The sequence below is a fragment of the Monodelphis domestica genome, chromosome 1, assembly GCF_027887165.1.
Source record: "Monodelphis domestica isolate mMonDom1 chromosome 1, mMonDom1.pri, whole genome shotgun sequence".
NCBI classification, from domain to species: domain Eukaryota; kingdom Metazoa; phylum Chordata; class Mammalia; order Didelphimorphia; family Didelphidae; genus Monodelphis; species Monodelphis domestica.
Window position 1 is genome coordinate 591,688,258 of NC_077227.1, and position 144,179 is coordinate 591,832,436.

Sequence of the window (144,179 nt, forward strand, 5' to 3'; positions counted from 1 at the left end):
ACCAGAGCCTAGTCCTGCAGTCTACTACTTTTAGTCTTTTAAGGCCATGTTCTTAGAAAAAAAGGATGGAGAAATAAGCATAAAGAGAAGAAAAAAAGCAGGGAGGAAAGTAGAAAGAGAAAGATAAAAATGAGAAGATAGAAAATATAGTGGAAAGGGATTATATGAAAGATTGTAACCCATATGAAATATTGCTACTGTCCTCATCTGGGTATATAACATTATCAATATCAATATCAATAATAATAACAATAATTATTATTTAAACCACATGGGTCAAATGCAAAATCCTATGTTTATAGCTCAAAGCTTTCCATAATTTAGTCCTGTCATTTTTTTTGTTTCTTCCTACATTTTACTCCCCATAATATACCATTAAATTCAAGCAATACTGGCTTCTCAATTGTTCTACAAACTACACTTTCTTTCTGCTCCAGTCATTTTTTTTGGCTGGTTCCCAAGCCTGGAATGCTCTCCCTTTTCAACTATACCTACTGACTTCCCTGTCTTCCTTCAAGTCCCAATTAAAATCCCATCTTCTATGGGAAACATTCCCTAATGTCTCTAAATTCTAGTGATTTTCTTCTGGTATTTCTTATTCATTATGTATTTAATTTGTACATATTTGTTTACTTGTCTCCCCCACTAGATAGTAGACTCATTGAGGATAGGACTTGTCTTTTGCCTCTTTCTGTATCCCTGGTGCTTTATACAGTGACTGGTACATAGTAGGCATTTAATAAATTGCCTGACTAATAATAATAATAACATTCAGATAGTACTTCAAGGTTTATAAAGCACTTTACATACATTATCATCCTTTGATCCTTGCAATAACCCTTTGAGGTAGGTCCTTCAACTTGATCTTTCCTGAGTTCCCACTCTCTATTGACCCCAGAAATAGTATTAACTTACATTTTTCTGGTACCTTAAGCCTTACAAAGTACTTGCCTTCTAGTAGTAGAAATCCTGTAAGGTATAAAGCTATTTTTTTCTCCCCATTTGACAGATGAAATAGGTTCATAGGGAAGCAAAATGACTTCTCCAGAGGTAACAGAGCAAGCAAGTTTTACTCAAACCTAGGTTTCCTGAAATGAAATGCTATTTATCTCGTCATAATGCACTGCCTACTTCCCCTAGCTAACTCCACAGGTAGTTCTGGAAATCTGGAGAAATTCTGGCAGGGACCCATTTTAGCCCAATGTATATCAAGCAGAATTTTTTCCCCTTGCCACCTCACCACACACCCACCGACTCAAAGTGTAATTTTTAAAAATTCATTTAGCAATGATAAAGTTATAATTTTTCAAATGAATTTTTATTATAAAATTACTCTCCCAGTTTATTGCTTTCCTTCTAATTTTGGTTGCATTCATTTTGTTTGTATTAAACCTTTTTTAATTTGATAAAATCAAAGTAATTCATTTTACATTTTATAATGTTCCCTAGCTCTTGCTTAGTCTTAAATTTAGTCCTTTCCCACAGATCTGACAAGTATTCCATTCTATGTTCACCTAATTTATTTATGATTTCAGGCTTTATATTTAAGTCAGTTACACATTTTGAATTTATCTTAGTACAGGGTGTAAGATGTTGATCTAAAACTAATTTTTCTCATGCCATTTTCCAATTTGCCCAGCAGTTTTTGTCAAATAGTGAGGTTTTGTCCCCAAAACTGGGGTCCTTGGGTTTATTGAATACTAGCTTGCTGAGGTCACTTACCCCTTGTCTATTCCATTGATCCACCCTTCTGTCTCTTGGCTATACTGTTTTGATGACCACTCTTTTATAATACAGTTTAAGATCTGGTACTGCTAGGCCCCCATCCTTCACATTTTTTTTCCCATTATTCTTGATCTTCTGTTCTTCCAGATGAACTTTGTTGTAATTTTTTTTAATTCTATAAAATTTTTTGGTAGTTTGATAGGTATGGCACTGAATAAGTATATTAATTTGGGTAGGATTGTAATTTTTATTGTATTAGCTCATCCTAATCAGGAGCAATTCACATTTTTCCAATTATTTAAATCTAGTTTTAATTGTGTGAAAAGTGTTTTGTAGTTGCTTTCTTATAGTTCCTGTGTTTGTCTTGACAGGTAGATTGCAAAATATATTATATTGTCTACAGTGATTTTAAATGGAGTTTCTTGATTACATGGGTTGATGGAGATATAGATTCTAATAATATGGAAACAGGTCTTGATCAGTAACACATGTAAAACCCAGTGGAATTGCATGACAGCTACAGAAGGGGGTGAGTGGGAGGGGAGGGAGAGAACATGAATCTTGTAACCATGGAGAAATATTCCAAATTAATTAATTAAATAAAAATTTCCTAAATAAATAAATAAATAAATAAACGTTTCTCTTACAAACTCTTGCTGCTGAGTTTTGTTGGAAATGTATAGAAATGCTAATGATTTATATGGGTTTATTTTGAATCCTGCAACTTTACTAAAGTTGTTAATTATTTCCACTAGCATTTTATTTTTATTTTTTAACATTACTTATTTCTTTATTTGGTCAATTCCAAACATTATTTCTTGGTTACAAAAATCATTTTCTATTCTTCCCTCCCTTCCCCCATCCCCTCCCATAGCCGACGTGAAATTCCAATGGCTATTACATGTGTCCTTGATTAGAACTCATTTCCATATTGTTGGTGTTTGCACTAGGAAGTCCATTTAGAGTCTACATCCCCAGGCATATCCCTCTCGACCCATGTAGTCAAGCAGTTGTTTTTCTTCCGTGTTTCTACTCCCACAGTTTTCCCTCTGGATGTGGATAGTGTTCTTTCTCATAGATCCCTCCAGGTTGTTCAGGATCACTGTATTGCCACTAATGGAGAAGTCCATTACCTTCGATTGTACCACAATGTATCAGTCTCTGTGTACATTGTTCTCCTGGTTCTGCTCCTTTCCCTCTGCATCACTTCCTGGAGGTTGTTCCAGTTCCCATGGAATTCCTCTTCTTTATTATTCCTTTGAGCACAATAGTATTCCATCACCAACATATACCACAATTTGTTCAGCCATTCCCCAATTGAAGGGCATCCCCTCATTTTCCGAATTTTTGCCACCACAAATAGTGGAGCTATAAATATTTTTGTACACATCTTTTTCCTTATTATCTGTTTGGGGTACAAACCCAGCAGTGCTATGGCTGGATCAAAGGGCAGACAGTCTTTTAACACCGTTTGGGCATAGTTCCAAATTGCCTTCTAGAATGGTTAGATCAATTCACAATTCCACCAGCAATGCATTAATGCCAAAATTTGCTATATCCCCTTCAGCATTCATTACTTTCTTTTGTTTTCATATTAGCCAATCTGCTAGCTGTGAGATGATACCTCAGAGTTGTTTTGATTTGTATCTCTCTAATTATGAGAGATTTAGAACAGTTTTTCATGTGCTTATTAATGGTTTTGATTTCTTTGCCTGAGAATTGACTATTCATATCCCTTGCCCATTTATCAATTGGAGAATGGCTTGATTTTTTGTACAATTGATTTAGCTCCTTGTAAATTTGAGTAATTAGACCTTCGTTAGAGGTTTTTGTTATGAAGATGTTTCCAAGTTTGTTATTTCCCTTCTGATTTTGGTTACATTGGTTTTGTTTGTAAAAAAACTTTTTAATTTGATGTAATCAAAATTATTGATTTTACAATTTGTGACTCTTTCTAAGTCTTGCTTGTTTTTTAAAATCATTCCCTTCCTTAAGGAATGACATGTATATTATTCTGTGTTCACATAGTTTACTTATAGTTTCCTTCTTTATGTTCAATTCATTCACCCATTCTGAATTTATCTTGGTGTAGGGTGTGAGGTATGAATCCAAGCCTAATCTCTCTCACACTGTTTTATCAAATGGTGGATTTTTGTCCCAAAAGCTGGGATCTTTGGGTTAGTCATAGACTGTCTTGCTGATTTCACTTACCTCACATCTATTCCACTAATCCTCATTCTGTCTCTTAGCCAGTACCAAATTATTTTAATGACTACTGCTTTATAGTATAGTTTGAGATCTGGGACTGCAAGGCTACCTTTCTTTGCATTTTTTCATTATTTCCCTGGATATCCTTAATCTTTCATTCTTCTAAATGAATTATGTTATGGTTTTTTCTAATTCATTAAAAATGTTTTTGGAAGTTCTATGGGTTTGGCAGTAAATAAATAGATAAGTTTGGGTAGGATGATCATTTTAATTATTTTAGCTCATCTTACTCATGAGCAGTTAATGTTTTTCCAATTGCTCAGATCTAGTTTTAATTGTGTGGAGAGTGTTTTGTAGTTGTGTTCATATACTTCCTGTGTTTGTCTTGGCAGATAGATTCCTAAGTATTTTATATTGTCTAGGGTGATTTTGAATGGAATTTCTCTTTCTAATTCCTGCTGCTGAGATGTGTTGGAGATATATAGTAGTGCTAATGACTTATGTGGGTTTATTTTGTATCTTACAACTTTGCTAAAGTTGTTGATTATTTCAACTAGCTTTTTGGTTGATTCTCTAGGATTCTTTAAGTAGACCATCATATCATCCACAAAGAGTGATAATTTGGTCTCTTCATTGCCAATTTTAATACCTTCAATTTCTTTTTCTTCTCTAATTGCTACTGCTAGTGTTTCTAGTACAATGTTAAATAATGAGGGTGAGAATGGGCATCCTTGTTTCACTCATGATCTTATTGGGAATGCATCTAGTTTATCCTCATTGCAGATAATCTTGGCTGATGGTTTTAGATAGATACTGTTTATTATTTTTAGGAAAAACTCTTCTATCCCTTTACTTTCTAGTGTTTTCAATAGGAATGCAAGTTATATTTTGTCAAAGGCTTTTTCTGCATCTGTTGTGATAATCATGTGATTTTTGTTGGTTTGCTTATGATATGGTCAATTATGTGAATGGTTTTCCTAATATTGAGCCATCCTTGTATTCCTGATATAAATTCCACCTGATCATAGTGAATTAAATTCCTGATCACTTGCTGGAGTCTTTTGGCTAGTATCCTATTTAAAATTTTTGTATCTAGGTTCACTAAGGAAATTAGTCTGTAGTTTTCTTTCTCCATTTTTGACCTGCCTGGCTTTGGAATCAGTACCATATTTTTGTCATAAAAGGAATTTGGTATAACTCTGTCTTTGCTTATTGTGTCAAATAATTTGTATGGTATTGGGATTAGCTATTTCTTTAAATGTCTGATAGAATTCACTTGTGAATACATCAGGGATTTTTTCTTAGGGAGTTCTTTGATGGCCTGTTCAATTTTTTCTTCTGATATGGGATTATTTAAGAATTCTATTTCTTCTTCTCTTAACCTAGGCAATTTATATTTTTGAAAATATTCATCCATATTACCTAGATTGGCATATTTGTTGCCATATAATTGGGCAAAATAGATTTTAATGATTGCCTTAATTTCCTCTTAATTGGAGGTGAATTCTCCCTTTACATCTATGATACTGTTAATTTGGATTTCTTCTTTCCTTTTTTTATTAGATTGACCAGTATATTGTCTTTTGTTTGTTTTTTTCAAAATACCAGTTTCTAGTCTTATTTATTAGTTCAATACTTCTATCACTTTTGATTTTATTAATTTCTCCCATAATTTTTAGGATCTTTAATTTGGTTTTCTCCTGGGGGTTTTTAATTTGTTTGCTTTCAAGTTTTTTGATTTGCATGTCCAATTCATTGAGCTCTGCCTTTCCTAATTTGTTCATATATGAGCTCAAGGATATAAATTTTCCCCTGAGTACTGCTTTGGCTGCATCCCATAGAGTTTGAAAGGATGTCTCATCATTGTCATTTTCATCAATGAAATTATAAATTGTTTCTATGATTTGTTCTCTAACTAACCGATTTTGGAGAATCATATTATTTAATTTCCAATTAATTTTTGATTTGGCTCTCCATGTACCCTTAATGATCATTATTTTTATTGCCTTATGGTCTGAAAAGGTTGCATTTATTATTTCTGCTTTTCTGCACTTGTTTTCCATGTTTTTATGCCCTAGTATATGGTCAATCTTTGTGAATGTGCCATGTCCTGTTGAAAAGAAGGTGTATTCCTTTTTGTCCCTATTTATTTTTCCCTACATATCTACTAACTCTAATTTTCTAAGATTTCATTGACATCTTTTACCTCTTTCTTATTTATTTTTTGATTTGATTTATCTAGTTTGGATAGTGGTAGGTTCAGGTCTCCCACTAGTATAGTTTTACTATCTCTTTCTTCCTTCAATTCTAGTAGTTTCTCCATTAGAAATTTGGATGCTATAACATTTGGTGCATACATCTTGATTAGTGATATTTCCTCATTGTCTATACTCCCTTTTATCAGGATTTATTTAACTTCCCTATCCCTTTAAATCAGGTCTATTTTTATTTTGACTTTGTCAGATATCATGATTGCAATATCTGCCTTCTTTCTATCAGTTGAGGCTCAATAAATCTTGCTCCAACCTTTAATTCTGACCTTGTGAGTGTCTACCTGCCTCAGGTGTGTTTCTTGTAGACAACATATGGTAGGGTTTTGGATTCTAATCCACTCACCTATTCATCTACTTTTTATGGGTGAGTTCATCCCATTCATTTTCAAAGTTATGATTATCACTTTTGAATTCCCTAGCATTTTGATACCCTCTCCTAGTTCTGTCCTTTCTTCTTTTGCTATATCCTTTGAACCAGTGGTTTACTTTTAATCAATCTTCCTAATCCCCTCCATTAATATGCCCTTCTTGTTTTTTTAGAGTCTGTTGAGTTCCCTCCCCCCTCTCCTTTCCTCCCTTTTTGTACTTCCTCCCTCCTACCCCCCTTAGTTTTCCCTTCTCACTTACCCTGTAGAATAAGATAGAATTCAAGATCCCAAAGGATCTAGATGCTCTTCCCTCTAAGAATTTATTTCACTGAGAGTAAGGTTTAAGTATTATCTATTAGCACTCTCTTCCTCTCCTTTTAATAAGAATATTCTTCCCCTCCCCTTCCCATGTGTATCTTTGTGTGATAAATATTATCCTATTTATTTTATTTCTTCAAGTATCTCTTGGTACCATCTTGGATTCCCCTCAAATCTTTTTTCTTTTTTGCATATTATCTTATAGCCTGTAATGCCTGAATCTTTTTTTATGAGTGATTCTTCTAATTACGATAATAATGAATAAAATTTTTGAGCATTACAAATAACATTTTCTCCATATATTAATATATATAATTTGATCTAATTGTAGCCCTTAAAGAAGAGAGTTTGAATAAACACAAAGCATTTTCCCTATTCCCCTCTTTTTCTTATTTAACTTTTCATGTTTTTTATGATCTTTGTGTTTGGATATCAAACTTTCCACTTAGGTCTGGTCTTTTCTTTACATATATTTGGAAACCTTCTATTTTGTTGAATGCCCATACTTTCTTCTGGAAGTATATAGTCAGTTTTGATGGATAGCTGATTCTTGGTTGAAGACCCAGATCTCTTGCCTTTCTGAATATCATGTTCCAGGCCTTGTGGTCCTTTAGTGTGGAGGCTGCCAGATCTTGTGTGATCCTGATTGGTGCTCCTTGGTATCTGAATTATCTCTCTTTGGCTTCTTGTAGAATTTTCTCCTTAGCTTGAAAGCTTTGGAAATTGGCAATTACATTCCTGGGAGTTGTCTTATGGGGATTCAGTGTAGAGGGTGTTCTATGAACTCTTTCAATGTCTATTTTTCCCCCTTGTTCAAGAACATCAGGGCAGTTTTCTTTGACGCTTTCTTGTAGTATGATGTCAAGATTTCTGTTTATTTCTGGCTTTTCAGGTAGATCAACGATTTTCAAATTGTCTCATCGTGACCTGTTTTCTTGATCTTTCATCTTGTCAGTGAGATATTTTATATTTTCTTCTATTTTGTCATTCTTTTGACTTTGCTTTATTAATTCTTGCTGTTTTGCAAGATCATTGGTTTCCAGTTGCCCAAATCTGGTCCTTAAGGCCTGGTTTTCTGCTTTAATCTTTTGAATTTTCCTTTTCAATTTGGTCTAGCCTGCTTTTCGTAGCTTCCAGTTGTTTCTCCAATTGGAAGTTCTTGTCCCTCAAACTGTTATTTTCTTTTTGAACAATTTCTCACTTTTCTTGCCAGAGGACTTCTATCTTTTGGATAAGCTCCAATTTAAATTCGTCAAGAACTTGTGGACAATTTCAATTTTTTTGAAGGTTTTGGCATTGTTTGAATCTCCTCCTGCATTTCCTCTGTAGCCTGAATTTTTCCTCCATAAAAATTTCAAGGGTCAATGCTTTTTTTTTTTTTTGTAGTGGATGGAGGTTGTGGTTCCTGGGTGCAATTTGCCATCACTGTGGGGGTTTTTGCTTCCCTTTTGAGTCAGCAATCTGAGTGAGATGGACAGGCTCTCTGTGTATGGATTCAAGGAGCAAGGATTTTGCCTGAAATAAGCTATAGAATTTCAGCAGCTTCTGCTGTTCACTGTTCTTCTCTGCACCTCCTTGCCAAGAGCTCCCATGATCTACTCTCCCCATCCCTCTGGGGTTTCATGTGTAGCTGCTCTCAGGGGTATGTCCTCAGTATTTTTAGTCAGGTCCCAAGGATCTAGAGGTGCCCCTTGCTCACTCAAGAGGTGTCCCTCACTCACTCATTGATTCTGGCACTCGTTGGCTCTGACTCTGGCTCCATAGGTGGGATGGAGGAGGGTAGATCAGCTCACATTTGGGTGGGAGCTTTTACACCTCCTTATAGTGTGGAAATGCCCAAATCCCACGTACCTTCAATGCTGAGCCCTACTGTAGAGTCCCTTCATTCTTATGAAAATTGTTTTTTGGGTCTTTTGAGGTAGTCTATATCATTGGGTCTGAGGAGAGGAAGATTCCCACATCTAGACTGCTTCCATGCTTACCCAGAAGTCTCCACTAGCCTTTTAGTTGATTTTCTTGGTTTTCTTTAAGTATATCATCTGCAAAGAGTGAAAGTTTAGTTTCCTTGTTGCCTCCTTTAATCCCTTTAATTTCTTTTTCTCCTCTAATTGCTATTGCTAGCATTTCTAGAACAATATCAAATAATAGAGTTGATAATGGGCATCCTTTCTTCACTCCTGATCTTTTTGGAAAGGCTTGTAATTTGTCCCCTTTGAAGATGATACTTTCTGATGCTTTTAAATATATACCATTTGGTATTTTGAGGAATGACCCTTCTATTCCTATACTTCCTAGTGTTTTCCATAGGAATGGGTATTCTATTTTGTAAAAGGCTTTTTCTGCACATATTGAGATAATAGTTCTTTTACTTTCAATTTTATTCATTTCTCCCTTAATTTTTAGGATTTCCAATTTAGTTTTTATCTGAGGATTTTTATTTGTTCTTTTTCTAATTTTATTAAGTTGCAAGCCCAATTAATTGATCTCCTCCTTCTCAATTTTGTTGCTATAGGCACTCAGAGATATATATTTTCCCCTGAGTCCTGCCTTGGTTGCATTGCATAGGTTTTGATATGATGTTTTCTCATTGTTATACTCTTTAATGAAGTCCATAATTGTTTCTATGACTTCTTCTTTGATCCACCAATTATGAAGAATTAGATTATTTAGTTTCCAATTAATTTTTAATTTATCTTTTCAACTGCAGGGAAAATTGGAAGACAGTATGGGAGAGATTAGGTTTGGATCAACATTTCACACCCTACATCAAGATAAACTCAGAATGGGTGAATGACCTGAATATAAAGAAGGAAACTATAAGCAAATTAGGTGAACACAGAATAGTATACTTGTCAGATCTTTGGGAAAGGAAAGACTTTAAAACCAAGCAAGAGCTAGAAAAAAAATTACAAAATGTAAAAGCAATAATTTTTATTACATCAAATTAAAAAGGTTTTATGTAAACAAAACTAATGCATCCAAAATTAGAAGGGAAGCAACAAATTGGGAAACAATCTTCATTACAAAAACCTCTGACAAAGGTCTAATTACTCAAATTTATAAAGAGCTATACCAATTGTACAAAAAAAATCAAGCCATTCTCCAATTGATAAATGGGCAAAGGACATGAATAGGCAATTTTCAGTTAAAGAAATCAAAACTATTAATAAACACATGAAAAGGTGTTCTAAATCTCTTATAATCATAGAAATGCAAATCAAAACAACTCTGAGGTATCACCTCACAGCTAGCAGATTGGTTAACATGACATCAAAGGAAAGAAATGAATGCTGGAGGGGGTGTGGCAATGTTAGGACATTAATGCATTGCTGGTGGAGTTATACATTGATCCAACCATTCTAGAAGGCAATTTGGAACTATGCCCAAAGAGCACTAAAAGACTGCCTGCCCTTTTATCCAGCCATAGTACTGCTGGGCTTGTACCCCAAACAGATAATAAGGAAAAAGACGTGTACAAAAATATTCATAGCTGCACTATTTGTGGTGGCAAAAAAATTGGAAAATGAGGGGATGCCCTTCAATTGGGGTATGGCTAAACAAATTGTGGTATATGTTGGTGATGGAATACTATTGTGCTAAAAGGAATGATGAACTGGAGAAATTCCATGGGAACTGGAACAACCTCCAGGAATTGATGCAGAGTGAGAGGAGCAGAACCAGGACAACATTGTACACAGAGAATGATACACTGTGGTATATGTGTATGTATGTATGTATGTAATGGACTTCTCCATTATTGGCAATGTAGTAATCTTGAACAACTTGGAGGAATCTACAAGAAAAACCACTATCCACATTCAGAGGAAAAACTGTGGGAGTAAAAACTGAACAAAAACAACTGCTTGAATACATGGGTTGAAGGGATATAGTTGTGGATGCAGACTCTAAATGAACATCCTAGTGCAAACAACAACATGGAAATAGGTTCTGATCAAGGACACAAGTAATAACCAATGAAATTGTGTGTCAGCTGAGGGAAGGGTGGGTGGAGGTGAGGGAGGGAAATAAAGTGATTATTGTAACCAAAAAATAAATTAAATTAAAAAAAAGAATGTTGCCTAGAAAAAAAATAAATAAATTTGCCTTTTTATGGACCCTTGTTGATTATAATTTTTATCACATTATGATCTGAAAAAGTGGCATTTATTACTTCTAATTTTCTGCATTTGTTTGCAATATTTCTATGCTCTAGTACATGGTCGATCTTTGTATATGTACCATGTACTGCTGAGAAGGTATATTCTTTTTCATCCCTGTTCAGTTTTCTTCAGATATCTATTAACTCTAATTTTATTATATTTTTCTGCATTTATTATCATTATTTTTATTATTTTTATTTTATTTTTATTTATTATTTTATAATTATATTTTAATTTTTCTAGCATTTCATTTACTTCCCTTACTTATTTCTTATTTATTTTTATTTTTATTTTTTGCTTTTATTCATCCAGTTCCGAAAGGATAAGGTTGAGATCTCCCACTAGTAAGGTCTTGTTATATATTTCCTCCTTGAGCTCCTTTAATTTTTCCTTTAGTAATCTAGATGCTATTTATGCTTGGTGCATAAATGTTTGGTAATTATATTACTTTACTGTTTATAGTACCTTTTAGCAAAATGTAATTTCCTTCCTTATCTCTTTTAATCAGATCAGTTTCTACTTTGACATTGTCTGGTATCATGATTGCTATTCCTGTTTTTTTTTTTTACTTTAGATGATACATAATAAATTCTGCTCCAGCTTTTTGCCTTGAATCTATATGTGTCACCCTGACTCAAATGTGTTTATTGTAAACAACATTTAGTAGGATTCTGATTTTTAATTCACTCTGCTACGTGACAGAGTCACTAAAGAAAAAAGTGCCAGGCTGAAGAGTGTGTGGAACTGATAACCTCGATGGGGGATGAGCCCCATGAGATTGGAATCTTGAGGAGGAGAATATTCTGCCTGGAAGAGGAGTTGGTCTCTCAGTTGGGAGACTTTCTCCTGAGGGTTACCACTTTTTCCTGTTTGTGACTGGAAATCCTTCTCCCCAGTTGAAGGGACCCAGAGAAGAGAAACCTGAGAAAAGGCATTTTGAATCTCTGTCAGACTTTACCTCAGCTCCTCTTGCCCTGGGTCTGAACCTGGCCAATGGGCCAAACTTAGGGTCAGCCAACCTGACAACATTTCAGGGGGCTCAGGCTGTCAAAGCCCAAGTCCCCCTCAAACTTGAGGAGTATTGGAAAAGGGTTTTAGATAGAGACAAGGACCCCCTTTCCCCATTTTCTTCTCCCATTTTTTCCCTGCCAGTTATTCCTTTGTATTACCCCGATTGAGTTAAGTTGACATTAAAATAGTTATCTTTTCCCCAAGCTGTGAATCAAGTGTGAGTGAACAGATCAAGAGGAGACCCTTTGGTCTCAATTAGTGGAGAGGGAACAAGAGGGGCAAGAGCAAATCTGGGAGAGCAGCCAAAACTAAGGAGGGAAGGCAGAAGGTTGGAAAATCTTCAAGCCCCTTCTCCTCTCTCTGAGTCAACTCATTACATCTGCTGTCTCTCCTGAACCCTACTTTGAGAAGGGGCATTTCCTCTCTTTTCCTCTCTCTCTCTATTCTGAATGACTAAACCCCTCAATTTCAGCTGTCTGCTTCCATTTAATGGGTGAATTCATCCCATTCACATTCAGTGTTATGATTACTAACTGTGTATTGCCCTCCATAGTATTATCCTTTTTAGATCTTGCTTTATTCCCTTTCTTTCTGTTCCTCCTCACCAATATTTTGCTTTTGGTCAACCCTCTTCCCCCTTCCTTCAATTTCCTCCCACTTTCTTTGCCTTGTTCCCCTTCTACTTCTCTGTATGGAGATAGAACTCTATACTCTACTGAATATACTCGTTTTCCCCTCTCTGAGACAGTTACAATGAGAGTAAAGTTAAGCATTGCCTATTACCACCCTTATCCTCCCCTTTCTGTGTTGATTTTTCATGCCTCTTTATTTCATGTAATTTATTCCTTTCTATATCTCTTCCCTTTCTTCTCAGTGAAACCACCTCAGCCCTTGATTAATTTTTACATGTTATTCCTATGTATACATATCATTTTATACATACATACCATTCCATATCATCACATTTATGCATATATCATATCATATCATTATAATCAGCTTTCTTCTCCACCGTTTCTGTAAGTAAATTCCTTCTATCTTCTCTACTACTAAGAATAATTTTTGAGAATTACAGAAATCCTCTTTCCATGTAGACATATAAACACTTTGACCTTAATGAGTCCCTTAAATTTTCTTTTTCTTATTTACCTTTTTGGTTTCTTTTGTGTCTCCATATTTGGACTTCAATGTTGTTGTTGTTGTTTAGGTCTGGTTTATTCCTTGGGAATGCTTAGAAATCTTCTATCTTATTGAATGACCATTTTCCCCCTGAAAGATTATATTTAGTTTTGCTAGATAGGTGACTCTGGTTTGTAAGCCTAACTCTTTTGCCTACCTGAATATCATATTTTATGCTCTTCGATCCTTTAATGTAGAAGCCACTAGGTCCTGTGTGATCCTGATTGTAGCTCCATGGTATTTGAATGATTTCTTTCTGACTGCCTGAAGTATTTTTTCCTTGGGTTGGTGGCTCTTGAATTTAAGTATTACATTTCTAGAAGTTGTCAGTTGAGGATTTCTTTCTGGAGGCAATCTGTGAATTCTTTCAATTTCAAATTTATTTTCTTGTTCAAAGCAATTATCTTTGATAATTTCTTGTAATATGATGTCCAAGGTTTTTTTCTTCATCATAGCTTTCAGGTAATCCAATAATTCTTAAATTAACTCTCCTAGATCTATTTTCTAGGTTAGTTGCTTTTTCAATAAGACATTTTGTGTTTTCCTCTGTTTTTTTCATTCCTTTGATTCTTCTTTATTGTTTCTTGATTTCTGATGAAATCATTAGTTCCTAGATGGTCAATTCTGATTTTTAATGCCTGGTCTTCCTCTGTCAGTTTTTGGTTCTCCTTTTTCAATTGGCCTATTTCCTCTTGTATTACTTACATTTCTTCTTGCATGTGATACTTTTATACCCAATTACATAGTCAGTTTTTATAAAGGTCAAATGTCTATCTCCAAATTTATCAATTTTCATGACTATATTTCCATATTTCTATTGCTTTATCTATATTATATCTATCTATTTATATGTTTCTATTTTCACTCATTAATCAACAAAGAACTAGCATATTTAAAAGTTCTAAAATCTTACTCAGATCCTTCACTGACTTTCTGTATATTTTTGCTTAAATTTTTTCTGGGTTCAATAGGGTACATTATGATCTCAGACTATGTCTTCTTATAAATTGATGAACTCCTTTTAGTATTAAGTATATTAAATAGTTAAAAGTATTTCTGAGTTATGTCTTTCAGTGTATATATGTATGTACATATATAGTTGTAGTATTCTAACATCACAATCTTATTTTTTTATACTTTTATAACTTTTATAATAAGTTATACTGTTATACTTAAGATGATAGTGCTGAGGGAGGAGTTTTCTTAATAATAGTGACCTATATTTTATACAATCTGCTTCCTTTTTACACCTATTCATATACCTCATCCCTGGTAACAAATTCTTATTCTTTCATCCTTCCTCCTCACCTCTTCCATGAACTACCTTCAAAAAAAGGAGTTTATTCTACTGATGCCTAGTCCCTCTCTGAATCTACATTCTTAATTACCCTCAAACCATTCCTCTGACCCCGACCCTACCTTATTTCCTATTAAGTTCTTTACCCAATTCTTTTTGTTTGTTAATTGCATGCTTTTTTGTTCAGATGATCATGAGATTCATGTGAACTCTGTTTTTTGCAACTCCTTGATCCATGTTTATTTTTTCTTTCTCATATACTTCAATTATATGATATAATAAAGTCTACTACCTTCCTCTTCCTTTCGTTGCTAGTATATTCCTTTTTCCTTGTCTATTTTTTCTCTGAAGATTCTCAAAATATAATAAAACTGCTCTTGTGCTCTCTGACTTATTTACTTCTTCTATGACTTGGAGACATTAGGGTTCTGAGGGGATACTTGATTTTTCTCCCTCTCATTAGATACAAACATTCTTTATCATATAGTCCCTTCCAAATGCTCAAACATATTTATCTTTCTGGGTTTCTCTTGACTCCTGCTTATACAATTCAAAGTATCTATTCAGGCCTGGTCTCTTCATCAGGAGCACTTATAAATCTTCTATTTCATTAAATAGATTTATTTTCCTCTGTAAAATTATACTCGGCTTTGCCATGTATATTATTCTTGGTAAAAACTTTTATCTTTTGACTTTTGGAATATTGTATTTCAAGCTTTTCTGTAAATTAATGTGGTAGCTACAAGGAAGGAGTGTGTTGATAAGTATTTAACAAGTGACTGAAAAAAATGTACATAGAAAATGTTTTTAAGGGTAATTTGCACTATTAACATTTTTCCATCGGCTTTTTTAAGTCCTTGTAAAAAACATCTTTTTTATTCTTTCAATTCATTCATAATATTTCTTCTTGTCTCATGGAAAACTAATTTGAAATAAGTCTATTGAGTAAGATTTTGTACCATGTTAAACTGTTTTCCTTCCAATTCTTTCCTCAAAAGACATCATTCCTTTCTCATTCTTTCCTCTAGAACAAGGGTCAGCAAACTGAGGTGTGTGGGACAAATCTAGCCCACCATCTACTATTGTTTGCCTGCAAGCTAAGAATGGTTTTTACATTTTAAAACAAAATTTTATTATATTTAAAAATGTGAAAACCCAACCATTTTTAGCTCATGGGTCATACAAAAAAATCCTGGAGGTGGGCCAGATTTGACCCTTGCAATTTATTGACCTTTAATTCGGGCCTTCATTTTCCCTTCCTTTCCCTTATTTTAGAGAATTCATTTCCTTTCTCATTTTCTCCACCCACAGTTTCTCATTAAATTTATATGAACATTAAAAAAAGTTTTACTTTATTTCTTCCAGGAATTCCAGTAAAGTTTGTGGCAAATGTGTACTTTCCTTGAGAACTCACATGTAGACAGTAGGAGTTATTCTTCTTGCTTAGGCTTGTGCCTCATCTTCTCTGTATCCATCATGTTTCTTTAGTGTCAGTGTTTCCTTGGGTAATACAGGGTTTTAAGTCTTACATATTGAATTTGAACTTAATGTCTAGGATAGGCTCTACTTCCTTTTGCAATCTTGGATGAGTTGATCAGTCTCTGTTTGGCCCCGAATTTGCTTTGGACACTTACTTCTTTTGATTTCTAATTGATGTCTCTATAGTCAGACTATTGGCTGGCTTTAATGAACCAGTTTCACCTCTGTGGCTCATCACCTCTGTGGTCCCTCATCAGAGTACTGGGTAGCATCTAACCTCTCTGGGGTTTCTTTGATCAAGGCTTGGGGTAGTCTCTGCCTCCCCTGGGACTTTCGTGATTAGGGTACTGGTTAATCTCCATACTCCGTAGGGCTCCTTCTTTCAGGCTGCTCAGTGGTCACCCATTCTTCCCATCCCAGGATACCTGCACTTCCATGGATAGGACACTGTCATTTTCCTCTCCCTCCCCTTTAACGGGTATCAGAGTACCTTTATACTCCCTAAGGTTCCCTCCGGCAGGGATCAGTGCACTATTCCCCCTTTTCTTGTGCTACTGAAAATTTCCTGCCTGATTATCCTTGAGACTGGGCTAACTTCTCCGGCAGGACTTCTCTACTAGTAGTTTCTGGCTATGTTTGGCATGGGATGGGGTGTCATTGCACTTGGATAAACTTCCAGCATTATAGCAGAATAGCACACAAATATAAGTCCTTAGTCAACAGGACCCTTCTCATGAAGAACAAGGCATCTTGGAAGGAAAGAAGAAGAGAAAATGAAAGAAAAGACAAAGAAATCAGAGAACAAACTTGCTTAGATATGGTGAAACAATTCTAGCGAGTTTTCTCTCTACATGTATGAGACATTCTTTGAGGCACAGAAGATAATCCTGTAGATAGAGCTGGAAGGACCTCAGAGGTCATTTATTCTAATTATCTCACACCACAGATAAACAGCCTGAGTACTAGAGAAGTTAAGTGGCTTATACAAGGTAATATTCCAAAGCAATAACTATCAGAATTAGTATTTTCACCTAGGTCCTCTGACATTAGTCAGTGTTTTTCCCCTACTAAAACACTATGTATCAGTTATTATTATTACCGTGAGCATCATCATCATTATTAATAGCTCTATTCACCTGATAGCTGACCTGAAGCCGTTCTTGTTGTTTGTTGCCAGTCATGTTTGACTATTTGTGACCCCATCTGGGTTTTCTTGGCAAAGATGATATTGGAGTGATTTGTCACTTCCTCTGGCTCATTTTACAGATGGGGAAACTGAGGCAAACAAAGTTAAGTCATTTGCTCAGGGTTACAAAGCTATCTACTTTTCTCTTTCTGGGTTCAATAGCCCAGATTATAGAAGAGGTATTTTATTCTTTTCCCAAAATAAACTGTGGCCAATTGCCCACCTTCTAGATCAGTGATTCGCAACCTTTCTCATGCCGTGACCCCGCAATACAGTTCCTCATGTTGTGGTGACCCCAAACCAAAAAATTATTTTGGTGGCCACTTCAAAACTGTAATTTTGCTACAGTTATGATTCGGAATGTAAATACCTGATATGCATTATGTATTCTCATTGCTACAAATGGGGTGGTTGAGAACCGCTATTCTAGATGAAGATTTTTTTCAGATTGGTAGATGTTATAGTCCTTAACCCTTCACCTCCAAGGAGTCCTGCTACACTATTAAGCTTCTATATCAACCAGGTTTCCCTTTGATAGAATCATAATGTTACTAAATATTAGAACTAGAAGGAAGGAAATAAGCATTTATTTATTAAGCACCTACTATGTGCCAGACACTGTGCCAAGTGCTTTACAAATATATAATTCCTGGAAAGTTAGTACTATTATTATCATCCCCATTTTATAGTTAATGAAACCAAGACAAATATAAGGTGTCTTTTTGAGGATCACAGTCCAAGGGTGGATATGAAAAACCAGCTTGGTCTGGTCTCAAGCCCAGCACTGTAGCCATTGCTCCACCTAGCTGCCTCTGTAGATGGGGTCACAGACATCAAGTAATTTAATCATATTTTAATGATAGCTGATGTTTACATAGTTCTTTCATGTTTGAAGACCCTTTCCATGTATTATCTCATTTGATCCTAGCAGCAACCCTGTGAGGAAGAAATGGAACACCAAAGTTTTGCCCAAGATCTCTATTCTGGCTAACAAAGCAGGGATTCAGTCTCTGGACCCCTGACTCCCATGGGCTTCCTCCTATCCCTAGGATTTTTCTTTTTTTTTTTTCCTTCTTTTGCCTCCCTATGCTCCAAAGCCCTCATTTTTTCCCAAGAAAGGCCTGGAGATGGGGAGTTGGGAAACAACTCCTGAGGGATAGTAATTAGTGTTTTATCTCTTCTCTCCACCCCCCTCTTTACCCCCTAAACCCCAGTGAGAGAAACCAGCTTCACTTATCAGTTCATCCTTTAAAACCCAGATTAAGCAGGCAGGAAGAGATGAGTATCTGTAATTGGCAGCAGCAAAGAGCAATGGAGCCACTTAGCTTTCCCTAAGCAGGGTCCCTGGTGCCCTTTGGCATAGACAGATCATCCCATAGAGGATGCTCTATGGGCTCCCAAGGGACTTCACCCCTACCCAGGCAAGGCCAAGTCGGGAGGGGGGGATGAAAAAAGGTTTTCTTTGGATCTCCCTCTCCAGGCCTCACTGAAGGTTGGGAGTGGGGAATGTTAGAGCACTGAGGAATAGAAGACATAGCTATTAGCTACTCTGACTAGCACTCCCTTGATCAAATAAACTAACCGCACTATTTACTCCGTAAACTGGGACGGAGGCAGGAACGCTGAGGGGGGTTCATAACAAGGGCTGTTAATATTTATGGCTGACATACTCAGCAGGCTTCTCAACACTGTAATGATAATAGCTAGCATGCAGAGCTACCAGGATCCCAGGGGAAGAGGAATGGGAAGAAGGAGGAGAAGGAAGGAGAGGAAGAAGAGCAGGAGGAAGAGGAAAGAGAGGAAGCATAGAAATGGGTGATGGAGGGAAAAGAGGAGAAGGATGGGGCAACTGAGAGCCAGTCCTGGAGACCAGAGGTTCTGCGTTCAAATTTGTCTTCATATACTTCTTAGCTGTGTGATTGTAGGCAATTCAGTTCAATTCTGATTTCATATACTTCTTACCTGTGTGACCCTGGGCAAGTCACTTAACCCCCATTGCCTATCCCGTACCATTCTTCTGCCTTGGAACCAATATACAGTATGAACTTTAGGAGAGAAGATAAGGGCTGAAAAATAAATGAGGGAGGAGGAGGAGGAAGAGGAGGAGAAGAAGATGATGATGTTTATGAGTGAATCCTAACACCTGAACCCTCAACTCAACCATGCTCTTGTATAATGCTGGACAAGTTATTTCTCCTTCCCATTATTCACTTCCATTCATTAGCCTTCCCTTGACACTATAGGGTAGGAGGAATGATCGGATGAAAACAGGTTGTGGTTTAGATGAATGGAGGAGAGATGAGAGAGTTCAGCATCATAATTTTGCAATTGAAAGACCTGAAAGAACCTCAGATAGGAGTTCTTTGCCTTACCAACCTAAATGGCCTTGGAAAAATCACTCAATCCCTTTGGGTCTCAGTTTCTTCATCTGTAAAGTGAGAACATTGAACAAAGTGATTTCTGAGGTCCCTTCCAGCTCTAAATCTATGATCCTATAAAGCAAGAAATCACATGCTATGGAGAGTGGGGGGAAAAGTAAAGTTAGGAGTTTTAGGAGAGAACAAAATAAAAGGATTGCTTGCAGCAGTGGTGACCTGAGTAAAGTATGCTTTACTGTGAGCTTCTTGAGAGTTCTGAGAGTCTTTTCCCTCTTTGTATCCTCAGTGCATAACACAGTGTCTAGCACATGGTAGACAGTTAATAAATATTTATTGATTAATTGAGTGTGCCAGCATAACTCTATCAAGAACCTAATCAGCACAGTTTTATTATTTCTTCCTGTAATGGTCAGCTGTTGGGTATTAAGTGTAGATAAGGCAAATGGTAGGAGCTACTCAACATTGAGAGGTAGCAGAGAAGAAATGCCACATTCAATGAGAAAGGTAAAGCCATTCAGGGGCATTATGGAAATAGTGCAATATTGATAGGAACCGGAAATGAGGGGCTAATGGTAAAAAAAAAATGAGCATGGGGTAAGAAAATGGGAGAGATGGAAGAATAAGAGATCATTCAGAAAGTGGGATTTTCAAATTCAAACTCAGAAAGGCTGAACAATTCTAAATGATGGTGGTTTTTTTTTCCAGAATCATAGATTTTCATCATTTAAAGGAACTTTAGTGGTCATTAGTCCAACCTTTAACTGAAAAAGTAATTCCCTCTGCAACATACCTAACAAGTAGCCATGAAGCCTTTGCCTGAAGACCTTTAGGGAAGGAGAGAGTAAGACCCAGTGCCTCCTTAAGCATCTTGTTCTACTTTGGTATAGTTCAAATTCTTAGGAGCTTTCTCTCATCTAAATCTGCCTCTATAACTTTTGCCCATCTATTTTTATTAAATTTCACCTTCTTACATTTTGAAATATTCTAACCTGTCAAAAGTTTTTTGGATCCCAACTATCATTTAACATATTTACTATCCCACCTACTTTTGGGTGATTTAAAAATTTTATAAGCAGGTCATCTATGCCTTTATCGAAACCATTGATAAAAATGTTAAACAGGGCTGAGTGGAGTTGTTCAGGCCAGTTATCCCTGCTACTATAAGATTGTGGCTGTTGGATTGCTGGAGCTGAAGATGTCTAAACTACAGAAGCCCTAAAGCCAATTGTCTGTACTAAGTCTGGTACCAATATGGTAAGCACTTAGAAAGGGCTGGGGAGCACTATGCCTCCCTAGAGGCAAATTGGCCCAGGTCACTTCTGTGCCTCTCTGACAAAAGTATGATCAGAGCATTGAGTGACCACTGTGATTCCAGAGAGGAAGACCCATTCTCAAAAGGAAAGAAAAATTAAACAGCATGGAGTGACAGATCCCTGGGTCACTGCATAAGAATCCTTCCTCCAAATTGACATCTAATGATTAAGATTACTCTTTGAGTTTAGTTATTCAACTAGTTTCAAATCCAACAATTTATACTCTAACCTTCTAGTAGCCATCATCAACAATAATTCTGCAACCTCTTCATCTAGTACACACACACACACACACACACACACACACACACACACAGAGCTCGATCAAACATTTTGCTAAAATTGAGGTAATCTAAATAGTATTTCTGGGAAGGTGAGAATGGTGCCAAAAAAAGGGGTTGTGATTAGTCTGGCATTCTCTGGTTCTGAGGACACTATGCTGGTTCTCTGCAATCATTATATGCTTTCTCTGACATTCATTACCCATTACTTTAATATTATATTTCAAAATTTTGTCAGGAATTAAAGCCAGAATCACTTGCCTATGGTTTGCTTACTCATTCTCTCTCTGTCTTTCTCTCTCTCCAAAATTTTCCATTTCCTACTATCATTGATTTTTCTATGATTTTAGAAAGACCATATGTTAACACTGAAATCCCTCTTCCTTTCCCCCTCTCAGTAGCCTGGAGAAGGACAGCTAGGTGGCACAGCAGATAGAAGACTGGGCTTGGAATCTAGAAGATCCATTTTCATGAGTTTAAATCTTCTCTCTGACACTTACTTGCTAGGTGACCCTGAGTTAGTCACTTAATTATGTTTGCCTCAGTTTCCTTATCTATAAAATGAACTAGAGAAAGAAATGGCAAACCACTCCAGTATCTTTATCAAGAAAACCCAAATGGGATCACAGAGTCAGACACGACCAAAAAACAATTTAATAAAACCTGGAATAGCATTCATCTGGGTCTGCTGATTGGAATTATCAAGTGTGTTCTAGAGCTCTCTTCATATTTTATCCTGTGTTTCCTTTAACTATTCACCCTTTTTGCATTTTTCTTTCCATTTCCTCTCCTTGGTTGTGCCTATATGAGAGGTTAGAGGGTTCTTGTAGGCAGATGTAGTGGGACCCTGTCATTTTTTTGATAGGCCACTTCTTTCTAAGCTTTTACCTTCTGATTTAGAATTAATATTAAGTATCCGTTTAAAGGCAGAGCCGTTCTAAGAGCTCAGCGATTGGGATTAAGTGAGTTGCCCAGGGTCACATCGCTACAATGTATTTGAGGCCAGATTTGAATCCAGGATCTCAAGTCTCTAGATTTGGTTCCCTATCTGCTGACCTACCTAACTTTCCCTAGAGAGACCACTTTTGGCCTGAAGGAATTATTTCTGAGTTGAGTTCCACACATTCAGAAGACTGAATCAAGAGCCTAGACAATTTTAGATTTGATGTCAAAATCATACTGTCTTCAAATATCCGAAAGGTTGTCACACAGACAGAAGAAGAACTGGGATAGTCTGTACTGGAGAAAGAAATAGCATTGGGGGATAGTTTAGACCCTAGATTCCTGACTATAGGAGCAAATCAGTGTCAGATAAACTCCAGCAAATTCTAAGTCACCAAGCTTAAGTCAAAAGATTGGGGGAGTATTGATTGAATGGAATAAGAGGGGAAATGGGCCATGATGGGGGGGCAGTGCTGAATGATAGAAATAATTGAACCCAGGGGTATCTGGGTTCAGTTCTTTCCTCTTCTGCTTAGTTGCTGAGAGGCTTTGGACATGTAAATTCATCTCTCTAGTCCTATTTGGTGTTCTGTAAAATTGAGGAGATTGGACTAAATGATTTCTAACTTGTAGCAGTCCACCCCTAGCTATGGGCAAGGGGAACAGTTGGTATGTGCAGATTGCCTTAAAAGAGAGCATGCTCAGTCTTGAGCATGCTCAGTATTGCTCATGGCTGGGAAGGCCTCTGACCCTTGACCCCAGCTTCCCCCAGGTTAGGCGGGAAAACAAGTTTCTTTGTTCTCACCTGGTTAAGAGAAACCACACCTATGCCTTGTCATTAACCAATGAGGATCATCCCTATGTACTGTGTATCAGAGGGTATAAGTAGCCCAGCAAGCTCCGCCTCTCTCTCTCTTCTCTTTCAGGCTAGCTGATGGCTGTCCTTGCAGGAGCTTGGCCTCTGGCCAAGCTCCATCTTTAATCTTTCTCTATTTATCTCTCTGACCTGTGTGGTATTAAATATGGATCTCTGGACTGGTAAAAGCCTTCGGAAGGGTCCTTTGATCAGAGCTTAGCTGTGGCTCATTGATAATTAATAAAAACTCATTCTGACCACCTCATATCTCTAATTTGACTCCGTCATCCCCCTCATGGTATCTAAAATTTCTATCCTGCCTCTATCTTCCTACCTTGAGGCTTCTCTCCCCTCTGAGAGAGCTTCATAACTAATGTCCCTTCTAGCTTTGTCTATGATTATATCTATGACTATATCTAGCTCTTCTATTTTAGGGTTATTGTCCCAGCCTATTAGCATTCTGACAGAGGATTCCTGAGGAGGGAAATGTTTTCGTTACCCATGATTATAGTATTCTATAGCATATTAGGAACAGTTAAGTGGCACAGTGGATAGGGTGCCAGGTCTGGAGTCAAGAAAAATCAACTTTCTGAGTTCAAATCTGGTCTCAATCACTTACTAGCTGTGTGACCCCAGGAAAGTCACCTGACCCTGTAAACCTCAGTTTCTTCATCTGTAAAATGAGGGGGAGAAAGAAATGGCAAACTACTCTAATATCTATGCCAAGAAAACCCTAAATGGGATCAACACAGCTGAAAAATGACTAAACAAAATAAAATAGCACATTAACATTCATCAGTAACCTAAAGAGATCTGAGAGTCCTGCACTATTCTAAAAAGGAGAAAACAATAATGACTCACGTGTGTTGTGGTTTACAAAATGCTTTACTCAAAATTATCTTTTTTTTTTAATTTAAACATTATTTTATTTGGTCGTTTTCATACATTATTCACTGGAAACAAAGATCGTTTTCTTTTCCTACCCCCCCCCCCCCCCGCCTTTCCCTCTCCCATAGCCGACGCATGATTCCACTGGTTATCACATGTGTTCTTGACTGGAACCCATTTCCCTGTTGTTGGAATTTGCATTATAGTGTTCATTTAGTCTCTCCTCAGTCTTATCTCCTCCAACCCTGTAGTCAAGCAGTTGCTTTTCATCGGTGTTTTTACTCCCACAGTTTATCCTCTGCTTGTGGGTAGTATTTTTTTTTAGATCCCTGCAGATTGTTCAGGGAAATTGCATTGATACTAATGGAGAGAAGTCCATCACCTTCGATTGTACCACAATGTATCAGTCTCTGTGTATAATGTTTTCCTGGTTCTGCTCCTTTTGCTCTGCATCACTTCCTGGAGGTTGTTCCAGTCTCCATGGAATTCCTCCACTTTATTATTCCTTTTAGCACAATGGTATTCCATCACCAGCATATACCACAATTTGCTCAGCCATTCCCCAATTGATGGGCATCCCCTCATTTTCCAATTTTTGGCCACCACAAAGAGCGCAGCTATGAATATTCTTGTACAAGTCTTTTTGTCCATTATCTCTTTGGGGTACAAGCCCAGCAGTGCTATGGCTGGATCAAAGGGCAGACAGTCTTTTAGCGCCCTTTGGGGATAGTTCCAAATTGCCTTCCAGAATGGTTGGATCAATTCACAACTCCACCAGCAATGAATTAATGTCCCCACTTTGCCACATCCCCTCCAGCATTCATTACTTTGCATAGCTGTCATGTTAGCCAATCTGCTAGGTGTGAGGTGATACCTCAGAGTTGTTTTGATTTGCATCTCTCTGATTATAAGAGATGTAGAGCACTTTTTCATGTGCTTATTAATAGTTTTGATTTCTTTGGCTGAGAACTGCCTGTTCATGTCCCTTGCCCTCAAAATTATCTTTTAAGGCAATCTGTGCAAGTGTTATCATCCCCCAATTTACAGATGGGGAAACAGACTAAGAAAGAGGAAGATGACCATATCACATACCTAATAAAAATATAAAAGTTTGGACTTTAATATAGATACCCTGACTGCAAATCCAGTGCCCTTTCTCTAAACCATGCTACCTTTGAGATTTTCTGTCTCTGTTTCTGTCTTTGTCTCTCTGTCTCTCTCCATATGTGTGTGTGTGTGTGTGTGTGTGTGCGCGCGCGTATATATAAAAACACATATATACATACACACAAACATATGCATCTGTTGATATGATTTTGCCCATATATAGATAATATAGATATGTATCTATGCACTGTGACAGAGGTTGGCATTAAAGAAAAAGTGGCAGACTGAAGAGTATATGAAATTGATCACCTCGATGGGGAAGGGGTCCCAGGAGTGAATTTCTGGAGGAGGAGAAGACTCTGGCTGGAGAGCAGTGAGGGTGTCTCCGTCTTGAGATGTTGAAGAGAGAAGGTGGATAAAGACTTTCTCCTGAGGGTTACCCATTTTTCCTGCTGGTGACTGGAAATCTTTCCCCCCAACACTTCCCAATTGAAAGGACTTTCTGAAGAGAAACCTGAGCATACTTTACCTCAGCTCCTGTTGCCCAGGGGTGAGGCAACCTGACTTTCTCTCAGAGGGCTCTGGCTGCCAAAACCTGAGTTCCCCCCAAACTCGAAGAGGAAAAGGGTTTAGATAGAGACAGGGACCCCTTTTCCCCAGTTTTCCTTTCCCATTCTTTCCTGCCCATTATTCCATTTGTATTACCTGATTGAGTTAACATTAATAGTTATCTGTTCCCCACGCTGAATGTGAGTGAATGGATCAAGGGGAGACCTTTTGGTCTCCAGTAGTGGAGGGGGGGGCAAGAGGGACAAGAGCGAATCTGGGAGAGCAGCCTTAGCTAAGGAGGGAAGGCAGAAGGGGGAAAAATCTTCAATCACCAGCAGGAAAAGTGGGTACCCCTTAGGAGAAAGTCTTTATCCACCTTCCCTCTTCCACATCTCAAGACCAAGAGACCTTCACAGCTCTCCTAGTCAGAGTCTTCTATCCTCAGGAAATTCACTCCTGGGGCCCCTAGATTTCATATACTCTTCAGTCTGACACTTTTTCTTTAGTGCCAGCCTCTATCACAGCATAAAGCTAATATGAGTATTCCAATTTTTTTAAAAAAAGGATGAACCTCTAATGGCATAACTTTGGACTTGGTGCAAAATAGAAAAATCTAGAGTAAGAAGTCTATACCATACTTTCTCAAATCACAATGAGCTCCTATTCCAGCTATACTTAAAGACCACCTAGTAAAGGTAGAGGGAAGAACTGGTATATCCCAAAGGCCACACATTATTTTACTAAAACTAGTAGATGTATGTTATGCTAACTCAACCCTGCATCTGGGCCCCACAGCATTGAGAATGAATGCTGATGATAGGGATATCATTTCATGAACTCCATGTGGAGAATGTAATCTGAAGATACCTTCATTGGCTCCTTTGCTGTTCCTTGAATAAGACTCTTCATTTTGGGGCTTTGGGCATTTTCTCTGACTGTCCCTCATCTTTAGAATACTTTCCTTCCTCATTTCTGCCTCGCTTCTTTCTTGGTTTCCATCTAGGCCCAACTAAAATCTCATCTTCTACAGGAAGCCTTTACTATCCTTAATATCCTTAATTCTAGTGCCTGATTAGAGGTGCTGTAGATGACTTCTCATTTATCTTGTCTACAGCTTGCTTATACATATTTGTTTGCAGTGTCTCTCCAACTAGATTATGAGTTCCTCTAGGACAAGAACTGTCTTTTGCTCTTGTTTGTATTTCCAGCAATTAACATGGTGCCTGGCACATAGCAGGTGATGATCAATGTTTAAGAACTGACTGACTATTCAAACAAAGCATCTTTGAATTCTCCACCAAGTTTAAAACTTGTAACGTGTTATTCTCCATTGAATTCTATGGGTAATCAATGTAGCACTTGTCACAAACTGAATATTTACATGCAGCGATGTTAGCTTAGAGGACAAGGATGGAGGAATCTAGGAATCTAGGGCTGCATACTGGAGATGAGCTCTTTCTAGAAGGGTCAGTATTTCAGCAAGATCCACACTGTGATCCATGTTGGGGTATAATTGTCAAGATAACCCTTCTTTATTGGGCCCCTTTCTTGTGAGAGAATGAGAGACTAGAGAGCCATGACAGGATCCAGGGAGCTTTCAATAGCCTGACTATAATAGTCCGGTATTCTTTGCCCTCCCTTCTGTGTTTGTTCTATGTAGCCTGGCTATTGACTTTTTGTGGAGGCAATCAGGACTCAGGTGATGTCATTGTGTACTCCGGAGTGTCTACATGTACACCCAAAGCTGGATTCTGTGTCACTCCTTTTTTGCTGAAGCCAAGTACACTTTCCCCTCACTTTTCTTATGTGAACATGGTGAGGGTGAGGGGAAGAGATACTGAGCTTTCTTGGCTATTGTGAATTTGCTTTTAGTACCCAGCTCCTGACCTTTACAACTGATCATGCATGAGTAGCCATTGTCATTGGAAAACTGGGGGGGGGTGAAGAATGCTTGCTTGACTGGGTAGTGCTAATTACTAAGAGAAAACAACATTCCTTTCTGGAGAACTATCTCAATCCCAAGGCTAAGTTCCTGGTGGGTTTTAGTATATAAGCAGGGAGAGAAGGATGCTAATGTTGAGATTAAGGCAAGGTACTAGGCTGTTAATTGAATATATTAAGGAGTTTCAGAGGCTATGAGTTGTTCTTGGCTGGGAGGAGGCAGGGCTGATTGAAATTTTCAGGAGGGGATTAAATGATGATCTTAAGGATTGGTTAGCAGGGCATGTGGGACCCTGGTATTTAGCAAGGCTAATAGACCAGCTGAGCAATAGATGGGAAGAATGGAGGAAGGGTGGGAGTCTTGCCAGAGAGACCAGAAGGTAGGTAAGGGAAGAGTAAAGAAGTTCAAAACTGAGGCAGCTGGAAGCAGCTGGAGATATTAGTCTTCTCGGCTGCAAGAATATTGTTTTGGCCTGGTTCAGAACTGTAGGCTGAGCCCACAAAGCCAAAGGGAAACAGTATAAGGATTAAAGAAATGGACTAACCCAGTAACGAGGCAGACATTTTTGGTTAGAAAAGGAGTTTACCAGAAATCACAAGGGAACTTGAATTGGGAGCAGAGAAATTCCCCTGCCATATGGATGGTAATTTGTCTTTAGGGTTATTTTGGGGGAGGGGCTTGGAAAGCAGTAAATGCAAGAAAATAAAGTTCTGAGGATAATGTAGTAGCGAGAATACTAGGTTTGGAACCAGAGGATCTGACTCTGCTATTGACTTTGATTTTTAGCAAGTTGCACCCCTTCCTGTGCTGTGATTTCCTCAAATACAAAATGATGGAGTTAAACTAAGATTCCTTCTGGTTATAAATCCTATCATCCTAAGTACTGATTAGGAGATTGATTTTAACCTGGAGGGAGGTCTCTAAAATAATGTCTTCTCTTCTTCCCTATCCTTTTCTACATTATAGATAAATCCTATGATCCTAGGGCATCAGAGAATCGGAGAGTTAGTTATATTGCCTGGAGCTTAATGAACTACAATTAAGGGTCCAAATTCCTCTGGAGTACTTAAAAGATGTGTTTAGTAAGATAGGAGCACAGTTTTCTTCTGGTCACTCAGCTGCTCTTATTCTTTAGACATTACTCCCCATGAGGAAGAATTACACCTGGAATGAGCAATGCATAGGAAACCTGTAGGCAAATATTTAGGAAGAAAGAAAAACAAAATCCTCAAAAAGTGGTTTATCTGACTTCAATACTAATATTACTTTACATTTATGTAGCACTTTCCTTACAACCATCTGGTGAATCAACCCGTAGATTAGTATTATTGTCTCTATTTTGCAGATGAGGAAACTGAGGCAAAAGTTGATTAAGTTATTTCTCCCTAGGTCATTTAGCTAGCATATGGGGAAAGCAGAATTTGAAGTAGGATCTTTTGACCTTAAGACCAGTAATCTTTCCAGTACCACTCTGTGTCTTGTTAGTTGCCTGACGGCATTTTTATTCTTTGAATCTCAGAAAGTAGAGGAGTTGAGCCAATAGAATGACTATGGGGGCTCATTGCAATAGCTGTTTGAAATGGATAGCCACTACACTTTTTAAAAATTGTATTTTTATTATCATGGAAAATACACTTCTATATTGTTGTAAGATCACACTGATGCAAACCCAAACCCTAAATAAAACTGTAAATACACTGATGTGAAAGATAGTAATCTTTGATCCACATCCATGCTACTCCAACAGTTCTTTCTTTGGAGGTAGATAGCATTCCCTGTCATAAGTCTTTCAGGATTGTCCCCTATCAGTGTATTGCTGAGAGTAGCCAAGTTTTTACAGTTGGTTATACTACAATATTGCTATTACTGTGTACAATGTTCTCACAGTTTTGCTTATTTCACTCTGCATCAGTTCATGCAGATCTTTCCAGCTTTTTCTGAAATCATCTGTTTATCTTTTCTTACAGTACAATAGTATTCCATCATCAATGTGTACTACAAATTGTTCAACTGTTCCCCAATTTATGGACATCCGCTCAAATTCCAATTTTTTTGCCACTACAAAAAGAGCTGCTATAAGTATTTTTGTACAAGTAGGTCCTTTCCTCTTTTTTTATAATCTCTTTGGGATACAGACCCAATAGTGGTATTACAGGATCAATATAGCAACAGGCATAGTTGAATAACACTTTGACCATAGTTCCAAATTGCTGGATCAGAAAGGCTGGATCAGTTCACAACTCCAGCAACAATGTAGTGTTCCAATTTTGCACAACCCCTCCTACATTTATCACTTTCCTTTTCTGTATATTGGCCAATCTGTAGGTGTGAGGTGGTACCTCAGAGTTGTTTTAATTTGCATTTCTCTAGTCAAGAATGATTTAAAACATTTTTTATCTGAATATTGAAAACATTGACTTCTTCATCTGAAAATTGCTTGTTAACATCCTTTGACAATTTGTCAATCATGGTATGGCTTGTATTCTTATAAATTTGACTAATTTCTATTTAATTTGAGAAATTAGATCATTATCAGGGAAATTTGTTACAAATTTATTTCCTATTTTGTTGTTTCCCTTATGATCATGGTTACATTAGTTTTATTTGTACAAAACCTTTTTAATTTAATATGTTCAAAATTATTCATTTTAGATATTATAATGTTCTCTATCTTGTTTGGTGATAAATTCTTCCCTTCTCCAAAGAAGGTAAACTATTCTAGGTTCCTCTAATTTAGTCATGGTATCACTCTTTATATCTAAATCATATGCCCATTTTGACCTTATCTTGGTATAGATTGTGAGATATTGGTCTATACCTAATTTCTGCCATACTGTTTTCCAATTTTCCCAGCAGTTTTTATTCAACAGTGAGTTCATATTCCAAAAGATGGTATCTCTGGGTTTATCAAACTCTAGTTTGCTAAGGTTATTTACCCCTGTATATTGTTTATCTGATCTATTCTATTGATCCACCATTCTATTTCTTAGCCAGTACCAGACTTTCTTTTTTTTAAACCCTTACTTCTGTCTTAGAACCAATATTGGTTCTAAGACAGAAGAGTGGTAAGGGCTAGGCAATGGTGCTTTAAGTGACTTGTCCAGGGTCACATAGCTAGGGAGTGTCTCAGACCAGATTTGAACCTAGGACCTCCTCTCTCTAGGCCTGACTCTCAAACCACTGAGCCATATGGCTGCCCCCAATACCAGACTGTTTTGATTGATGATTACTGCTTTATAGTACAGTTTAAGCTCTGATAGTGCTGGGTCACGTTCCTTCATTTTTTTCCCTGTTATTTCCCTTGATATTCTTGACCTTTTGTTCTTCCAGATGAATTTTGTTTTTATTTTTTCTAGTTCTATACAACAATTATTTGATAGTTTGATTGGAATGGCACTGAATAAGTAAATTAATTTGGGTAGATTTGTAACTTTTATTATATTAGTTCAGCCTACTCATGAACAATTAATATTTTTCCATTGTTTAGATCTGACTTTATTTGTGTGGAAAATATTTTGTAATTATGATTATATAATTCTTGTATTTGTCTTGGCAAGTAGATTCATATTGTCTAGAGCTTTTTTAAATGGAATTTTTCTTTCTATTGCTTGTTGAATTTTGTTTATGATATATAGAAATGCTGCTGATTTATGTGCATTTATTTTGTATACTGCAACTTTGCTAAATTTATCAATTATTTCAACTATGTTTTGTTTAATTCTCTAAATATACCATCATATCATTGCATACTTTAATTCCTCCAATTTCTATTTCCTTTCTTACTGCTGAAGCTAGCATTTTAATAGTGATGATAATGGCCGTTCTTGTTTCACTCTGATCTTATTGGGATGATACTTACTGATAGATTTAGGTAGATACTCCTTATCATTTTAAGGAATGACCAATTTATTCCTATGCTTTCTAGTGTTTTTAATAGGAATAGGTGTTCTATTTTGTCAAAGGCTTTTTTTTTTGCATCTATTGAGATAATTATGTGGTTTCTATTAGTTTGGTTATTGATATGGTCAATTTTATGGTTTGTTTTTCTAATATTAAACCAGCCCTGCATTCCAGGTATAAATCTCACCTGGTCATAGTGAATAATCCTTGTGACATATTGCCATGGTCTCATTGTTAATGTTTTATTTAAAAATTTTGCATCTATGATTCATTAATGAAATTAACCTGCATTTCCCCCCCCCCCTTTTTTTTCTCTTCCTGGCTTAGGTAACAGTTTAGCTATAATATTCCTGGAAGCTGTCATTTAGGGATTTATTTCCAGAAGTGATATATGCATTCTATCAATTTCTATTTTGCTCTATTATTCAAGAATATCTAGGCAGTTTTCTTGATATTTCTTATATTATTATGTCCAGGCTTTTTATTATTATTATTATCATGACTTTCATATAGTCCAATAATTTTTAAATTGTCTCTCCTGAATCTATTTTCAGGTAATTTTTTAATGAGAAATTTCACATTTTCTTCTGTTGGTTTTATTTATTCTTTTGATTTTGTTTTTATTGTTTCTTGATATCTCATGAAGTCATTAGCTTCTAATTGCCCAATTTTAATTGTTAAGAAATGATTTTCTCCCATAGGCTTTTTAACTCTTTTTTTTTCAGTTAGCCTTTTCTGCTGTTATTTTATTTTCCCATTGCTTTCATTTCTCTTCCCCACTTTTCTGCTGCCTCTCTTAATTAATTTTTGAAATTCTTTTTGAGATCTTCTAGAACCTGAGACCAATTCATGATTTACCTGTATTTGTTTTGCTTTCACCTTTTGTGTCTGTGCTTTGCCTTTTATGTCTGTGCTTTCCCCTTTTGTGTCTGTGCTTTGCCCTTCTTTCTCTCCACTATAGTTAGGTTTTTCTTTTTTCTTTTCTTTTTTTGATTTTTGTTGATTTCCCCAGTCTTTTTCTTGTCTTTCACTTTTATATTAAAGGTTGGCTCATTCTTAGGGTAGAGATGGCACTCTCTTAAACCCCAGTTTTTCCTTTTTGCTGCCCTTAGCTCTATTTCTGTGTTTTGGCAAGTTTCAATTCTTCCAAGGTGGTATGATGGCCTGTGGACTGGGAGCTCTGAAAACCACCTCTCATTGTTGATTCAGTTACAAGCTGAGACTGCTAATATCTTGCAGAGCTCAGAGCACTATGAGTTACCCTATGTTGTAGCTCAAAGTCTAGGGCTTTTGATCTCACTCTTGGCTTGATCAGGTTGGCATACTTTGAACCCTGGAATCTTCAACTCTTGGGTTTTGGTAGGGCATTGCTCGATCTGGGCTCACACAGGCTGTTACCTGTCTTATGCTGGGGCTGTTGGCTTCTCTCTGGGCCTAAATAGGTCAGGAATATGGCACAGACTGCCTCACTTGGGTGAGACTTGCTCTAGGCTTACACAGATTAGGTATACTACACATATTATCTCACATTGCGATTCCAGACTTCACAGCAGGCTTGGGCTACTGCTTGGAACTTTAAGTGTTGCATGTGAAGTTGCTCTGCTTTTGGCTTAGGCAAAGTCTCAGAGTCTGGACACTGGCTTGGGTCTAGGTTCAAAACCTGAAAATCGAGGCAGAGTGGGTGTGGGTGGCTGCATTTGGCTTATACCAGTACTCCTTGGTGTATACTTGTGGAGGACCCAAAGACAGATCAAGTCCTCTGAGGAAAAAACAGCCATTAAAAAACCATGTCCTGTAAGCTTGAGATTCCTGGCAAGGCTCAAATTTCTCACAGCTGCAAAACTGTTATCAAGGCTGAACCCCTTGATCATCCTACCCCAATATGATCATCATGAAACCCTGGGTCCTTCCTTGTTTGAGGAACAGCCATAACATCAAAAACAGAACTAGACTTTCCCTCTACCAAATTATGTAGGATAGATTAGGCTTATTCTTTCTCAACTTGTTTTTGTTTGTAAAGAAACTCTGGTAATGTTCTTGTGTGAAGTCATTTCCATAAACAACAATTTGTGGGAAAGTAACACCCCCTAAGAATGATGTAATGCTTAACATTTTACTCTCTATAAAAATCTTCCTCTCTTTCATAATAATTGGAGTTTATCCACAGCACTCTTTGTTGTACTGTGTGTTCATTACTCTCCCTCAGCATCTCTCCCAATTACATGGAGCCTGCCATTTCTCTCTCCCTGTCTCTATTTTCCTACCACCTAAGCTGGTCCTTGTGTGATCTGTCTCTTTCTCTACAGTTGTGATGCCAGGCTCTTCTTTTCACCTGGCCCTCTCACACTCAGTTGTATTCAGCACCTGACACATGGCACCTGAACAGGGACTTGATCTGTCCTGGGGTCCTCCTGACATAGGAGGTCTAGCACCTGACATAAACCCCCTCTGGCTGTGCCCTTCTCTCAGCCCAGTGAACCAGACCCCCTTTGCCTACCTTTCAAGTTGTTCTCTGCATGAAAGTTGCTTCACTCCATCTCCTTGTTGATTCTTTCACTCCAGTATTAATTTTGAGTCATTATTTTAAGGTTGGTTGGAGATGATTCTTATGGTGGTTTGAACTTTTACTGCTTCTAATTTGCCATCTTGGTTCCACCATCTACTACTCTTCATTTCAGATATTCTTGGAAGAATGAAGAGGTTCCAAAGAGAGGGCAAAGTTTATCTAGAGTACATTGAAAATATTGTGAGAATTGGGGTCAGGACCAGAGTTTCCATAAATACCAAATGCTCCAATGACATCTTAGTATTTCATTTTAGGAAACAATGTGATACCACTTTTGCACCTTTCTCCTTTATCATATGATTATTTTAATCTCTTTTGAGTTTCTAGTAAGTGGAAGGTGAGATTTCTTTCCTCATACCCTCATTGGCAATGGTGTCTTGAAGTAGAAGGAGATGGCAATGGGAGACATGTGCTTGCTTCCATGAGCCTTAGATCAAACGTCAAGTCTCTGGTTATTTTCTCCTATCACATTTCTTTTTATGAGGATGTCATCACCTGAGTAATTCTGAGAAATGAACATTTCCAACCTTGGTCACTATCTTGTGGGTGCAGAGTTCATGAGTTTGGAACTCAGACATCAACTCAAAAGTAGGGAGGGGGTAGAATTCCATAAGAACAGTTCCTAGAGGAGAAAACTGCCCACAGGATTGTTGAGAACCTAAATAATTAAGAAAACCATACTTTGATTGCCCTGGAGATTTGGCCTTGTCAACTTTCCATGATAATTCTTATGAGTTTCTCAGATTGAGGTGAAAAAGAAATCCATGAATAGTTCTAGAAAATTGCCCCTTTTTTCCTAAGGGGAACATAATGGATGTAATGGGCATTTTGAATCTTTTATGTTGTTGTTGTTTTTTTTTAATTTGCTCGTGCCTACATTTGTGTCTTTTATGTCTTGTAAGCTTAAACAATTTCTATAGTATAAGAAATAAAAACATTGCCCTGTGCCTAATAGGGGTGGAGGTGGAAAGAGTAAGACTATAAGTATTGAGGAACAACAAATCTCTTTTTGAAGACCCCTTCCTAATGTCACTCCTGAATGTACTGATGATTTTCTGTACTTCATTACAATGCTTCAGTTACAATATAATTCTAGAACTTTCCTCAACACTTGGAACCTCCTCCCCCTGGAACTTCTATCTTCCCTTATGGCCATCTCACACAGGAATGTCTTTTCAACATGGTATTCTCATTTTTCCATTGTTGAGTTTTTTCTGGGGCCTCAATTTTAGGGAGGAGATAAGGCTGGCCAACTTTCATTACTCTCAGCTATAATCCTGACTTTGTAGTCTTTGACACCATGTCTGTCTTCCCTGCACTTCCAACCCTCCTTTTTCAGCTCTTTTTTATGTGTCATCTTCCCCCTTACTCAGGGTCCCACAGCTAGTGTCAGAGGTGGAATTCAAATTCAGATCCTCCTGACCCCAAGTCCATCATTCTAGCTATTACACCAAGTTTCCCAGCTCTGTGCATTTTCAGTGTGTATCCCCAGTGCTGGAATGTTCTCCCTCTTCACTTCTTCCATTTGGCTTTGACTCAGCTAAAAACTTCCCTTCTTCCCCAAAAAGCCTTTCAGATCCTTCTTACTGCTGTTACCTCCACTCTGAGATTATCTCCAATTTATCCTGTAGAAACCTTTGTGTGTGTGTGTGTGTGTGTGTGTGTGTGTGTGTGTGTGTGTGTAGCTGTTTGTATGTTGTCTCTCCCCTGTTAGAATGTATGTTCCTTAAAGGCAAGAACTAGTTTTTTACCTTCTTTGTATTCCTAGCACTTAGCACAGTGCCTGAAAATATCAAGTGTTAATAAATGTTTGTGTATTTTATCAACTTAACTCTACCTTGGTTCTGGAAAATTCACTCTTTTCCAAAAACCTGTTTGTCCTCCAGAACTCCTACAACAACAATGGAGCAACTTGTAATGTTTCAGCTTATAGAGATATAGGGCAAATAATAGGAAAACATAGAATATAAGTAAAAGAAAAGCGCCAGTAGCTCTAATTCCCTGAAAGGGGGAAAAACAAATGTTTATTAAGCATTTCCTATGTGCCAAGCACTGTGCTAATATTATTTTATTTGATCTTTACAACAACCCCGAGAACTGTGTGCTATTATCCCCATTCTAGGAAACTGAGACAGGGTTTACATAATTTGTCTAGGGTCACACAGCTAGTAAGTATCTGAGACCAGATATAATGAAAAAGATATAGTATATATATATATTTTTTTTTTCATTTAGACAGACATTTTCATTAAGAATACCAAGAGCCCATGGCCTCAATTTCCAAATAAATAGATTGGGGGGTGGCATAAGAAAGGGTGATATTAACAATTAGATGTTGTGACCATATGCTAGAGTATGTTTTGGTGGCTTTGCCCATAGCTGAGTTAGAGAAGAAACCTTTTTTAAATGTCTACACTATATTTAGTACTGGGGTACTGTTGTGTGGGATTGTAAAGGATTGAATGGAGACTTTCCAATAACTCCAGCTGTGTTAATCTGAGATCTCTTTCCTTCTTCCCTCAGTATTTGTTCTGTCTGGCCCTGGCTACTGGCCCTTATGTGGCATGGTTGCACCTCTGTGGGCATTTGCAGGAGAGTACTCAATTAGGTTCTGTGGTGTTCCAGAACCCAGACCAAAAAGGTCCTCAAAGAGGAAATCTGAACCATAATAATGAAATCTTGTTAGATTAAACCTAGAACTACATATCCAAAGCATATAGATTGAGTAATTACTTTTTTTTTCAAAATTCTTACCTTCTGTCTTAGAATTAATACTATGTTGGCAAGGTCTAGGGAATGGGAGTTAAGTGACTTGCCAACAGTCATACAATTAGGAAGTGTCTGAGGTCAGATATGAACTCCAGGCCTGGGTCTCAGTTCCTTATTCTTTCTTTTTTTTTTGATGGTTAACTTTATTTATTCGGATCAAAGAGTATATACAGTTTTCTGTTTTCTTTTCTTAAAAGTATTTTATTTTCCCAATTTCATGTAATAACAATTTTAATATACATTTTCTGAAATTATAAGATCCAAATTGTCACCCTCCCTTCCTTCCTTCCTTCCCCACCATGGTAAGCAATTGGATATGGGTTTTACATTATTCATGTAAAACATACTTCCATTGATTCCTATGATATTGATCATTGTTGTAAGAATGAAGTCATATAAAAAAATCCCCAAATAAAAACTCAAATGAACTAAAGTGAAAAATCATATTCTTTGATCTTCATTCTGACTCCAACATTTTTTTTCTCTGGAAGTGGATAGCATTCTTTGTCATAAGTCCCTCAGAATTGTCTTGGATAATTGTATTGCTGAGAGGAGTTAAATCTTTCAGTTGATCATCATATAATATTGCTGCTATTATGTACCATGTTCTCCTGGTTCTTCTTGTGTGACTCTGCATCTGTTTATGTTGGTCTTTGTAGCTTTTTTTTCTAAAATCATCCTCTTCCTCATTTCTTAGAGTACAATTCTAATACTATTCCATCACCATCATATACCACAATTCATTCAGCCATTCTCCAATTGATGGGCATCCCCTCAATTTCCAATTTTTTGACACTACAACAAAAGTTATTACAAATATTTTTGTACAAATAGGTCCTTTCCCCTTTAAAAAAATCTCTTTGGTGCTAAAAGAAATAATAAAGTGGAGAAATTCCATGTGAACTGGAACAACCTCCAGGAAGTGATGCAGAGTGAGAGGAGCAGAACCAGGAGAACATTGTACACAGAGACTGACACATTGTGGTACAAGAGAACGTAATGGACTTCTCCAGTAATGACTTTACAATGTCCTTGAACAACCTGCAGCCATCTACGAGAAAAAAAAACTCTCCTCAAGCAGAGGACAAACTGAGGGAGTAAAAACACCAATGAAAAGCAACTGCTTGACTACAGAGGTTGAGGGGACATGATCGAGGAGAGACACTAAATGAGAGCCCTAATGCAAATACCAACAACAAGGAAATGGGTTCAGAGCAAGGACACATGTGATACCCAGATGAATTGCTTTGGCTAGGGAAGGGGTGGGGTGGGGTTGGGGGAGAGGAAAAGAAAATTATGTTTCCAATGAACAACGTATGAAAATGACCAAATAAAATAATGTTTTAAAAAAATCTCTTTGGAATATAGACCAAGTAGTGGAGTTACAGGATCAAAGGGAATGTACAGTTTTATAACCCTTTGGGCATAGTTCCAAATCACCAATAAGGCATTAATGTCCTGATTTTGCCACATCCCCTCCAAAGTTCATCATTTTTCTTTACTTTCATATTGACCAATCTGATAGGTGTGAGATGATACCTCAGAGTTGTTTTAATTTGCATTTCTCTAAAGAAGATTTAGAACATTTTTTATGATTATTGAAAGCTTTGATTTCTTTATCTTTTAATTTTTAAAATAAAAAAATGCCTTTATTCTTTGACCATTTGTCAATTGGGGGAGATAATTCTTTTTTTCATCAAAATTCCACTGTCTGAATAACTCACTATTATGTCAGTTGAGTTCAAAGTCTAAATTTCTTTCCCATTCTTTTCTCCCTTTCTCACCATTGGTATGGATTTCTGCTACAAAAAAATGACACTTCTTAGAAACCATGTGGCTCATCAGCTTTCTTCAAGAGGTAATACTGTTCAGTAAATCCCCTTCTTTTTTTAAAAGCATGATGCCTAAACCTTTGAACTTGGGAACAAACTTTAGGTTACCTAAGGATCAAATTCTCAAGACTAGCACTGAACAGGGCATCTCCAGACAAAGCCTAACCAGACTACTAGGGAACTGAGATCTCATCTTCTACACAAGAGATTGGGGCTCAGAAACATTGTGCCCCCTCAAGGCATGTAAGTAAGAGCATGCTTACTTCTGTCATAGGCTTTTTTCAGGAATTCTGTCAATCTAAGGCAACCATGAAAAGTTTCTAATGTGAAAAGCTGGTGAAGGTACGTAGGTTTCCTGCATCTCCCCATCAGACTCCTCTGCCTCCAATGCAAGTTTACACGATGCTTTATGTTGGTCTGTTTATGAACTAGTTAAAAAGCTGAAAGTGATTTTTTCCCTTGCCTTTTTAGAACAATGAAAGGGGACAGCTTCTATGACAAAAGCATCTTCATGCATCCTAGCTAGCCAATCATCTCAATCACTAGAAGCCAATCGGGACCTATGGTACTAAGACACAATCAAGAATTGTCTTCAAAGGATTTATACAAATTGATGAGGGAAACTTTCTGATCAATATGTCCCACCACCGTCATGCATGTGTGAGGACTGACTCTGTTTATACACGATGTAGTTGCTGACCATTCCCATCCCCAATCCCAGCTCTGCCTGCACTTTCTGATTTGCGTTAATATCTATCAGATGATTTATACTGCTGAATGCCACAGGGAGCAGAGATTGTCTGTCAATGTCTGCCCAAACTTCTGTGTATCCATGGTGTTCTCAATTTATTGTGTCCTGGAGGTATCTTTGTCTTATCCAGGGTGACCAGGCCATATGAAAACTGGCTCATTCTACTTGAACCCATATAAGAATGATAGGTATTGTCAAGTCCCATTTCATGGTATACAGTAAGAAATAGAATTAGCTGAGGAATGATATTCCTGTCAGCCAGGCTCCATATTCTTTTTCCAGTTTTTGTGAGAAACCACTCATAAAGACTGATAAATCTCTGGTGTGACGGCAAGGGTGGTACATATAGGGATCAGCCTGTTCTACTCTCTCACTTACTTTCTTTGGTTGGCTTGAACTCTTCTCCCTAATCATTGTGTTTGATGAATTGCTATCCCCTTGAAACTTCCTTTTTTGATGCTCTAAACAGCCTTTTTCAAAACATCTAGGCCTAATTGACAAGTATTATCCCTAAAAGTTTCAAAGAGAACATCTATTAAGCTATAACTTCTCTTACTGATCTTGGCTTCTTACCATCACAATGCAACAAATACTTATTATATTCCCACTAGATGCTAAAATGACAAAGATGATAGATAGAATCTACTGCCCTACTATATTATTAGTCCACAAGGAGTTTATAACCTACTACGTTGGAAAGGATAAAGATCTAGAGGATAGAATGAAAGTTAGAATATGGGAAATATACCGAAAAGGTCCTCAGCTAGCAGTGTAATTAAGAGGGCCATTGGCTGGGTTCATTGTGCAGGGTTTGGTTACCTTAACAAATACACCCACTTCTACCTCTTCCTGTTACTACCTCTTATTGCTACATTTCCTCATTGAATTTCTCTTGCCTGTGTTCAAAAGAATTCTGGGTTATAGATCTCTCAGAGATTACAAAAATGACAAAAATTCTGTCTCTACTCCATTCACCACCTATCCCTAATTCCCTTTTCCCCTAACTACTTCTCTCATCCCAAGCTATTAACTTATTGGCTTGGATAAAAATCATTGTAAATGACTGTATTCAATAAAGGGGTGCTGGAATTATTTCCAGGCAAAACTCCAAGAAAACAGGGGTAAGACAAATGTTCATTAGATTGTGATCATCTCATCAAACACAGCAACAGGTAGTTCCTGGTCAGTTTTTCACTCTAATTTGTTCTAGTCTAGCCTACCCTACTGAGTTTCCCCATGCCTTCCTTCTCCATGGTCATACTTACTTATCTCTACTCTCTTTCTTTCTTTCTTTCTTTCTTTCTTTCTTTCTTTCTTTCTTTCTTTCTTTCTTTCTTTCTTTCTTTCTTTCTTTCTTTCTTTCTTTCTTTCTTTCTTTCTTTCTTTCTTTCTTTCTTTCTTTCTTTCTTTCTTTCTTTCTTTCTTTCTTTCTTTCTTTCTTTCTTTCTTTCTTTCTTTCTTTCTTATTTTTTTTGTTTTGTTGTTGTTGGAAGTGTAACATTTAGATCTCCCTCTTTTCCATCTATCCAGGTGGCTTTCTTCTGTCTTCTTTGGGTGACTTCTTGATGGAAGGAAATTCTTAGGTTCAAAGTCTTGGAAAGTTGTGGAATCACATAAATAATGTGAATATATAGGAAATACATAGGCAATGTAATGGTATTGCTGTTCCACCTATCCTTCATAGTAATGCTAATAAAAGAAGCGTTACAGTAACATGAGAAATGCAAAGAAGGAGAGATCATGTATATCTTTGGGAACAAGAAATGCTTCATGTGGACTAGATCTTAAAGGAAGAAGTGATTTGAATAAGCAAGGGTAAGGAAATGGAATCCATTCTTTTGCTAGAATATAATGTTCCCAAAGGTACAGGACAGGGAAAGGTTAGTATTCTGGGATAAAAAGTCAATCCAATTTGTATCCCTGGACAAGTTACTTAACTCATTTCACCTCAGTTTCCTCATCTGTCAAATGAACTAGAGAGAGAAATGGAAAACTACGCCAGTATCTTTGCCAGGAAAACCCTAAATGGGGACATAAAGAGCCAGTCACTACTGAAACAATTGACTACAATAGAATTGTGAACATTTTCTAAACAGAAGAGTGACATAGCTGGGTTGGTAAACCTTGGGAAGATCACAGAATCTCAAGAGTTGGAAAGGACCAGAGAGACCATCTACCACAAAATGTATCTGAGCAGAAATCCCATCTTCAGTAAATACCTAATTCCAGTCAAGGAGGAGGCCAAGTCATCTTTGAAGTATAGCATTCAAGACTCTATTTTATAAATAGACAAATATTACTTGTCAAGGGTAACATTAAAGCATTAATAACCATTAACACTATAGCCAATATTATTATTTTTGTTGCATTTTCATAACAGCAAGAATAAGAACTCATTGGTCTAAGTAGATATATGTGACATATGTTATATTGAAGAATAACCACCTTAAGTTATTAAGTACTTACTTTATTACATCTCTATCCTCAAGGAACAGAGATTCTACAAGAAGAAACAAAATATAAATAACTAGATACATACAAGATCCAGACAAAATAGATAAAAGAACCTATATCTGTCTACATCTTATATGTTGCTCAGTCATTTCTGACTCTTCATAGTTCCAGTTGAGATTTTTTTTCTTGGCAAAGATACTGGAGTGGTTTGCCATTTCCTTTTTCACTTCATTTTATGGATGAGGAAACTGAGGCAGATGGGGTGAAGTAACTTGCCCAGGACCACACAACTAGTAAGTGTCAGAGACCATACTTGAAGAGTGGTCTTCCTGACTTCAGACCTGGTACTCTATCCATGGTGCCAACTCACCGCCCAGGACAACAGCAGCAACAATATGAGAAATGAAGGTGCTAAGAGCTGAGGGACTAGGAAAGCCCTCTTGCAATTTAGAGCAGAACTGACTCATGAAGCAAGTCAGAATAACCAAGAAGTAGAAGCAAGAAAACCAAGCATTCTAGGCAAGGGGGACAGATGAGTACAAAGGCAATGGAGATGATGTTCCAGGCCCTGTAGGTAGGCAATGTAATCTGGTAGTAAAGGAAAGGATCGGAACAGAAAGGAGTAAAATATAAGAAAACTGGAAAGGCGGGGGCTCTCCTTACCTTTCCATCTATTTTGCCAGACTCTAGAGCCTCATCACTGTCTGTTTCTCTGGTTCCTGTCATGGTGGCCACCAGTATTGCAGCCATATTTTCTGAGTCAAAGTCCCATATTCTTTCCATGTGGCATACTTCTGTACCCATAAGTACTGCTTTTATGGGAAGACCCTGCTTTTGTTTTTTGGGGGGTTATTCTGTAGGGACAGAGAAGGATAAACTGGATAATCCAATTCTTCTAACCGGAGATATCTTTGACTGATTCTCTCTTCCAGATGAAGAGTTTTTATTTGTCTTCTAACTAACTGCTTGTCTTCTGTCCCTATGGATATAAATTGGTCCTGTCCTTCAGGGGAGGAGGTCTTATTCTTTGACCACCTGCTGGTAATGGTCCATTCAGACCATCAGGCTTCCTAATTCAGACTGAAGTTATTGAGGCTGCCTCCTCAGCACTTGCCAGATAATCTGCATATCTCTGGTGCTGACTGATTTAATAAAGTTGGGCCAGCCTCCCAAACATGCTGGGGAAATACCTTGTATCCCACAGTCATTTTTATTATTAATGATAATAATAATAATGATAATTTCCCATTTTATAGCACTTTTATCTAGCATAAGCTGCAAATGACATCCACTCTGTTCAGTCAGCAAATCTGGTCCTCTCCATGCCTATATGTGTCTATGCTCACATCACAACTTTGGAAGCTTTAGAATCTTTTCCACTCCCTACCAGGCCCCTGAAATGGTCTCAGTATGTGTAGCCTCCTCTCAATTTTCTAGAATTCTCTAGTTCCTCAGACATTTTCTGCATCTCTTTTATTTTCCTAGGCTTTTACTAGGTGTAGGAAGAGAGCAAGGCAGTCAAAAGATATTAGCTTTCCTATTATGAGAAAAAAGATGTAGCCATTGCCCTCAAGGATCAGAGGTAGGAATTCATCTGAGGATCAAAGATTTTGAGCTGAAAGGGAGTTCAGAGCCCATCTAGTCCAATGCCCTCTAATTACATAGAAGGAAACCAGAGCCCAGCAAGAAGTGACTTAGCCAAGGTCACCCTGATATTGAGTAGGCAGAGAAGGAAGTATTTGGACCCATTTCTTCTAATTCTCAACTCAGAATTCATTCAACTACACAATGTTATTTTAGCTTATTTTCTAGTTGTAGAAATAAGGTGAACAATTATGAAGTAATGAACAAGTCACATTAGATTATATTGAACCAAATACTAAAGTTTGTTGTTCTGACACTGTTTGAAGGATAGAAAGAGCAATGTAGACAGAAGTAATCTGGAAAGGCTTCCTGGGGGAGATGAAATTTGAAGGAACTGATAAAATGTAGGGGAAAATGAAGATAAAAGTTATATTTCCTAATTGGGAAGGGGGAGCTCAGATCTTAGAAGAGATAATAAATCTTAACTTAGAAGAAATGATCTTCTGGTCCAAATCCTTCATTTGACAGATGAGCATACTGAGGTCAAGCAAAGTAAACCAACTGCTTGATGTATGATCTTGGGCAAATTGTTTAACCTTTTCCTGCCTCATTTTCCTGAACTATAAAATATAAATAATAGTAGAACCTTTATCTCAAGGTTACTGTGAAAATCAAAGAGATAATATTTGTCAAGTGCTTAGCACAGTGCCTGGCACATAGTAGTTATGCAATAAGTATAATTTGTAAATATATATAAACATTTATACATATAAATTATAGAAATAATTTTTAAAATAGTACCTTCCTTCCCTCCCTTCTTCCTTCCTATTCTCCTGCCTACTCTCCTTCCTTCTTTTACTTCCTTCTTTCCTTCTTCCTTCCTCCTTTCCTTCCTTCTTTTCTTCTTTCCATCCTCGGTTCCTTCCTTATTTCCTTCCTCTTTTCCATCCATATTTCATTTGTTCATTTGTTTATTCATTTGTTCCTTCTTTCCTTCCTCCCCTTGTTCCTTCATTTTTTCCTCTTATATAGTTTTTAAAGAGCAAAACTGAGGATCATGTTGAGGTCTTATGAATCTATTAACCATACTAAGGTTATCATATTATACTAAGGGCATGATTTCATAATAATCATCATAGGTGACATTTTAATAAGATACAGGCACTTGATCCTAACAATAGCCTTGTGAATGTAGTAGGAAAAGGGTTATAGATGAGAAAACCAAAACTTAGAGAACTGAATTTTACTTGGCCAGAGTTATATATATATAATTGGTGCTAAAAGCAAGAAACCAGATTCCTTATCTCCTATTATGATCTCCACTTTCTGATCCATGTCTTTTCAGTAGAGATGGTCTAGGAAACATGAATGATTCTTAGAAAGACCCTTGAATATGGAAACAAAGGACCTCAGTTTAGATCCTAGATCAATCACTTACTTTCTCCATGATCTTGGTCAAGTGATTTTCTTGCCAGAGTCTTAGTATTCTCATCTGTAAAATAAAGGGTACTAATTCATAGACCAGGTGATACGTAAGGTCCTTTTTAGTTCTAAAGCTATAATAATAATTTAATGCCCATATTTAAATAATGAAGAAAAAACTATTCTCTGATACAGATTTTGGACACTGAATTGAAGGGACTGTAATAAAATGGTTTTGTCAAAATCAGGGTTTCAGTTTCACAGAGCAGAGCTCATTTATCCAGATTTTCTGGACTTCTTACACTTGCCCTATTTTCTCTATCAAACATTCTCTCCCAAACATACACACACCTATCCACCCTGCTCACAGCACAGCAGAATGTAAAGAGCAACAAAGTCTATTGTTTCCCCATTTAGTGCCTCTTAAGAGAAGGATAGGGATAGGAAGGAGGTGACGCCCAGGAGCGTTGCCATGGAAACTGGGGCTCTTCCTTTGGGCACCTGCTGGGCTGGGAGAGCAATGAGCCACAGTCAGTGGAGAGACTTCTAAAAGGTCTGTCTGTGGAAGAGAAAAAAAGGGGAAGTCTAACCTTGCAACTTCTCTCAGTCCCTCCACAAAGCAGCCCCTCCCTTCCAATGCCTTTAGTGGTCACCCTCCCAGTTCCATAACTCAGAACCAGGAGCCCTGGAGATAAAGAAACAGGAATAGAGGAGAGACAGGAAGGTCAGGGAGAAAGAAAGAAAGAGAGAGAGAGCAAAATAAGAGAGGAAGAGACAAAGGTGGAGAGATAGAGAAGAGGACAAAATGAGAAGGGGGGAAGAGGAGAGAGAGAGACAGACAGACAGACAGACAGACTGAGAGACAGAGAGAGACAGACACAGAGAGAGTAAGGCAGAGAGAGACAGAGATAGAGAGAGGGGAGGGAGGGGGGAAGGAGAAAAAGAGAGGGAGAGGGAGGGAGAGACAGAGAGAGTGTGAGAGAGAGACAAAGAGATTGAGATAGAGGGGAGAAAGGGAGAAAGGAAGACTGAGAGGGAGAGAGAGCGAGGGAGACAGAGACTGAGAAAGACAAAGAGAGACACAGAGACAGACAGACAGACACATTGAGAGAGAGGGTAGGGAGAGAGACAGAGACACAAAGAGAGAGACCAAGGGGAGACAGACAGAGAGATTTAGAGGAGACAGACAGAGAGATTGAGAGAGAGAGAGGGGGGAGGGAGGGAGGAAGAGACAGAGACAGAGACAGAGACAGAGAGGGAGATAAGGAGAAAAAGAGAGAAGCAGACAGAGAAAGAGAGGCAGAGAGAGAGATTGAGAGAGAAGGGAGGGAGGGAGAGAGAGGGTGGAAGGGAAGGTGTGAGACAGCCACAAAGAAAATGGGAGAGACAGAGAGATAGAGAGGGGAGGGAGAGAGGGAAGGAGAAGGGGAGAGGGAGAGAGGGGGAGGGAGAGAGACAAAGAGAAACAGAGAGACAGACAGACAGATTGAGAGAGAGGGGAGGGCAAGAGAGACAGAGACAAAGGGGAGACAGAGAGACAGAGAAATTGAGAGGGGAGGAAAGGAGAGAGGAGGGAGAGAGAGAAAAAGAGAGGGAAAGGAAGAGGGAGGGAGGAAGAGAGAGGAAAGGAGAGGGACAGGGATAAGGAGAAGAGGAATATGAGAGAGTGTGAGAGTGTATGGTGAGAGGCAAAGACAATGATAGAAAGAGACAGAGGGAGAGGAAGAGAGAAGGAGAGAGAGATCAGGAGAGGGAGGAAGAAGAAGAGAGAGAGGGGAGAAAGATAGAAAGACAGAAGGGGACTGGGAGAAAGAGGGAGAAGAGAGAGAAACAGAAATAGAGGAGAGAGATGGGAGAAAGAGAAGGGAAGAGCGAAAAATAGATGGAAAGCCATAAAAAAAGGACAATGATAACAGACAGACAGGCAGATAGGCAGACAGGCAGATACACACACACACACACACACACACACACACACACACACACAATGTGTGAGTAGGTGTTGGCTACAGATAGAGAAGCAAATAATGTTAAGATCTCTCAGAGGCATGAAGTATAGAGAAAACCCTGGAATCCTCTCCCATTCTCATAATTTCAGCTGTCCTTCCCTCCCTAACTTATAATTCCATTTTCCCTCGCTCAATGCTATGGTAAACTCCCTGACTAGTTGGGCTACACTAAGGATTGAGGAAGGGAACAAATTATTTATTAAGTTTGCACTATGTGTTGAATGCTTTACCAATATCTCATTTGATCATCACAACATCCTGGAAGATAGGTACTATTATTATCATCCTCATTTTAAAGTTGAGGAAACTGAGACAAATGTTGAGTGACTTATCCTGGGTGACACAGTCAATATCTATGAGATCGAATTCAAACTCAGTTCTTCTGGCCCAACATTTTATCCAGTGTACTACCTAGATGCCTCACATATTTAGCAATTACTTAGCCATTAGAGATATTATCTCTCTAACCCCCTACCACCACCCCCGTGGGGAATTATAGGACCCATTATGGGCAAAGAAAAATGTGGAGGAGATATGAAAATGGTTGGTATTGGACACAAGAAAGAGGCCAGATTGACTTATAGCACAAATCCATGAAAACAATATTGAAAGGTAAAGTTGGATAGGTAGGTTAACAACCAACTGATGGTGAGCCTTGAATGTCAGGCTAAAGTTTATAGTTTGGCCTCAGACTTGATAGAGAGCGATGAAAGTCTCCCTTCTTTCCCAACCTAAAAGAATCCTCTTCTTTCTTGGTGCCAGCTTGAGCCAAAGATACACTATCCAGCTAGGGGAGGCCAGAATGCTTTCTGGAGGGCTGTTATACTTTATTATAGGCATTACAATAAGGACTTTCCATCCTTACCCCTATGCATGTCCTCTACCCCTGTACTGCTTACAGTATAGAAGAGAAACTAGGACTGTGCCTATGGCCATTTGGGTAAGGTGTCTTAGAGGGCTGTGACTGGTTATTAATGGGTTTGGCAGAAATGAACAGGTATTCAGGAAAAGGAACAAGCAACTTGACTCTTGGAATAGTGGTTTGTAGTCATTTGTTTTTAAAATCTAACTAGACTAACTAAAAACTAACTAACTTGACATTTTTTTAAGTTTATGGATCCTTTGAAAAGTTTGATGAATCCTGAACCTTTCCTAGAATGTTTTTTAAGTGGATAAAATGAAATAAATAGAATTACAAAGACAATTATAGGAAACAATCCTATAAAGCTTTTTTTTTTTAGATATACTGACCAAAGGGTAAGAATTTCTGAATTAAATGTTTTATTTGTGTATGCAAATCAATAGTTTTGAGAAGCACCCCAAATCTCAACTTATACAAGTATATGAGAGCCCATGGCATGGTATATATAGGAAACCAGCCTTGTTCAGATCTCCAAATTGGATCCAAGTGACTCCAGGATTCAAGAGGACTATTATTGTTATTGCAATACTATTATGGTAATTAACTTGTATAAAGGCCACTCAGGGTTTATATGGTGCCCTCCTCTACTTTTTTAAAGGATGTTATATTAAATGAAAATTTGAAAATATCATTACAATCACTCTAGTTAAGAAAATGCCTTTGATTTAGGCAGGAGTTTGGATCTCTGTCTTAATTCATATTTATATTTATCCCTAACTAACCCTTAACTCTTGGGTGACACAATGGATAGATTCTGGGACCACTTAGGAAGTCTGAGTGCCAATGTAGCCTTAGACACTTACTATCTGTATGACTTTGGGCAGGTCATTTAATCCCTGTTTACCTCAGTTTCCTCAACTGTAAACTGGTAATAACAGCTCCTCCCTAATAGGATTATTATAAGAATTAAAACCTGGCATAAAGTAGGTGCTACATTAATGCTTATTCCCTCTCTTCCTCTTTGTGATTGAACAAAATTCAGGTCACTGGCAATATTTAGCTAAAGAAGCAGCAGAGGTTATTTGTCTATTAATAGACTAGCACAAGGTGAATTAGTCCAGGGAAAAGATGACTTTTGTTTGAACTTCTCCCAATCCTTGAAGAGGTGGGTACAACTGATTATGTCTTCTGCTGTGAGATGTCTGAAGGGTCAGTGGTCTTCCTTGATCCCTCCCTTCTCTGATATTGCTCAATTCTTTTTTCTCTTTCTGTATTTGAGTCTTTCTAGCTTGGCCTTGGTATTCCCAGTCCTTCCCCAAATCTCCCTCTGCTCTGAACTCTCTTCTCCTTTTATATCTGGTGAGTTCCTTAGATCATAAGCAAATTGCTCAACCAAGGTGAACAAATTCACTGAGGACACCTAATTGGAATGTCTTTGATTCATCCCAGGAGGCTGTCTGGCTTTGTTCACACCTAGGAAACAAACAAGACCAATTCTCAGCTGATACATTTAGTAAGGCTTAGAGTCTTGACCCCTGCTTTAAATGAGATGGAGGTGATTTGATTCATTTACTCATTGACCTCTATGTTTATACAACTACAATTATTAAAGTTTTATTGCTGCTTCTTGGTTTTGTTTTTTACACTATAATCATTTCCCACCACATCCACTCTCTCACAAAGCCCTTCCTTAAAACAAAGAAAAACAAGTATACAAAACTAGCCCATAAAGTGATCACTTTTGACAGTATATGCAATATTCTTATCACATAGTACCTTACTACTCTACCAAGATGAAAAAGTACATTTCATTATTCTATGGGATTATGATCAATAGTAACATTTAATGCGAAATAAATGCTTTTTTAGTATTGTTTTCATTTGTAGGCAGTGAGGTGACATAGTGTAAAGGACACCAGGCCTGGAGTCAGGAAGACCCAAGTTCAAATTCATCGTCAGACACTTATGAGTTATGTCATCTTGGGCAAGTCACTTAAACTCATTTGCCTCAGTTTCCTCATCTAGAAAATGAGCTGGAGAAGGAAATGACAAACCACTCCAGTATCTTTGCCAAGAAAACCCCAAATGGTGTGGCAAAGAGTCAGATGCAACTGAAAGGATGGAAGAATAAGTCACTTAGTATTTTGTTATTCATCAATCTGTATCAATTCATAAGACCCCTGCATTTCAGATTTCTCTGAATTCTTCATATTTGTTATTTCTTAAGGTGTAATAATATTCTATTTTGTACAAACACCATAATTTATTTCGCCAGTTACCAATCAATAGAGTTCAGCTTTGTTTCTGATTTTTTTTTCCATTTTGGAAAGGCAGGAGGGAGTTAGGTAATAAAAGGCTTTGAATGGCAGACAGGGGTTATTGTATTTGATCTCAGAGGCAATAGAAAGTCATTAATGTTTATTAAGTAAGGAAGAGACATAATTGAACCTGGGCTTTAGGAAAATCACTTTGTTGACTGAATGGTGGATGGATTGGAATGAGGAAAAACTTGAGACAGGTGGACCCACCCACAGGCTATTGCAATAGTCTAGGCAGGAGGTGATGAGAGCCTGTGCCAGGGTGGGGGCAGTGTTAGAGGAGAGAAAAAGGCTTATTGGAAAGATATTGCAAAGGGGAAATCGACAAGCTTTGGCAACAGCTTGGATAGGGGTGATGAAAGAACATGAGGAGTCCAGGATGACTCCTAGTTTGGGGTCTGAGGCCTGGGAGGACTGTAATAGGAAAATTTGAGGGGATGATGGGGTTTAGGGGGAAAGAAAATGAGTTCTGTTTTATGCATGTTGAGTTTCAGATGTCTACCTGATACCCAATTCAAGATGTTTGAAAGGCAGCTGGAGATTGAAAGGCAGCTGGAGATGCAAGGTCAGAGGTCAATAGAGAGATTGAGGCAGAAAAGGTAAATTTGAGAATTATCAGCATAGAAATGGTAATTAAATCCAGGGGAGTTGATGAGATCACCAAGTGAAGTAAAGGGGTTTCTGAACATAACTCACTGTAGGATGAGAGAGAGGCAGAGAGGAGGGAGAGATAGAAGAAAGGAGAGAAAGAGAAGAACAATTGCTTCTGTTGTCCAAGCAAACCACAGATAGAATGGTCACTCTGCTCTCAGATCAACATTTTCCAAAGTGACTACAACCTGGGAGCATTCTAGGATTAGTGAAGCAATGTGGGACCAATATTACATTTGTGGAGGAAATTAGAGTGGAGTAGGACTGAATTGGAAGCTCATGAAAATTTTATGGGAGAAAGAAGAGAACAGGACCACTTTCTTCCACATACTTTTCCTTGGAGAAAGTCATGACTTCATTTTTGTGTCCCACAGGCCCAGTTTTTTTTCCATTGTGACTTCTATGACTCTCCAGGTGCTGAGGAGACTTAAAACTGCTCCCCAACTTCCTCCCCTGATTCTCCTGTTTTGAGCAGAGCCATCCACAGAGTAACTATGAATATTTCCCCTTTCCAACTTTTTAAAGTGAATTGCTTAGCCATGGTGTAGATTGACTGGACAATATAAATATAGAGCATTGCTCATATTGAAGGAAAGATCTTCAGCATGGAGTGGATGGAGTGTCATTTAGAGTTTTCCATAATTCTAATTCATAGTGATGTTCCATTTTCTTCTCATATTTCTAGATCAATATTTAATTGAGGCCAGTGCCCACTACATCATAAGCTTCACCAGCTCAGGGCAAGCAGTAGAGAGGGAAGGAAGCTAAAAGTTTGTTTCCTTTTCTCTTGTTGCTGCCTTTGGGTAGGCTAGAGCTCATTAGGTACTTGGACAGTATTGTTGATTTAGTTCACAGTCCTCATTCTCCCTACCACTACCACTCCTTGTCATGGTGTTGGCATAGTTCATCTGAAAAAAAGTTGGGTTTCTTAGTGGACCACACATTCAATGCATGTGACATGACTTAGGGGTCATTAGTAGTAGCACAACATCCAGAGTAAGGACAATCATAGTCCTGTTGTTTTCTGCTCTGGCCAGGCTGCACATGGAGGATTGGTTACCTTCCATAGTCTGGAGGGTTGAATAGCTGAACTATATCCATAAGAAGATGTCTGGGATGAGTAAAGGTCTCAAATTTGTGCCATCCAAGGGTTGGTTGAAAGACTTAATGATGCTTACCTAGACAAAAGAGGACTTACAGGAACCTAGATAACAACTTCCAAGTATTCATAAGGGTGGTAAGTGGAAGAGAGATTGGATTTATTGGGGATTTTTTTGTTGTTGTTGTCTGGCGGTCGTTGTTGTTTCTTGTGGGGGTCACAGAACTATGTTAAATGAGTTCAATTTGGAAAATGGTAGGTTGCAGCTCATTATAAGGAAGAGAGGAAACTTTCCAAGAATTATGGCTTCCCCAAAGTGGAATGGACTACCTTAATAAGTAGTGAGTTCTGCATCAGTGGAGGTCTTGAAACAAATGCTGGTATGACAAGTGGGAAGGGTGATTATAGAGAAGGATTCCTGCTCAGGGGTATCTTGGAAAAGATAACACATAAATATTTATGTAATAATCCTCAAAAGTAGATACTACATGTTTTTGCCCCCATTTTTCAAATGAAGAAATGGAGAGGTCACTCCTCAGCTCATTCTTGATATTTTTCTTCCTTGAAAACTGGCTTCCTATCCTGGAAGAACATTCCCCCTGAAGTCTCATTCTACCGATTGGTGACTATCTCCCCAAGATCATTGTTATAGGGAAGGCAATGGCTTACTTAGTTATTTTAGTCATGTCCAACTCTTTGTGACTCCATTGAACTTAGGAAGATGAGGATATCTAGGTGGCTCAGGCCTTGAGTCAGGAAGACTCATCTTCCTGAGGTCAGATCTGGCCTCAGACATTTACTAGCTATGTGACCCTGGACAAGTCACTTAATCCTATTTGCCTCAGTTTCCTCATTTATAAAATGAGTTGGAGAAGGAAATGGTATCCAGTATCTTTGCAAAGAAAACCGTAAATTCGGTCAGACTGAACACATGTATTATGTTTGTATATATGTATGTATTTTTGTATTTCTCTATTTACTTTTCTCTCTGACTTACCTAGGAACATACAGCTGGTAAGTACCAAGATTTGGCTTTCAAACTCAGTCATCTCCTTACTTGAAATCTGTTGTTATTTTAACTATAGCATTCTGCCACACTCTTAGCTCTATGCAACTCTATGCTTTTATGGCTCCAAGTCCAGCAGATCTCTGCACTGGTGATGTAAAATGTTTCCATAACCAAGGTCAGGAGCTTAGGACTGCAGAATGCTGTTTAGAGGTTATCAAACTTTAGCTAATGGCAAGAGGAATAGCTCAGGTTCACAGGGAATATTCTTCTGGGATAGTCTGGAAAGAAGCTTCTTTCCCTCAGAGATCTTCAGAGAAGCCTCAACTTTGGGGAGCTCCTCACAGAAAGTGTCAAAGCTGTTTCCCTTGTGCTTGTCCTGCTTCTTTCTGGATTCCTGGGTACTGTCCAGAATTTTTGTTGTTCCGTGTGTCAAGAGCCTGCCCTTTTGTAGCAGCCGAGTCAGACCCTCAGACAGATGGAACTCTGCTGGCTCCACAAAACCTCTGACAGACTCTAGGGAGGAATGGGCCCAATTAGTCAGGCCTACCAGCTGTAGACCGTTCATAGCTGAGACTTAAGTGAGGAGCCTGGTCATGTGTATGTGAGATCTATGGTATAATATGACCTAACAAGGGAACTTCAGTGGGGCGATTCCATCGAGGATGAAAATTCCTCCTTCCCTCAACAGAGAAGCAAGCCATAAGAGCATCTCCCAAAGACCAGCCCAACTGGGGCAAAGGAAAACAGAAGAATTCTACTTTGTTCCATCATGAAACTTCAGGTACCTAGAAGTCATCTATTTCCTCCCATTCAATCCCACCACCTTCATTTCACAGGTCAGAAAACTGAAGTTCAGCAGAGGAGGGACTTACTCAAAGTTTCATGACTGGCTAGTAGCAGCACAAAGTAAGGTCTCTTGACTTCCCCACTAGTGCTCTATACAGAGATGAACTCCTTAAAGCCCAGTCAAGACAAACATGGAGGCTAGAGTGAAACTGCTGGTCACCGTAAGCAAGATCTCCTACAAAACTTTCTAGTTTGTCCAATATCACTCTGTTCTCCTTCACAAAAACGTAATCCCTACTATTATGTCCTTAGGTTAGATTGCTTGTTTGTTTAACAATGGAGACTTCCCCTAGGTGATGGGGATATGACCTAGACCTGTGATTTTGTTGGCATAGGGATCTCCCAGAGGAGCAAACTCCCTCTAATGTAGTACCTTACAGAGCTACAGAGTGACTTGCCCAGGGTCACATAGTCACTATGAGTCCAAGGTAGAACTTGATTCCAGATCTTTCAGACTTTGAGGAGGGTTCTCTATCTTCTAGGCTACATCATCTTTCATGTCAGAATTTCACATAAATGATAGAAATAGATAATTTGATTCAAACTGCCAAACCACATTAGAAAACTAGATAAAAAATTCAAGAAGCACATACTTGAAAAATTTTTAAGCATCTACTCTGTGCTGTATGCCTACATACATGTATATGTATATATGTATATGTAGGTGTGCATATATGTGTTCAAGTAGATGCAGATACACATAAACATCATCTAGGGAGTCCCATGCGCTTACAGGGCAAGTCCACCTTATATGGCTACCCCAAGTTCCAGATAGTCTATGGGTCTGTAAACATTCAAAATTATAGCTCACAAGCCCCCATCAAAGTGTTTACATTTAATAGTCAGAGGACAGGATTCAAAGGAAAGACATTTAATGAAAGGGCGTAGTTAGAAACAAGACATCCTTTCCCAACATATGCACATAAAAATGGGAAGTGACTACATTTAAGACACACAGATGGAGAGATATTATTGTATAACCAATATGTGTATAAGGAAGGGCAGTAAGACTTTGATACTGCAAAGTTGTTGTTGGCTTATTTTGATAGACAATTATCACAATACTCCCTGGTTTTTACTGGCCTCTTCCAAAAGCTATTCTACTGAATGTTGCTTCACTGGACACGAAAGATGTGTAATATTTGCCAGATAGATAATCTCTATATGAGTACATTAGAGTCTCTTTTCTTGGGGGCAATTTCCCTGGACACTGGCCATCCCAGTCTACCAGTCCCTCAGGCTTAATGTTTCCTTTAACTTCTTAGCTACTGGGCTCAGGACCTTAGTGACCAAACTCACTCTCGCTGGTGTTGATCCTTGTCGATGTCTCCCGATTTTATTCTCTAAAGACTAAACGACAAGCCCCTTAGGAGTTATTTGCAGAATAACTAGATAGTTATGAAACAGCTCTGGAACTTGGGGTTTCAGGTTATTGAGCCCCAAATCTCTCTGACACTGGCCCTATAGATGAATGGGCTGGGGAAAGGCATAAGAACAAGGCTAAGCCCAGGGAGAAAGGATTTGTTTCTCTTACAGGTCTAGGCACATTCTTGGACTTCCTCAAACTGCCATCAGCTTAAAGGTCTTTGTGTTCCATTTTGTATTGAGAAATGAGATATAGATGAATTCAAACAAATAGATACAGCTAGATGGATAGATAAATAGATAATGTGTACATACATATGTGTAAGCACGTGCGGATATATATGTATATATTATGTGTATATTATATATAATTTAGGAAAAGAGAAAAGGAGGGAGAAAAGGAAAAGGCAGGAGGGAGAGAGGAATATACTGATAGATATACACAGAGTGATAGGGCAAATCACAATCTTTCTGAATCTTAGTTTGCTCATCTGTGAAATGGGGATAGAAATGTGTGTAAAAACCACCTTATAGGGTTTTGTGAAGCTCAAATGATATAATACCTATACAATTCTTTGTGCATCCTAGAGGGCTTTGTACATACATGTCAGTTATAAGGATGATATATACGTGTTATATATAACACATAAATTGAGACATGTCTAAACACACACGGTAGATAAGTTAGACAAATGAGAGCTAACTAACTAGACTAATGATACATGATCTTGGAGTGTGCTTCTCATACATGAGGGGAGCAGCCTAGGCTTGGGGTATTCTTTGAGCTGACTCACTCTAGTAGTTTGAATTATTTCATCCCAGCTTCCCTTTGGGAACATAAAGGCATTGACTCCTGGGTTGCCCTCATTCAGAGAAATGAGAAAACCCTTCTCCCTCTCTCCTTGCCTCCCTCCCCACCGAGGCTTTCAGTGGATGCCAGCAATCTCGTTCGCTGGCTCAGCATTTGGGAGGGTTTAGTATTCAGTCCTTCAGCAAAGGGCCCACTAGCTACCCAGTGACTCAGACTAATATTATCATGACTGTCATTATCAGCAGTGGTATTTTCATTGTTGCTTCGATTTCCTTCGAACCTCTTATCTGTAAAGAGCTTTTCAGTCATTTTAAATTTATTTCCTCAACATAACCCAGTGAAGGAAGTTGTCGGTGTTCTATTTACAAAGGAAGAGGGGACCTCAAATAGCTCTTGGTTTGTACCTCTGATAGGATTTAGAGCTGGAAGAGACTTTATAGATCAATGCGAGATGGGATGGGATGAGGGTGGCAGCCCATTTTGCCTGAAAAGCAACTTTATATTTCTCATTCTGGCAGCAGAGAGGTCATTAAAGCCAGGAGGCTTGAATTCAAATTCCCTCTCTGCCACTTATCAGCTATCTGACCTTGAGAAATCCACTTCTCTAGGCTTCCGTATCCTTATCCAAAAAATAAGAGCATTGGGCTAGAGTGTCCCACCTGCCTCTTGCAGCCCAAATATCTGATAGGACTATAAGAATCCTTTTGCAAAAGACCACCATGTCCTTTACGATGCTTTGGAGTTCAGAGACATGCATTTTGGGGAGAAGCTCTGAGAAGGTCATGTATGAACCTGGAGCAGAGAAATCTCTGCATTGTGAAAGGTTATGCTAGTGAAGAAAATGTGGATGGTCGACACAGGAAGGAAATGGTGGCAGGGCTTAGCAAAGGTTGAAGATCCTGTAGAGATGAGTGAGAGAGAAGTAAGCAGTTTTATTATGTCCAGCCCCGAGTGAACACCATTCTCCATCCTGCTGAGACAAGACCTTTAGAGGAATTGATCCTGCAGTGTTATTTACAGACATTAAGATTTTTAACAGACCAGTGTATTAGTATGACTGGTAGATCCTTCTCCTGCTGGGTCAGAGGAACAGAGTGCTTAATGGAGAGTAACTAGTGCTCTTGGGAGGTAGAAACCATTTAGGGGAATGAGTGCCAGGGATAACTGCTGCTTATTCTATTTCTTGGTATTTGCTTAGTATTTTAGTATGAGTAATTTATATTGCTGTGATGTTGAGTTTTGGTCATGGGAGAATCTAGGAAAATGGGAGTTTGGGGTCACAAACTGTCAACAGATATCAGACTAACTGGTTCTTGGAAACGGAAAATGTCCATTGGGATACTTCAAGTCTATGAGATCATATGATTATACTTTTAGACCCAGAAGAGACCTTAAAGACCTTTTACTTGTTTGTTGTTCAATTATCTCTTTGGGACCCCATTTGGGGTTTTCTTGGCAAAGATTCTTCAGTGGTTTGCCATTTTCTTCTCCAGCTCATTTTACAGAGGAGGAAACTGAGGCAAATAGAGTTAACTGACTTAAATAGGCTTAAATGAAAGAGTCAAACAACTAGTAAGGGTCTGAGGCCAGATTTGAACTCAGGAAGATGAATCTTCTTGACTCCAGACCCACCATTCTATCCATTGCATCCATAGCACGCCCACTTAACTTGCCCAGAGTCTAACTAGGTACACACTAGAGAGGTTCAGTAACTTGTTTAAGGTTATGAAGGTAATAAGTAGAAAATCCAGGATTCAAATCCATCCTTTAGCTCCCAACTTGGCCCACTCTATATCTCCTCTTTCCAGATGAGGAACCTGAAGCTCAGAGAGAGAGAAACAATTTCATCCAAGGCCAAACCAATAGTAAGTGCATGAACCTAGATACATATCTGCATTCTCTGTGTCCAAAGCCAGTGAAGTTTCCAGTCTAGCACATAGCCTCATATATATTTATTATCTATTTGAACCATGCCTTTAAAATAAGAAGACTTGGCTTTGAATCCCAGCTCTGCTACCTTGTTAAAGTCAATCTAGTTCTCTGGGTTGCAGGTTCTTCATCTGTAAAGTGAAGCTATCTCCTGTGATTTTTAAATCTCCATCTTGCTTGGTCTAGCACCCCAAATTGTGCACACCCACACTACACGGCCATGTGAGTCAAGGACAAATCAGAAATAATTAACTGCCCACCTGGGCTGTCCTAAGCCAAGTTTGAACCAGCATTGGCACGTGTGAGGTGCAGGAAGTGAGGTAGGGAACAGCCTCTGGAGTTTGCTTGCTTCCTGTGGACAGGGCTAGGCACCAGTTCGTTCTAGGAGCTCCAGTTAGGAGGAGGTCTGCAGACAGCTTTCCTTCAGATCGGTCATGTGAGTGAAGGACTGATTCTTTTCTCTACATTGGCCTTCTGAGGCCTGAACTCCCTCTGGCTCTGCCAGAAGGTTGAGTTAATCTCTTTCCTTGTCCCCTTCTTTCATTCTCTCCCTCTCCTTCTTTCTTATTCCTGTTGTAATTAAACCACCATAAAACTCCATACTGACTTGAGTGTTCATTTAGGAATTTCATAAGTGAATTCCTTTTAAATTAATATAAACCAGTCTTTAAAGGCGATTTCACTGTCACACTCCAAGTTCCCTCTAAAGTTATGATCATGTACTCTTCTACCTATTTCTTTGTGTCACAACCCTGATGGACTATTAGCTCCCCCAAAACAAGGATATCAAACTGACCAGTCAATAAATATTAATTAGATACTTACTATGACATTGGTACTGTGCTAAGTGCTGGGAATATAAAGGAAGGTAAAATGTAATCCTTGTTCCAATAGGAGTTTGCATTCTAATAGGGTAGACAAAATGTCTCAAATCAAATCAAGAAGCATTTTCTAAATAATAGTCAATCGGCACCTCTTATGATCCAGGCCTTGTGTTAAGTCCTAGATATATAAAGGAAGGTAAAAGAAGACCCATGCTCTCAAAAGGAGATTGTAGTCTAATGGGAGAGACAACAAAGTGCTATGTGCAGTGCTGAAATGCAAAGAAAGGAAAACATCAATCTTGGCTCTCAAGGAGCTCACAGTCTAACAGGGGAGAATGTGCAGATCACGGTTGCTGTTTTTGAAGAGGATCAGTAGCATCATGAAGTGAAGTCTTGACTCATGCTTGAATTGGATTGAAGTGAGGCAGACGTGCACCAAGTCAATGGCAAGACAAAGTCAGGATGACTGGCGATGGCTGAGGACACAGTGGATAACCTTGGCATCTTTGATGTACAAGGGTAAGCTGAAATATATGGATCAGGGGATCTTTAGGTTTCTTCTAGTGTATTTCATGCTGGTCCACACCTACCTGGTCATAGGATGGTAGTTCTAGAGCTGGAAGTCACGTCAGATGCCACCCAGTTCAACTCCCCCTTGATGATGAAACTAAGCCCACTGGAGGTTAAGTGATTTCCTTAAGGTCATACATGTAGTAACCATCAGAGGTGAGGTTTGAACCTGGGTCCTGACTCCTTGTTGCTATTGAGGTATACAGTAGTAGTTTGTTATAGCTGAAAGTTGAGTAAGTGAAAGGGGTAAAAGAAACAAAGGGCAAGAAAGGTAGGCTGTAGGTGGTGTGGAGAGCACTGAATGACAGACTAAGGAATTTGGATTTCATGTTGGAGGTGATAGGGAGCAGCAGCATACTGCTTATTTTTCTTTCTAATTTCAGTTTGTTTGTTTGTTTTTTACATTAAAATACACAGTTAACTCCATTTCTTCTTCTCTAGAAGTATATCTAACACTGTTTTTTTTTTAAAGAGGAGTATCATTTCTAAGACTGTCCCTTAGAAAATTATTGTCTATTGAATGAAAGACAGATTAGAGAAATTTTGGCCTTTTATTTTTCCATGGCGTTTGAGAATATGTGAGATATAAAAGGCTAAGGGGCCAGGCAGTTCTGAGCAAAAGAAAATCTCTGTCTCAATAGATGCAGAAAAAGCCTTTGATAAAATACAACACCCATTCCTATTAAAAACACTAGAAAGCATAGGAATAGAAGGGTCATTCCTAAAAATAATAAACAGTATATATCTAAAACCAACAGCTAATATCATCTGCAATGGGGATAAACTAGATGCATTCCCAATAAGATCAGGAGTGAAACAAGGATGCCCATTATCACCTCTACTATTTGACATTGTACTAGAAACACTAGCAGTAGCAATTAGAGAAGATAAAGAAATTGAAGGCATCAGAATAGGCAAGGAGGAGACCAAGTTATCTCTCTTTGCGGATGACATGATGGTCTACTTAAAGAATCCTAGAGATTCAACCAAAAAGCTAATTGAAATAATCAACAACTTTAGCAAAGTTGCAGGATACAAAATAAACCCACATAAATCATCAGCTTTTCTATATATCTCCAACACAGCTCAGCAGCAAGAACTAGAAAGAGAAATCCCATTCAAAATCACCTTAGACAAAATAAAATACCTAGGAATCTATCTCCCAAGACAAACACAGGAACTATATGAACACAACTACAAAACACTCGCCACACAACTAAAACTAGACTTGAACAATTGGAAAAACATTAACTGCTCATGGATAGGACGAGCCAATATAATAAAAATGACCATCCTACCCAAACTTATTTATCTATTTAGTGCCATACCCATTGAACTACCAAAATACTTCTTCACTGATTTAGAAAAAACCATAACAAAGTTCATTTGGAAGAACAAAAGATCAAGGATATCCAGGGAAATAATGAAAAAAAACACATATGATGGGGGCCTTGCAGTCCCAGACCTCAAACTATATTACAAAGCAGCAGTCATCAAAACAATTTGGTACTGGCTAAGAAACAGAAAGGAAGATCAGTGGAATAGACTGGGGGAAAACGACCTCAGCAAGACAGTATACGATAAACCCAAAGATCCCAGCTTTTGGGACAAAAATCCACTATTCGATAAAAACTGCTGGGAAAATTGGAAGACAGTGTGGGAGAGACTAGGAATAGATCAACACCTCACACCCTACACCAAGATAAATTCAAAATGGGTGAGTGACTTAAACATAAAGAAGGAAACCATAAGTAAATTGGGTAAACACAGAATAGTATACATGTCAGACCTTTGGGAGGGGAAAGGCTTTAAAACCAAGCAAGATATAGAAAGAATCACAAAATGTAAAATAAATAATTTTGACTACATCAAACTAAAAAGCTTTTGTACAAACAAAACCAATATAACTAAAATCAGAAGGGAAACAACAAATTGGGAAAAAATCTTCATAGAAACCTCTGACAAAGGTTTAATTACTCATATTTATAATGAGCTAAATCAATTGTACAAAAAATCAAGCCATTCTCCAATTGATAAATGGGCAAGGGAAATGGATAGGCAGTTCTCAGATAAAGAAATCAAAACTATTAACAAGCACATGAAGAAGTGCTCTACATCTCTTATAATCAGAGAGATGCAAATCAAAACAACTCTGAGGTATCACCTCACACCTAGCAGATTGGCTAACATAACAGCAAAGGAAAGTAATGAATGCTGGAGGGGATGTGGCAAAGTAGGGACATTAATTCATTGCTGGTGGAGTTGTGAACTGATCCAACCATTCTGGAGGGCAATTTGGAACTATGCCCAAAGGGCGACAAAAGAATATCTACCCTTTGACCCAGCCATAGCACTGCTGGGTCTGTATCCCAAAGAGATAATGGACACAAAGACTTGTACAAAAATATTCATAGCTGCGCTCTTTGTGGTGGCCCAAAACTGGAAAACGAGGGGATGCCCATCAATTGGGGAATGGCTGAACAAACTGTGGTATATGTTGGTGATGGAATACTATTGTGCTCAAAGGAATAATAAAGTGGAGAAGTTCCATGGAGACTGGAACAACCTCCAGGAAGTGATGCAGAGCGAGAGGAGCAGAACCAGGAGAACATTGTACACAGAGACTAATACACTGTGGTATAATCGAACGTAATGGACTTCTCCATTAGGGGTGGTGTAATGTCCCTGAACAACTTTCAGGGATCCAGGAGAAAAAAAACACCATTCATAAGCAAAGGATAAAGTATGGGAGTGGAAACACCGAGAAAAAGCAACTGCCTGAATACAGAGGTTGAGGGGACATGACAGAGGATAGACTTTAAATGAACACTCTAATGCAAATACTATCAACAAAGCAATGGGTTCAAATCAAGAAAACATCTAATGCCCAGTGGACTTACGCGTCGGCTATGGGGGGTGGGGGGGAGGAAAAGAAAATGATCTATGTCTTTAACGAATAATGCTTGGAAATGATCAAATAAAATATATTTAAAAAAAAAAAAAGAAAATCTCTGCTCCTATGAACCATCAATGGTGGTAGAAGATGAAGAAAAGCAAAATGAGTTACTCAGGCCCACAAGACAGTAGGGAGTACATCTAGGACTTCTTTCCCTCCAAAAATACTTAGGGTATCTCCTTTCGTCCCTTAGCAAAGAAGAGACTCCTCATGCAATTATTGCCCTGGAGTCCTTATTCTTGTGGTACAAGGGAAGAAACAATCTTCTCTTGAGCAAAAGCATGAGACAAGAGGATGAAGGGAGTAGCTGCTCAGCAGGAGTCTGCTAGAGGAAAGCACTGAGCCTTGAGCTGAGGAGCTGCTGAAATCCTCTTGAACAACTGCATGTCCACAGGGAATTGCTGTAGAATTAGATATATTGCTAGACGTGAATAATTAAGGATTCTGATGTGGTCAGGTAGATTAATGTCCCTTTGAAAGCTCCGGATCAATGTTGGAGGGGAAAAAAATAAAAGACATGCATAATTTAAAAAAACCATCAGAAACTTTGCTTGACATGATGACATTACTGATTTTTTTATGATCTTCTCAAATATACTCTATAACCGTTATTAATTTAGTATCGTTAATAACTCATCCTTCAAATGTCAGGCAAAAGCCAAGCAGGAAAATAGAACTGCTTAGTGCTTTAAAAAAGGGAGGAAAGAAAATAAGGAGAGGTATGTAATGGAGAAGAGTGCACAGGGAAGAATCTCATTAGGAAAAGAGCATGAAGATCCTCAGCCAGAGAGGTGCAGGCTTGGCCTCATCCTTTTCTCCCTGTGTATCAAGACACAGCTCTCTGAGTCAGAACTATAGCCTATCTCTGTTAAGCTTCTCTATCTGCAGTTCCCAATGAATGCCAAATGCAGCAGATCAGGCCAACCCAGAAGTACATCAACCTATTTAAGTAAAGATGCTGAACCCAGTGAGGAGCCATTCTAGAGGAACACATATATCCCCAACACAATGGCCCATAACAAACATCTTAAGGACTCCACGAAATGAGAAAAGTACTTCCAGGGATCTGAATCAGGAGGAATTCTTTTGTTATATGTACTCTCTCCACATGTGCCTCATCTTGATTTTACTGTGAGTTGGAAACCACTTTCTGCAGGGATCTTGTGTGTAAGAGGCAGAGGTGTACTCTGTTTGGGGGAGAATGTTTGTATCTACTAGACCTCTAAATAACTTTTTTCAAAGAAGTCAGAATGAGTGATTGTCATCGAGAAGGATATGGGTCCGGGTTCGTGAGCGACAATTCTAGAGACTCAGCCTCTCAGAGTTATCCTTAGAATTTTGAGAATAGAAGTCGTTGGCCACCCTTTGGAGACTGGGCCTGCCAATGTGAGCAGGTGTTAAGAAAGTAGTTTCAGAGGTGGGGCAACAAAAAGGTAATTATGACCCAGACTTGGTAGTGGGAGTAGACACAAAGATAATTATGGCAGCAGGGCATGAGATAAATAAAGCATAATTCTGGGCTTAAGGAGGGAATTCAAAGATAAATACGATATATCCTAGTGGCAAGGGGAGGGTTTAAAAGATAAAAATGACACAGTCCCTGCTGTCATTGAGTTTATAGCCTTATTATAGAACTTGTCATTTCTATAACTTGGGGTGAGGGAATTTCAAGGATCCACACTGGGCAGTAGAGTCTGTATGTAATCTTGGAGACTGGAAAGGAGAGCCAGCATTTAATAAAAGGATACCACATACTCTTCCAGGCAAACACATTCTTTTTTTTCAAACATTTAAAAATTTTTGAGTTTTAAATCCTCCCCCTCCATTATCCCTACTCTTTTTCTCCCCCCTCCCTGGGATGGTAAGCAATCTGATATTGATTTTACATGAGCAATCATGTAAAACATTTTTTCCATATTAGTCATTTTGTGAAAGAGAACTACAATAACAACAAAAACAAATGAAGAAAGAAAGTGAAATATAGTATGTTTCCATCTGCATTCAGACTCTACCAGTTCTTTCTCTGGAGGCAGATGGCCTTTGTTCATCATACATTTTCTGGGATTCTCTTGGATCACCAAATGGCAGAGAATAACTAAATCATTCATAGTTATTTATCATAAAATATTGATGGTTCTGGTTCTGCTCACTTCACTCTATATCAGTGTATATAAGTTTTCAAAGGTTTTTCTGAAAGTATCCTGCTCCTCTTATAGCCCAATAGTATTCCATTATAATCATATACCACAACAAACAAACATTTTCCAAAACTTATAAGACAAAGTCTAAATTTACTCTTTTGTATGATATCGAAGATTCTCCAAGTCTTGGCCCCAATTTACCTTTCTAGCCTGATCTCCCTTTCATGTACTCTATTTCCATCTAAACTCAACTACTCACCTTCCTATGGACATAGCCCATGCCTTCCTGACATTGTCTTTGTTCATGCTCTTCCCAATGCCTCCTATTCCCCCTTTTCCACCTATTGTTCATTAAGGCTCAACTGAAGTACCATATTCTCCATGATCTGCCATGTAATAATCTTTTCTTCCTCAGATCTCAGACCTAGTGTTTCCTTGGTTTTTCCTTCACACTAATCATGATCTATTCAGTACCAGAACTATTTCTGTGTGTGTGTGTGTGTGTGTGTGTGTGTGTGTGATATCTCCTTGTAAATATATCAACCCTACATAATTCACAAAGTTCAGATCTTTTAACCTGCTGAATCTGGCTCTCTTTATTACTTGAGGTGGAGGATCCTTTCCCTTCCCCTTCCCAGTGGTGTTCAACTCCTTTAGGAAATTTGCTGGAATTGTAATTGTCCTCATTGGGCTGCTGACAGCTCAGTCTGGAACTCAAAAATTCTAGAACTTATGAGATAGGCACAAAAGACAAAGATGATTATTTTTCTGTCTCTCTAGTCCTTCATCAGGAAGAGAAACTGAAAAACAGAAGTCAAGCAGGGACCTAGACTCATTTAAGCAAGCGTGCTCTTGTTCTCACTCATGAGATTATTAGGATTTTCAAAATTGTTTTTGAGACTTTGGAGAGAAATACCCTTCCCACTTGCAGGAAATCCAGGGGAGAGAAAACACTGGGAAAGAATCTCAAAAAGAAAGATAACCAAAGGAAAGACCTCATCTTTGAGATGAAGATATGCTAGAGAGATTCAGTGTCTCTGAGGATTGCCATAGTCCACCCTCCTTCTACTCAGAGGGAAAAGCCTTTAGTGAGAGGAGTTGAGGAGAAATGAGGCTACCCAGGTGGGGGGGGGGGTTGGCAAGGAGCAAGTAAGATCAGTAGGTATGCCAAGTTCAGAAGAGCACAGTTACTGGGGACTAATCAGAAGTTCCTATCCCTTAGCAAAGGTCAAAAGAGCATATCTAACTCCATTAAATGTTTTCCACTCTAAAAGATCAGTGGCACTCTCATCACTTCTGCTATCCAGAAAACTCCTGCAGCTGAATTGTAGAAGTCTCTCTAACCCATCCTTTGACCCTGACAACCTTGGGGATTATAATATCATAGACTGAGATCCAGAAAGACTTCTGAGACCAAGTCCCTTATTTTGCAAAACTGATACTCAGGGAGATTAAGTGTTTTGACCAGTTATTGAGGTACTAAGTAGCAGAAGAAGGGTCTAAAGTCACATTCTTTAACTGAACTTTCAGTTGTCCACTCTATCATGATGCCTTACCTGGACCTTCTTCAGTCCTTGTAGGTGTCCTAGATTCATCTTGATTACTTTCCCTATAGTCTGTTTCCTCTGGACAAAGCCCCATAGGGGTTTCTGTGAGACAGTTTCATAGAAATATTTCCTGTGGTCAGCTGCATTGGTTTTGGAACTTACAAAGTTCATGACTGGAGAAATAAATGTGCAAGTCATCTACATAGGACTGAAATAATAAAAGTGGATGAGGTTACCAAGGGAGAAAATGGAGAGAGAGACAGAGAGAGGTGGGGTGGGGTGGGGTGAGGGGTGGTCCGGGGCCAAACCCTTGAAGTACTCTGAGATATCAAGAAGATGAATAGTAAAAGAAACAAAGATGGATGCTCAGAGAGGTGATCTTTCAGAAATCAAGGGAAGACAAAGAATTCAGGAAAAGGGGAACAGTGAATACTAGCAAAAGCTGCAGGGAGGTCAAAGAGAATGATAGTTGAAGTCATCTAAAATGGATATGACAAGAGGGGATATGGCACAAGGTTACTTGGTGCCTGGGGGGACTCTGTGAAGAGAGCTTTCTGGAAGGGATGAGTGTTAAAGGGCAATGATGGGAAGGGAGGAAACATCAGTGACAAATGTCACCCCCTTCACAATATTGCCCAGGGGGACCTTAACTCCATGTTGTTGTTCTTGAGGAGTCTTTTGGGGGGGGATGTGGGGAAGCAAGCTGCTCAGTCAAGCTGGATATCCAAAAGAGGAATGGAGCTTCCTCCCCCATTCCTGCCTCGGCCAGTGGTTCTCTATCCCACTCCAGTAAGTCACTACTCTTAATGCATGAACCATTAGTTATTCATGAATTGGTTTTTGCTTATGGAAATTGATGGTTCATGGTAATTTGTATCCAGGGGAAAGAGAAAAGTCTTGGGTATGAACTCAGAGTTCCAGCCTTTCAGTTACCACAGGACCTACTGACCCAAAGTGTTGGGGAGAGGATGGGGCAACAGCACACTAATAGATCTTTAAGAAGACAGTGTTGAATCACCCCGTCCACATCCACGCCTCTAGATTTGTAGGAAGTGCTGTTAGGGCTTGGGGTGGGGCAGATGAATCTTCCTGGTTTGTGGCCAACCTGGAGCTGAGCATTTGAAACCTCCATTTATGAGCCCTCACACTTTCAGTAAGTTATCTACTACCAGTGAATCTGAATCTGCCATTGCCCATCGGGTCCTGGGGAACCAGAGGAAGAACAGAGGTAACTCCCTTAAGAAAGAGTGCTGCCAAGCTTTCCATTCTCAACCTAGTCGCTTCAGCCCCTTATTGGGATTGCCCAGAAGTCCCGGGAGACTTTCATATATGTGGGACCTGCCAGGAGCAATTTCAAATGAGAGAAATTTGGGCTGTGTCCATGTTTGGCTGAAAACCACTGGATGATTTGGTTTATTCAGCTCAATATTGGAAGGTAGGGATAAACTGTGTTGTTGGGCTTACTGAATTAACAAATCTATTCAGTCAAAATAATCAAGTTAGTTGTCAGGTCCACACAAACATGGGATAATGGCAAAAGGCAGCTCCATTCCACTGCTTTACTGAATATCCACATACACATATATTCATGTGCAGGCATGCACACAAGCTTCTACTATTGAATTAACCAAGTGGGAACACAGCTGTGGCAAATCTACATTTTAATATTAAATTAGTCATTAATAGCCAAGGCAATTACTTTGCTTCACTTTTATTGGCTTTGTCAGAAACTGAGTGGACATAGGTGTCCTTTCCAGTAGCCCTCCTGCTTCCTCCCACTCACCCACTCCCTGAGCATGAATATGCACCTAGTTCATTTACATGCCATTATTGCTGCATTGAAGCTACAGTCACGTACCTACTCCTTTTTATTCATCGGAAAATTAAATTACAAAAGTTTTTCCACGTTGCAATTTATGTTCTGGTTGGAGCCAATTGTTTTTTGTATTCCAGCAAATATAACCATCTCTGGGACTTAATGAATTCATGAGCATTGATTCCTAGGGGGGGAATAGTATGAATATTATATTGGCAAATGGAGCAACTCAGCCTAATGTAAAAAGGTTTTACTTTCTCCCACCCAACCCTTGAATACACCTGGGAAAATTCTATTGGATTCCTGGCAGCTGCTGCCTGTAGGAGCCCATCGATACTGCATGGTCAGTTGGAGTTTTGGAGGGGGCTGCAAAGAAATCAGTCTGTTCTGAATGTACATAATGTCCAATGCTGTAGAATAAGCTACTTTGATACTCCTACTCTTTTAGCTCCAGGAAGAAATGAGTGCCCTTTAATTTCAGATCCGAGAAGCTGACACATGCCAAGGCAACGCTAGAGGTAAACCTGGTGGGGACATCTGTGCCTCATGCCACTCTGTACCCCAACACTGTAGGAACAAGGATTCAGGGCTAAAGATAATAAGCTAGAATTTGGACATATTGAATGTGAATTGCCTATGTATCCTGTTGGAACAGACCCAGAGGCAATAAAAGACGCAGGTCTGGAGCTCAGAAAAGAGGCCAGGATTAGAAACCCAGATGTGGGAGTCACCTGAACAGAGGTTGCAATCCAAGGTTTGGGAGTGAATAAAAATGCTAAGGGATGAGAGGTATGGCAGGGAAGAAAAGGACTAGGACAGATCATTGGGGGTACCCATTTTCAAGGGGCATGAAGAGAATGAGAACTTGGTGAAGGAGACAGGGAAGGAACATAGGAGGGATTTGCTATTGTGGTGTTTATGAGATCAGGAGAACAGAGAAAATAGTCAGTGAAAAAGGAATGGCCAAACATTTTATGTCATACATCACTATAAACTCAAAATAGATGCACAACCTGAATATAAAAGGTCACACCATAAAAACCAATTAGAAGAAAATAAGATCAGGTACTTTTCATTGTTATAGCTAGGGGGAGAATTCTTACTCAAACAAGGGAGAGAGGAAATCACAAAAGATAAAATAGATACTTTCAATTGCATTAAATTGAGAGGCTTTTGAACAAACAAATTCAATGCAGCTAGGATAAAAAATGGAACTAAGAACAACTCTAAGGATTCACTTTTCACCCCTCAACTTGGCAAAGACAGAAGATGGAAAGTATTGAAAGGGTTATAAAAGACCAGTAGCCAAACACATCCTTAGGTTGATAAATAGTCCAATAATTTTGAATTATATTAAACAAGTATCTAAACCATGCCCTTTGACCCAAAGATCTTACTACTAGGTATATTTCCCAAGAAAATCAAAGAAAGGTGGTGCAACATGTATAACAGAACCTTTGTAACAGTAAAGAACTCAGAGTAGATGCCCATCAGTTGGGGAATAGCTAAATAAATTGTGGCATGGGGATGGAAGAGATTAGGAAATTTTCCTTCTCTGGGTCTCTGTTTCCTCATTAAAAAGTGATGAATTAAATTAGATGATTTCCAAATTTTCTCCTTTAGAAGTAGCTGCTGCCTAGTCTCAATGGCTCAAACAAAATGAGAAAACATGAATTCTTGTCCCCCTCCACAGACAACACAGACCCACATTCCATATCCTATTCTAAGGAGTTAATCAATTCTCCACCCAAAGTTTAGCAGTTTCATTGGCAGCATCATTTAATTATTGAATAATTTGAAGACACCTCTCATTGGCTGTCTAATTGTTGAATAATTGAGAAGATACCTCTCATTGCCAGTGTAAAAGAGGAGGAGGGAAGTGCTGGAGTTGGGCTCTGGAAAACTTCTAGCAGAGCTTTCCTCCTGGGTAGTAGGTAGGAGGAGAGGAGGAGAGGGAGTGTTGCTGGAATTCAAATTTTTAGATCTTCTCAGGAGCAGTAATAACCCTAAGCAAGTGACATGAACTTGAGAAGTTAAACAAGGATGCTCTTGGTATTCAACCTCTCCACTGCTGACAGTACCTTCTCTACTGTCCTCCCCTTGGACAGTCCCTAAACTGGACTGCATATCCATATCATATTGCAGAATATTCTTTTCCTATACTTCCCAGATATCAAGCAGTAGGAAGTCAGTGGGGTCTTCCAGTAGATCCTAGAGCCACAGTATAGTGCTGATATTGGAGTTAGGAAGACTTGAGATAAAATCCTGTTTCACATGGTTTCACTAGCTGTGTGGCTCTGGATAAGTCACTTAACCTCTGCATGTCTCAGTTTTCTTATTTGTAAAATGGAGATGATAATAATAGCACCGATCTCCAGGGTAATTGTGAGGATAAAATGGCTAATATTCAAAAATACTAAAGTATTTGTAAATGCTAGCTTGTATTATTAATTCAGTTGGACAGGATCTCAGAGTATACCCAGTCCAACCCCAACGTGAAATAAGAGTCCCTCTACAGTATTTTTAACAAATGACCATCTAGTCTCTGTTTTAATACAAAGATGGGAAATTCTTGGCAGCTTATTCCACATTTGGCACGTTCTAACTATTTGCAACTTCTCCTTGGAGGTGATGTGGTATGGTAAAAAAGAATATTGGCTTTGAAGTCAAATCTTGGCTCTCTATTTTTCCACAAGAAACCTTGAATGAGTGATTTTATCTCTCCAGGCCTCAGTTTTCTCATCTATAAAATGAGGAACCTTAAACTTGCTTATTTTCTTGTCCATCCTAGCCAGCACAAAAACTTTGATCCTATGAAGTCTGTCTCTCTGTATAACCTTCAATCATTGTTCTTAGTTCTATCTGTCATAGCCAAGGAAAATCATTTCAGTCCTTTCCTTATATGAAGTTTAATCCTTCTTCCATATGAATTTCTATATTAAAAATACTTTTAGACTCAGCATATGTATGTGATGCTATATTCTATAGGAATCCACCAACATATCCTTCCCCTTGAGCTGGGCACCCATCAGAGGTGGATTGTGTCTCCAGTGTTAAGTGAACAGAGTGACCCAACTGGTTATAGTAATCCTGATGCTTTGGACAGACATCAGCCTCTTCTCTGTTTAATTCCATAGTCTCACTGAGCATATTTCTAATATTAATTTGGCTTCCTGGATGAAAAATAAGTGCTTTGATTTTCATCATGATGTATAATAAAAAGGACTTAACCAAAGAGAGGAAGTGGTACAGGAGCTGAGTTTTAATTCTAACTCTACCTCTATCAAATTATGTCCACTTTCTGGGCCCAAATTGACATGATTTCTAAGGCTCTTTCACCTCTAATATTCTATGATTCCATGATTTTAATTAAACCAGAAGGAACTGAAGGAAGGGTATGTTTCATGGTATTGCTGAGCTCCACAATTGGCTTCTTACATCTTGGCCCTGGAGCCTCCTGGGAGGAGAAGGAGAGAGGAACAAGTAGAAGCATTGACCCAAGGGAGCACCTAGTCAGAGATGAAAGAAGCAGTCTCTGGCAGCCTCAAGTGTCTCTCTGAAGAACAGATCACATCCGAGACACTGAACTTGGCCTTCTCAGAGACTGCGTATTCCTGCCAGCTCTCAATCTATCTGCAACATATCTGAAGAACAAGACCCAGACCAAGAGTCAACATAATGCTATGGGAAGGGCCCTGGATTTGGAGTCAGAGGACTTAGATTCAAGGCTTGATTCTGTTGTTCAATGCCATATCTAGTCCCATAGAGCACTCTTATGTTTTCTCTGCTTCTAAAATCAAGTGCCACTGACCTTGGTTGCAGAGGCCTGGGTTTTTTATTCCTCCCCTAATATTTGGGTGGGAAAAGGTTGGAAATGACTTCAAAGGACCATGTTTGCTCTTCCCTCTCTCTTATTCCTCACATCAAATTTGTGCTAGGAATATTTAGAATAGCACATTTGTTCCCTACTTTCCACTCATAGAATCCCCACTTCAATCCAGGCCCACACATCTCTCACTTAAACTACTATAATAGTCTTCTAACTGGTCATCCTGCCTCTGCTCTCTTCTTGCATCCATTTTTCATACAGTTGTCAAAATAATCTCTCCAATGCACAGGTCTGATTTTCCACCCCTCACCTCAAAAAACCTGCATTTTTACCTCAAGCATAAAATACAAAGTTTTGTTTAACATTCAAGACTTTACACAATCAACTTTCCACCTATCTTTGCAGACTGAATTCTCCTTATTCTTCTTCATTTATTATAATTTTAGTGAAGCTAGACTTCCAACTTTCCCCCCAGATGCAACTTGCAAGGTAGGCTTGTTGTTTAGTTATTTTTAGTTGCGACCCTTCTTTGTGATCCTATTTGGTGTTTTCTTGGCAAAGATACTGGAGGGGTTTGCCATTTCCTTCTCCGACTCATTTTACTGTTGAAGAAACTGAGGCAAAGGGGTTAAGTAACTTGCCCAAGATCACATAGCTAATTAATATCTGGCCAGTTTTTAACTTAGAAAGATAAGTCTTCTTCATTCAAGGCTCAGCAATTTGTCCCCTGTGCCACCTATCTGCTCCAACGGACTTCACTTTTCACTTCTATTTATTAAAATCCTTTTCCTTCAAGGGTTAATTCAAGAAGAAATTCTTCTGTGAAGTCATTGTTGATGTTACAGATGAAAATGTCCTCTCCCTCCTCCAATTTTACTAGAGCTCTTTGGATCTCTCCTTTATTCCAATATTTTCTACTTTGTAAAAACCATATGTCTATCATATTGCAGATGGTAAGTACACAGAGGACAAAGGCCCGGTAACTTTTCATCTTTGATTTTCTAGGACTTAGCATGTACCTTGCACAAAGGAGTCACCTAATTAAAACTGAATTTGTCAAATTCCAAGAAACTTTCACCAGGGGGAAGAGAGAACAGAGCCCCATGATCATTCTAAGTTTTCTTCTCTATATAGACTAAATTCTGCATGAGACAAGGGAAAGACATTTCACAAATATGTCAATACTATGTAAAAATGCACATTTTTCTCACAGAAAGACTAGGTCTCTATAAAGAGCACAAGTCTTAGGGTCAAGAAACTTACATTCATCAGTTATATGACCCTGGACGTCATTTAATCTTCAGCCTTCTTTTCCCACCTCTACCATGAGGATAATAAATATTTTTACAATTCATCTCACAAGACTATCAGGAACAAAGTACTTTGTGAAGTCAATAATTCCTGAGAAAGGTAAATCTATTATTATCATTATTATCAAAAATTACTTTCCTTCTCTATTAAAATTGATATTATCAATTCTAAGGCAAAACAATAGTAAGACCTAGGTCATTGTATGTCTTCTTTCTCTGGTCCTCAGTTCCCCAACTATAAGAAAAGAAAAGGGGGAAGGGGATTGAATTAAATGATCCCAAGATTCCTTCTGGGCACCTGGGTAGCACAGTAGATAGATGATGACCAACTTGGAGTCAGGAAGACTCATCTTCATGAGTCTTGGCCTCAGAGACTTACAACCTGTGTGACCCTGGGCAAGTTATTTAAGTTTTGCAAAACTTAAAGCACTGCATAAATGTTATTTTTCAAAAAAATCATTATTTGTAAGAGTCCTCACTTCTGCTGGAGACAGACATGTTCTTAGATGTTCATGACACTCCTTCAACTGGTATCACTAGTAGCTCTTTGGCTCTTACAAGGATGCGAAGCCTTGGGTTCTATCTTGTTCCAATCCTGCTCCTATACTCTAAGACCTTAGGGAAAAGCACCAAACTTTTCTGCACTTATGTTTTCTCATCAATAAAATGGGGATAACAATAATAAAAACAAATTGGAGGGGAATACTTGGATTCCAGGCTTACCTCTTAGAATCAAGGCCTAGCACCCTAGCTGTGGGACCTTGGACAAATCACTCACAGATGTCTCTCACTATATTGCAGCCCACTTATTGCAGCTTCACTCTATCAAGGTTTTTTTTTTTTAATCTAATTCTGTATCTCAGAGTTTTTACTATGTCATAGAATTTTGCTGATGAAAACTGTTCTGTACACAATGGAGATGCAGTGCTGCCACTACTGCTTGCACAAGTTTGCCAAGGTGATTGTACATGGCCCACTATTGGCTGATGGAATAAAAGGCGGCCAACTACAGTGCTGTGTTCTGTATCCTGAGTGCTGATTGGCTGATTACAGTTAGTGTACTTCACAGATTTTCACCTGTCGTGGAGGTCTCTGGAACGTAACTCCTGAGATAGGTGAGGGATTATTTTATACTCTGAGAGCCCTACATCATACTTTAAGACCCTAAGTTATGAGCTATACTAGTGGAAGCAATTTCTACATACTGAGTTTCCTTCAGTGATAGAATCTCAGAAGATGATATATAGCTATACTCATATACAAGGTAAATAAATTATATCCATATATAAAATATCTAAATCCAAGGGTACATAGGATATTCAGTGAGGACTAGCATCTCTGATGAGAGTCTTTTTTCAGGGCTATTCAATCACCTTTGGTGTCTGCCTTTATCTCAATTCTCACCTGTGGCTCCAAGAAGTTGTATCATGTTTAGTGACCATATATCTGGTAAAATGGCGTCACCAGATGAGTAAAACCAGTTTAAGGGGAATAAATAGGCCTCAAACCTACATATGAAGACTTCCCCTGGTGGAATGGGCAATTGAGGACAATTTCTTCGATGACCATAAAGACATCCAAAGCACATTCTGTGAAGTGCCTAGAGTTTGGTCAGACATCAAAGACTCTAAGGTCATCCATTGCAGTTGCCCTGACTTTTGTCTTGCCACTGGACTTCAGTGACTCTGGAAGAGAATAGGCTCATGACTTTGTGAAACTCTGCCTTGCTTAAATCCAACTAATGTACAAGTGGCTCTCTTAAAAATAAAGGATAAACAATCTCTATGCTCATATATAGTATGTTTCTCTATATATACATATACACATGTTATTATAAATGTATATATACTATATACAAAAATACTAATTCACATTAATATAGTCCTCGAATATATGAAAATACATTAATGAATGTCAACAAGTATTTATTAAACATCTACAACATTCTCCTATATTCTGTCCCCTATCATCAAAAGTAGTTCAGTGGATAGAGTGATGGGTTGGGAGTCAAGAAGACCTGAGTTCACATTTGACCTCAGACATTGGTATGATCCTGAGCAAGTCACTTAACCTCCCCCTATCTCAGTTTTCTCAGCTTTAAATGGTAATAATAATAATAGCCTCTACCTCTCATGGTTATTGTAAGGATTTAAAAGGATAATATTTATAAAGCATTTAGCACAGTGCCAGGCACATTTTAGGTACTTAATATATGTGTGTTTCCTTCCTTCGAGGTGCTATGCTAAGTGATTTACTATGTTAACTTATTTCATAATTCCAGCCCTATTTTACTTTATATAATTAGTGATTTATGAAATAAAAGAATCAATGTGAATATGTAATGAAAGTAACAATTCGAGCTTATTACATTGTTATTATTGTGATGATTATCATCACCATATCACAATCTTATTATTTCATTTCAGTTGGTCTTTATGGTTTTGATCATATTATATGTAGAGAGAGTTCGAAGAGACTTTTGATACTATCTACTATAATGCCTTCATTTTAAATATGAAAAAAACTAAGGTCCAAAAAGATTGAGTGATATTCCCATGTTCACATTGGGTGTAAATAAAAAGAAGGAAGGAGAGAAAAAAGGAAGGGGAAGGATGGAATGGAAAGGAAAGCCTTGGACAAATTCCTCCATGAAAGATCCTTTCTTATCCTTTCCCTTCTAAAAAATAACCCAATATTGAATACTTGCCACAGAGCCTGGAAACGAAATAAAGATACACAGGCAGAGTCCTCTACTAACATTTCCTGCTCTTAGACATATTGGCAGGAAACCAATAAGAATTTGGCTTCTGTGATGGCAAATCTGATAAATCTCTCCCTTCCAGGGACTGTCCCCTAACCATGCCTCTCTCATTCTTGGAATTAGATGTAAAGGGTCTTGAATGCCACATTGAGTTTGGACTTTATCTGTAGGTAATGAGGAGCCATCTTGGATAGGGAAAGAGCTGCCTCTGAAGGACATTAATGTAAAGCTCCAGACACACAGTTTAACAATAGCATACCTGATAACACTCATTCCCTGAACTTCTTGAAGCTAATTTGCTCTTTATCCACTGCTTAGCATAGTACCTGGCACATATTAGGTGCTTAATAAATGCTTGTTTTCTATTCACAGAAGAGCATGGGATAATAAAAAGGCAATGGACTGAGTCAAAAAGCTTGGTTTCTGGTAAGTCTTCTCCCAGTCTTATTCCTGCATTTCTGAACTTCCAAAGCATGCCTTTATTGCTATCTTACCCTGAAACTTCTTGAAGTGCCTAGAGCCTCCCAACCCTGTGAAACCCAAACATCTCCATGTGTTGCTCATCTAGAATATCTCTCTTCAAAACCTGCCCACCTTGAACTTTTGGTTAAGTACTCTCTTAAGCCTCCATGATGTGAAGAGGTTCAGGCTGGTCTGCCTTTATTCCATTCCTAATCTTGTTTCTTTTCCTGACCTTCTAGATTTCAAAATAATGGCCCTGTGCCCAGTACCTTCAACCTTGTAACCCAGTCCCTCAGACACACAGACACACACACACACACACACACACACACACACACACACACACACACACTTTTTAGCTCCTTCTGAGAGTCATCTTCCCTTGTTGGAATTTAAACCCTGTGATGGTAGAGAAGGTCTTTCTTTTGTGCTTATTTGAATCCCTAGTGCTTAGCACAGTGCCTGGGATCATACATTAAGTGCTTATCCACTCCATCCTTCCTTCCTTGCTTCCTTTCTTCTTTCCTTCCTTCTTTTCATTTACCACCAGTGTAACCTGGGACAAGTCACTCAACCTTTTTGGACCTCAGTTTTCTCATCTTTAAAATGAAGAGTTCAGACTAGTTAGCATCAAAAGCCTCTGTTAGTTTTATATCTGTGATCTTATGTACCTATGATTCTTCCCCTTACTACACCTCAGATTCTTCCTCTTTCAAGTGAGTGGGTTGGATTGCCAGGTCCCTTCCAGCTTTAACACTGTAAGATTCTACATGAAAGCTCTTGGAAAGCTGTAAATCACTACACAAATGCAATGCATTATCATTATTATTAGGGAAAAGCCCCAGGCCCCATGTGGTGGGTGCCAACTTAGACTCATCCTTCTTGGCATTTCTCCCTGGAAACCAGCTAGCCCACCATCATCGGGGTCTCGTGGGGGATTACACTGCAGAAAAAGTGCCGCTCAGGCTTAACTGAGCTTGCAGGCTGGTGTTCTTCCCCCAAATCTTCTAATTAATAGTCAGGATTAACAGCTGCTGAGGTTGGGTCTAAGCCATCTAATCAGAGCAGCACAGACTCCCGGCCGGCAAAGCTTTCCTGGAGCTGGGCAACCTTCCCCAGCTCTTTAGATAAATGCATTGAGAAATTAAAACAACAACACAAGAAAATAAAATCCACCCAGCCCCTCTTGGGATGGAAATCATGTTTGCTTATTGTCTGTTTTGAAGCAAGAGAGAAGGCAGAGGGTTCTGAATCCATCACATCATGGTTTGGAGGAACCTCCTGTCCCCTGGGAAGTCCTCTCAAAGACAGCTAGGTCAAAGAACCTACTAACTGGGCATGGGAGGAAAGCCTGCAAAAACCCATATATAGTAATAGCCCAGATAATCTTAACCCTTTATAGTTGTACCATACTTGTCTTTTGCATTCTCCGGTCTGATCATCACAATAATCCTGCAAGGTCTTTGAGGATGGATTATTGTGCCCTTTGGCAGATGAAAAAACTGAGGCTCAGAGAAGTGGGAAACAATGGAGACAGAAGACCTATACTGGAATTTTAATTCTGCTCCTTACAACCTGTGTGATCATGGGCAAGTCACCAAACCTTCTAGGCATCAGCTTTTTTCTTTGTAAAATCCAAAGCCTGGACTGGATTATTTCTAGATTCCCTTCCAGCTCTGAAATTCTTTGATGCTTTGACCCATTCAAAATAGCACAGCTTTTCTGGTTGAAGAGTCAGAACTCAAACACTTTTCACTAGACATTGCTTGGAAATGTAGCAGCTAAGCCTGGGGACAAACCTGGGGATTCTGGTTTAGGACCTGATATCCTAATTGATATTAGGGAGTGATAGTTGGTAATTGATTATTGATAACCCTAAATTCATACATTTTGTACTTTCACCCCCACCCCCACCAAGAGTAAGGGTAGGAGAGATGATTCAACTCACTCTTTTGAAAAAAAAAATTAGCCTACTAGTTTAGAGTTCTGATGATTTTTCCAAAAGATAATCTTTAGTTCATGTAATCCAATGGAGCCATCATTACTTTTCTCTTAACGGAAATCTTAACAACAGAACTCAACTCCTATATTTCTGGCTCAACCATTGTGAATTTTCCTATCAGCTCCCAGTGTTGGAATGCTGCCATTTATCCAAGGCTCTTCAATGTACCTGCTTTCCCAATACAATGTTTCATATTCCTAATATTAAAATGCAGTCTTCTCTCTGCCTCAGCCCCTTAGTGTTTTGATTTCTGCTGATTCCACTTGATTAATTTACTTGGTTTGGAATATCAATAATTGATAATGACTTTATATGTCCTTCTCCCTGAGAACATTTGCTTTGAGAAGGGAGCTATTGATATTTTTAGTCCAAATGAATGGTGGATAGTGGATATTCCAGACACTGTACAGGCTTATAAAGAGATATTTTGGGGCAGGGATGCCTTTTGAAGTTCCCTCATTTCAAATTGGGGCCATGAAATACATGTAAATGAAATATATGCAAATAACACTGAAAACTACTTCCTACCCATTGGAACTCAAACTGTTCCCATCTATCATACTCCTTCCACTGGATTTATTCCCCACTGATTTCCAATGCAATGTACTCTCTCCTAGGAGAGCAGTCTCTGTTGGACATGTGAGTATGTGTGCATGTTATTTTGTCTTTGTTGCACAGATCTTGGACCCTGCTGATCTAACATGGGCAATATTAGACTCAATAGACTACCTTTAGCATCATGGCTACAGGGCTTCTCTCTACTATGAACTTTGAATCTTTATCTCTTTATTGTACCTGCTGGTTTCTTAGCTTTGGTCTGAGGATCAGAAAGTCTCTTCCTGATAAGGATTGGATGATAGCTTGTTACTTATTGCCAAGTCTGTGGGCTTCCATTTCCAACTAGAGACCAAAACTCAAGCAGTCAGTAAATCAATAAGCATTTATTAAGAGTCTACTATATGCCAGGCATTATACAAAGGACTATGTTTACCAAAAAATAAAATAAAATAAAATAAAAAAGGCAAAAGAGATTGTCTGCCCTGGAGTAGCTCACAATATGAGTGCATCCAGGCTAAGAAATTTTTAATTTTTTTTTCCTTCCAAGAGGCTTCACATCCTTGTTCCTATCTTTATCTAACTTAGGGTTAGAATCTCCTTGTAACTATCAATTCTCTTATAGACATCATGTGTTCTCCAGTCTATTACAGGGCATTCAGCCAAAATAACCACCAAAAGCTACATGTTTCTTAGTCTTCACTTTTCTTTTCTTCTTAGCCTTCCTAAATCTTGAGATGAAAATTAATTTGAATAAGGGGAAAAGCTAAGTTAAGGCACAGGGACTTTTACTTCCATTGGGTTGTACCTGTGCTTTTATTAGATATATGTAGCCATTGACAGATCTCCCAAGCTTTGAAGATTCTACATTTAAGTCATGAGCCCTGGACTTTGTAGCTATCTCTTCTTCTATAGAAGCTACATTCTCTAATTGGAGTTCCTTCCTCTCAACTCCTTTTCTTCTCTTGCTGAAAACCTCCTGTTTTCCAATGATCCTTCTAGTTGTTCAATAGTTTTGACTCTGATTCAATTTGGGGTTTTCTTAGCAAAGATACTGGAGTGGTTTCCCATTTCCTTCTCCAGTTCATTTTACAGATGAAGAAACTGAGGTAAATACTGGTCAGTGACTTGCCCAAGTCACAAATGTAATAAATGTCTGAAATCATATTTGAACTCAGGAAGGTAAGTTTTCCTGACTCCACACCAAGCACTCTATCCACGGTGCCATCTCTGCTAAACAAAGCAGGGTCATATTTCCATAAACTTATAACACCTTTAAGGAATTTCTATGTTATATATATTAGCTTATCAGATTCCTTTTCATTGTCAGTGAAAAGAAATGTCAATTGAACAGGAATTTGGTTGTTGTTAGATAGAAGGCAACAAGGTGCAATATGGAAAAAAGAAAAACAACCCCCCCCAAATAACCAACCATCGGGTTTGAAGTCTGAGTTTGAATTTTATCCCTGTTACTTATCATCCATTTGAAATTTAGCAGGCTATGTAACTTCTGTATTCTCATTTTTTCTCATCTATAAAATAAAGGGTTAGACAATATAGCTTCTAAAATCTAAGGAAAGAGGTAGCATATGTTTTGGGTTTTGATCTTCACAGTCACCCTGAGAGGTAGTTGCTACTAGTCCTCCTTTTACAGGTGAGGAAACTGAGACTGAGAGATGATAAATAGTTTGCCTAAGGTTGAATAGCTTGTAAGAGCTTGTAAGAATCAGAGGAAGTCAAGGCTTCCTGATTCTCAGTTGAAGGCTCTATTCATTATGCCACCTAATTTCTTCATTTAAGTCTATGATCCTATGGATAGAGGATTTGAGATCATGGTGAGCCCTAAGTAGGGAAGAAAACTGCAGAAAGCAAGAGGACACTGGGCATTTGGCATGTAGAAAGGGAGCACTAACATGAAGAATGGGCACGAAAGAAGAGGGCAGAAAAGTAACAAAGGTAAACCTTATCATTTGGTGTAGTGGTTTAACAGGTTCTGTCCATAGTCAGGGAAGAGGATAAGGAAGAAATTTCTATCTCTGGCACTTTGTGATTCTGATGCCAAGCCCCAAAACTCTGAGCTAAGGAAATTGGAAGCACAGCCCTAGAGGGTAGCTCTTCCCAACTCCTAGGGCTGTGATTAGCAAAATTCTCATTGTCCCATGATGCCTTTCCTTCAATAATCTGGCACAGATGAGCCCAAGATGTTTACAACTTTCAATCCTCTTTTTATGAAGCTCAGAACTTGTTGCCATCTGCTTCACAAGGTTTTAATGCAAATAGAAATTTGCTTTTATGGTTTCAATTAACCTAATAACAAAGCAGGGCAGGAGGCTGGATCTCAGAGTTCCATTCTACCTCACTCTGCCCCCCATCCCCCAGGCAAGCTCCCTTGAAAGTGAGCCATGGTGGGTTCACCTTCCAGTGTGGCAGCCCTTTACAGAATTAACTATGTCCTGTCCACACCAGAGCTAGGGTGGGGTTTAGCCTACTGGATGCTCGATGCTATTGGGATCCTGGTTTTGGCAAGGACTTTCCCACTGTCACTATGTTGAATCCAGCCAGGAGAAGCAACAGCATGTTTTAAGAGAGCTGTGTCTCAACTCCAAGATTAGAATGTTTATATAACAGTAATACTTCTAAAATCCCTAAAATTCATACAGAGCTTTATAATTTTCAAAGCCCTTTTCATCTACATTATAGTTTGTAATTGTCACAATAACTCTGGGAACAAAGCTGAGCCTGGGTTACTTTTCCCCTTTGCACAGAGCAGAAGACTGAGGCTATAACAGAGAAAACCACTGGTCCAAAGTCACAGTACAGGCTGTAAGTAGGGCAGAATTTCAGCTTTCCCTTCCTTTTCCTCAGTTGTTTAGCATTCAATCAGACAAAAATTCTGAAACTTTTGACTGTAGGGTCCAAAAATATCCTCTTCAACCTTTGCTGCAATATTCTCTTTCTCTTGGCCCAACTTAATGAAGCAACAAACAAACAACAACCTACCTCAACAAAAACCAAGAAACCAGTGCAGAAATTAGAAGACAAATAAAAAAGAGAGGGGGAGGAACACTAATAATAATAATAATGACTTGTAAAGTAGGCAGGGTCTTAAGTCTTATGTGATGTTAAAAAAAGGACATTCAAATTTTAAGTAATGGCAGGCTTTGGGGCAAATAATGGAAGAAAAGGAAGTTGGAAGTGGAAAGCAGACAGCAATTTATATACCTTGTCCTCTTTTATCTTCCAAAAGCCTTTCATCCATGATTTTTGGTTGGTCCCACAGCATCCTCAGTTTCTGAGAACTATTGGAGAAGTCTATAATCCCAGCATAGGGACAGTTTTCACCTGGGAACTCTCTCAAATCCCAATGGATTGAGGGATACTCCATCCTTAATCCTGTTACAGATTGTATTTGATAAAATTTGGACACCCCAGACTGAGGGATGAATGATGATAATATCTCAGAGAGTAACTAGGTATTGAAAGGGACACATTAAAGCTAATGAATAAATGGGCCAATTTGCACTAAAAACACAATTGTAAATAAACAACATAAAAAGGGAGGAGGGCAGGAGCTGTTTGTTTTCATTCTGGGTATGAGGCAGAGATAAATTGGGCACAAATTGAGATTCAATAGGTACTGACACTAACAGATTAAGATCTATGGAAATTGGAGGGACTTTAATGAGTTATGTTGAAAAGAGAGGAGAGAAAGTATCATGGGACAGGATGGGAGAATAAAGCTTCCATTTAAGATAGTCATAAAAGGGGATTCCAATGAGGGTTCATTCAAATTACCTAAAGAACTTCTCTGGGCTCCTAATTCTTCTTCTTTATCAATATCATCACCATTCTCATCATAGTATTTATATTTTGATTTAAGGATTACAAAGGATTTTACATACATTATTTCATTTGATCCTCATGACCCCTTGAGAAGGGTGCTATTATTATTCCCCAAAGGTGGATAATTAGCCCTGAAAAGGTCTAACAAGGTCTCATACCAAAGATGCTAGACTTTTCTGAACCAGCCATATATCTTTGCTATTATTCAACCAACTTAATATTCAATTCAATTTGTGACTCAGAGAAGCTGTGGCATGCTCAGAGTCCAAACGCTGGTAGAACCACTTGGTAGATGGGCTAAATCAGTTTGAGGGTAACTGACAAGCCTTAAATCCATTGATAACTTAAAGGGATATCTACCCCAAACATGTGAAAACTTCTCTAGGAGGAATGGATGGATGAGAACAATTATTTCCAATGGTTAGGAAGGTAGCTGGCAAAGGCACAGAGAAGTACCTAGAGCTTGGTCAGACATTGAAGATGCCAAAGCCAATACCAGACCATTACTAGTTATCCTAACTTTTGTCTTGCCACTGGACTTTGATGACTAGAAGAGAGAAACAGAGGACTTGTGCAACTCTTCCTCACTTAAATCCAATTCATTCACAAGTTAAGACATCACACTATGTTGTCAATGGTCCTCTTCAAAATGAAGGACAAACAATAATTATGATTCTCTATATTTCAAATAGTTATATTGAAAGAGGTTCAATGACTTGCCCATGGTTACACAACTAATGTCTGAGATAGGTTTTGAATTTAGTTCTTCCTGATTCCAAGGGCAGCACTGTCAGTTATCCCACCTAGCTTTAGGTACCACAACATTATTTTTTTCACCATCACTTTGACATTCAGCCATTTAGAGTTTCTGCAGTGTCTTCTTCATAATGAGTGTTTTCATAAAACAAGAGGATCAACAATTTTTGGCTAGAAGGGTACTTGCTAATTGTGTAGATTACCTTTTTCATTTTATGGTTAAGGAATTGAGGTTCAGAGAGAGAACAAATTGCCCAAGGTCGTGTAGGCAGTAAAAGACAAATGCTGGATTCAAATTCCTGTCTTCTGACTGTTCTTTCAATGTTCTTTCCATTTTCCTTCTTGAACTTCTCTCCTCTCTGTTTTAAACTGCTTTTGGTACTTCTTCTACCCATCTGACTCCTGCTTCTCAGTCCTCTTTGTTGGATCTTCATCCAAGTCAGTCCCACTAATCATAGGTATACACCCCTTTTCTATTTTGGGCTCTTTCCTTTCCTCACTCTATTCAGTTTCACTTGATAAATTCATAAATTTTCATGGATCCAATTTTCAAATCTATGCCAATAATCAATTATTATGTAGATCAATTTATCCAGCCCTAACTTCTCTCCTTACTTCATCTTGCACATCCAGCTATCTCTTAGACACCTCAAATTGGATGATCTGTAAACACTTAAACCTTTGACATATCCAAAACTAAACTCATTATCTTTTACTCCAAACCCTCCCCTCTTCCTAACTTCCCTATTACTGCCAAGTATACCATCCTCCTCCCAAGAACTAGGGGTTCACAACAGAGGTGATATATTTGATTCTTTACTTTCACTCCCCATAGTCAATCAATCGCCAGGTCCTGTTGATTTGCCTTCACAATATTTCTTGTATATTTCTCTTTTCCTCTACTGACATTGCTACCACCTTTATGTAGCTACCTCACTACTTCAAATCTGGCTTAATGGTTTCCCTGACTCAATTCTATCCCCACTGTACTCTTCGATTCTACATTCATCCATCAAACTGATCTTCTAAAGTTCAGATTTGACCATTTCCTTTTTCCCCAACTTCTACTCACCTGTCTACATAATAAACTTCAGAGGCTACTTATTACTTGCTAGATAAGATATAAAATCTTCTATTTGGCTTATTAAACCCTTCATAATCTATCTACCCTTCTCCTACTTTTCCAGTTCTCTTATATCTTACTCCCCTCCAGGTACTCTGTGACCCAGTGACACTGGCCACCTTGCTATCCCTTGCAGAAGATATCATTTCTTGATTGAATTTTAACTGGGTCAGTCCTGAAATATTCTTCCTTACTTGTGCCTCTTGACCACCCAGCTTTCCTTCAAGTTTCAGCTAAAACTTTTCCTTCTTCAAGAAGCCTGTTGGGATCTCTCAATGTTTTTTACCACTATGATCATCTCCAATTTATGCTTGATTTATTTTGTTTGTAATTAGTTATTTGCATGTGGTTAGAATATAAACTCCTTGAATAAATAGTTGAAGTAGTAGGTTACCCTAAAAGAGGGAGGGGGAAGCATATGCCACAAAAATAGACCACCACTACCTTCACCACTATCTCCCCTCAGACTTTGATAGAGGTAACTCAGGATCATGAACCCAAGAGCTATGGCAATAGCAATATTTCTACCCTAATGCCCACAGTCATGATCCTATGAACAGCTCCTATGGAGATACAGCCTGGCAACTACTCCTATGGGTGCCACAGTTGCACCTTCTGAAAACTCTCCAAAAGAAAGTTTTTATCACTAAAGTCCTTGGAACTATCAAATGATTCATCATCAGAAACTGATACAATTTTTATTAGTGGAAATGGCATTAAAAAAGAGACATTACTGACTGCTGTACAGCTGAACCCTAAGACCCTGGGACCTTTCCATCTGATTTTTAGCTAAAACCATTCATAGTGTTGTATCCCCCATAACAAGATGAATTCCTTTCAAGTAGGGCTTCTTAATACTTAGAACAATGCTTTGAACATAACAGTCACTTAATAAATTCTTCCTTCCTTTATTTATTCATTCATAAATGCTCTTTTGATTTGGGGAATTCTGGAATAGGAGTCAGAAGATCCTGGACAGATCTCACATCTCTGGAATCTTTGGGGTTTTTTTTCAGTTGTAAAATGGAGATTACACTTATTTTCATGGGATCCAACAAGATAGGTATGAAGGCAATATGCATGGAAATAGCTTGTAATACTCTTTAGACTAGTCTGTATGCCTTTATTCCAATCCCAGTTCCACTAGCAATTAATCATATAGTCTCCCCTTTGTGAGTCTCAGTGATGTCATTAGTAACCTGTTGACTAAATAAACTCCAAGTTTTATCATCCAACTCTTTCAATCTATGATTATAGATATGATTATATGACCCCATCTTGGCATATAATCTGTGTGAAATCTAAGGCTAAGTCAGACTCCAAAATCAGGATGGATTCCAGAAAAGCATGGCACACATAAGAAATGAATCTTCTTTAGGTATTTCTTTCTACTCAGAGCAATAGGACAGACAGAGAAAAGAGTTCATTAGTCTGTACTGCTGACTACATGGTCCATGTTCTTCTAGTTTCTGTAGGGAATGAAAAGAAGGATAAAAGCATAGTCTCTTTTTTTTACAAGGAAACAAGCCCAGCTACGGATACAAGCCTACCACACCAGAAACAGCAATGGAGTACAAGAAAATATGTAATTACATGTTAAATTGTATGCTGGAGACTGTAAAGGTTGAGGAGTTTAGTGGAAAGGAAGATCAGTGAGATCTGGAGAGATCAGAGAAGGGCTTATGGAACAGGTAGAATCTAAGCAATATCTTGAAGGAGGAGTGGAACCTGGAGAGACAAAGTGAGGGAGGGAATGGGGATAAGAAGAATAGACAGAGGAGGCAGCATCCATGTTAAAAAGGAAAAAAATAGGACACAAAAAGCACAAATGCAGAAATGAGAAATGATAGTTTCCTAGGACAGTGAAAAACCTAGTCTGACTAGAGTGAATGGTGTATGTTGAGGAAAAGGGGAGGAAAAAGGTTGGATAGGCAAGAAGGATCCAGGGGTTCAGTTTCTCAATCTTTAAAATGGGAGGAATGATCCCTGTCTTTTTTGTTCCCATAAGGACATATAATTGAGTGGTAGTTGTGACAGATGTTCTAGGTCAGGTGCATTATACATTTTCAGCCCATGAACTATGTTTGGATTAAATGAAATTGAGCTATTGAGGCAGATGGAAATAGATGTGCATGTGTATATATGTTATATTCACAATATGTATAAACACATGTATGAACACACATAAATACTCTGGGTATCTGGCTCATTGTAGACCCCAAGAATTTGCTAAGATGGCCCCAGCACATCTAGAAGCTGCTTCTAGGAGAGTACGATCATATGTATAAGATGTGCCTTGGAGACACTGGATCATAAGTAGATATTCTGCAACTAGTTCCATTTGACCTACCATAATGTTGGGAGGATCTTTTTGCCCCCATTAGATTCATAGAAGAACCAGAACTGTGACATCTCCAAAAGGGCCTGAGTCGGTTCCAATGGTCTATTTTTGTTGCATTTGGGTATAAGGAGAACCAAATACCACCTTCATTCATGGTATCCAATAAGACTAGATGGTAATGGAAAGGGCCTGATGGTCTCTTTCCATTTGTGTTCATTTTTTTTTTCTGTTTCCCATCTTGGGAGTTCCAAATGACAATGAACAAATCGATGGAATCTGGGAATCAGAATCTGGGTTTGGTTTTACAATCAGCAAACAAGTGGCCAGGTTTTGATTGGCTTTGAATGCCAAACAGAACATTGTATATTTGATCCTGGAGGTAATGGGAAGCTATTGGAGTGTATTAAATAGGAGATGACCTGCCAAGTCTTGTGTTTCAGAAAAATTGCTTTGGCAGGGGAGTAAAAGATTATATGATACATTATTATTATTATTTTACTATTTTAGGTTTTATTATTTTTAGACATTTAATGTTTATTAGTCATATTTATCTAACTTGATGGCAAGCCTCTTGTGGGAAGAGGCCAAATCTGCTTTTTATGTAGCCCTTCCAAGGTAGACATGATAGACTGGGGACTGCTCATCCTGGATCAGGCCAGATGAGTTGAATTGTAATTACATGCAAATAGGTTGAATAATGGATGCTTTAACTTGTTAATTATGCAGTTGTGGCAGAGTCATAGTCCATAGGGATTTGGTAGACTGAAGAGGCTTAGTAGTCCCTCTTGGGTGAATAGAATGGTTCATTGAGGGGGCCAATTCACTTTTAAGTAGACTTATGATCTGGGGGAATGAAAAGTTGTGAAGAACTGGTGTCCTTTTTCAGGAAAAAGTGAAAATTTGAAGAAAAAACAACAACCTAGATTTGAGAGTCTGTGTGGTATATGGTGTAAAAAGCATTGAATTCAGAGTCAGAGGATACAGGTTTGAATTCTGACACTGCTGTCTATACTACCTGAATGACATAAGAATTTAAGGTCTTAGAAGGAAGGGACTGTCTGTCTTTTGTATTTATATCCCCAGCTCTTAGTAAAGTGCTTGATACATACCAAGGGTTTAATAAATGCCTTATCATTCATTCATTCATTGTTCATTTGCTCTTTTATGCTAGTGTGATCTTGGGAAATCATTTAACCTGATTGGGCCTCAATTTATTGATTCATAAAATGAGAGACTTAGAGAAGGTTATCTCTACAATTTCTTTTAAGCCCTCCATCCTATGATTCTGTGATTCTAGGATCTAATGATTTTCCAGAGAGGAGAGTTAGAAGTCAAAGTGATTCTAAAGGAAGGATCTAGAAGTAATCAGGTTACTCTTCTGGCACAAAAATAGCAAGATCCAAGGAGGGGAAGAAAAAGAAGAGAAGATTGAAAGGATAGGAATCCTCATGATCAGTATTAGGATAATGGAATCTCAGAAGCAGAAGGTACCTCAGGGAGCATCTAATCATATAAATGAATCCTCTCTAGTCAGTGATCATCTGACACTATTCAAAGATCTCCACTACTTCTCAAGGAAGACAACACATTTCACTTTTAAAGAACTTCTCCACACCCACCACCTAGTGGGTCCAAATATGCATCTCTGTAAAATCTACCTATTGTTCATAGTTCTGCCTCCTAGCAGCCAAGTCAAATAAGTCTTCCAAATATTTGAAGACGTTAATTATTTTTCATACTAAGAACTTATTCCTAGTTCCTCAACTGATCTTTATATGACCTGACCTCCATTCATCCCTGCTGGCTATCCTCCCATCCCTTCCTTAACCTCCTCTGGCAGCACCCTTCCTTTAGTAAAATGGGCCATCTAGAAAGGAACATATTCAATTCTCTAGATGTGCTCTGACCAAGGCAAAAGACAATGGAGCTAGCCCTTTCTTTGTTCTGGACACTAGGCTTCTAGGAATCATAGATTTAGAGCTGGGGTTCTCTGACTGGTTTGTCTACCCATTAATCCAATGACAAAACTGAAAATCTTTTTACTTACTCCAACTAAATATCATTTTGTTTCCAGATTGCTTTAGTCAATGGTAAAGATCAGCTGTGTTCTTCAATGGACTCTGCAAGGGGTTCTGCAAAGGGTAGAAGAGAAAGTGAGGAAAATTCAAGAATCCTAGGATTCCAATTTACAAATCTCCCTTTTCTGCTCCCTGGGATGTGGAAAGTGATTCAAAAGAGGATGCAGCAGAAACCCGGTTATATGCTTAGAAGTTATCCTGGATTTGTCCTACAAAATGCCTACAATGAGCTATTAGAAATTTGTTCATGGTTGGATGGCATAGGGAAGGGAGTGAGGGGGAGGGATGGTTCTGGTTTAGGGACAAAACAGTTGCCTGCAGGAAAAGGAAGGAGAAACCTATTAGGAGAGGATAGGGAGAGGACAATAAGACCTCAGATGCTACCTAAAGAGATCTGCTTGCACTCCTCTGCAGGTGGAAAATGGTCACAATGAGATGCTGCATTTGGGGCAAAGTGAAGGCAGCAGATACCTGTTGGTCAGGATCAATTATGTAATACAGATCCCTGGAGAAAGTGATTTCTTGTTTTTAGAAGAGTAGTCTGGACAGCTAGCAGGAGGAAGCATGGCCCCCAGAGGAAGAAATGTTCTTTCTACCCAATTCTAACTACCCCCCACTTACCCCATATCCACATCATAGGCAAGAGTTCTTGATGGCTCAACCTTAGTTCCAGCTTTGCCTGCAATATCTGAACCTAATAAATGCCAAATGAATGATGAGATGAATGGATGAGATTCCAAAGATAGAGGGTTTGGGGGAAGGACGGAAGCTGCTCTTTATTTTACTCCATTCTTTTTCTTACAGGACTTCCTTTTCTCTCTGCCCCTCCTCTCTCAGCTTTTTTTTCTACATCATACTTTGGAATCTCACTACAGAGCTCATCAGTGAGTAGCTAGAGAGGCCTTTATGTGCCCAAACCTCACCTCCCTTTGTTTGGGGCTTGTGAAGTCAGTCATAGGCCTTTCTTAATGACAGTAGAGGAGGTTGGTTCCATGACAACCCAGAGAACAGGATGCAGATAAGGATGCTGAAGCTCCCATAGCAGAGGAAGAATTACAGTTCCTTGAATTAGCCCCAGGGCAATAGTAAAGGGGGGAACCAGCTCTGCATTAAAGGGGAATGTGTACTTGTTTTGAAATGTATTTAAAAGATCTGGCTGGTTAATTATTTAAGGGCCAGCAGGTATTTCAGCTACCATGGAAACCCCTGGTTTTGTTTCTATTTTGCCAACCAGCAGACTTCTGACCCCAGATCCAAATCATTCTGGCTCTTGATAAAAGAAAGGAAAGGAAGAGGCTTTAGGGAAGAAGGTCTTCTGGGACTGATGGTCCTTGCCTTAATATTTCTCTCTATTCCATACTTAAAGGCAACTTCCACTAGCCGAGGGGAGAGAAAAAAAAATCAGGTAGCTATGGCACAGGAGAAAAAGGTCATTGGACAGAGTGTTCAGGTGATCTGAATTCAGAGTCTGCCACTAAGGTAGAATTCAGTCATTTTCCCTTTTTGGACCTCAGCTTCTTTGTCCATAAAATAAAGAGGTTGAACTCCACTTCTTAAGTCCCTTCAGGCTCTGAAACTCCATATAGCAACCACTTCAGGGGATTCATTGTTCACACCAATCAGGACATGGTTGTATCTAACTTTCAAAAAATAGCTAGGGGAAGTCTTTCCCTTGGACCCATTAGACATATAGCAGGTGGTTCATAGAGTGTGTAAACCAAATGGGTATTCTCTGAGCCAAACCACAACCAGCTGGGCTTATTAATATGAGGTCATATTTAATTAATAACAACAAGAATTAACATTTATAGTTATTCTCACTTTTTTTAAAGGCTGTGTTTTCCTATCTCTCCCAGACTGAAATTATAGGAACTATTCATGGCCAAATCTCAATTCTGATCTGCTCAGGAACTTTAACCTGATCCATTTCTTACCTGGGTTCCCCTTCTCAGGCAATCTAGTAAATAACTCCCTTTCTACACTTCTTCCTGGCAAGGGGTATGCTGGGGCTAGCTCATGGGAGCAAAATGGTATATTTTTAGTGTCATCATTTACCTCTCAGAAATAAGCAAATGCTACAAATTAAAGCTTGATTTATTGTTTTATTGATTGACTAAACTTAAGAAAGTTATGGAGAAAATATTTTTTGACTTGAAAACTTTTATTTAATTAATTAATTTAGAATAATTTTCCATGGTTACATGATTCATGTTCTTTCCCTTCCTACCCTTCCCCCATAGCCAACACACAATTGATGGAGAAAATATTAATGCAGATTAAACATACAATTATATCCCCATTACAGATAAAATTTTTTTCTTTCTTTTTTCTTCCAGAGAGACAGTTGTTGAACATTTACCAGAACATCCTTACCCAAGGTCTCATTATTTTGTTTTTTGCAAATTTATCAGGGGCATTCAGCTGACATAGCCCCACTACATCTCAAAATTCCTCCTGTTCTCTACTCTTGAGATCTGCCAGCCTTACCATCCTGGATACCTAGGATTACGAGCATTAGCCTCCATACTTTTCACAATTCACACTTAATAAAGAGTATTCTTAGAAGCAACCTTGTGATCCAAATAGCACAACGATGATAACCCAGTTCCAGGCAATAGTCAAGATGACTGGTGATGGCCAGGGATGCATTGAATGACCCTGATATCTTCAGTGTCTGACCAAGCTCTAAGCACTCCACAAATACTCTCTTTCACCACCTTCCTGGCCATTGGAACAAATTGTTCTTATCTGCCCACTCTGCCAGAGGAAGTTAGGAAGTCTTCACATGCCTGTGATAGATACTCCTTTAATTAACTGATGGTTTTGAGTCCTCTAGCTAATCTTCCATCTGGTTTAGCCCATTTTCTGAGACAGTTTTATCAAGGTGTGATCACTGTTCATGGGGCAGCTTCTTGGAGTCACTGATGAGAATTGGGGGACAGCAGACACCAAAAACAGATAAGTAAACCTGAAAAGGGCTTGGCAAGCCCTGACATCAGAGGGATTGGTCCTCTCTCAATAACTCATACACCTCCAGCAACAGCATAAATATTGTAGCTAGGTAGAATTAGAGCCTTTGGCATGGTGGTATGCATGCATCCTTTGTATTTATGGGGATTCCCCCACATTTTGTTAGATTATATGCCCCCTGAAACTAGGAGCTCTATTTTTTTTTCTCTCACAGAGCACATCTAGTAAATGTTCAATATAGGATTCAAATACAGGTTTTCTTGACTGCAATTTCAACACATCCAATTGGAGGGCAGGGGCAAAATAAGACATCCACACAGAAAGGTGAAAGATCATAGACCTAGAGTTGTAAAGGATCTCTCAAAGATATCTAGTATATCATTTTACAGCTGAGAAAACAACCACAAGCAATTTTATATCCCTTTTGCCTATCACAATACCCTGAATAGAGTACATGAATTGTTGTGGTTGTTATTTTTTTAATCAAAAGATATTGAATGGCACAGTGACCAGGCAACCAAACCTTGAGTGCATAGTATCTGGGTTCAGATCTTTCTCAGACACTTCCTTGCTGTGTGTGTGTCCCTGGGCAAGTCATTTAACCTTGTTTTCCTAGTACTTATCACCCTTCTTTCTTAGAGTTGTTAATAGGACAGAAAATAAATTTTCAAAAAATAAAAAAAATGATTGAATGGAATGGAGTTATACTGAGCTGCTTTCAAACTCTCCCACTTTTATTGTATAGGTCTGATCCCCATCTACAGCTATCTGGCATTTAGCTCCTGATTGAGAGAGGAGCAGCCTCCAAAGTGTGCAGGCTGCCACCATACTAGCCTAGTTGGAAAGGAGACAAGTAAGCTCATGATCTGAAGTTTCTGTTGAGAAGTACTTTTCCTGAACCTAAAGTGGTGACTCTAGTCTCCTCCCCTACTGCTGCCATGGTGCTGCATCATTGAACTATATAATTGCATATTTGTTCCTGTTGGGTCTTGAAATATTAGAGCCCAGTGTATAATTCCATTGCGCCTGCACTGGAGATACTGCCATGTAAAGGCAAATAAAAAGACAAACAATAGGGCCTGAGCTACCACCCTTAGCTGCTCTGTGTAATTAATGGGGATATTATTAAGAGTAGAGAGAAAATAATTCAGCCTTTGAGTCCTCACTCTCTGGAAGCATCCTTAAAGGGCTACAGATATCTTGTGGATAAACCTCCAGGGTTCAATAGGGCTTAGTTAGTCATGGTTTGTGGCAAGATCAATGCCAAGTGGTAAGTGGCCACACAAGGATTTGATCCCCAAACGCTGTGTTCTCTAAAAACAAGCTATGTAGTTCTTTCCACTTTAACATGTTTCCTCCTTTCATTTTTAAAAACAAAATGTATATGTAATATGGATATTATATACATAAGTAAAATTTAACAAAGTATTAACAAAATTTCTCTCTTTGTATGCATCCTCGTCTATGACTAGTTTTCTTCTGCACATTCTGAAATGCTATATAGTCCACTATCCTCTATTTCCTCCAAATAGAAGTTTTCTCTTGTAATAAATATGTATAATCAAGCACAATGAATAAGCACATTGGCTATGTCTGGGAATGCATTTCATTCAGTACCTGAAGTTCAACATCCCTCTGCTAAGAGATTCATCATTGGTCTATTTAAGTTGAGATTGGTTATTGGGGCAGCTAGGTGGTACCATGAATAGAACACTGGGCCTGGAGTCATGAAGGCCTAAGTTCAAATGAAATCTCATATACTTATTAGTCCTGTGATCTTGGGTAAATCACTTAATCCCTGTTTGCCTCAGTTTCTTCATCTGCAAAATAGGATTCTTATTAGAACCTCCCTTGCTGAATTTTTCAGAGGATCAAGTGAGAAAAGCACTTAGTATGGTACTGGGCACATAGAAAGAACTATACAAATGTTACCCATTATTAGAATTGGTTGTTGCTTTGGTCAGAGTTCTGAAGTCTTTTAAACTTGTTTATTCCACATGATTAATTTGGTCATCACAAAATGTTTCTCCTTATTTCATTGTGTGTCCATTCATACAAATATTTCCCTATTTTATCTGAATCTATCAAGGTCTCATTTCTTATCATCCTCCTTCTTCTGTGTTAGTGTTCTCCAAGTGTCTCTATAAGACATTAGAGTATAATGAATAATAAGGTGTTGGACTTAGAGTTAGAAAGACTGAAAAGATGGTGGTGCCTTGGACAGAAATGGAGAAATTTGGAAGAGGAATGGAAGAAATATGATGAGTTCTACTTTACACATATTGAACTTGAGATGTCTATAAGACCCATAGTTTGAAAAGTGATTTGGTGAATATATGTGAGACCTTAAAAGAGAGGCTGACTAGATATATGGGCAAGGGTTACATGAGTATAAAGAAGATAAATGCATTAGAGTTGATGTGGTCTTCTTGTATCCTATCTACCTGCTTCCTTATGGTATTAATGATAAATGATTCTGAGGAATGGTCTAAGATATTGGAGGGGAACCAAGAGAAAGCATTGTCATGAAAACCCAGAAAGAAGGAAGCGTCCAGGAGAAATCTGATCAACTCATCAACAGTGGCAAGTGTTGTAGAGAATTCAAGAAAAATAAGTATTGAGAGTAGAGAAATCAATGACAAGTATTGAGAAAAGAACTTTGGATTTTGTAATTACAATTATTTGATAACTTTGAAGAGAGCAATTTCAGGTTATTGATGTGGCCAGAAGCCAAATTGCAAGGGCTGAAAAGCAAGTGAGTAGAAGAACTAAATACAAGGAGTACTGGTAGGTTTGGTTTGTTTTTTTAAGAGTTTGTGGAAGAGAGAAGATATAGGATGATAGCTAGTAGGGATGGTAGGATCTAGTGAGGGTTTTTCAGAAGGAACCACTATAGAGAAAGTTAGTAGGGGGAGAGATAGACAGAGACAGAGAGAGATGGGGAGAAATATAGGAGAAGTTTGTGTCGTGACATTTTATGATGTTGAGGAGGATTAGAGAAGGGAGACCATGGACTGTATTTTTCTGAGGAAAGTAGGAGTCTAACTCCTCAACTCAAAGTGTATAGGAGAGTTGGTATGGGAGACTTAAGGAGAAAAAAGAAAGCATAGAAAAACCTCTGACGGGTATAGGATAACTACTCATTAGGTAGGAAGAAAAGATTCAGCTTGCTGCAGCCCTCACAGAGTTATTGTGAGCCACAAATGAGATAATAAATGTAAAATGCTTTGTCATCTTTAAAGGTCTATACAAATGCTAGCTATTATTATTATGATACTCCAAGTGGTCTGCACTGTATCATCAATATTATTCTCTATATCCATCAAAGTTTACTTCTTTATTTTAAAATCATGGGATTTTGAGATGTAGAGATAAAAGAGACTTTTGAGATCAACTATTTCAGTACTTTTATTTTTATCTGACTGATTTCTAGCAAAAAGAGCCAAATGAATTTTAGTATCTATCCTCCAAACTAAAGATTGGACATAGGGATGACAAAATTTTGACCTTCATTCTTATTGGGTACAATAATGACACAGGAATGGGTGATCAGTGTATGTGATCTGAACTTGTTAGGACCCTCTCACCAACACTGTCCCAATTAAGATATGGCTTTAAGTTCCAGGTGAACACTTCTAGCAGGGAGGAGTTAGACCCATGGTAACAGCATACTAAAGATACTACTGAGTCATTCCTAACTTCTTGGTCAAAAAGATTTGAGATCAAATTCTATCTTTCATACTAGTTGTGTGATAAAGTCTAACATCCTTTAAAAAGAAGGTTGTCTCTGATGGAGAAGTTGAACGAGATAAAAGTCAGTTTAATGATATCTATACATCTCCTTCATGGTATTTTTACTCAGTCTATTACCTGCTTTTTCTCTGTCTTCCACCATTTCAAGGAATTCCTTTTAGTTCCCAACTAGCCATTACATTTGATTCCTCCAGTGAATTCTACCCTGACTTAACACAGCATTCTATTTGCTTTCCTGGATCATACCTTGAACCTTTATTTCCCTGGAAATTTCCTTTTCTTGAATGTCATCACTTCTGTCTAATAATTTCCACAAGGTAAGTCTATTCTTCCTTGTTGATCAGGGATGCCAAGAGTGTTGTTCACCTTCCTTACTCAAATGGAATCTCTGTGAGTTCAAGGGGAGGACAAAGTATGTCCCTTAGCTAACAGATAGAGAAAAAGAAAGAAAGGACACCTTTTCAGGGCAAGACTCAGTGACTTTGATTAGTTTCATTTGGTAAGTTTTGTCTCCAATTCAGTTGGAGGACAATTAGTTTTGCTTCTACCATTAAAGAACCCATTAATGAAATTAAGACATTTTTTCCCCAAGCAAATAGAGAACTGAAGAACTGGTTTTCAGGAAAACTGGTTCTCTGCTTGTTTCTCTTACTAGAGTTTATATCTTGAGGGACACAGAAATTCTAAACTTGCCTCTCTTCTCCTCTTTCTCTCATCCTCTCTCCATTGCCCTTCCCTGTGCTGACAGCAATAAAAGAGGGAGGGAGAAATTGGAGAGATATATGACATATTGGCAGAATTGTTCTTAACTCGAATGTTTTTCAAAGTTGTCTAGGACCTGTCAGCGGCTCTTTCAATAGTTTATATTTATGTGGCACTGTGTAACAGTTATCTCCGTTAAACAAGTCCTCATATGCACCTTTCCTGGCTTAAGGACACCTGTGGGAAAATGTATTAGGTTTGCTGCTTTAAATCTTGCTGTAATTTCTACCATAGTGAGAAAATCTGGGGGAGACTATGCAACTTTTTTTTTCCTGTCAGGAATGAACCCAGTCGTCAGATAGGTTTTATTGGGAGGGGGAGGAGAAGTAAGGAAAGGGAGAAAATGAAGTGATACTGTAACCAGAGGGACAGGAGAAAAAAAGAGAGGGAGAGAGAAACCGAGCCTTAGATTCCTTTTGAGAGGATACACTGATGGCTGAGAATATTAAGTGAATTAATGGGAAAAAATTGTAAAGTATCTTAGTATATCAGATCTGATCTGAAACTATATTATAAACTGGCAACCATCAAAACAATCTGATACTGGCTAAGAAATAGAGTAACGGATCAATGGAATAGATGAGGTACTCAATATGAAGTAGTAAATGACCATGGCAGCCTAGTGTTTGGCAAGCCCAAAGTTTTGGAAGAAGTGTTCACTATTGATAAAAACTGCTGGGAAAAATGGAAACCAGTATGACAGAAACTAGGCACAGACCAACAGCTCACACTATATACCAAAATAAAGTCAAAATGGATACATGATTTAGAAATAAAGGGTGACAAACAATTTAGAGGAGCATAGAATAGTTTACCTGTTATATTTATGGATAAGGGAAGAATTTATGTCCAAAGAAGACAGAGAACATTATAAGATATAAAATAGATAACTTTGATTACATTGTATTAAAAAGTTTATTTTTTTCACAAACAAAACCAATATAACCAAGATTAGAAGGAAAACAACAAACTAGGGAAAAGATATATATCAAATATCTCTGACAAAGGCCTTATTTATCAAATACATAGAGAACTGAGTCAAATTTATAAGAATACAAATCATTTCCCAATTGACAAGTGGTCAAATGATATGAATAGGCAATTCTCAGATGAAGAAATCTTTATATATATATATGTATATATATACACATATATGTATATATATATATCTTTAGTCATATGAAAAAATGCTCCAAATCACTATTAATTATAGAAATACAAATTAAAATAACTTTGAAGTCCCACATCTATCAAACTGACTAATATATCATGAAAGGAAAATGATAAATGTTGAATGGTATGTGGAAAAATTGGGACACTAATACACCGTTGTCATAGCTTTGAACTGATATAACTTCTGAAGAACTATCTGAAACCATGCCCAAAGGACCATAAAACTATGTATATCCTTTGACCCAGAAATACCACTACTAGGTCAGTATTCCAAAGAGTTCAGAGGTGGGGGAAAGGAACCTATTTGTACAAAAATATTTATAGCAATTCTTTTTTGTAGTAGAAAAAACCTGGCAACTGAAGGGCTATCCATCAATTAGGGAATGACTGAACAAGGTATGTTATATAATTGCAATGGGATACTCTTGTATCATAAGAAATGACAAACATGATCCTAAAAACATCTGGAAAGACCTCTATGAAGTGATGCAAAATGAAGTGAGCAGAACTAGGAGAACATTGTACATAGCAACAACAACAACAACAAAAATACAATGATCAACTGTGAATGACAACTATCATTATCAATGCAAGGATATAGGACAATTCCAAGCGACTCATTATCAAAAAGATTACCAACCACCATAGAAGGAACTGAAGTGTCTTAATTCAGATTAAAGCAAACCATTTTTCATTTTATTTCTTCTATGAATTTTTCTCTAGAATAAATGATATGTGTTTTCTTTCACAATATGATGATCATGGAAATAAGTACTGTATTAATAATACATGTACAACCTATATCATATTACCTGCCATTTTGAGAAAGAGGGAGAGGTGTGAGGGAGGGAGAAAACATGGATCAAAAATGCTAGAAAAAAATGATTGAAAACTATATTGACATGTAATCTGGGGAAAATACTTAGAATAATAAAAAAGAAAAGATACACTGCCTTGGGTTGGAGATACCAGATTTCACGTAAAAGAGCCAGCATCATATCATGACAGCTAGAGTGCTGCTCTTGGATTCAAGATCTGGGTTATTAGCTGTGTCACCATTGATCATTCAAGCTTTAGACATTTAGGAAATGAGCTGAAGGAAAGGGGATGCTGAATTTCCAATAGAAAAGCCATTTCAGATTTTTACATTTGCCTATATATTATTTTTCAAAGAACTATAGAACATTGGAGGTGCCCTGGAGATCATTTAATGTCACTTGACATATAAGGAAACTGAAATTCAGAGAAATGGTCACTTATTCAATGTCACATTAGTATTTGGTTAGACTACAAGTCTGGTGTTCTATCTCCTAAATTAGTTTTCTTCCTATTATATTGCCTTCCTTTCTCTTCTCAAAGGAGAAGGTCTTGTTCTGTTCTCCTTTTTTAAGAAAGATACCTGACATTTATTTAGTGCTTTGAAGTTTACAAAATACTTTACATAATTTACATATCAATAGATCCTCACAACTCTATGAGGAAGATACAATATAGATATTATCCCTTTCTTATAAATGAGAAAACTGTGGTTCAGAGAATAAGTGACTTTCTCAGTGTCACCTGGCTGATTAGTATCTAAGGTAATATTTAAACACAAGTCTTTCTGTCTCAAAGTCCAACAAATTATCTACTATAGCATACTATTTCTTGCTTATCCTATCTAATTTCCTCATTTTACAAATGAGTTAATGGAGTCCCAGAGAAGTTCAGTACCTGGCCCAAGTTCACATAGGTAATAAGGAGAAGCCAGGATTGAACCTAGAACTTCTGTCTCCAAATACAACACTTTGGAAGTCCTAAAGTTTCTTTAGTTTGGTCTCTTAGGATGGCAGTAGATCTTCCAGGAAACCATGAATATTTCTTTAAATAAAACCCTGAAGGAAACATGTTCCCTGCTGGACATGTTGACTATACTTGGACCAAAAGCCAACATAGACAAACCCAAGAATTGTTATCTTGGGTCAGACCAAATGTTTACCCTCATTCTCCTAGTGACCTCATAGACTGGTACCAAGGGATATGGTAATAAGAGGGAAGTTGGCTTTTTGAATGCCAACCTCAAAAGGTTAGAAATGTGCCTAAATATTCTCTTGGGTGCTGCTAGTATCCACTATCCCTCTTCCTCTTAGCCATAAATATGCATAATTCATTTCCTTCTGAATAGACTTCCATGAATTGCTATGTCCAGAAAAAAAAATGTCATCTCCTGCTGACCTACCTTCTGAGGATTATTTTTATGGCATCTATCTATACTGACACTTGAACAGTAGATACATCCAAAGCTTTCCTAGCTTGCGAGATGCTTCCCCAGGGAAAAGTATGACTCTGGTAGAGGCCTGATAAAACAATCTATTTGTTGTTCATCCTCTGTTTTGAAGAGGACCAATAACATCACAGGGTGATGTCTTGATTTATGAATGAATTAAATTTAAGTGAGGCAGAATTTCACAGTCATCAGCCTAACTCTTCCTTTGAGAGTCATCCAAGTCCACTGGCAAGGCAAAAGTAAGATGACTGGCCATGTCCATGCCACAGTGCCTGTTTCAGCTGCTTTCATGGCCACTGGAACAAATTGTTCTGATCTATATATTCCATCAGGGCAAGTCTTCACAGGCTGGGGGTAAAATCCCCTTAAGTCACAGATGGGTTTGAGACCTATTGGTTACCCTCAACCTTGTTTAGCCTGTCTATTGAGAAAGTTTTATCCAGATATGGCACTGGGCATGCTACAGTTTCTTGGAGCCATAGGTGAGAGTTGGGTGACAGGTAGACACTAAAAGTGGTTGAGCAGACCTGAAAAGGGCTTGATGAGCCCAGATACCAGAGGTGCTGGTTTCCCCTAAACACCTCCGACATCCCATAAATAATCTATTTACCAATTTAGTCAAGAGACAGAATGGTAAAACGAATGGAGCTGACCTTAATATCAGGAAGACCAAAGGTCAAGTCTTCCCTTTAACCATACTGGCTATGTGACCCCAGGAAAGTTATTTAACATTCTGGTGCTCAAGACAACTATCTAGTACTATGAGTTTATAGTTAAATAATAGTTATTGGGTTATACTCTCAGAAGTCCTTCACTGAGAATTCCTTACATTGATGAAATTATAGGTTCAGTGCATATATGCATGCAATACACATATAGATAAGTCGATATTTAGATAGCTACACAGATATATAAATAGGCATGTATATATGTGTCACCATACATATATATACATATAAATTCAGATACAAATATACATACCCCTTTCTATCTCTATTATTACCTGTTTAGTGTTTATATGTCTGTGCCAATATATGCATGCATATGTATTTAATTCATATAGTCTGTATATATTCAATTAATCTTTCTCAGAATGTTTATGTAACAACAATTCCAAAACAAGGCTTTGTAATTACTGTAATTATTTGAAGTCATCTGCAAAGTGCTGAATCTATTCTTTATTGTCTACTATGTTTAAGGCACTCTGAGAGGTGCTAGGGATGTGTGGAGATAAAATATGACACAATGCCTACCCTCAAGGAGACATTTTATTAGGTTGGATGGCAGTGGGCATAAAGTACATGTGTTAAGGAATGTTGGGGAAGGGGTAGGGAGCGAAAAAGGGAAGCCTGCTCAAAGGGATCTAAGAAAACTGGAAGAGGTAGAGTTCTCCAGCTATCCCCAAAAGTTCTTTGGTTACTCAGAGGTCCCAAGAGTTTAGAAGGCAGAGATTCTATATTTCTTAGTACTTAAGCATACAATTTCATGGAACTGATTTTTTTTTCCTCTGAAAAAGGAACAAACAAAGGAGGCAGAACAGAGAACTGTTTTCCAGATCACTTATTCAGTAGCTATGTAGCCTTGGAAAAGTCACTTAATTGTCTGAATCTCAGTTTTCTCAGGTGCACAAGGAGAGGGTTGGACTGGATGACTTCAAAGATTCTTTGCATTTCTAAATCAATGTTCTTTCCCATATAGTTATGTGAGATAAGAGAGTAGAAGTAGTTCCATCAGAGAGAATCCAATCCAAACTAATTAAAGGATGGAAGCTGTAGTTTCCAGGTAAAGAAAGCCCCCAAGCTCTCCTCTTTTCACACACTGGGATCTTCCTTGCCTGGATGCCACAGCGTCTCATTTTTCATGGTCTTGGAACATGTTGGTTCTTTCCTGTGGGCTGCTAAAGTGTCATCAAGTCAAAAGACCAAACCTGTACAAGTTACTCAACAAAAATCCAATTAAGCCTCTGGGTGAGAAACGTAATTGTTATGAACAGAGCATGTCAACTCGAGGAGATATTAAAAAAAAAAAAAAGAATACTAAAATAGGTTTCCATGGCTTGTCCTGTCTTGTGGATAGCATGAAGCAGGGTCCTAGACTGCTGAAATTTTAAAGATTACAAAGTTGTTCCTAAGGTGGTGATGGTGGTGGTGGTGGTGGAGGAAATATTGGGCACCACAAGGCAAGGGAAAAAAAAGGATCCCAGCAGGGCCAGGAGAGTGGGGATAAAATCAGCTTACTTACTTGGGTCTGTTTATACCTCAATGTCCTCCCAGGACAGACCTGTTGCAGAGGAGATGAGAGTTTCTTGCATTATTTGTAAGGGCTGTGCAATAAGGCCCCCAGAAGTCCGGATGCCAGAGACCTTTTAAGATGTTTGTGCATGTGCATTTGAAAAATCCAATGAATAATTAAATGCCTTATATTTATATAATTATCTGTTCTGTGATGCTCCGAAAACTTTTCCCACACATTATACCTCATTCATTTATGCACTCTCCCTGGGAGTTAGGAAAAACCTGGGATGAGTATCATTAACCCTGTTTTGCAGAAAAGGAAATTGACATATGGAGAGGTGAAGTCAGGCAATCAGTTGATTGGAAGCCTGCTGGGTTCAGAGTGCTAAATGAGATCCTCCTGGAGAAGTAGCAAGGTGTAGGGGAAAGGTCATTGGACTAAGAGTCAAGGCATTTGACTCTGCTACTTCCCAGTAATGTCACTGTAAGGGTTTTAATTTCTTGGAACCTCAGTCTCCTCCTCTGTTTAATGGAACTAATTCCACTTACACTGCCTTTCTTCAGAATTGCTGGGAGGAAGTTTTTTTGTAAATTATAAAATATTCCATAATTATACATTAAATGTATTTATAGGATTTGTATTTTGAATATATTTTAATCTATTTTCAATTAATTTTTTAATTTTTAAAATTAAAATATTTAATAAATTAAAAAGTATAAATATATATTTAACATAATCAAAAGTTTGTAACTGAGTTCAGGAGACAGAATACAAGGATTCTGATATTCCCACAAAACATTCAGTCATCCTTGATTTTTCCCTCTTTCACCACATAAATACAATCAGGTGGCAAGTTTAAGAATTCTACCTACACTTATCTTACATTTATGCCTTTCTTTCCACTCCATTTACTAACAACCATCCCAGTTCAGGCCCTTATAAGCTATCACCTGAACTATTGCAATAGTCTCTTAAACTCTATCTAAAGTATCCTCTCTGATCCATCCCCCACACTCACTGCTTTTCTTGAAGTCTGCAGAGAAAAGAGCAAAATTTGACCTAAAGTTGCCCTGCCGTTTAACATATAATTAGCATCTCATTTACATTATGGTTTTCATTCCCTCCTCCCACCTCCAGGGGGCAAAGTGAGTGAACTATGGGTAAAGCCAAACAGACCAAAGTGGACCATGGGTAAAATGACATTAGTTCCCTGGAGAGGCAGGGCAACAACTGCTCAAACAAATGTCTCCTTCCTTAGTAAATAAGCAGGATAAAAAGTATTCCTGAAAACCCCTACCTACTTTGCTTAGCACCTTTATCTTTGTTTACCACCCCATCCTACCTTATCTTATTTAGTTTTTCTTACTTGCTTCTTCATTTACTAGCTACATTATTACTATATTCTCTTACAACAAAACTTCTTTCCTCACAATGGAGTCGGTTTGAGCTGTCAATCAATTCTTTGGATGAGACTCAATTAGCCCACATCAATTCTGTCTTTCAACTGTGTGGCTTTGCACAGGCTCTTCTCCATTCCTAGAATAATTTTCCTCCTTATATCCCCTTTGCTGAATCACTACATTTTTTTTCTGTCAAAAAACAGATTCATGGATCACTTTCTATAGAAGGCTTTTTTCTCTAACCACTCTAGATACTAGTTCTAAACCTCTTACCCCAATTTCTCAAACACTTTATATTTACTCTTTACATTCTGAATATACTTATCAGCAGAAATATTTCCCTGTAGTGGATTATAAGCTCCTTGAGGACAAGGACTATTTTTTCCCATTTTTATACTACCAGTACTTATTACTTGACTCATAGAATCATAGATTTAGAGCTATAAAGGATCTTAGAAGTCACCTAGGAAAAGGAGTTTATACAGACAAAGAAACTGAGGCCCAGAAAACTTTTTTCCATAGTATGCCTCTAAGAAACCCTAACTAAATACTTAAATTAAATTGAACCCCCAAGATATAATGCATTCTTTATCTCTCCACCCCGTGCCTTCTCTCCTTTGAACCATCACAATGTAAGCTGTTTCTGCCATTAGACTGTAAGCTCCCTGAAAACAAGTTATTTCCTTTTGGCTTTTATCACCAATATCTAGCATAATGCCTAGCATATCGCAGGAAACTGCATTTTATTTAGTTCAATTCAATGAGCATTTACTACATGAAATACAGTACATGTGATGTCATGATATAATGTCTCAATTGTTTGAGAAAAAGTCATTATCAGTTTATATAATAAACCTTATGTGTTTACATTAATATTTATGCATTTTTATTTTAATTGCTTAATATATATAATTTGGCAATGGAGTTATAAGATTTTTATATATTTTCTTTAATCCATTATAAAATCATATTATTACCACTTTATATAATAAGCATTATCTTTGGTAGGTAGTACATTTTCCCAAGTTTTGTCTTGATTATAGTCCATAGGTTTTTAATGGGATTTTAATCAGACAAGTTTTGAGGTCAACTGAAGCATATTAATCTCCATCACTTGGATAAATGTCTCAACTTTTTTTTACATCTATCATGGGTTAAGTTCATGTTGCAATATATTTCACTTCCATTTGATAATTTCTGTAATTTAATAAAATTAAACCCAATATATCAGTATATTTATCAGATGCTATCATTCCCTCAATGAGGACAGGACTTCCAAACCCATTGGAAGCAAAAAAAAATGATAATAATCCTCCAAATATTTTTTTTTATTTGAAGTATCTGTGACCAGATTTGAGCCCAGGACCTCTAGATCTCTAGGCTTGGTGATCTATCTATTGAGCCATCTAGCTGCTCCCAGAATGATTTTCCTAAAGCCCAGACCCAACTAAATTAATCCCTTCATCAACTCCAGTGACTTCTTATTACCTCCAGGTTCAAATACAAAATCCTGTTTGTCATTCAAAGCTCTCTATGACTTGACTTCCCTCCTTTGTAACCCTTTTTCACTTCATATTCTACCTCCTAACATAATCTCTAGTCCAGTGATGCTTTCCTCTTCGCTATTCTTTGTTTTTGTTTATTTTTAGACCCTTACCTTCCCTCTTAGAATCAATACTGTGTATTGGTTCTAAGGCAGAAAGAGCCTAAGGGCTAGGTAATGGGGTTAAGTGACTTGCCCAGGATCACACAGCTAGGAGGTGTCTGAGGCTAGATTTGAACACAGGTCTCTGGGTCTGGCTCTCAATCCATGGAGCCACCTAGCTGCCCCTTCTTTGCTTTTCTTTGAACAAAAACACTCTGTCTTCTGAATTTGGACATTTTCCCTGACTGATTCTAGACCTGGAATGTTCTCCTTCCTCATCTTTGCCTCTTACCTTCTCTGGCTTTAGGTACCAGCTAAAAAGTTTCTATGGAAAATCTTTACTAATCCATCCTAAACTTATGCCTTCCCTCTATCAGTTATATCCTATTAATCTTGTTCATAGTTTATTGCTTGTTATCTCCCTTTAGAATGTGAGCTCCTTGAGGGTGGGGACAGTCTTTTGTCCTTGTTTGTATTATTAGCAAGCATCAGGCATATAGTAAGTGCTTAATAAGTGTTTATTGACAAATGGATTGTATGTCTCAATTCTGTTAGTCAATTAATTACAAAGATGACACAGATATGAAATCAAGTGAAAAATAGTTCAGAAAAAAGACGGATAGAAGATAGTAATTGTAAGTAAATAGAAGATAATTTAAGAAGGGAAAGTAGTTAGAAAAAATAGTCAAATAATAAAAATAAAAATGTATTATACTGTATACAAAACTCTATAGTTTAGATATTTTCTCATCTGATTCCATAGAAAAGGTATTACTTTCATTTTACAGATGAGAAGAGTAAAAGTGTCTTATAGAACAACCTTTAGAAATACAGATGGACAAAATAAATATAGGTAATTTATGTACTTTAGGGATAAGTCACAGGAACAAGTCAAAACTGTCTGAGGTGCTCCATTTGGAAGGCTCCCTAGGAGAAGTCAGAATCATGTTGGGTTAGAAGGTGGTGAACGTCTCAGATTGGCAAGAAAGAGGCAGGGAGGGTATTTTAAGTTTGGAAAATGACAGAAGCAAAAGGTACAGAGATTCAGAATGAATGTCATTAGCAGGAATCAGCAAGCTTAGCTGCTGTGTTGTCAGTATGAGAGTGTTATGAGAAGTTGGTGACACAACATATAACTGTATTAAGAGGAAATATAGACATGACCTCTGATTTCTTTGTTATAGGCATCTCCTGGGTGAGGTGGTTTCATCCACCAATGTCAATCAGCACCAACTGATAATAATAACAACAACGCCTAGAATTTATGTGGCATTTTAAAGTTTGTAGAGTACTTTATTTTATCCTCACAACAACCCTAGGAGGGAGGTAATCGCTTTTCCCAAATAATTCCAAAATGTTTTCCCAGATGAATGGACCATAGGGCATGAATATTATGTGTCCCAGTTTTTCCACAGCTCCCTCAACATTGATTATTTACATCTTTTTTAAAATCTTTATCAATTTACCAAATATAAGGTGGAAATTCAGACTGTCTTTCTCTTGTATTCTCTCATTTTTGGTGATTTGGAACAATTTTTAAATATTTGATGATACTCATTGGTTAATGTCTGAAGCACTCAAGAGATTTTGTGACTTGCCCACCTTTATATTAGAGGTGAGAACTCGAATGTGATCTTGTCCTTATAAACTGCTTCTCCAACCATGCACACTCTTTTTCTTATTTATTTATTTCTCTATTCAACCATTTATTTATCTGTTATTTCTTTATGTATTCAGTCATTTATTTATTTATTCATTTATTTTTTATTTAGAATCTTTTTCCATGGCTACATGATTCATGATCTCCCCTAACCCCCCATCCCCCACTCCTGCTTTTTCCTCCTCATCCCAAAGCTGATAAGCAGTTCCACTGGGTTATACATGTATCACTGTTCAAAATCTATTTCCATGTTATTCACATTTGCAGTAGAGTGATCTTTTAACATCAAAACCCTAATCATATCCCTATCATACTACATGGTGGATAATATATTTTTCTAATGCAATTCTGGTTCCACAGTTCTTCATTTGGATGTGGATAGCATTCTTTCTTATAAGTTCCTCTGGATTGTCCTGGATCATTGCATTGCTGCTAGTAGAGAAGTCCATTACATTCGATTGTACCACAGTGTATCAGTCTCTGTGTACAATGTTCTCCTGGTTCTGCTCCTCTCACTCTGCATCACTTCCTGGAGGTTGTTCCAGTTCACATGGAATTCCTCCACTTTATTATTCCTTTGAGCACAATAGTATTCCATCACCAACATGTACCACAATTTGTTCATCCATTCCCCAATTGAAGGGCATCCCCTCATTTTCCAGTTTTTGGCCACCACAAAGAGCACAGCTATGAGAATTCTTGTACAGGTCTTTTTCCTTATTATCTCTTTGGGGTACAAACCCAGCAGTGCTATCGCTAGATCAAAACATAGGCATCCTTTTAAAGCCCTTTGCATTCACACTCTCTTTCAACAACAACTACAATAATGGTACAAATATTGGCATTTTTGTGTCAAGTTAAAGTTTGTAAAGTATTTTCTATCTGTTATCTTATTTAATCCTTAAAACATCTGGAAATTGAGAAACCAAGCCCCGAGTGGCCTTGGTCTATAAAGTAAGACATTGATCATTGCTGTGACAAGCTTCCTATTGGAGCCAATCTACATTTTCCAACTTTTTTATGTCTCATGCATTGTGGGTTCTTTTTTTTTAATTGTTGTTTTCTTTTAGTTTGATTTTTATTCTGGTTCTGACCCACTATTTAGCCTTGATCTCCAGTTTCTATATATTTCCTGGAATCTATTTTTGTGTTTCATTACTAAATATTGTCTATTTTCCAGACAATAATTTTGGCAGAAATTTACATAGCACTTTAAGGATTACAAATCATTTTAAGTATATCACTTCATTTGATCCTTGTCACAATCCTGTATCCCCATTTTATACCTGAAGAAACTGAGGTTCATAAAGGTTAAGTAATTTGCCTGTAGTTACACACCTAAAGAGTGTCAGAGGCAAGATTCAAAGCCAGGTCTCTCTTAATCCCAGTCCTAGCTCTCTGTCCACTCTATCCACATCTTGATTTACTGCCCTAATTCCATGATCCATTGCTGCCCATGGCTTCATGTGAGATGGGTCTTAGTGCAGTGGTTTTAAGAGGCGGTAGATATAAGTGGAAGATTTTAAATGCTAGGCTGAGGAGTTTAGATTTGGTCTAATGGGCAAGAGTAAAGCATTATGAACCTTTTGAGCAACAGAGTTGCACAATGCAAGAGGTGCTTGTGGGAAATGAACCTAACAGCTGTGTGTAGGTAGGATTGATAGCAGCAATGAGAAAGATGAGTCAGGAAGACTACCTAGGGGGCTGTTGCATTAATCCATTTTAGCCAGAGAATCAGAGAGGGAGATAGATAGAGGTCAGAGAGAAGGCAAACATGAGAGTCCAGAGCCACTGAAATCAAGGGAGGAGAGAGTTTCAAGAAGGAGAACAAAGTGCATGTGCCAAGTATCTTTGAGAGTTTAAGATTAAGAAGAGCTGAGAAGATTCAGTTTAATTTATCTATAAGGAGGTTCATAGTGATTGTAGAATAATTATGGAAAGAATAGAAGAAAGGGAGTAAGACATGTAAAATTTAAGATCAATAAGGAGATCATAAGAGAATTGAGCTAATCTAAAAGAGTTTGTCATTTCACTTGGATGAACTGTCTCCTCTAGTACCATCACCATCATTACCACCACCACCACCACCACCACCACCACCACCACCACCACCACCACCACCACCGGGTGTACCACTACCACTATTACTATTACTACGATAATAAATATCATTAGACATGTATATTACTTTAAGGTTTACAAAATATTTTAGATATATATGAACTAGTTTATACCTCACAGCAATTTTGTGGGGTAAGTCCAATAAATATCATTCTTTCCATTTTGTAGAAGGGGAAATTGACAATCAGAAGGGTTAATTGACTCAACCTTGTCATATATTTTTATAAATTTTTGAAGCAGGATTTAAATGCAAAATTTTCTGATTCTGACTCAAAGACACTGTTCCTTATCATCAGTCCCGATGTTATCTATATGATTATACTACCAAAGTCAGTAACCACTGAGAGTTTGTTTAGTAGTTGTTGTTTAGTTGTTTATACTAAACTCCTTATGACCCCTTTTGGGGTTTTCTTGGTAAAGATCCTGGAGTGGTTTGCCATTTCTTTCTTCAGCTCATTTTATAGATGAGGAAACTGAGGTAAACAGGGTAAAGTGACTTGCCCAGAGTCACACAGCTATTAAGTGTCTGAGGCCATATTTGAACACAGGTCTTCCTGCCTCCATATTTCATATTCTATCTACTGTGCCACCTAACTGCACTGAGAGTTTATATAGAAAGGAAAAGATGTTCCAGTACTGGTGATAGGGAAATAATTAGCGTTTACATAGTGCTTTAAGATATGCAAGGTACTTTACAAATATTATCTCACTTATCTTCTCAACAACCCTGGGAATTATGCTATTATTACTTCCATTTTACTGATGAGGAAACTGGGGCAGGCAGAGGTTAAGTGACTTGCCTACGGTTACATAGCTAGTAATTATCTGAAACCAGATTTGAACTCAGGTCTTCTTTACTCCAGATTTAAGGCTACTGCATCATGTAGCTGCCTCTGAAAATTTCTAATTTCAAAAAGGAGTAGAAGGTAAATATTGCCAACTACAGGTTAATGAGATTGACTATTCTTGGAGAAGAGATGGGGAGAGAGAAAATAAAACTGGCTGTGGAGTACATGGACTGTGAGCCTTGGAAAAAGTAAATAGTATATGGCTATGAGCCAACATGGGTTCAATAAGAAGAGATCAAGTCAGACAAACCTAATTTTCTTTTTTGATAGAATTACTAGATAGTTAGATCAGGAGAATGGAGTTGACACAATTTACATGGGTTTTTAGAAAGGTATTAGAAAAGTTTCCCACAATATTTCATGAACACGATCGAGCGAAAGATCTCAGCTGACTGATTGTACAATTAGATTTCACACTAATTGAATGACCTGCTCCCTAGTATTGATGCCAACCTGAAGTCACAGAATGGTGGACACTAACATGTTGCTCTATTTGGATATACTTTGTTAAACATTTTTATTAAATACTAGGCTAAAACATATGATAATGTTGACTCAATGTGATGAGGACATTAAGTACAGAGAAATAACTAATAGATGAAAGAATCTAGATCTAAAATGATCTTTAAAAACTAGAATAATTGGCCAAATAGGAGGGGGGAAGCAAATTAATATGTTGGTTAGGAAACAGCAATAAGACCCACTTGGTAACTTTTGGGAAGAGAGATCAAACAGAGTTGAAATTGAAAATGAATCAGTGTTGAATAGTCCAATTCAGAGAACTTGCATTGGCTTGGCCAAATAAAGATATTTAAGGGCTGTACCTAAACAGTTCAGGCCACAATAACTGAATTGTTGAACCTCTGAATCTGAAGGGCTCTCAAAGGTCCCACCAATATCTGAATGTCTGCCCCAGACACCCCTTTAAATTACCCCACGTGGTCATTTAGACTTAGTTCTAAGACTTCAAAGGAGGGAAAATCTATTGTTTCCAAGGAAATCCAATTTCAATGGTTTCAAAGTGTTGAGTCAGAGACAAATGAAATTAATATCTAGTAATTGCTGAGCATTCCAATGCACTCTGTCTGCCTTTAGATATCTATTCTCTCTATACTGACTCATATTTCTGGAAATATACTTCAGCTGCAACAGCTATAGGTCCTATATAATTGACATTAGAAGTGCTATATAAGGTCTTCCAAGTGCTCTGCAAATAATATCTCATTTGATCCTCACAACAACCTTGGAAGGCAAGTACTATTATTATCCCCATTTTACAGAGAGGGAAATGAGCAGAGACACAGAGCTAGTGTATGAGTGAGGATTTGAATGCGGGTCTTCCTGACTCAAGAAACAATCTGACAATTAAGGTGGAATTTCATGAATAAAGGTGAAACCCTATATTTAATTTACATTTATTTTATTTAGGGGTGTATGGGGTCCTCAGGGAGGAGTAATATCTTTGGTATAGAGGGCTTGTTGTACCCTCCTAGGGCAGCTCTCCAGCCTCTGACCCCACCTGACACCCAGCTCTCACTTGTGGCTCCTAGTAGCTGCTAGCATGTGGCAGTGGCCACATCCCGGGCAACGGCTTCGACAGGCCGGCTAAACCTTGTGAGGGTAGCCATCGGGTTGTCGACCCCTGGTGAAGCAGGGCTTTGCTCACCCAGCATGTGAAGACTGTTTTGGCGGAACAGGCGGAAGAAACCAATAAGAAGGTTCAACGGCTGAGATGGCGACGCAGCAAAGCACTGTGGAGTGCTCAGGGCGTGTTGGAGCACAAAAGACAACACGGCCATCCAATGCAGCTGAGGAAGTCTCCAGGTGTAAGGAAATTTTGTGCCAATGGACCCAGGCTTCCAACACCGAGAGAGTGAGACTGTCTCTGTGCATTGACTTTTTCACTTAAATCTTCATGCACAGGTGTCTTTGTGCACAAAAATGCACAAAGACAATCGTCATCCTTGGTTACCGAGAGACTACTACTACTACTACTACTACTACTAATACATATATTGTATATAAATTATATATGTAAACTATATAATTTAATTATATAGCTATAGAATGGAGGAAAGGTAGCTAAATAATAATTCATGTGAAAAGGCCGTGGAAATTATAAAACACTAGAATTTTTCATAGGTCATCTAATATTTAATTATTTAATTAATGTTTAATGTTGCCTTAGTAAGGGCAGTTAGGTGAGAATAGAGAGCCAGGTTTGGAGGTAGGAGGTCCTGGGTTCAAATTTGATCTCAGATACTTCCTAGCAGTTGACCTTGGGCAAGTCACTTAACCCCATTTACCTAGCCTTTACCACTCTTCTGCCTTAGAACCAATACTTAATCTTGATTATAGAATAGAAGGTAAGAGTTTTTTTTAATGACTTAGTAGTTTTAATGTTTTAATAAAAATTTGATATGAGGAAATAACTCAACACAAGGGCCAAAATAACTTCTGTCATCTTTGGACTATGTTACCAGAAGTAGAATCACCAGAAGGAAGGAGAAAGTGGTTTCCTTATCCTCTTCCCTGGTAAGACCACATCTGAGATACTGTATTTATTTCAGCATTTCACATTTTAGGAAGGATACTGTTAGTCCTTCATCCAACTAATATTTATTAAGCATCAACTATGGCCAGGCACTGTGATAATTTGAAGGGTGGTTGTTATGATATTTTTCTATATGCCAGATATGCCTAATCGAGTGATAGGGGCTTCTAAAGGAGAACATGTTAGCTGGCTTCAAGTTTTGGAAAGATTATCATGGAAGACAGTAATTAGTATCATTTTTTGAAGGCTCTGCAAGACAGAACTGGAACTTCTGGCTGAGAATTCCATGGAGGAAACAATTCTTTTTGAAGAAAAATTTCATAATGATGTGAGTTGTCCAAACATGGAATGGGATGCCTAGGAAAGCTGTAAAATAGTATAACTATAATTGAAGTTCTTGGACTCTAAATTGGATACAACTGGCTTAGGCTGTAATTATAGAGCTAATCTTCCTAGAATGGATTGGACTAGATAACCTTTGAACTCTTCTGACTCACATTCTAGAATTCTTGTAATTGAGATGATATGGTAAGCCATGGTTGACAAAGGGCTAGAACCCTTTTTCCCTTTTGTGGTCCAGTAGTGACTAATCCAGGTTATTCACTCTAGATGCCTGGAATAACAATAACAACAGCAGTGACAACAGCTAAAATTCATATGGTCCTTACTATATGAAATCTATAGAGGCAGCATGTCAAATAAGTGCATTTCTAGAATTTTAAAAAATACTCTCAAAGTACAGCCTAACAAAGCTTATCCTGACCAGAAAATCAGAGAATTTAGAATCAGGGGGAACCTTTGAGATGATCTAATCCACCATCTTCATTGTTACAGAGGAGTAAACCGAGATGCAGAAAGAGGAACTGATTTGCTCAAGGATATAGTTAATGAACATAAATAGGAAATCCAGGTGCCTAGATTCTCCCTCCAATTTTCCTTCCCCTAGAGTGGCCACACAGTTTAGATTTCACTGAAGTTCTCATAGAATCATATGTTCAAGTTATGAGGAAAGTCATAGTTTATTTAGTCTAACTGAGGGCTGAACAGGAACCTCTTTTACAATATTCCTTACAAGTAGTCATCCATTGTTCTTTCAAAAACCTCTGATGAGAAGGAACTCCTTACTTCCTGAGACAGTAATTAGAGTTCCCACTCTGGGAAACTCTAAATATTATGGAAAGGTTTTTTCTCGTTTTCTTTTTCTTTTTACTTTTTACTTTGTCCCTTCCCTTACCAAATAATCCTACATCAGCCTCTATGCAATTTATGCCACTATTTCCAAGTATTCTTTTACCAAGGCAAAAAGGTAAGTCTGGCTCCAAGATGGAGAGAAGAGAGAATAATAACACAGCAGCCAGCAGCACTGAAATGAAGAGCAAAGTAACCATTTAAAGCAACCCCATAGGAAAGACACCTTGTTAAATGATTATTTAAAAATATGCCTACCTGGGGAAGGGGGCATTTATTTATTTGTTTGTTTATTTGATATTGATTCAATTTGAAAAGTAAAACCCAAGTAGACGACACACTAGAGGTATCTATAATTTTTAAATAGTGGCAAGGATTCATAACTTCTTTGTGTGAAACTGGCCACCAAGAGAATACCCAGACCAAAGCATATATGATAGCCTGAAGGAAAGGGAGGGAAAACCTTGACCATCACTTCCCCTCCTAAGTCCAATGGAGACAGCCCAGGTTTCTGCACTCAGGACCCCAGAGAATAGTAGTGCTCCCCAGACTACCACCCCCAATTCTTGTCCAGCCCCCTTAGCCATCATCTTCTAGGGCAGCAACTGTAGACATAAGAACTTGGCAAAGGCCTCTATAACTGCTGCAGCCTCTGTCTCCTCAGCATTCACAGCTCCTGAAAGCCCAGAAATGAAAGTTCTTAAGAGGAAATCTTTGGCAGTGACAAATGATTTAACATCAAAAACACATGTAGGTTTATTAATGGAAATGACACTAAAGAGGAGGCACTGCCATCTGCTTTGTTGCTGCACCCCAAGGACCAATGGGCCTTTCCACCTGACTTACAGCAGAAACCTATGTTTTGATCTACCCCTTAGAATGGGAAGTCCTTAAGGGCAGGGCTTGTCTGGTTTTTCTGTCCCTAGCACTTAGCAAGATGCATTCCCCAGAGGAGGTATCTAATAAATGTCTTTTTATTCATTCATTCACTTATTTATTCTTATCTGACATTTGAAAATTTGTAAAATGAAGCCTCACATATGTATAATGTTTTTAACGTTTTTCACAGCATTTCCATATATGACTATCCTGTTAATATTCCTCTGGAGAACATACAGCAAATTTTAAATACATGTTTGATGAAGAAACATTTCCACAAAGGAGAAGGGGCTTGCCCAAGGACACACAATGAGTCAGTCAATCAATAAACATTTATTAAGGTCCTACTATGTGCCAAATACTGTGCTAAGTACTATCAGTGACAGAGCCAGGTCTAGAAACCAAACCGCTGATTTCCAGTGCATACTCTTTCCCCCAGGCTATGTTGTTTTTGTTCCCAGAACTTGAACCCTACTCCCTACTCTCACATTCATTGTCATGAACTGGGATGAGCCAGCCCCAAATTGTAATGGAAACAATCCCAACATGGCTGGTATGCCATTTGCCAGCTTGGGCATTTCTCCAGGAAGTGAGGAATTGCAGAGGACTGGGCTGACTGTTCCAAGAAGGGAACTGAATATCCTTCAACTTAACTGGCGACACAGCACAGCATATAGACCCCTTGTCTCATGGATCAAGTTGGTGGTAGTCTCCCAGGGGGATGGAATCGCTTGTATTGAGTGTTTATTTTTCTTAGGAGATAATATTATTTTCCACCCTCTCTTTACCTGGCCCATGGAGAGCTTGAATGCCCTATAAGGAGAGTGGGGAATGTTGCTGTTCTTAATATCTGCACAACCCAATATAAAGCAGAGTTCAAGTCTAATCGTCTTTTCAGCAGGATGCAAGGAGCTCATCAATTAGCCAGAACTTTGTACTAATGAAATTCTAATTGGACTCCTCTTGCTGGTCTCTAATTCAATTTTCTGAAGTGACCTTGTTGTGTTGTTTCCAAAAATCGACATATGCTCTGTCTTCTGCCCAGAGTGCCTACGATCCTACCTCCTCATAAGAAAAGAGTAGCTCAGGGCATGTGGAACCCAGGTTTGAGGTTTAAGCTTCACTAGGAGGCGTAAGAACTAGTGGGAATATCCCCCAAAGTTGAAAATGGTCCAACTTTTCTGATTAAGAAGTTTTAATAAGACTAGTAATAGGAGGATTCTTGTATCCACTAGTGCCTATTACTTCCTAATTGTTGTTGTTATTGAGGTCAACTTCAATTTGTAGACCCAAGTGGAAAATTTATTAATATAATTATTTATAATAATAATGATCATCATGATGATGGTAACGATAGTTAACACTTCTAAAATGGGAAGACTTTTCTAATCTCTCTTAGAGCAAGTGCCTTTCATGGATTATTTCAAATAGATCCTGTATATAGCTTATCTGTGCACAGTTGTTTACATGTTGTTCCCCTTGCCCCGTTAGATTATGAGCAGGATCTTTTACTTTCTTTATATGACTTCTCCCAGTGTCTAGAATGTACTAGGTCCTTAATAATTATTGACTGAGTGATCAAAATACAGTTAGGTTTGCAAAGAATTTAATAAAAATTAGATCATTTAATTCTCAAAATAATCCCTCAAGGTTAATTGCTATTAATATCTCCTGTTTGCAGATGAGGAAACTGAGGCTAGGAGATTTACCCTAGAAAATATATGAGAAGAAATTCTAACTGAGGTCTCCCTGATTGCATGTGAAGCATTCTAATGATGATGTCTCTATCAATTAGAGTTCCCAGAATCCTTCATTGTAACTGAAGGTTTGATTCCAGCTCGGCTCTAACCACAGGAAAATGGCTTGAGTGAAGCAGAAATGGGAAAGTATCATTTATGTTCTTCTTTCCCATCTAGGGTGTAGTACACAGAAATGGAAGGACAGAGACTGGATTTCAAGGGGCCAAGTTTCTTCATGTTTTTTTGTTGAACAGAGATCTTTGATCTCCATATAATGTATCCACAACACTCTGAATAGTGAAAAAAACAAAAACAAAATTGGAAAAAGGGATTTAACTCAAAGAGGGATTACAGAATCTTAGAATTTGACAGTATGAAAGAATTTAGTAGCCCTCTAGGACTATCCGCACATGAAGGAGAATCTCAGTAATTAATTTTCAATCTTAATATTGTGGGGACTCCCATTTGAATACAGCTTTTTGATATTCTGATGAAGGCTTGGTCTGCTCCCAGAAGACAAATTTATTTGAGGTTTCTATGAGGTAAACTCATTTTCCATTGGACCTGCTCTATTAGAGACAGCTGGTGGTACAATGGATAGTGTGCTTGGCCTGGAGTTTGGAAGACCTAAGTTCAAATCCAGCTTCAGATATTTACTAATTATGTGACCCTGGGTAAGTCACTTGGCCTCTGACTGCCTCAATTTATCCATCTTCAAAATGTGGATAAAATAGTTCCTACCTCTCAAAATTGTTATGCTTACTTTGCACAGTACCTTGACACACTTACTAAGTGCTTAATAAATTCTTCTTGTCTTCCTTCCTTCCTCCTTCACTTTCTTCCTTCTCTGTTCAAACATATCATAACTGTAATGGAGGGCAAAGTAGGCCATTTTTTCCCCTTTATATTATGGCTCATATGCTTGCTTTTTCTATAGCTTTAGAATCACAGGAGACAAGGGGCTTGGGCTACTGAGCAACTCCTCTTCTTTCACAAAACACTGGGTCCCTTGAAATCTCCAGGAATTTTTCCCTCCTTTTTTCCAGAAGGCTGGGGTACAGAAACTCCATCACTTGACCACTTGACCCTCAATTTTACCCCCACACTCTCTCCTAGGACTACACATAGCTCTGCAGGTATATTCAATGGCATTGTATCTCTCCTATTGCATCCTCCTAGCTAGGTCTAAGCTTTAAAACCATTTCCTCATTTGCTCCCATTTCTGGGTTTGAAGAAGTAAGAGTTGGTTGGTTCATCCTGTTCAGGGCCAGAACAATATACAGGCATCAGCTCCTTCACCTCTGAGGGATTGAGAGGATTATACGCTGAGGTTTCAGATCCTCATTTGCTCTTTGGATTTCTCTCCCCCAAAAGGGCCCCACATAAAGGATGGCTCTAAACCAAAACTATCTAAGACAACCAAATTAATCTCTAATCACTGAAAAGATTTACTTAATCCTTTCAGTGAGAGGCCTATAGCTATAATCAGATTCTCATAGAAAAGTTTCATCAAGTTTAAAAAGGAAACTTCTAGCTCTCACCATCACTTCTTTTACCCATTCTGTTTCCTGTAAATCTCATCCTACCAAATCTCAACTACATCTTTGAGGTCAAATTTGCCTCCTTACATAATGTTCTCCAGTTCATCTTGCTTACTGCCCATAATTTGGGTATTATCCAACAGGGACTCTTAAAAAATTCATTTTCTCCAATTTTGTCTTTTGCTTTTAATTTTGAATTTGCTGACATTCTCTCAATATTGTAACTACGATCCATGGTCTATAGCTTGGTGAATAAGCTTAGGCATTTTTCTCCCTCCACCTCCTTTTCAGTTTAAGTCCCTTTTGATTATATATTGGAACTGTGGGCAAATAAATGTTCATCTGACCTTACTAGATCCATTTCATCTTTAGTCAATAGCTTGTTATCCTTGTATTTTAATATGTTATTCTGAAATCCAAATGCCACTCTCAGATTCTTATTCATTTGCCAAATATGTCTTTCTTTTCCTGAAGTCTTTGATTAATGGCAGTTATTAATGCCACCTATGTCTTCCAATGTGTCCATTCTTCATTTCCAAAAGGACCAATGGCATCACGCAGTGATATCTTGACTTGCATGTAAAATGGATTTAGGTGAGGTAGAATTTTGCAAAATTATCTGCTTCACTCTTTCTTTGGGAATCCTCAAAGTGCAGTGGCAAGACAAAAGTCAGGATGACTGATAAAGGCCCAAGATGCAGTGGATGACTTTGGCATCATCTATGCCTGTCTGAGCTCTAAGCACTCCACAGAGCTTGTTTAAGCCACCTTCATGGCCATTGGAAAGAATTGTTTTCATATGCCCATTCTGCCTAGGATGGGCATGCTTGGGATAGATATCCCCCTAACTCACCAACAGGCCTGAGGCCTATCAGTTATCCTCAACCTGGTTCGGACCATTGGCCAAGATAGTTTTATTGGGGTGTGACTATTGTACATGTTACAGCTTCTTAGAGCCACAGGTGAGAGCCAGTTCAGAGGTGGGCACCAAAGGCAAATGAGCAGCCCTGAAAAGGGATGACAAGTCCTCAAACCAGAAGTTCTACACCCTCCCCCCCCCCAGGTAGTTTCTTGCTCATCATTATAACTTTTTTAATGAATTTATTTTTAGGGTTTTAAAGAATTATTGACATAATTTGTTTTTACACATTAAACAATTTTTTAAAAACACCCCAATACATTTCCTCTCAAACTAGTTGGTTTATAACATGTCAATAGAAAGGAGAGGTGTGCCATTCAACTTTGACAGTATTGTATACTAGCACTAATCATTTAACATGAATTTATTTACATTTTTACAAAGACTATAATTTTTAGCAATTCTTTGATTTCTTTGGTAAAATGGCTTAAATAAAATAAATACTCATTAAACATATGCTCATTTGAATTAGGTTCTAGAAATGTCATTCATGCTTTTGTGAATCACTAGAAATGTGGATAGTAGTCAATTAATTGGTCCAATTTTCAGAGATTCTCTGTTGCACTCTAGACATATCTACTAGGATGATAGCAGACCTTTGTATTGTTATTAAATGGATGAACCGTTGTCTCATTATCCCTCAGTGGGGAGACTTGCAGCCCCAGCTACTCATCAGTTATTCCTCTAACTTTGACTAGATTATTTCTTGTCTGACAGTACTATTCCATTTATCTTCCTTGGAAGTCATAGGAAGCACACACAGATCTGACCATGCCACTCCCCTTCTCGATAAACTACAATGACTCCCCTTTACCTCCAAGATCGAATTTAAAAAAATCTTGTGTTTGGTATTCAAAGTCTTTTGTGACCTGCCACCTATCTCCATCTTTCCAGTTTTCTTACAACTTTTTCCCCCTATAAATAATTTTTAATCTATGGAAGCTGGTCTCCTTACTGCTCCTAGAACAAGGCAATATCTCTTCCAACTCCAGGCATTTTCACTGAGTTTCCTCCCAAACTGGAATTCATCTTCTCCTGGCTTCCTGACTTTCTTCAAATCTCAATAAATCCCACCTTCTGCAAGAAGCCTTTTCAGAACTCTCTTAATTGTAGCGACTTCCCTCTGCTGATAATCTCTAACTGCTCTTGTATATAGCTTGTTTGTACATAGTTGTTTACATGCTGTCTCCTGCACTATATTATGAGCAGCTTGAGTCTTTTCCCATAGGCCTTTCTGTTTGTATTCCTGACACTTAACACAATGCCTGGCACATAGTAGGTACTTAATAAATGCTAATTGATTGGTTGATTAATTCTCCTTTTCCTCCTCTATATTAGCTCTGGCTCTGCCACTATCTTGTATGACTTTGAACAAAGCAGGGGATCTCTCTGGATTTCAATTTCTCCACCTATAAAATTAGGGAGTTTCATTAGAGGATCTCTATGGCTCCTTCCAGGTATGACTGTATAATCTTCTATTCAATTTAACCTCGGTGTCTTTGTCAATGCTGCTTCTCCTGCAGAGCCCTTTCCTTCTTTAACTGTCCATTTCACTAACTACTGCCTTTAAGACATCAGGAAAGCTTTCCTGTCTCTCCTCCATCTTCTCTGATCATTGTCTCCACTTGTTTTTCCTCATCCTTTGGATCTAATCCATATTATGCTATATTATGTATAACTTGCTTTTAGTCCCTAGTTGAGTATAAGTCTCATCTCTCCAACCAGGCTGTAAGATGTTTAATAAACTCTTGTTGAATGAATGGCTTGACATTCTCTCAATTGCTTAGAAGCAATCTCCATGGGGCCCTATGGGATATGCTTTCAGAGATAGGAAGGATTGATATCTTGGCTGCCCTCAAGTCCCTGGCCAGGGAAAGTGGAGGAACCACTGGGGTCTCCTCTGAAAAGTGTGCCCAGCCCAAAGGACTGTATATTCTAATGCCTTTTGGGCTCCCTCTGGTATCTTGCTATTTTGAAACGAGACATTCAGAAGAGAGCATCTTCAATCCAAATGGAAAATTGTTAGGGTTGGTGGTCCAGGAAGACAATATTTCAGAGCATTCTCTTATAATTTTTATTCTGATATGCACACACACCCACCCACCCATAAATCATTCATATACTGTTAATAATTAACTCCATCAACCATAATGGTAAATGAGATAATGAGCTAAGCTTCCACTCCTCTACCTATAGGAGGGAAATTGCTCATGTGACTATGTGTAGTATGGTTAAATAGTCAATAGAGCACAGGATTGGAAGTCTGAGAGACTCAGTTTTCAATCTTGTCTCTAACTCTTTCTTGTTGTGAGAGCATGGACGATTAACCTAATCTCTCTGTCCTTCAATCTCCTCATATGTGAAATGGAGATGATATGGCCTATAGTACTTTCTACACAGAAGAGAACATAGGGTTATTTCCTACTTCTGGCACTTACTAGATGTGTGACTCTGGGCAAGTCATTTCATATCCTTAGACCTCAGTTCTTCTCCTATAAAACAAAGGCATTGAACTAGGTGGAAGGAAAGAAAAGGAACATTTGTTAAGTGCTAACAATGTCCTAAGCACTATGCTAAGTGCTTTACAAATATCTATCTTTACCGCAACCAAAAATAGGTGCTTTTATTATCATCAATTTATAGTTGGGGAAACTGAGGAAGATAGAGGTTAAGTGACTTGTTCAGAGTCACACAGGTAAGCAGTGAATTCAAATCTTAGTGACTCTAGACCCAGTGCTCAGTAAACTGTACCACCTAGTTGCCTCAGGTGGTCCCTAAATTCCCTTTCATTTCTTGACCTTATGGATTAATTAAATAAATCAATGCATAAGAAGTGCCGTATGTAAATCTTATGATCTTGTACAAATAGCTTTTTTTGGTTACTATCACCACTATCTTGTTCTTGTCTTTTTTAATGGCATTGAGATAGAAATAATCTTGGGACAAGTTGCTATCCTGCTTCAGTCTTTTTATATTTAATGTTGTGTGAACTATTACACAAGCAGATAAAATAACTGCTATCTGTAGTTTAATAAAAATATTGGGATGTAAGCTCATTTTCTGTAGACTCACTGAAAGCATCCTTTGTACAACTCCAGTAGAAGAGAGGAGAGCTATTTACCTCATCCTATTTTGATTGTTTTTTTTTTCTGCTCAGTTTCTATATTCGGAAAGCTTTTTCTTTCACACAGCATGAAGATTATGAGTATTTGGTATTGCAACAACTATTAACAACATTGTTCTTAAGTTTCTATGACTTGAGGTTATGTTTCAGTGATTCGAGGACAACCATTTAGACTATAAGAATGCTTTAGTCCCAGAACAGTTAATTTGTCCGGGGATGAGTTGCTATCCTGTTATTCTTTTATATTTAATATTCTACAGCCTTTTGCAAAGGTAAAAATAACTACTTTTCATAGATGATTAAAAGTTTTAGAAAATAAGTTTATCTTCTGTAGGCTCACTGAAATCTTCCACAGTACAATTCTATGAGCCAACAGGATGAGAGTGAGGATCCAAAACTTATCCTGCTCCCAAAGGATTTTGATTCTTGCGTGTCTCCTTAATTTGAAAGCATTTCATTGTATGGAACTTGGATATTACTAGTCTTTGACATGGAAACTTTTATTAATGAATTGTTCTTAATTTTTTTAATGGATCAATCTTGTACATCCAAGTATTAAAAGGCAACTTCTTGTTTGAATTACTTCCAACTCTTCATGACCCCATCTGGAGGAGTTTTTGTGGCAAAGATACTGGAGTGATTTACTTCTCCACCTCATTTTACCAATGAGGAACTGAGGCAAGTAGGGTTGTGACTTGCCCAGGGTCGCAGAGCAATCAAATGTTTGAGGCTGGATTTGGACTCAAATCTTCCTAACTCCAGGGCTAACTCCATTGTGCCACCTAACTCTCTTTGTAGGCAATAATTCTATCTAGTATGATGCTCCATGTCTGGAATAGTTTGGTTATTGAATGCTGAATGATATTTGGGATATGGAGATTTATTACCATTAGTTTATGAAGTATAATTTTGACCTCTTGACCATGTATGTCTTTCTAGATATTATCATCATCATCATCACAACTATTATTAGTATTTTGTCATTCTTCTAAACTTTCTTTGGTGGAGTTCAGATAGAAATAGTCTAAGGATAAGCCAGTATCCTCTTAGTTGTTTTTTTTTTATTTTATAGTGATTGTTTTGTGGACAGTTGTGCAAGTGGATAAAATGACGGCTTTGGGCAATTTAGCGAAAGTATTAAGATGCTTGAGCTCATCCTCCATAGACTCAATAAAAGTATCTTCAGTACAATTCCAATAGCAGAAAGGATGACAGACAGGGATGACATGTACTTCATTTTATCCTCAAAAGGTTTTAATTTCTTCTGCTCTGTATGGTTTGAAAGACTTTCATTTCATGTTGTTTAAAGATTATGAGTATTTGCTATGGTGAAACCTATTTTTAAAAAGTTCTTGAATTTTTATCTATCAGTGTTTTGTCCAGACAATTGCTGGCAGGTAAGCTTTAACTCTATCTTGCCCCAAACCAGCTACCATGACACGTTTTCCCTATTTCCATGACATTCCCAGTCATTTCTATACCATGCCTCCTCCCACTGCTTATTTTTCATTTCCTTTCTAGGTGTAATGGATTCTGCTTCAAGGAACCTCTGAATAAATACTTATTGTTACAAAAAAACCTTCGTCTTCATGTATGGATTGAACTAGATGGCTTCTGAGGTTCCTTTTCTTTCTTACTTGGTTAGATTTGGGTGAGCATGCCCAGTTTACTTAGGTCATCTGGTTAGGATTGTCAGGCACAGGGTTGGGGGGGGATGACTACCTTAGGTCACCTGGTTACATTTGGGGGACAGAAAGGAGAGGGACTATCCAATCAAGTCAAAAGAGAACTAGGAATGGTAGTGGAGATTTAGAATAGGGTCTCAATTTTGAGACATTATCCTATCGTTCCCAATTCATCAATTAGAAATCAAGTTCTAAGGGAAAATATGTTTTGGGAGTTCAAAGAGGAAAGAGTAGAATAGAGCTATTCTCTGTCACATACACACAGATATAAACATAATCATATATGTATACATATAAACATATACACATGTATAAAACATTATTTATGTATGTATACACCCATATACCCCCATACTCATACATACTAATAACCTTTTCTCATTTCTCACCTGACCTCTACTTTGTGATTCCTCTGACTGACTTCTCCTGACCACCCCCTTTTTCTGTTTCCTTGTTCATGTTATCTTCCCTAATTAAGTTATACGTTCCTTAAGGGCAGGGATCATCTTTATTTTTGTTTTTGTATTTTTATTCCCAGTGCCTGGCATTTGGTAGGTACTTAATGTTTACTGACTACTGATCATTACATTTCTAGAGTACTACAATTATACTCCAAGTGGTACTACAATAATCACATTTCAATCTCCTTTGTAGTTCTACACGTCTTATTTTATGCATTTAAAGAATATTATTTTGATAAGGTGTCCATAAGCTCCACCAGACTGCCAAAAGAGTCCATGACATAAAGTGTTAAGAATTCTTATTCTATTTCCTCTTGTCCCCTTTGGGAAGAAGAAATAGAGCCGCTGGTGTGATATGGCCATTGTGAGTCCCCTTGGGCTGATTCTTTTCTCATTACTCTGCTTAGAACAAAAAAAGAGAATCCACTTACAGGGTTTTGGGTGCCCAGGCCAGGGGTGAGGGCAGATGGCAGCTAGTTGCACTGGAAGGCTTGCTCAGAAATATGAACTGTAAAGTAAAACCTGCTCTGGGAACTGATGAAACTCTGGGATGGTGGTTATTCCAAAGAGTTCTTTCCAAAGAGTTGGGCCCTTAAGGAAAAGCTTAGCTGTAATTAATGCTCAGTTTTCCAGTGCTATGCCAAGAGCCTGTAAAAAGCTCTTGGGCACCATGCCACCCACCCTCTGACCTGAAGACAGTAGATACTGGCACAGCCTGCCCACCTTTCTGTGAAGGTACCAAGAACTTTTTTTTTATTCACTGACCTGCTTCCCATATCCTTCCTGGCAAAAAGTCCAGATAGAAGGGATCAGTAAAGGGCATCTATTCCTTTTGTCATGCCCTGGCTATGGTGACATCACAGTGCTGCAAAGAATAACAATAGATGGGGGAGGTTAGGAAATGTGTCTTTAAACATTTAATGCCCTGGCACCTATACCTGCCTAGCAACTGAGTAATGCCAACAGAATGTGAATGGATTCACCAATCATGCCTTTCCCATCCCCATAAGAGACTAACACACAAATATCTTTTATTAAGTTCTAGGACAGGAGAGGACCTTCTGAAACTGAATGCGCTGCCATCAGAGAGAAAACTGTCCACTAAAAAGGATCTATAGGGGGAATAGGATTCAGCAAGAGAAGGAAGCCACAGGTAGAAAAAGACAAAAGATGCTAGGTGGAGAAGGAAGAAGAAAAGAGAAGAGGAAGGAGGAGGAGAGAGGAAGGAAAATGGAAAGAAAGGAGAAAAAAGAAAGGGGAAGGAAGAAAAAAGAGAAGACATTAAACGATGGGAGAGGTGGTAGGAATGATCAAAGGAGCAGTTAGAAAATCACTCTTCTCAGAGCTTAGTAAGAGGATGCTTCCCCTTTCCTGGTCCAGGAAGTATGGCTCCCTTTTCATACACTCCTCTAAAAAAAGTCCATTCTTCTCTGCCTGGAGGCTTCTTTCCTGTTTGAGGAAATTGGGGGGGGGGTGAAGGGTTACTAAGGCCTCCAAGGAGCCCAGACTCCCTGGATCCCCACTTCACATGTTTGCCACCTCTGGCATTGCCCGAAGGCCGATGCAAGGGCCACCCTAGCTTGCTTTCCCTTTTCAGATCTAATTTATGCATAGCTTTTCTCATATTTGCAAAACATAAAAAACCCTTAAAACTAAGAGGCTGTTTTCCATTTCAGAGGTGGGTTATGCTGCTGCCACGCACACACGCATATATTTGAACAAGTTTGATTCAGTGTAGCTGACACAAAAACCACTTAGTTGTTTCTCCTACATCATCCTAAGTTAATACTCTTGACAGGCTGCAGGAGGCTTTTCAGCAATTTTTCTATTTCAGCTTTTTTTCCCCCTGCTGCTGCTTCTTCCCCACCACCCCCCTTCCTCTCTCTGTCTCCCTTGCTGTAAAATCTGCTTTCAGTGGAAAAGCTGACCAAACCCTGGCAATTTATATCTTTTACCTCTTCAGTCCCAAATTGAAAGGCTGACCAGGGCCCCAAACCAGGGTCACCCAGTTCCACTGGGATAGCTGCTATATTTGCAACTGATATAGAGGAATTTCACATTTCAGAAAGATAAGAGCTCTTGCTGCAGGCTCCCTTCATCCCTTAACTGAGTTATCCAGGGTGTGGCTGGTGGATGCTGGTTTCTGGAGCCAGTCTTCCCTAGCTGCTCCCGGCTTGGCTCCTCTCCTGCTCTGTACGTGGGGAGGTGGACAGAGGCGTGTGGACGTATGGGCAGAGTCCCCAATCCAGCTGACAACCAGAGAATTATTGACTGTAACATTTTACTGATTAAAAAAAAGATAAGGTCCAGAGATAGAGATTTAGGGGTAGAACTGGGACTAAAATTCAGGTCTCTCCTATCCAGCATTGACCTAGTTTTTACAGGGGCTAATTTTTTATTAGTTCATACAAAAAAAATACAAGACTCACATAAATATGTCAGGTAATTTAACGAATGACCACCACCTATAAGGCTGACAGGACAGCGTTTAGCCCTATCAGCCTTTAGCCCCTCTTAGAAGCCTTAGGGATCATCTCGTCCACTCCTCTCATTTTACAGATGAAAAAACTGAGGCCTGGAGAGTTCAAACAATTTGCCCAAAGTTCACCCAGGTAGCAAATAGTAGAGTCAGCATTCGTATCTATGTCTCATTACTCAACGTCCAATATTCTTTCCTCTAGCTTGTCCTTTCTGAATATTGCGGGGGATAAATACTGAATGTTATTTGCCACAGCTGCATCCTCCAGGATGGTCTCTCTGGCCCCTCCTCCAATCTCCCCATCCAAATCAGTATCTCAGTCTGTCAACCCAAAGTCTCCAGCCTCCAGCTGCCTTGGGAAAATGCCTCTATCCCTGCCCTTCCCCTCCTCCTTCCTCTCTCCATCTGCAGACTGACCTTTTATCTTCATCTCATTCCTCTGCTTCTGCCTCTTTCCTCTTATCCTCAAAGCGGCATTCTCTCACTTACCCTCCCAACAGCCAGTTGTCTCATATTCCCCATGGCTCCCCCCATCCCTGTGCCTCATTCACCCCACTGCCAGTAGGGGGCAAACTGGCTGCAGCCAAATGTCTGATGGTCAGGGAGGGAGAAAAGGGGAAAGGGGAAGAGTCTTTGGCTAAACTTGCAAGGTCCAGACTTCTTTGCCTGCTGGCATTGTCTCTCCAGAGAAGAAGCCCTGAGAAGCTGGATGGAGAAGAAATATTAGGCAGGGGAGAGGTATTTAAAGGGGCCTCTCACAGGTAACAACCCCTGCCTTTTGCTAAGTACATACACACAGAAATTGAGGTTGAGGGACCAGAGCAAAGACTGGTGGGTTGGTTCAGGAATCCTTCTCAAGAAACACAGAAGAAAAATAAATGACTTCTTATTTGTTTAAATGGATATATGATTAGGGGTTTTGGTTTTAAAAGATTACTGTTTGCAAAAATGAATAATACAGAAATAGGTATAAGTGATCTTATTTGTACAACCCAGTGGACGTGTTTATTAGATTCTGGAAGAGGGAGGGAAAGAAAATGAATCATGGAAACATGAAAAAATATTTTTTAAAAATATATAAGTTAAACTTGTGAAAAATAAAATTTTAAATAAGGAATTCTTCTCCCAAGCAGGACAATTATGGCTATCTCTGACTCCCTCAAGCTCCCACTTCCCTTTGATACCCTTCTCTCTTCTGCATTCATCCTCTCCTCACAGTCGTCTTCTTCTTCTTCTTCTTCTTTTTTAACCCTTACCTTCCATCTTGGAGTCAATACTGTGTATTGGCTCCAAGGCAGAAGAGTGGTAAGGGCTAGGCCATGGGGGTCAAGTGACTTGCCCAGGGTCACACAGCTGGGAAGTGTCTGAGGCCAGATTTGAACCTAGGACCTCCCATCTCTAGGCCTGGTTCTCAATCCACTGAGCTACCCAGCTGCCCCCCACAGTCTTCTTAAAGACTTCTCAACTCTCAGATCCAGGCTCTCTATCCATTAGGCCAAATTCCCTTTAATTTATCCATACTAAAATAATTTTCCTGAGACTACTTAAGTCTGGTCACCATCCTCTTTGTTTGGACTCTGAACCGTATCCAGGTAAGGACTGTGCTCCCTTACCACTTCAATCACTTCTCTTGTCCCTGGAGCTGTGGCATGGAACTCTAGGAGCTGCCAAATGGCATCCAGTCCCATGCCTGGTGCTAGTTCAGGGGTCTACTTGGAATCTCTTTCTGAACAAGTGTTCAGTCCTCTTACCCTGGCCATTGGGTAATCTGGATATTTCTCCTGCCATCACCATAACTGCTACCGCTGCTGCCGTTGCCACTTCCACTATGTCCAAGGCTAACATTTATACTCCACTGCCCAGCAGACCCCTCTTGATGTCTTCCTAAGTTGCCCTGTCTGGAAAAAATGTCTCATTATAGCTCTTTGTTGGTTATTCTACTCTTGAATATTGAATATTCTATTCAAAATTAGATATGAGGTACTTTTTCAAAGTGGCTTGAGAGAGCTTGCAAAAATTGTTGCTTTCACTTTGCCCTCTTAAAAATATAAGCATTTTGAGGTTAGGGTCTGACCTTTGATCTTTGTATCACTAATACTTAACACAGTGCTGGGCACACAGAAAGCACTTTGCATATTTTTATTGATTTGTCTAGGCAGAAGATTTAAGGAAAAGATCCCTTGGGCTATGGCTCTCTGATCCCAAAATGATTAACAGTTCAAGAAAATCAAGCTGTTGCCAATAAAATCAGGAGGAAACTTTAATAATTTAATCTGACCAGATTGTGCTGGCCAATTAACTTTAATATATTCTGATTTCTAATACTCTTCATATTATTTAGGAATTCACTGTTTTCCATGCAAAGATACTACAAGGTCAATATAAGTCAATAGTCTTAGTTGACAGTTGTTTATTTAATATTAATTAATTCTACCAATAAACACACAGTCATTGAGAACCTACTGTGTGCAGAGGCTCTCACTAGCCACCTGGGAAAAGGAAAAAGTTCAAATAAGAAGTAGTCCCTATTTAGCAGGAATAATGGAATTATCAAAAACTAATTTATTTTTATCCTGCTTTAATAGGAACAGTGTCCCAAAAGAGAGAAATGAGAATTCTACTATACTTGTCCTGGTGAAATCACTTTTGTTCAATTCTGGGCAATAGGATAACTATTTAGGAAAGAGATAGAAAAAATAAAATGCATACAGAGAAGATTATGATAATGATAACAAACATTTATATATCATTTTATGTTCTGCACAGGGCTTTATGTATTTTATTTCTATGGTTCCTCATCACCGCCTTGTGAGGTAGGTGCTGTTACTGCCCCTATTTAACAAATGAGGAAACTGAGGCTGGAAGAGGTTAAGTAATTAAAACTCAGGTCATCCTGATGCAAAGTCTAGTTAGTACTTTATCCTCTGTCCCACCAAGCTGAATAGGGTGGTGGCCTTGAGAGCGGAAAGAAGTGGAAGAATATAAAAGTAGAGGATTATGAAGGAACTTGAAACCAGGCCATTGGGAGGATGTCTTGAAAGAACTGACATGGTTTATCTTGGAGAATAGAAAACTTAAAGGACCATTTTCTGTCTTAAACATTAAAAGCACCTTCACGTGGAAGAGGGTTTAGACTTATTCTGCTTGATTCCCAAAGAGCTAGAAACTAGGAACAAGAGGATAAAGACTTTGGCTAAATATAAGGAAAAAATCCCTAACAACTGAAGCTGCCCTGAAGTGAAATGGGCTACTTTGGAGGTATTGATTGTTTTCTCAATGAACTCTCTGGGGCACAAACTGGAGGAAGATGATGAAGAGGGAATTTCCATCTGGATATGGATTGGACAAGATGGCCTTCTCAGCTCTGTGATTCTGTGAAATAAACTTCTATACTATGATATTAATGTAAGGAGTGGAGGGGGACTTGGTAAAGGAAGAGGGAGCATATGTTGGCAGCATTTTGGAATTATAAGACAATTTGGGGTTATCAAAGTACATAAGCAACATCATATTTGGGACTGAGCAAAAGGTAAGCCTTAGTTCTAGACTGTCTCAGGTTCCAGAGATTAGTTGGGGTTTAATTCAGTAGTGCAATCATACAGCTGCAGAAAAGGATTCTGAGAACACACACATACATGCACACTCCCAGACCCTTACCCACAATACTCCTTCCTACCACTGGAAAAAGCCAAAGGGTCTTCTATAGGAGTTTTGGTACAAAGGGGATTAGACATAATTAGTTATGGTGCATATGAAAATGTAACAAGAGAGGGGAACAAGAGAGAGTCCTACTGGGTCTTGGAGACTCAATTCATTCCACTAGAGGCAAGACAGGGCAGGGACTCTGTCTCAGATAATCATCAGGCCTCCCCATGACTGTCACAGGATCATAGATTTAGATCTAGAAGGGATAGTAGAGGTCATCTGGTCCAATTCCACCACTTGTTTTTGTTTAGTCTTTTCACTTCTGCCTCATTCATTGTGACCTCAGTTGTGATTTTTTTGGCAAAGAAACTGGAGTGATTTGCCATTTCCTTCTCCACCTCATTTTACAGATGAAGAAACTGAGATAAACAGGGTTAAGTGACTTTCCCAGGATCCTACACTTAGTAAATGTCTCCCTGACTCCAGTCCCAGTATTCCATCACTTTACAGACAAGAAAACTGTAATGATTTAAAATTCTCTAGAGATTGTATATTAATTTATAAACATTTATTAGTGTGTATGAGTGAGTGAGAGAGAGAGAAAGAGAGAGAGAGAAAGAGAGAGAGAGCAAGAGAGAGACACACAGAGAGAGAGAGAGACAGAGATCACCTGGCCACCCTAACTAAAAAGGCTCCAAGCCGTACCATCCTTCCTAGGCTCCTATTTTCAGCCATGGTTAGAGTCCAAGCAGAGGGGCTCCCAGAGGCTAGCAAGCCACAGCACTGTTCTACTTTGGCCTCTTAGATAAGGCCAGTGCTGGCAGAGCTGGTAAAGGCTCCAGAGAAGAAAGAAAGAAAGTCCTGAGCCAAAAGGGAGCAGCATTTCCTCTCCATCTATGTATATTGTCCATTTTTGTCACTCCTCCCAGAACTCTCTGATTAAACAGGCTTAACTTCAGTCCAAATCTCCAGTCCTGAATTCCAGACACATCACTCATGGGGACTTCAGCAATTCAGGACTTCAGGTAGCCACGGGATGATGTCCTGCCAAATGAGGTAAGTCAGGTAGAATAAGGGAGTGCACTTTATATTAAATTCATATAAAACTGAGGCCCAGAGAAAGAGGTTGACTCATGTCATCTGAAAACAGCTGAGATTGGATTTAAATCCAGATCTTTCTGGCATCGAGGACAATACGGTATCTGCCACCTCTAGGATGCCTCTCTAAACAATTAGCAAGGACCTCTAGAAGAACTTCACTGGCAGCAAGGCTCATCTCTCCTTCTGTCCATACACATGCCATATTTCCTGTTTCTTTACTTTGTCCTTGCACTTCTTCCAACTTCCAAATTTCCTCCTCACAGAAATGTGTTGGTAAGGCAGGATCCAAACAATTAAAAGAAGCCTCGGGATGCAATGTGTTCCCAGGCCTGTATGATCAATAGACCCAAAGTAGTCTGTATCTCTGCCTTTACAGGTACCATGATTGAGGGCGCACTGTTTCCATTAACTTTGACTAATAGGTGATCATTTCCTAATAACTTGACTTTCAGTCATGCACTGCAAATATTGGTGGAAGAGAAGTTTGTTCAGGTGCCCCTCAAATGTACACATTTGGATCTCGGTAATGGAGGATGTGAAGCTGAAACTTAATAACTTAGGCAAGGGTTCCCCCTCAAGAAATCTCTGGTATTTCAGGACTCCACATTAAAGCCATATAAAGAAATAATCCAATGTAGAAGAGGAGTAGCACTCAGTCAAGCTCCAGACTTTTTTCCATGACGGTCTCTTTGCTCTATGGCAGAGAATCTTAACCTGGGGACTGTGAACTTGCATCTAAAATTTTCTAATAATTATTCCAGGATAATTAGTCTTCCTTGTGATCCTATTTATTTTATGCATTAAAAATATGATTCAGAGAAGAGTTCCACAGGCTTCACCAGACTGACTAATAGTTTAAGAACCCTCGTTTTATGTTCTGTCCTCATTCCAGACCATCCTGGTTGGTACCCCATTGGTCTTTGCTGCTACCTGTCCTTGGCTGGCTTCTTGGCCATTTGGATGCCTCAATTTCCTTTACCCTGAACAAGACAGAAAAACGTTTGTTTTTTTTTCCTTAATGGTGCATAAACTTTACCAGAGAATTAATGGAAAAAGTAAGAAAATTAAATTAAATCAGGTAGAAACATTTTAATGGTAGAATTTATGGTCATATCAAGATGGTCTTCTACTTAAGTGCCTCTAACCTATTTTGGAGAATCCTAGACCAACATCCTTCCTTATTGATTGTGAGTCCACCTTTGCTATTCTTCCTCCCTCACCTGATCCTCCATCTCGCTGGGTCTAAAAGACAACTATTTTTCAGTCACTTTATATCTTCTTTGCTGACGTTATCTACCAGTTGGGGAAAAGGAGCCCTAAGTCATTCATGATAAATCTTGGATCACAGAATTTCATGTGTATATGTATCTATCTACATGAATGCCATATTGATAAAACTAAAAGTCTAGCAGAAGCCCAGATGTCTCACCCCATCTCTTCTTTGGACGGGGCAAAGAGGGATAAAGGCAGAAGAGCCACAAATCCTTGGAACAACCCTTGCTCTACTATAGCATCTATTGGGAAATGAGGCCCAGGCATGCTATGAGAGGACTTTATGAATTACCTTGATCAGGGGCAGGAGTTGGTAGAATTTTGCCCCTCCTGACTCTCCCTTTACTGGAACCTCCCATTGAGACACCCACTTGATATCCCCAAAGATGATACTGGTAGTTCCAATGCTTTTAAGCCCATTCTGCAGTATTCTTAGAAAGAATAGACTTTTGCTTTTCTTCTCTTGGAAATAATAATAACAATAATACTAATAGTAGCTATTATCATTGTTCTACATTATTATCATTACTAGCTTTTACATAGTAATTGAAGGTTTGAAAAACATTTATATGAATTAATTCATTCCAGATCATCCTGGTTTTTGCTGCCACATAGTCATGGTAGAGTTCAAATTCACTTTAATTTATTTGATCCTCCCACTAATACTGAGAGGTAAGTGTTATTATTATCCCCATTTTAAAATGAGGAAACTGAAGTTGAGAGCAGTTAAATGACTTATCAGGGTCATACAGCTAGAAAGTGAGTGAGGTAGGATTTGAACTCGTCTTCCCAACTTTAAGCCTAGCACACCATCCACTGAAACACCAAAATTGTGAGAGGACCGGAAGGAGGGTGGGCATCTGCTCGAGTGACATTGTACTAGAGTTGTGGTTCCCAGTGCTATGGATGAGAGCAAGCTTTCCTTCTCCCAGTCCTAACCCCCCTAATTTCTAGCTTAAACTTTCCTGGAACTGTACTACCTAAAAGGAAAGAGAAAGAGAGCTTTGGGATTTAGAGAAGATGAATCTATTCCAGGTAGCCCAGGGAGTAATGTATATTTCTAATGTTTGTTACACCAGTCCAGGCACACCACAATTATTTTCTAATTACTTTCTAATTTACAAACAATTACAGTCTATTTATAGAAAATGAGAGATGAGCTCCCTGATTCTCACCAAAAACACCATTCCTATTCTACTGACCCATACAAAAATTAATGTTTGTAGAACTTGGTCTGACCCAGGGTCAAGTTACTGTGCCTTTAGTGTGAAAGCATCTTGGGTAGGTTGTGGAAAAGGAGGACTGGAAAAGGAGGAATAATCTGACAAGGAATCAACATCAAAGGTCCTGTTACCCAAACCTTTAGAACAGGCGTCCAGGAAAGTTAATGGTCCAAGGTCACAATAATAGCAGAATCAGGATAATTAACTTAAGTCCTCTGACTTCCAAAAAGCACTCTTTCAACTGAACTACAAAAAATCTGGATACTAGGCAGGGTGAAGGGGAAAGGCAAGAGAATAAGCATTTATAGAGCCTTACTACATGCCAGGGACTGTGCTAAGGACATTTAACCAAATGTTATCTCATTTTATCCTCACAACCATTTGAGGTAAGTTATTATTCCCACATTACAGTTGAGGAAATTGAAGCAAACAGTAAGTGATTTGCCCAGGGTCACACATATGAGCTGTCCAAGACTGAATTTTTGAACTCAGATCTTCTTGACTTCATGCCCAGGTTCCTTTAAACACTGAGCCTCTTAGTTTCTTTCCTTCAAACCTGAGGGGTTATAGGGAACATCTGCCCTATTTAAATACTGGCTAATTTGTGTGATTTTATCTCATGAATTCCAGTGCCCATTCCTTAAGGATATCCTAACTGTTGGTTCTGGGTATCCCTTATCATCATGAGAATGAAAGTTGGAAAGAGGTAAATTTAGGCCTGATATAAAGAACAGTTGTGTAACAATTGCAGCTATCCAAAATTAAAATGAGATGCCCGGAGAGGGAATGAAATCCCTTTCACTAGAATTTTCAAGCAAAGGTTTGATGAGCCCATGTCAAGTCCATGACTGGGAGAATTCTTTTGGGGTTAGGAGTTGGACTATTTGGCTTCTGAGGCCCTGTCCTATACTCTTCCAACAATAAGACTTCAAGATTTTGTGTCATCTTCCTTCTCATCATCCTCTTCCTCATCCATCAACCTCCTCCTCTTTCTCCTCCTTGTCCACCAAAGAGTGGCCAATAATGGGTATAGTCAGGGTACCAAATGGGTAGCCCATCTCTAAGGTCCAGTCCTCAACTTCTGCCAGGATTTGGGGTGAATATAAACCACAAGAGAGGAATGTCAGACTTATTGTAATCCGAGGATGGTCACACCAAATGTTGAGAGCCAGAAGTGAGTGTCTTTCTGGGGAGTAAATACCAGGGAAGAAGCATGCACCCTACTAGATGTTAGCATCCTTACACAATAACCTTTTTCACCTTGTGCCGGTTATAGCTCTGACTTTAGACAAGGTTTGAAATTTGTTTCTTTTCCTCCCCATTACAGCTCTACCCCCTTTTCTCCAACCTTCTATTATCTTGGGAAGCTCTGAGCATTAGGGCTGTTAAAGCATGACTTTTAACCAAATAAATTCCTGGGGACTGTAGAAGGTAGGATTTTCTGACATTAAAAATATGTGCATTTCTAAAAAGTCACATTAAAAAATGCCCTTCTATGTCCCCACTTCCAACCTGGGCAGCTGCGCGCCTTCTCTACGCAGTCCCAGCTCAGGTTCTGGTTCATCCTAGCAGTGGGTATTTGCTGGGAGCTCCTGCTATTTTAGCTCTTGGCCTCTCTCTCCCCTTATCTTCCCCCTCCCGTTGCTCATTTGTTTTCAGCAGCTTCTCATTTCCCTGTGTTGGTTTAGTCTCAGCCCCAGACCCTGTCCAATATTTGTCTCCCTGCCTTGGCTATTTGCTCTCATTTCCATATGTTTAACATACATATTAGCTGCCTCCTCAGCCTGTCCTGTAGCTGCTATCACTTCTCTCCTCCAGGAGGCTGGGTCCCAGAGTCACAAGGTGCCCTGCTCCCTGGCTACCCTTCTCACATCCCAATCAAAAGGCTATTTGGAAGCAAGAATCCAGAGCAGCTCTTTGATCTGTCTAACACAGGTGGCCAGGCCTGTTTGCCAGATGCTTTCAGCCTTTCTTCCCTTCTCCCATCTTCTCCCTAGAGCTTCTCTAGGCAACTTAGTATTGATTGGTAGTTATTCAAGATCTATAATTGCTCTCTCATTTAGGACCCAAGGTGACTATCCAATTAAAAGTCTTAAGCACAGGCTTTATAGCTCTTCTTCAATTGTCCTCTTACTGACCTATCTGCCCATACCATCTGGTTTACCCCAGTTCATGCTCCAGGGTCCATCTATACAAACCTATCTGTTCCTCCCCTTTAAGCCTTGGCACATGTCATTCTTCCAAATGAGAATTCCCTCCTCTCACTATTTTGCTAAAACACATCCTTCCCTTTAAAGCACTTCTTAGTTCTTCAAGAACCATTCCTGTATCAACCACTGGCTCTAGGCAACCTTGCCAATAGACTAGTGTTACTTCTTTGTACTGGGGCAAAATTGTTTCACATTTTTAATTAATCCTATGATTCTTTTCCCCTTTAATGGTCTATATCTGCAATTCTAGTGAATGTCACTAGGTGATGCTGGTATTGATTTGTCTCCTTCATCCCATCAGCTAAATTTAGACCCTATTCATCATCCATCTTACTCCTGATATCACAGATTTCCACATTCCAAACTACTTATTTTTCTAGAAAAATATAAATTTGCTACAACAAGAAAATGCATGTTGGTGTAACATTGCTTATAGCACATTGTATATTAACATTAAGAGGAAATATCATTTGAAACATTTAAAGAAGTGGAATTACCAAATAGATGTCTTCTGACAGCATGGTGGTAGACAGAGTACTAGATTTGGATCTGAGTTCAAGTATAGATTTTGATCATTACTGTGTAAATTTAAGGAAACCATTTTGTCATTTTGCTCAACTGTAAAATTTTAAAGAGTTGAAACTGGTCATCTTTAAGGTCTTTTCCAGTTCTAAATCTGTGTTAATATTTAATCTTATATAGTATGTTTTTCAATCTAATTAAAAATCTACATAAAAATTCAAGCCATGATCCATGAAGGTGAAATGACTTGCCAAGTGAAGTTTCCCATGGACCAGAATCAGGTTAGCCCCAAGTGAGCCAAGGTGCAATGATTCTAATGCTGATTCCTGTGGAATAATGTGCAAGTCCAGTAATATCATCGACACACAATAATGCCACTTGATCACTGATTCTCATACATGGATTATCAGCATCTTTCAGGAATAAGGTTGTGTTTGCTTTCAATAATTATCAGAGAAATACCCTTTCTCTGAGAAAAAGAGATTTATTTCCATATGAATATGTGTTATTGTTGTTCAGTCATTCAATCATGTCTGATGCTTCATGACCCCATGACTATTTTTTTCCATGGGTTTTTCTTGGCAAAGATACTGGAGTGGTTTGTCATTTCCTTCTCGAGTGATCACCTTTTTTTTATCAGAGCTCCCCACTATGACCTGTCTGTCTTAGCATGGCATAACTCATACTTTTATTGAGCTATGAAAGCCTCTCTGCCACGATAAGGCAGTAAACCAGGAAGGGCTTATGGATGTATACTCATATATGTATATAGACAAATCCATTTATCTATACGCATACGTGCAAATGTTACATAAGTGTGTTTAGGTACACAAATATGGGTCTGTATAAATACAAATGCAATATACATACACATATTTTATATGCATATGTGTATATGTGTATATACACATACATATATACAATATATACACATATACTCATTTAACATACACACCCAGTGCCAGGAAATTTCTTTGTGTTAGTTCTAGTGAGAGAAATCGGGGAGGATTTCTAAGGGAACATATGTTTTATGCTATTATTAGCACTATCTAGTAGAAAAGCTCTGGACTGGGAGTCAATAGATGGATTTCTAGTCTCAGTCTGCCCCTTCCTCACAATCTGACCTTGTGTCAGTCACCCAACCTCTGCCTCAGTTCAGTTATGTCTAAAATAGGGATAATAAATCCTTTTCTAGCTACCTCTCAGAGTTATTGTGAGGTTCAGTTGAGAGTATATCTATATATGCACATATGGATACATATAATTATATACATGTATATATGCATACATATGTATAGATAATATAAAGTATAGATGGCTGTATGGATAGATAGAGATAGATCGACAGATGGGTAGATAGACATACGGGATAGATAGATTAGATAGATAGGGAAATATACTAGATAGATAAATGGATAGATAGACAGAGACTAGATAGACAGACAGACACACAGACACACAGACTAGATTGGTAGACAGACCAGACAGACCAGACAGACAGATAGATGGAAAGATAGACAAACTAGATAAATAGATAGATAGTTAGATACAGACTAGAGAAAGACTTAGATAAGATAGATAGACAGACAGACTATATAGACAGACAGATGACATAGAGACAGACAGGCTAGATAGAAAAATAGATAGATAGGTAAGTAGGTAGGTAGTTAGACAGATAAGATAAAAACAATTTCTGAACATAGGGCACTATATTCATATGACCCTGCTTGTTCAGTGATTCCATATTGCAGAGCATAAAAGGTTCTACAAAATCTGGGTTTTACCCCCAATAACAACCTATTCCTGACAAATGTACAGCTCCCTGAGAGCTTCTCCCTCTATGTATTCTCTGACGTAGCACAGAATTATCAGGGTCACTTTAACAGCAGAGGCATCCGAGGCCCATGGGGGCTAAGTAAGTGTCCCAAGGACTCACAGTGATTCAAAGGCCTTTACAAACCCCAGACTTCCAGTTTTCATTGGATCATAAACCTAGCGCTGAAAAGGACCTCTGAGTCTAAACTTCCTCAGTTTACAGTTGAGGGGAATGAGGTCCAGAGGGAAGTACACAGAACCTGAGCCAGGAGTGCCAACGCTGAGAAGGAGCATCCCCCTGACCCTTCCTCTGAGGGAAGACCCAACGGCAGCACTCCTAGATAGAAAGGAAGAGGGCCAGTGCGGATGCTCCCCCAGGGTGCGCCAGAACACTTAGCCTCTCTCTGCAAGGAAGGTTATACGGCTCATCTCAGTAAGTGTTCCGCTACTTCTGAGATCCTTCCTCTCTCCCTTTGTCCTGGGGTCTGGCAGGATTGGCCTTGCACTATAGCATTCCAGATCACCACTCGAGGACTTGCTGATACACTCCGAGCCCCTCTCCCATCCTTTTCAGACAGGCTGTGATTACTGGGTTTTCTATTCCTGCACGATCCCCCCCACCCCCACCCCCCTTCTGCCAAGCATAATATACAAAGAAAGAATCAAAAATCGATAATGAAAAAAAAAACAGCAAAAGAGAAGACAAACCAGACAGCCAGTGAGACTGCAGTTTAAATTAGAATACAACGGTTTAATGCTCCCAAAGACCAGCCTATTGTTTCTTATCAGATTTCCCCTCAATCGAGCAATTGTGAAGCCAGCCTGTCCAGAGGAATGAGTTGTCATTCCGCTGGATGAACAAACACCATTGATTTTAATGTGCAAGAGGGAAACACACAGCGCCCAACATCTCCTGGCCCTTCACTCCGCACCCGGGCTGGTCGCCGCCACCGCTCAGTGGAAAATAAACGCCCCATTTTGTTAAGTCTCCATGCGGAAAGCATTAAGCAGGCGGGGGCAGGCGAGGCTTCTGCAAGGAGGGCCGGGAAGGTGGCCAGGCCTGGGGTGAGGGAAGCTTCTTCTAATGGGCTGTGAGCAAACAGCCGGAAAAGAGGTACTAATCACAAGGAATATGCTGAGGAACAGAAAGGGCTTGGTGGAGGCTGGGTATACTTGGGAGGCAGAATGGATTTCTGGAGGACATCCCAGTTTATAGAGGTTTGGAAAGGGACATGATTTGACTACTGGACTCAGTTGAGCTATCAATATTCTAGGTCTAAGACAGCAGTGGTCCAGAGAAATCTGGGAGTAGGTAGTGATTGGCCAAGGAGGACATATAACAGATGTACTTTTGGGTAGAGATGAGTCAGGTGACAGGTAAGCAGAAAAAATCAAGAAGAATCATGGTACCATAGATTTAGACCTGGACAGCACCTGTGTCCAATTCATAATTTTACATTTGAGGCAACTTGAGACCCTGAAACGTCAAGTGATTTACTTGAGTTCACACAGTATTAGGTGGCAAGGGCTAGATTTGAACTCAGTTCCTCTGACCCTAGATCAGTCAGCATACTGCATTACAAAGGTCTATATATCAGATAGATGGCCAGTTTCTGTAGAAACAAAACAAACAGCAAAAAAACAAACAAAAAAACCCCTATATCCCATAATTTTGAAAAAAAGTATGATTTCAACATTTATTCAATGTTTTCTATAAGCAAGTTATCATGATATAATGATGAAAATGGTACAATCCTTACACTTTTCTTAATGCTGGACAAACCCAACTGTTGAGTACTGGGCAGAGTGGGAGCTACCCACATCTGAAGTTCATTCAGAAGAAAGACATGCAACAACCTCAAATGCAGGCTTGAAGATTAGGTCAAAAGACTCACACTGGAAGCTCAAATTTGTTTGTATTCTTGTTTTCTCATTTTATTGAAATTTTGCCCAACCCTATGTATCCCATTCTTATGTTTTGTCCCTTGGATATATATAGTGTAATGGAAAGCCTGTTGTATTTTGAACCAGAGGACCCAGTTTCAAATTACAGTCATAGCAACAGATGCTGTGTGATCTAAGTAAGGCAAGCCATTTAACTTCATTGGACTTCAGTTTCCTCATCAATAAAATAAGGGAGATGAACTAGATGACATTAAGTTCCTTTCCAGCTCTAAAATGATCCAGAATGCCACATTGCTAACTTCAACTTGTAGATTTTGGACCTATTTCCTCTCTTTGTTCTCTGGTGCTTGTTGCCTTGGATTAGATGCTCTGCTAAAGGACATTCTTAGGGAACTTCCAGGTAAGCATGGTGGAAGTCTAGATGTGGGACACTTCCTTTCCCCAGCACCCATCGAAATAGACTCAAAAGAACATAAAAACCATTTTCAGAAGAACGGAGAAATTCTATAGTAGGGCGCAGCATTGAAGGTACAAGGGGTTTGGGCATTTCCATACTATAAGAGGGTAAAAAAGCTCCCACTCAAATGTGAGCAGATCTACCCTCTCCCACCCCACCTATGGAGTCAGTCAGAGCCAGTGCACGCCAGAATCAGCAAGTGAATGAGGGGCAACTCTAGAGTGAGCAAGAGGCACCTCTAGAACCTTGGGAGCTGACTAGGACCACCGGGGATCTACCCCTGAGAGTAGTTACACTGGAAACTCCGGCGTACAGACTATGGGCTCTCTCGCAAACAGCGAAGGCTGTGGAGATTCAAGAGCTTGCCTTAGGCAAAAACCTTTCTCCTTAACTCCATAAACAGAGAACCTGCCCATCTCACTCATATTTCTGACTAAAAAGGGAAGGAAAAACCACCACAAGGATGGCTAATTGTGCCCAGGACCAACAAATACCCTCCAAGAAAAACAGGAAGAAGGCATTGACCCTGGAAAATTTTTACGGAGGGAAAATCCAGGTTACAGAGGAAATAGAGGATGAAATTCAAGCAAAGTCAAAACTTTCCAAAAAAATGGAAATTATCCACAAGCTCTGGAAGAATTCAAATTGGAGCTTATCAAAAAGATGGAAGTCTTCTGTCAAGAAAAGTGGGAAATAATTCAAAGAGAAAACAACAGTCTAAATGATAAGAACTCCCAAATGGAGAAACAGCTGGAAGCCCCAAAAAGCAGGATAGACCAAACTGAAAAGGAAAACCAGTCTTTAACGACCAGAATTAGGCAACTGAAAGGCAATGACCTTGCAAAACAGCAAGAATTAATAAAGGAAAGACAAAAGACTGACAAAATAAAACATAAAATATCTCACTGACAAGATGACAGATCAGGAAAACAGAGGAAGGAGAGACAATTTGAGAATCATTGGTCTACCTGAAAATCCAGAAATAAACAGAAATCTTGACAACATAATACAAGAAATCACCCAAGAAAACTGTCCTGATGTTTTTGAACAAGGGGGAAAATTGGCATTGAAAGAGTTCATAGAACACCCTCTACATTGAATCCCCAAAAGACAACTCCCAGGAATGTAAATGACAAATTCCAAAGCATTCAAGCTAAGGAGAAAATTATATAAGAAGCCAAAAAGAGATAATTCAGATACCAAGGAGCACCAATCAGGATCACACAAGACCTGGCAGCTTCCACACTAAAGTACCACAAGGCCTGGAGCATGATATTCAGAAAGGCAAGAGAATTGAGTCTTAAACCAAGAATCACCTATCCATCAAAACTGACTATATACTTCCAGGGGAAAGTATGGGCATTCAACAAAAATAGAAGATTTCCAAGTATTTTTCAAGAAAAATCAGAACTTAGGGGAAAGTTTGATATCCAAACACAAAGATCAAGAGAAACATGAAAAGGTAAATATGAAAGAGAGGGAAAAGGAGAAAAATATTTTTTATTCAAACTCTCTTCTTTAAGGTCTACAATTAGATTAAATTATATATATATATATATATATACACATATATATATATTAATATATGGGGAAATGTTATTTGTAACTCTCAAAAATGTTTTCATTATTATAGTAATTAGAAGAGTTACTCATAGGAAAAGATTGGGGCATTAAGGGCTATAAGATGATATGCAAAAAAAAAAAAGAAAAAGGGTGGGGGAAAATCTATGATGGTACCAAGAGATATCTGAGGAAATAAAATAAATAGAATAATCTTTTTCATGCAAAGATACACATGGGAAGGGGAGGGGAAGACTACCTTTATAAGAAGGAGAGGAAGAGAGTACTAATAGGTAATACTTAAACCTTACTCTCAGTGAAATCAACTCTGAGAGGGAAGAACACCTAGATCCATTGGGATCTTGAATTCTATCTTATCCTACAGGGTATAAAGATAATTTTAGGGTTGTGACTTAAAATATAGATTTAATTGGTCTCCGGGGGAAATCCCAAATAAAATTCCCAAGACAGTCTGGAAATTTATGGTAATGTAATTAATATAGAGGGAAGGAAATTAAGGAGAAGGAGAGAAGAAGATATAGGATTCCTCCTGTCTGGCCTGTGCTGGGGGCGGGGGGGGGTAAAATTCCCACCTCTAGGTCTATGAAAAAGATTAGAGGCTTCTAAGGAGGTAAAGTTGGAAAAGTAAAGGAGGAAACTCAGCCAGAAACTCACCACCAAACCAGACAATAGCTTATAGTCACACTAAGATGCCAAAAGGTCAGCACGCTGCTCTCAACTAACTCTTCACCGCTGTAAAAAATAGACTCGAATACAGGACTACAATCCCCATGAGCCTTTGCTCCACTTCCCCAGAATGCCTTGTAATCTCACCTGGGCCGAGATCGAGAAGATATTTAAGCAAAGGCTTTTGAAGGGCTCGGCCCTTTTGGACTTCCGTTTTTGGAGCAGAGGCGTCTCTTCCATGATGTGAGGTTATTTTGTCTAGGCCTCTGGCCTAGGCACATGTTTCTTACTTGTATATTCTTAATCTTTAAACTTTAATAAACCTCTAAAAAATATATATTCCTTGCAGAGAGAAACTAATTTCTACCTGCCTCAGTCTCCCCCTCTCCCCTAAATTTTAATCTTTACACCGCCAATAAGGGAAAGAGAGTGTTCTGAGAGACGAAAAATCCCAAATATATAGACCTTTCACCCTTTCCTCCTCTAAATTTTCACATCTACCAATCACATCAAAGGCTTTCTCTAGGACCACCCATACTTTTAGTTCTCATCTTCTTTGATTATATCTTTTGAGTTACTTAACATTTATTTGTTAAGTTTACCTTTTGTTACTTATATTATAACAGTTAAATTAGTTTCTCTACTAAAAGTATTATATTTTTAGAGGTTTATTAAAGATTATTAGAAATCAAGGGAATAAGAAAATAAAAATAAGAAAAGCATGTGTCTAGGGCTGAATAGACCATTCACAGGCACTTTACATCTTGAGAGACGTGTGTGCTTAGAAGCAGAAGCAGAGGGACTAAGTTGGTGGTATAATCAGTTTAAATACAAATGCTGATCTCTCATTCAGGTGAGGAATCAGGTGAGATTATAGGGCATTCTGGGAAGTGCCAAGGACTTCTGGGGATGGAAGTCTGGGGTTAAAATCTCCATTTTTTACATTACTTGACCTTTCTGTGATTAATTTAACCTTTATAGTTACTTAACACCTTTTTGTATTAAAACCTAAAAATAGACTTAGCTTAAAGTTCTAGCTTCACTCTAAGGTGAGAACTAAGTATATATTTATAATATTGCAATATATATAGGCAGATATTGCAATCATGATATATGACAAAGCCAAAGTAAAAATAGACCTGATTAAAAGGGATAGGGAAGGTAAATACATCCTGATAAAAGGGAGTATAAACAATGAGGAAATATCACTAATCAATATGTATGCACCAAATGGTATAGAACCCAGATTTCTAATGGAGAAACTAGTAGAATTGAAGGAGGAACTAGATGAGCGGTTCTCAACCTCTCAAATTGTAGCAATGAGAATACATAATGCATATCAGGTATTTACATTCTGAATCATAACAGTAGCAAAATTACAGTTTTGAAGTAGCCACCAAAATAATTCTTTGGTTTGGGGTCACTGCAACATGAGGAACTGTATTGCAGGGTCACGGCATTAGAAAGGTTGAGAATCACTGAAATAGATTGTAAAACTATACTAGTGGGAGACCTGAACCTACCACTATCCGAACTAGATAAATCAAATAAAAAAATAAATAAGAAAGAGGTAAAAGAGGTGAATGAAATCTTGGAAAAATTAGAGTTAATAGATATATGGAGAAAAATAAATAGGGACAAAAAGGAATACACCTTTTCAGAAACACATGGTACATTCACAAAGATTAACCATATATTAGGTCATAAAAACATGGCATACAAATGCAGAAAAGCAGAAATAATAAATGCAACCTTTTCAGATCATAAGGCAATAAAAATAATGATTAGTCAAGGTACATGGAGAGCCAAATCAAAAATTAATTGGAATT

The 144,179-nt window shown here is 38.5% G+C and overlaps 1 long non-coding RNA gene across 2 annotated transcripts; it reads right to left on the bottom strand.

Annotated features, from left to right (window-relative positions):
• Positions 1-2,550: 2,550 nt before the first annotated feature.
• Positions 2,551-73,637, bottom strand: LOC130456543 (uncharacterized). 2 transcript variants are annotated; one of them, XR_008915569.1, is made up of 3 exons: positions 73,354-73,637; positions 33,858-34,085; positions 2,551-2,981 (listed from the first exon to the last, which is right to left on the bottom strand). It is a non-coding gene; the product is annotated as an uncharacterized LOC130456543 (long non-coding RNA). The 2 variants fall into 2 exon arrangements; XR_008915570.1 differs by lacking the exon at positions 2,551-2,981 and adding an exon at positions 27,547-28,649.
• Between the last annotated feature and the right edge of the window lie 70,542 nt (positions 73,638-144,179).